The sequence below is a fragment of the Ooceraea biroi genome, chromosome 5 (genome assembly GCF_003672135.1).
Source record: "Ooceraea biroi isolate clonal line C1 chromosome 5, Obir_v5.4, whole genome shotgun sequence".
Lineage (NCBI taxonomy): Eukaryota > Metazoa > Arthropoda > Insecta > Hymenoptera > Formicidae > Ooceraea > Ooceraea biroi.
The window spans coordinates 8091845-8236023 of NC_039510.1; the positions used below are offsets into that span (position 1 = coordinate 8091845).

A 144179-nucleotide genomic window follows, 5' to 3' on the forward strand; every position below is an offset into this window, starting at 1 on the left:
TTTTATCTCTCCTCTTAAATAAATAAAAATATATCGATGTGTTTTCGCATAACCACTCTTCATGTTAGAAAACCTGTCACATCTGTCGTTAATTCTATCACAATGTATACTTCTCGGATGCATATCACGACATTTGGCTATATTTTGTCGGTATGACAAGTTTCTTAACCTGAAACGTGGTTAATTTTAACGATTGAATATATTTTTATCTAAATTTAAAAGGAGAAAGTAAAAAAAACAAAGTAAACATTTACCAATTAATTTAATTTTAATTTAGTAAAACATATATTTTAGTATATATTTATAGTATATAATATAAAGTAGTATATATTTTTCACCGTACTTACGTGTATATTTTTGTTCGCACTGATATAAATTAATTTTAATACATTATAGGGTATAGACCACGAGGGACTGCAGCTGGGATCCGGAGACAGCACCAGCGCTTCATGAGGTTTTTATACAGCTGTCGTCTGCCCATTATTATTGGGGTGGAAGACGAGGAAGAGGAAGAGGATATTATAATAATAATATCCGTAATAATTGAATTTACGGATATTGTTCAAGACCGCGTGCGAATTAATCCCATCCACCAGAGCAGCGGTTTGTCGCGCTTGGTACAGGGCAGCCGTGCCAAGGCCGGCAGCGACGGAGCGTTCGCGGGCAGGAAAACAAGCTTTGTCTTGCGAAAACACAACAGTTTGCGTGCCCAGAGGTCGCCGTCGGGGGCGACCTAACGAGCGAGCAGATCGACACTATATTCGAAGCGGGTCTGGATCCTTCTAGAACACCGCGCATATATAAAGCGCCGGCCCTGGCCGCGAACACACAGTCGTTAATGCAGAGCTCAACGTAAAGAAAGTCGCGTAGGGGTAATCAGGCTTCGAATCGTTGCTCGCGAGCGTGGCCCCATCCGCGGTTCGGTATCGCTATCAGCGCGTGATCGCTCGCGCTCCGGTCAAATGCGGCGGAAGCGCGGTTCAGTGCCGACTCCAAGTAATTGCAAAATTGTGAACATTGTTATTTGCGTGACGTTTATTAAAGTTTCGTCTGGCTAAAGAGTGTGACGTTGCTGCAACCTGAGTCCGATCCCCATCCTCTCGCGGTCGCAACGCTATCGCACAGATATTATTATTATAATATCCTCAATAATTGAATTTTATTTAATTAATATATTTTTGGTTTTAATTTGGTTCAATATAATTCTCCTCTTATGTTACGTAATGTTATGTAATCCTCCTCTTATTGTTGCAAAATAAACTGACTTAAACATACAATCGAATATTATATATACATGCGAGAGAGCAAGAGAGCGAGAGAGTGAGAGAGGGTGAGAGAAAGCGAGAGAGTGAAAAGGCGAGAGAGAGCGAGAGAGAGGAAGAACGAGAGAGCGAAAGAGCGAGAGAGGGTGAGAGAGAGAGAGAGAGAGGGAGAGAGAAGGTGAGAGGGTGAGAGAAAGCGAGAGCGTGAGATATTATATTATATATATGTAAAAGAGCGAGAGAGTGAAAGAGCGAGAAATTTTATTCTTTTTATACATGCATTATATATGCTCTCTCGCTCTCTCTTACATATATATAATATAATAATATAATATTGTATAAAATTTCTCGATCTTTCACTCTCTCCCTCTTACATATATATAATATAATATAAATCATTTTTACGAGTTTTATAATTTTATGCAATGAATGTGGTAGCGCTCGACGTTATGCAATGAAATTCGTGGTATTGGTGAAGTCAATCCCTTTTTCACTAACTAATATGACGTTGCACCACGTCGACGACAACGACGACGTTGCACCACGTCGATGACGGCGACAACAACGACGACGACGTTGCACCACATCAACGTCATCGTCGTCGTCGTGGTCGTCGTCGTCGTTGTCGACGTGGTGCAACGTCATCGTCGTCGTCGTCGTCGTCATCGACGTGGTGCAACGTCATCGTCGTCGTCGTCGTCATCGACGTGGTGCAACGTCATCGTTGTCGTCGTCGTCATCGACGTGGTGCAACGTCATCGTCGTCGTCGTCGATGATGTTGCTTGCAATTACTTGCAATTTATGTCTTTATCGTGAAATAAAACATTTCCTATGTATCACATTTTTTAATCATTTTTAATAAGTTTTAAAATAATTTTTTAATAATTTTTTTATAGTATTTGCGATTTATATCTTTATCGTAAAATAAAACATTTCCCATGTATTATTAAAATCATTTTTAATTCAGAATAAATTAAATCATGCATGTGTGAACAGCAGCTTGAGGGACAAAATCGCTTTGCATATGTATGTGCGAACATACGTACGTGAGTCTGAACCAGAATATGGAAATGGAGAAAAACAAAACGACACAATTCTAACATACGATTATAATATTTCAGGATTGACTGCACCAATCTTATTCGAACTGGTCGCGATCAAAAGCTCGCATTCACATTTTATTATACAAGTACTGTTAAATTTTTGATTACGGCTTTAATTCCTGAGATATTTTAATCATAAGTTGATATGACCTGTCAAATGGCATAAATTCCAAATAAGCTACTTGGTAGCGCGCGACGTTTATGCAATGAAATTGGTAACACTCGGTATTATACAGTGACTCTTATTGTTCGGAACCTTATTTTTGATTATGTACTTGGCGTCGCGATGCTACCGCGTCGCTTGATTATTAATAATTAATTAATCCTATAATTAAATATATTTTTTTTTTCTGTACTGCATGTTTTTATATAATTTTTAGCTGGAGAAAGATTTTGAAACATTATATCCAGGTCGTACTCTAAAATTATATCTTGCTTGGCAAAAAATATCAAAGTTTGTAACTAATAAGGTGACATCTAACCATTTGAAGGATCGTTTTGATAATGTCTTTACATCAGGTAAAATATTTTATTCTCTTTGCATAATTATGCTTTACTTCTTCTAATCATTAGTTATTCATATTTCGATAGATGGTAGGAAAATTGTAACTTCATCCTTGATGCCTTATTTGTTTCCTGCGAACACGATAAGAAATGGCAAACGAAATTAGAGGCCTTCCAGAAAAGAATCTGAGGAAGGATTTCTTTTACATGTAAATGTAAGATTTGAAGTAAAAATTAAAATAATTAAAAAATAAAAAGCATAATGATAGGCACGAGTAATGTTATAGCACAGGTCTGTTGCAGCTGAAGATAAACAATTACATATATTTGTATGATAGGCAATGATCATTTATTAATAACTCCATCTTTTCTTTCCAACAATTACTTTGTATCATATCGCGCAGTTCAGCTCTTTTTAGGATTTCTGACGAGTGCCCATAGTGTGTTAAAACAAAAAGTTCTTTCGCAGTTGGATGCCCTTGGTTGTGATAATCAACCAATAGAAGATATCACATCAATGTTTGATACAATAGAAAATCATTTTCATCATCTTAGAAACGAATACCAATATTTGGAATATTTTAAATCTTCTGGCAATTACATAGTTCCTGTTGAATATTGTATAGGTAAAAGAAGTGTTGGAGATTTTGTGTTCTAGACGTCATGCATAGAGATGGCGCTAATAGTTGTCGTGATTTTTAAGTTGGCATTACCTTTCGTTAGCGCGCGCGGTTTTTATATATCCGGTTGAGTTATTGAGTTACCGTGTATTACATTCTCGTTTGTTAATTCTCAGACTTACGTGTTTTATGTGTGTACGAATTATCGTTTAATTATATTAGTACGTGTTCGCTATCCAGCGCTCTTTGCATTCAATTTCCAACAGATTATGAGACTTACGTGTTAGTAGTGGACGCGTACGTACTTTTGAGGTTACGATACGAACGACGCGCAGTGAACGGTACACAGTAAAACTTTGGAAAAGTGCTGCTATATTACTGTTAAGTGAAGACGGTTCGCTAGCAACAATGGCAGAGGAGGCTTCCACCAGAGATATTCGAGTAACGAAACTCTCGAAAGCGACGTACAGCCGTTGGAAGATCGAGATTCGGGATACCCTCGAAAGCTATCGGATCTGGGAAGTCGCTAACAGCGTAACAGTTAAGTCTGAGGAAATAAGAAATACTGAAGATATTATCGTAAATAGAAGAGAGATAGAAGACTGGAAGGTAAGAGACAGTAAAGCTCGTTCAATTATTCGGTCAACGTTGGATGACACAACATTCGACCAAGTATGCGATTGTGAATCATCGGCCGATATTATGAAGAGAATTAAAGCTTCCTACGAACCAAAGACGTTAAATGTCGTGCTAGAATTATTGCGCGAATTTTTCCAATATGCATGGAAGTCAGACAGTACGGTTGGTACATTTGTAGCGGGACTCAAAGTTATTACTCGTCGAATTGAAGCGTTAGAGTCAGAAGATTTTGGTACTAAATTTAATGAGAAACTACTCATGGCAAAAATTCTCGGATCTTTACCATCTAACTTTGATAATTTTGTTGCACGCTGGGCTCTTTTACCAGAAGAAGCGTCACTGGAGGATTTCTTAGAGAAGCTCGCGAATGCAGAGAGAAATATTACCGGACGTTTGGATGACAAAACAGAGGAAGTTTTTAAGACTCAATCAAAGTCAAAAGCAACGAATAGTCAATCGAAGAAGACAGGTAATAAGTTCCAGGGCAAGTGTCATAAATGTGGCAAGAAAGGACACATGCAGCGGGATTGCTGGTCAAAGTCAGAAATCGGCATCGTCCGAGGAGAAGAAATCATTGAAGGATCACGAAGATGGAGTAGGTTTGTTAGCATCGTCATTGCTGAAGTCAAGTAGTAATTTTGGCATTATTGCGGATTCAGGAGCAAGTGTGCATCTGACAAGGAACATAGAGTGGTTTTCGTCGTTACGTAAACTCGCTTCGCCGTTAATTTTAAACATAGCTGATGGTAAATCGTTAAAGGCTACTCATATCGGTAACATTAAAATTGAAAAATCCATCGATGGCAAGAAATGGGAAGATCGAGTTTGGGAAAGTGTATACTACGCGGAGAATATGAGCAATGAATCGCTGTTTTCAACAACGTTCATGGAAAAAACAAAAGGATATGGTTTCTATCACGGTAAAGGGATCATGCGTCTAATGAAGGGACGACAGACGATACTGGGTGGAAAAAGAGAAGGAAATCAATATATTCCTTTTATCCGAATCAAGCCACCGTCAACCTCTGCGAAAGTTGCTCGATCAGCTGGATTGTGGCATCAACGTCTTGGCCATGTGAGTGATAAGATGATACGAGCAATGTCAAGAAACGATCTTGTGGATGGACTTGAAGTAATTTTCACCGAGAAGAGTGACTGCGATTCGTGCTATTTTGGAAAACAAACAGTTAATTCACATCCAAGCCGAGGAAAACGCGATTGTCTACCTGGTCAGCGTTTTCACTCTGATGTTTGTCATATTGGTATAACATCGTGGAACAAATGCAAGTACTTTCTCACGCTAAAAGACGAAGCATCTGGATATCGCAGAATTTTCTTCATAAAGACGAAAGATGAGGTGTCAAGGATTTTGAAGCAGTTTTTTGTTGATGCGGAGAGAGAAACAGGAAGAAAGGCAGTTTCTTTAAGGACGGATAACGGAACTGAATATGTAAACGAAAAAGTAAGAGAGGTTCTTAAGTCCTTGGGCATTGCTCACGAGTTATCACCGCCTAATGTCAAGCAGTGTAATGGTATGGCAGAACGTGAAAATCGCACATTATGTGATACTGCCCGATCATTGCTTTTCAACACGGATTTGTCAAGATATCCTCATTTGCTCTGGACGGAGGCAGTTGGAACAGCTGCGTATCTACGTAATAGAGTGCCAAATCGAGGGATCACTAACACAACGCCATATTATGATTGGTTCGGAAAGAAGCCTGATGTTTCGCATCTTAGAGTTTTCGGAGCAAAGGCCTTCATACACATTCCGAAATCAATGAGACAGAAGATGGATCCTAAAGCCAGGAAGACAAAGTTCGTTGGATATGACCGATTTACAGATAAGATTTATCGAGTTTTTGATCCTGTAAAGAAGATCGTGGAGAGAGTCTCTGACGTAGTAATAGAAGATATAGTGGATGATCAGGTATTGTTTCCTATGCCATCCGATGAGCAAGAGGAGGTTCGTGAAGAGCTATTTGATGAAGCATCGACGCCGAAAGACATCCAAGTTGACACAGACTCGAATGATGAATTCTTAGAGGCAATAGACGAAGTAAATGAAGAATCATCGTTGACGAAGTCAAGTAGGAAAAAGGGACGACCAGTCGGATCGAAGAATTTCGAGAAGCCGGTTCCTGTATCGGACAGAGAATTAAGAAGCAGAGCAAGTAAATCAGCATGTATTATTGAACCCAGTTTCGTACACTGATGCCATTTCCAGAGAAGATGTTAATTGCTGGAAGAAGGCAATGGACGAAGAAATGTTGTCACTGATGAAGAGTCAAACGTGGAAATTGGAGAAGCTACCGAAGGATCGATCTGCAGTCTCGTGCCGATGGGTTTATAAATCGAAGTTAAAACCTGATGGAACGATTAAGCGCTATAAAGCGAGATTAGTCGCTCGAGGATTCAGCCAAGTTAAAGGAGTGGACTATTTTGAGACATTTTCACCAGTAGTGCGGTACGAATCTGTACGGACAGTTTTAGCAGTGGCTGCTAAACACGACATGGAGATGATACAATTCGATGTAAGAACTGCTTTTCTCAATGGACCACTTAAAGAAGACATCTATATGGAACAACCAGAAGGTTATGAAGACGGAACTGATCGTGTTTGTCAGTTGCAAAAGGGGCTCTATGGACTCAAGCAAGCATCTAGAAACTGGAATGCTTATTTCAAGGATTTTGTAAAGGAACACGGACTGACGCAATCGGATTCAGATCCATGCGTATTTATAAAGGATGCGAACGCTGATAACTGGATGATCTTGTGTTTGTATGTCGACGATGGACTCATGGTATGCAAAAATAAGGAGTCTTTAAAAGTCTTCATTTCCTCGCTTAAAAGACGTTTTGATATCGTGTGTCATGAGCCATCATGTTATGTTGGCATGGAGATCCATCGAGATCGAAGAGCGAAGACAATTTCCATTAATCAGCAAGGATATATATCTCGTGTATTGCGACGTTTTGGAATGGAAAGTTGTAAAACAACGACATCACCGCTGGATTATTCTGTCAAATTGTCGGAGCAGAAGGATGAAGACGAGGCTACTGAAAGGAGATTTCCGTATCGAGAAGCAGTGGGTAGTCTGAACTATTGGGTTGACCAAAAAGTAATTGCGTTTTTTTTATATAAATAAAAGGCGAATTTTTCATGGGAAACAAAAACTTTATTAAACAATATATTGTCCATTTTGTTTGATTATCTTTTGCCATTTTTCAGGCAACTTCATGATTCCGCGCTCAAAAAAGTTCTTATCTTTTTCAGCAAAAAACAATTCCAAGAACGATTTGATATCCTCATCAGCAGTAAAGGTTTTACCATTCAAGGCGTTTTGCAAAGAACCAAACAAATGGTAATCTGATGGTGCCAAGTCTGACGAATATGGTGGATGTGGTAACACATCCCATCCAAGCTGCAACAATTTTTGACGAGTGACCAAACTTGTACGTGGTCTAGCGTTATCATGGTGAAACACAACACCTTTGCGATTCACCAATTCTGGACGTTTCTGTTTGATGGCATCATTTAATTTATCTAGTTGACGACAGTATACGTCTGAATTAATGGTTTGATTCCTTGCAAGCAGCTCAAAATACACAATACCTTTAAAGTCCCACCAGACTGACAGCATAATCTTTCTTTGGTGAATATCTGCTTTTGAAGTGCTTTGAGCAGGTTCATCACGCTTGCTCCACGATCTTTTTCGTTTGACGTTGTTGTAGACGATCCATTTTTCGTCGCCTGTTATCATACGTCTCAAAAATGGATCATTTTCCTCACGTTTCAAAAGAGAATCGCAGATGTCAATACGCTTAGTGAGATGAATTTCTTTGAGCTCATATGGTACCCAAATATCGAGCTTACTAATGTATCCAAGTCGTTTTAAATGGTTTTCAACACTCGATTTCGATATGTTAAGATTCTCGGCAATCTCTCGTGTCGTTAAACGCCGATTGGAATCGATCAGTGCCTTTATTTTGTCATCATCAATTTCGATTAGCCTTCCTGAGCGTGGTGCATCTTTCACATTAAAATCTCCAGATCGAAATTTAGTAAACCAATTTTGACACTGCCGCAGTTTTAAAGCATCTTCGCCATATACATCAGATAACTTTTTATGAGCTTGCACAGCGTTTTTCCCTTTTCGGAAGTAATAAAACAAAATATGACGAAAATGTTCTTTTTGATTTTCCATTTTGAAATCGACGGCAAACAAACAATTGTTAACGAAATCGTGTACTTTCTTTTTCTAAAACAAGCTTGAACTGTGAGTTGTTAACCTACATAATGAATTTGCGGTTTAGAATGAAGTTAGTTACATTTCAAGACATGTATGTCCATCTATTGGAAAAAAACGCAATTACTTTTTGGCCAACCCAATACATTGCATTGGTTTCGAGACCGGACATATCGTATGCGGTGAACACGCTTGCTCGGTTTTCAAATAATCCATCTGATCTACACTGGAAAGCTATCAAACATGTTATGAGGTACCTCAAAAACACAAGTGGTATCTCATTGCACTATAATGGAGAAGCAAAAGATGGATTGATTGGTTATTGTGATTCCGACTACGCCGGTGATCTGACAGAAAGAAAATCAACTTCTGGGTATGTATTCATACTACATGGTGGACCGATAGCATGGTCGTTGAGCCTACAGCGTATAACGGCTCTCTCATCATCGGAGGCGGAATATATATCAATCGCTGAAGCACTAAAGGAACTTTTGTGGCTGCGTCCACTTCTGGAATCTTTTGGTTTAAGACAGATTAAGACTGGAGCAACAAAACTGAATGTGGACAACCAAGCAGCAATTGCAATGTCAAAGAATCCAGAGTTCCACAAGAAAACGAAGCACATTGGAGTTCGTTTTTATCGGATTAGACAAGAGCAAGAAGCAGGAAACGTGGATGTTCGCTACGTTCCACCGAATGAACAAGCAGCGGACCTGTTAACGAAGACCCTGAACTGGACACGGATTTCAAGATGCCTGGAAGTTTTGGGAATGACGTCAAGATCAAGAGGAGGTGTTGGAGATTTTGTGTTCTAGACGTCATGCATAGAGATGGCGCTAATAGTTGTCGTGATTTTTAAGTTGGCATTACCTTTCGTTAGCGCGCGCGGTTTTTATATATCCGGTTGAGTTATTGAGTTACCGTGTATTACATTCTCGTTTGTTAATTCTCAGACTTACGTGTTTTATGTGTGTACGAATTATCGTTTAATTATATTAGTACGTGTTCGCTATCCAGCGCTCTTTGCATTCAATTTCCAACAAGAAGAATACGTAAAAATACCGGAACATTTATTAAGGAACATGTAACAGATGTGTGCGGTTATTTCATACCTTTAAGGCAAATGTTACAAAAATTTTTTGAATTGCCCGATGCTTTTACTGCCACAATGAATTATATTAATTCACTTAAAGATTCGGATACCGTTACGAACTTTATTCAGTCCAAACTTTGGCGTGAGAAAAAAAAGCTTTGAGAATAATGCTATTGTTTTCCCATTATTTATATATTATGATGATTGGGAAATAAACAATCCATTAGGCTCCCATTGTACTTCTCTTGGAGGAGTATATTATTACGTTCCATGTTTGCCGCCTGAATGTGTATCCCGATTGGAAAATATTTTTTTAGCTCTCTTGTTTAACACAGAAGACCGTAATGAATTTGGAAATAAACAAACATTTGCACCTTTAATTGAGGAATTGAATTTTTTAGAACAAGTCGGAATAACAATTATTGTTAATGGGAATCTTTATAAAATTTATTTTGTTCTAAGTTTATTATTGGGTGATAATTTAGACCTTCATGTTATGTGTGGATTTGTTGAAAGTTTCCGAGCTAATCATACATGTACACTGAGAAAAAAATTTTTGCTATTAAATAAATACATTACATTGCAATTAAATATTTTGATTTAAATAAATATTTATTTTATTTAGACAAACGTTCAATTTTGTTAAATGAATTATTATTTGGATGAAGAAAAATATCATTATTTTTAAAATTAAATATGAAGCATTTTAAAATAAGAAAATAGTTAAGTAAATGTAAAAAATGATTTATTATAATAAAAAGAATCTGTTTTTTTTAAATAAGCAATCGAAAATAAAGAAATTATTTATTACTTTAAATAAGTCTATATATTTAAAATACTAAATACTTTCTTTGTGTCCCACATTTTTTGTTTTAAAAAAACAGATTCTTTTCATTATAATAAATAATTTGTGTGTGTTTCCCGCCTCTGACTCACCAAGCGACTGATAGATGGCCAGTTCAGGCGTGACGTTCTCACAAGAAACATTTGGTTAGCACCTTACAAATAACCATCTGGAAAACCGATCCGGTACTCTATATTTCTTTTCTTTTGGACTCTTACTTAGAACATATACTAGTAGTACATGTTTTAAGGACTCTTACACTCACCGCTCCTGCTCTGGACGCCGATGTTGAAATAATCGACGCCATGTACAGTGGTTTAGAGAGTAATTCATAAAATATAAAAATAGTTATTTACTAAAATGTGACTTAAATATCTATTTTTGAGGCATTGATATATAGAATTAATAAATATTTTTCTGATGGTTTCTGAAACGTTTTTTCAAGATGTCCAGTACTAGTTATCTTTTAGTCATCATATGTATAATACTTAAAAGTGACACATTTTGAGTTAAACAATGAGTTTTTTAAATTAATAATATTTTGATTAAAGTAAATATAAAAATGTAATAAAGTAAAAAATATTCTTTTCATCTAAAAAAATATTTCCTTATGAGAACAATTACTTATTTTATTAAAGAAAATATTTTTTTGTATTAACATATATAAGTCTCGAAATCAATATTTCTTGAAATAAATATATATTAAACTTTAAAAAATGTTCTTTTTATTTTAAAAAATTATTCTTTTTTTTTAAATTACTTTTTTCATATAAAGAAAAATTTTTTAATTTAAAATTTACAAAATTTAGAACAAACAACGATACTTTTTCTACAAATAATTATATTTTTAATTTGCTTTGAAATGTTTTATTCTTAAAAAAACCTATGCTTTGTTTTTACATTATTTTTTTTATTTTAAATACTATCCATTGCAATATTCAAATAAATAGTGTCTTGGCAAGTATTTAAAAAAATTATTTTTTTAAATTTACTTAAATTTTTTTGGATTTAAGATATTTTTTTCTCAGTGTAGATTTTGTACAATTCATCGTACTATTTCTCAAAGTACTTGCCTTGAAGATGAATTGGGGATACTACGATTTCCGGAGCGTCAAGTTTTGACTGTGGATTCTTCATCTACAGATCATTACAAACAAAACTTAAAGAGTGGTGAAAGTGGCTATCTGGTTTAGTTTAGGAGATATGGAGGTTTTTAGTTGGAATTTGAGAAATCGACAAAAACGCTTTTTTGCCAGTTGCAGACTATTTTCGCGTTATTCAGAACAATATAGGATAAATATTGACAATAACGGAGCTCGTCCCGATGACCTTGACCTTGACATATATTATAGAGGTCCTTCTGAGTGATCTTCAAAAAGTTTTAACCGTCGCTCGTTGTTTATTAAAAAGTCATTTAAAAAAAAGAAATTTAATGATTTTGCACGACTTTTCAACTGTCCACGCGAAGCAAGAACTTGAGTTTGACATATATTACAAGGTCATCTTCCTGAATAACCCGCACTAGGTTTCACCTGTCGCTCGTTGTTTGTTACAAAAGTATTAACAAAAAAGTTTAATGACTAGAGCATAATTGTACGATACCATATACGTTTACGAAAGAGTATATTTGATGGAATTTTAGCATTAAATCAAAAATAAGTTTGAGTTAGGTTATATTTTCCGAAACTGGAACCCCGGACACATACGATCGTTTTTAGTCCGCTTCGCGGGAGGGCAGGAGGAAGGGACTTTACTTCTCTCCCCCACCGGAGCCGGTGGAACAGATTTCACCGTACAGATTTTGATCACCTGGTTCATGACACGGATCCCGGCGGGGGGGGGGAGGGCATCGCCCCTCCCCCCGCCCTCCCGCGAAGCGGGCTGAAAACGAGCGTATAAGTCCGGGGCTCCACTTTCGGAAAATATAACCTAACCAGATTAGGTTAAGTAAGGTTAGGTTAGGTTAAATGACTTTCCTTCCTTCGTTCATATTCGTCGTTTATGTCTTTCAATATTCAAAATAACTACTATATTTGCGAAAGTTCTTTTGTTAATAACTTTTTAATAAACAATGAGCGACGGCTAAAACCTTTTATAGTCTGGAACTAGCAAAAAAGCGTTTTTGTCGATTTCTCAAATTCCGACTAAAAACCTCCGTATCTCCTAAACTAAACCAGATAGCCACTTTTATCATTCTTTAAGTTTTGTTTATAATGATCTGTAGATGAAGAATCCACGGTCAAAACTTGGCGCTCCGGAAATCGTAGTCTTGACAATGAATCTATTCTCAGAACACGTGCATCGTATAATGTGGATTTAGCTGTAGCAAACAGTTCTCTTAGTGAAATCAAAGAGGAAAACGTCTTCAATGCAATCACTTCATTTCATGTTATAGATAATGTTTATGTTGATATAATGCACGATGTTCTAGAAGGTATTGCCCATTACGATATGATACCAATAATACATCATTTTATTGAGATTGGTGATTTTACTTTATCAGGTCTCAATTATAGTTTGCAAATGTTCGATTATGATCCCAGTGTACAAAACAAACCACCTTGTATTGCAGATGATTTTGCAACAAAAAGCAAGTTCAAAATGACGGCTTCAGAAATGTTCATTTTTTATAAACTTTTTGGAGTAATTATTGGACATAATGTAAAATCATATAGTGATCCTTTTTGGAAATTGTACTTATTATTAAAAGAAATAATTGAATTTATCTTCAGTAAATCAATATCACAAGAATCTGTTTCTGCATTCAAAATATTAGTTGAAGAATATCATAATCAGTATATGAAATGCACAAAGCAGCATTTGAAACCGAAACATCACAATCTCGTTCACTATGCAAGAGTTATGATGCAATGTGGACCACTTGTTTACTTATCTGTGATTAGACTTGAAAGGTTTCATAAAGTTCTCAAAAAAATCTCGAAAGTTGTCATGTCAAGGAAAAATATCGCTTTTTCAATTGTTACTAGATATCAGTTCTCTTCTTGTCATAGATTTATGGCTAACGAAAGTATTCTCTCAAATATTCAAATAGGATCAGGGAATGTCCTTAATATTTCTGAAAATGATCATTTCAATGATTTTGTGTTTTCATTATCAAACGATATAAGTTATGATGCGTGTTTTGTTGCTAATTGGATCGATTATAAAGGTACTCGGTACCAACCTAGAATGGTATTGCTTCATGGAATGGATGAAAGTTCTTGCCCTATTTTTGCGGAAATTCAGTTTATTATTATTCACAATAATAGTCCACTTTTTATTTGTTCCGCTCTTATAAATATAGGTCTGAATTGCAATATTGGTGGTTTTGAAGTGGAACAAAGTAAAAAGTGGGTTTTACTTAAATATGAAGATTTAGTTGATCTGTTTCCTTTGTTTATACAGGGTGTTCGGTAACTCACGACTCAACGCTCGTGAGTGGATAAGGCGGACTGAACTGAGTGGAAAAGCCCTATACCATTTTGCAATTTTCACAATAGTTAACAAGTTATTAATTATTAAAAATCGTGCTATTAGTCCGGCCTACCGCCGAATACAAGCGCGCGGCGAGATGCGACCTGATGCGACCGCCTAGCGATCGAGTGCCTAGCGATCGCAGTGGCAATGGCTAGGCATGCCATTTGTAATAAACAACTTCTCGCGCCTAGCAACTTTGATCGCTAGGCGGTCGCATCTCGCCGCGCACTTGCATTCAGCGGTAGGCCGGACTGATATAGCGATTTTTAATAATTAATAACTCGTTAACTATTGTGAAAATTTCAAAATGGTATAGGACTTTTCCACTCAGTTCAGTCCTCTTTATCCACTCACGAGCGTTGAGTCGTGAGTTACCGGACACCCTGTATATACTACGGGAAATAGTGAAAAATATATTATTTTACATCACTTAGTTTAATTTTATGCTCTTCATGACACCTTGATTCTAAATAGTCTCAATGTTAATTAATAAGATTGTTTATGTATTTTTTATGTGTGTGTGTATACACACACACACACAAATATATATATATATATATATATATATATATATATATATATATATATATATACGGGTGTCCCAGAGCAAATGCGACAGCCGTTAATGAGAGATTCTTAAGAGTATTTGGAGACGAATTTTCTAATACCAAAATGTTGAGACTACAATAGTTTTTAAAAGAGAAGCGTTTAAAGTTGACTAATCGTATCGTCTAAAATTCGCGCGCTCAGGCACGGTACATTGCACAGTAGTGACAGGATCTAAGTACCCTGAGTTTGGATCATATGCGATATTACAATATCAATTTTTGATACTTTTTTTCATTCATTTATACGCCGATAATGAATGTATTGAACATTTTATTCATTCCAACATTCAAACATTTTATAATAAGATCTTAAAAATTTAATCTGTCATTAAAAAGCAACGTGCATCAAACTGTCAAAGCTATCACATGTCACCCGAGTGACATTGCTTATAGATTACAGATTTCTGTTTCACGCACATCATAAAATATTATTTTTGTCTTTTCTAAAATAAATAAGTTGATCTAATAATTGTACAAAATGGAGAAACAGAACTTTTTATTATAAATATACATTTTTAAGATTATTACATGATATGCGTGATGCAGAATCTGTAATCTATAAGCAACGTCACTCGGCTAACATGTGATAGCTTCATGTGATAGCTTTGACAGTTCGATGCACGTTGCTTTTTATTGACAGATTAAAGTTTTAAGATCTTATTATGAAATGTTTGAATGTTGGAATGAATAGAATATTCAATACATTCATTATCGGCGTATAAATGAATGAAAAAAAGTATCAAAAATTGATATTGTAATATCGCATATGATCCAAACTCAGGGTACTTAGAGCCTGTCACTACTGTGCAATGTACCGTGCCTGAGCGCGCGAATTTTAGGGTAATTATGTACTTTAACGGACCCAGCCCCGATGACCTTGACATATGTTGTCAAGGTCACCCTCCTGAGTGACCTTGAAGAGGTTTTAGCCGTCGCTCGTTGTTTATTAAAAAGTTATTAACAAAAGAAGTTTAATAATTTTGCACGAATTTTCAGCTGTCCACGCGAAGCAAGTACTTGAGTTTGACATATATTACAAAAGTCACCTTTCCGAATAACCCGCACTAGGTTTCACCCTTCGCTCGTTGTTTGTTAAAAAGTTATTAACAAAAATGTTTAATGAATAAAGCATAATTTTACGATACCATATACGTTTACGAAAGAGTATATTTGATGGAATTTTAGCTTTAAATCAGAAATAGGTTTGGGTTAGGTTAGATTAGGTTAAGTTAAAGCAGAGAATACTTTGTATTTAACTGTTTGTGCTTTTGGTTAAAGTGAAGAATACTTTGCACTTATATTAAAAAAAACTATTCTATATATTAACAATTCACTGCTTTAAATGACTTTCCTTTCTTCGTTCATATACATATTCGTCGTTTATATCTTTCAATATTCAATATTCTTTCAAAATAACTACTATATTTTCGAAATTTCTTTTGTTAATAACTTTTTCATAAACAACGATCGACGACTAAAACCTAGTGCGGGTTATTCGGGAAGGTAACCTTTGTAATATATGTCAGTATCATGTTCTTGCTTCACGTGGACAGCTAAAAATTCGTGCGAAATCATTAAACTTTCTTTATTTATAACTTTTTAACAAACGACGAGCGACGGCTAAAACTTCTTCAAGGTCACTCAGGAGGGTGACATTGACAACATATGTCAAGGTCAAGGTCATCGGGGCTGGGTCCGTTAAAGTACATAATTACCCACACATCATGATATATATTTATAATAAAATTATAATTAAATAAAAATAAATTATATAAATTAATTAAATTAATTAAAATTAAATAAATTTATTAATATTCAAAATTAGGATGTCATGAAAAACATAAAATTAAACGGAATAATGTAACATATTTTTCACTATTTCCAATAATGACATTTCTCATATACAGGGTGTCCCGGGTTTTAACCGACAAACTGCGGGAGCATATTCTACTAGTGGAAATAAGAAAAAATTCTTATATCGAGTTTGCTTAGAAATGCTTTATTACAAAGTTATAAACCAATATTGAAAAGAAATATGAGATAAGTAACAACGGATTTTTTCACAAAAATAAAAATTATGTACGCAATGATTTAGTGACGCATTTCAAAATGTTGTCCTTGCACATCGATACAAGTTAGACATTGACGTAGTACAGAATTTGTTACAGTACGACATTCCTGAAAATTTTGTTGCATCTCAGTAACTGAATTAGTAATTCGTTGCTTTAAATCTTCAAGCGAGATTACTTCTGTACTGTAAACTTTATTTTTTAAAGTTCCCCATAAATAAAAATCAAGAGGCGTTAAATCGGGCGATCTTGGAGGCCAGAAAACCGGTCCTCCTCGACCAATACACCTATGAGCATAATGTTCATCTAATCAGTTTCTAACTTGTCTAGCATAGTGCGATGGACAACCGTCTAACTGTATCCAGCTGTTTTGGCGAAACTGCAGTGCACATTTTCCATCAAAATTGGTAAATCGTTTGATAGGAATCTTCGAAAAGATTCTCCGTTCAAACGGTCAGGTAAAAAGAACGGACCAATAAGCCGGTCATGAAGCATACCCATCCAAACATTACATCGAAATTCGTGTTGAAAGTTTCTTTGTCTGGTAGTATGTGGATTATTATGAGCCCATACATGGCTATTATGAGAATTGAATATGCCTCGTCTTGTAAAGGTCGCTTCATCTGTCCATAATATCATTGATGAGAATCGTACTGAATCGTTTCAACATAGTGAACATGAATACATGTGAATACACATAACATAAACGTCCTCGACCTTTCAAATTCTACACTATGTTCCGTTGTTACTTATCTCATATTTCTTTTCAATATTGGTTTATAACTTTGTAATAAAGCATTTCTAAGCAAACTCGATATAAGAATTTTTTCTTATTTCCACTAGTAGAATATGCTCCCGCAGTTTGTCGGTTAAAACACGGGACACCCTGTATATGTATCTACGTGTATGTGTAACCACGTTTCTTTTTATTTTATATGTAATACGTTTATAAAAATATATATAAACACATTATATATATATATATATATATATTTTTATTTCTTCTCGTATATTTATATAACTTCCCTGAACCCTGAACCAACTAAGAGCAAAATTCACTTGATAGCTATTGCTAATTAATGTAGCTATCTTGTATACACTTTTAGCTGCAGAACATATTTCGGGTATAGCATCAGTTTGATCGCCACAGCAAAAGTATTAGCAACGACAGCAAAAATTGTGTCTTCCATATACAAGTAGTGTGCACGCTACAACTAATCGCTGCAACATATGTTGTGATAACTGCTAACTAAAATATGTACTGCAGCTAAGTCTTGCATATAAGGCAGCTAAACATTTTCAACTAATTAAAATAGGTGTCACAGCTAAGATGTTAGTTGTCCATATATTACGACTGAAATTTAGCTACTACACGCAGTTTTTAGCTACGGCAGCTACTTTTTTCTTTCCGTGTGTGTATTGAGTACAATGTACTTACGAAGCCATGCGGATTGCGCGAATTGTAATATACGATGAATTTTTGTTATCCGCAGACCGTGACACGTACACTGCTGCAGGTTGCGGTAGTGTTATAACATAACGTTCCTTATCATATAACGTTGCGAGCAACTTGTCCTGCCGCTTACTCAGCGGCTTATCGCGTGTCGGACAGAATGGTAGGTCAGTGTGCGCATCGTGCAGATGAAACATCGAATTGCACAGTTTTTCATAGCAGCCAGACGTCGGCGTTCGCGTTTTTGGACTATTCTCTTCCCCGGCATTTATAATTTTTTCACCGCGAAACATGTCGCGATGTATACAATGAAGAGGGTATCAGTTACATCGCGCACGTGGTCCCCTCCCCTCCCCACTGGTTAGGTTCGCGAATAGTCTGCGATTCCGCTCTCCCCTGCTGACTCAGCCCCCTCGGTGCCCCTGGGTTAGAATCCGCCTACCTAACCTACTCACCCGCTTCTATATCTCGCAAAGAAATGCCCATGGAAGTTTCTGTAAATTTATGAGTGACAATTAGATAAACATGTCAATTATCAATTTCAGATATATTCTACGTTATTATACCATTAATAGTTTAGTGCTAGACAGCAGTCTACGCAGGATAATATACATGCTTCATTGAAAAGTTCATTTACAAGAATTGTTTTCTTAGAAATAAGTAAGATCAAGACAAACTCTTTCCTTTCTTTTCCTGGAATATAGATGTTATAATATTTTACCGTATATCATATTCAAGGTATGGTGACTACTGACTAGTATAAAACGCTAAATCCTCGACAGTCGAGTCTTTCATGTGTTTCAACGATATTTTCATACGATTGCTTTCCTCGATCAAAATATCAAAAAATTTTCAAAATATATTGAAGTGGAACGCAGGCGTTAGAATCTTCCGCCTTTCTTGCCATTTTGTTCCTGGAACAAAAATCAGAGAAATTGTAAATCACGATATTTATATTGTGATGTACAAAAGCAAATTTATACAATTATTTGTGGCGATTATATGGCCACATACGTCATCGCCTAGACGGTCGGCAGTATCGCGCGGCTAGACTCAGGCGAGGCAAATAGACCGAAAAACACGTCGTCAAAATAAACAGATTAGCGGATAATAGACTAGACCGTTAGACAGGGAATCCCCAATGAGCCGTTGCAGATTTGCAAGTGTTCCGCGAAATGTCGGGGGATTCCGTACCGACGACCGTGACGAGGCATACGCGCGGCGGCTGAAAGTGTGGTGATCGCGTCATGGAGGCGCGGGTCACCGAAAGAAGCAGGGCGCGATAAATAGGCAGAACGATTCCTCCCGTAGGAAATTCAAAAGGACCTTCGAGAGGTCCTACGAAACAAACAGGCTCGTGAGAGTAGGCTTTCGACGACCAAGAGGTCGACAAATAAGGGATTCGACTGGTAATCGTCTACGCGAGCGGACGTGCCTTTGTATATTCGGACTCAGAATACAATTCGGGCTGTGCTCATTATACACCGAGCAAATATTATAATCTTTTAATTACACCCGATCCGCTCCTTTTTTTTACTCAGCACACGAAGAGCCAAATATTTAAATTCAGTATTAATAAAATGTGCATGTGTATATATAAAATATTTCCTTGTTCATGAATCTGTTTTTAAACTTAGTATGTAGAAACGCAAATACATGAGCGACATGAGTAACATTAAGTACCAAAATATAAATATTTTTGTATTACTTATATCGAAAAATAGGTTGTGTGATTCCATGTGTATGTTTATACATGGAATCTGGAAAATAGTTTTGTTTAATGTGATACCTTTACTAACGAGGAGCCATCTCTTAACCATGAATGAATAAGTCTGTACGCCAAGCCTTTCGTATTATATCTCGTGTTGTTCAGTATCGTCTAAAATTCGAAGAAACCAGATTAAATAAGCGGTATTTTTTAAATAGTACCGTTAGAATATCCCAGAGACCTTCTGGAATATCAAAAATACAAAAGTTAAACATCGGAAATGATAAAACCAAGGATATGGTTTTAGTGATTTTAATGACCAAGAATGTAGTGATAGTGCTCAAGTGTATAGAAATTCAAAAATTTATTAAGAGTTGAGTTCAGCTAGTAACAAGGGAAGGGTCCGAAGCGTTGTCGCAAAAAACGCAATGTGTGATACATCGTTTGAAAGTACTCAATGAATACTGACCAATGCTAAAATTTTAGCTGCTATGGGCTATAAATAAAAATATATTTATAATGTAAAGGAATGTAATGAAAATCTGTCAATTTATTTATACAGGGTGTCCCAGACCTACCGTATCACCGGTTAATGGTAGATTCCTGAGGTGATTCTGAGACGAATGTTCCTCTTGCAAAATGTCGAGGGTGGCGTAGTTTCGGCGCTACGAAGGGTTGTAGTTATCCTATCCTTGTGTAGAATTTTCCCGCGTTCAGTGACGGTGTGTCGAAGGGGTCCCGCGCATCGCGCACACCTCAATTTGAACAGCCGCGAAAAATTAAGATCTCTTTTCCTTTAAGGTTTGGCCACAAAACTTCTTCCAAAAAAACTTTCAAATCTTGTTTGGACATGTTTGCTGACTTGCCTGGATATGCTTTGATATTTGGAAGATCAATGGTCATGTTTACAGGAAATTTTCCAGTTCCTTCAGATACTAAAATATACATGTGAGGCAGAAGAGTTCCACTCATAGTGATGACCGGCATAATCATATAGGAATGGGTTGTTGCAGAAATGGAACCCATTGACCTCAAGACTTGCTTGATTCCTTTAGTGGCAAGGGTTCTTCCAGATCGAAGTTCTTTTTCGAAGCGCGACTGATCTGCGTTAAGCACATCTTCATCGTTTATCTTGTACTTTTCAATTAATGTTCGCACATTATTAACAAATGTTTTCGCTTTTGCCTCACAATCGCTTAATTCCTGGAAACATGATTTGCTAACTTTATGGGTTATTTTCCGAGAAACGATCTTATTTCGCTTTTTAAATTTTCTGATCCATGATTCGGATGCCTTGAAATTTAATTTATTTTCCAGATCAATGCGCTCTTTTATTTGCATTGCCCAAAGCCTAATTGTCCTGTCGTGAATAATTGCATTTTTAGTACGCATTTGAAGAAAATAATCGAACACTTCACTATTTAACTGTTGCAGAAGAAATTTTCTATGACTAGGAATTTTCAATCCTTGTTAAAATTTTTGAAGCACAGTTTTGTTTTTTATTCTTCTCTTTTGTGCCAAACAGTGTTGAAGTTGGCTCTAGGAGAAGAGTCAAACCTGAAGGACATAGATGAGGAGGATCGAAGTTGCCATCTTTCTCCCTTGGTTGTTTAGTCCAGATTTTGTACGCATCCGCCAAGTATCCTACCGGAAATGTGGATTGCGATTTCTTTGGTGATGGTGCGTATGATGAATCACTACTGCTTTCCTCGCTTTGCGATATTAGCTAATCGTATGGAGTATCTGTTTCATCTCCAAAGTCGCTTACTGTTTCCTCTTCATCAGATGATACGTCATTAAGAATAAGTGTATTTACTTCTTCAACAATGATTTCCTCCAGAAGCAAATCCTTTTTTATTTGTTCAAATATGATAAGATCCTTTTGACTTGGTGTGTCCTCCGATAAGCCGAAAGCATCAGCCAACAACTTCACTACTATTGCTGGAGTCATGATTTACGTTAGCAGTAATATTAGTTCGAACTGCGTTAACGACGTGCGCTATGTCGACTTAAATTTTCAGGACTCGTACGACATACGTCAGGTATCCAAATAATGGTCAGACTCGCATACATAGTTTGGTTCTGAAACCCGCGACAACCATAGGAACGTTCCCTTGTAAGAAGCTTAGTTCAACAAGTATCGTTATCAGCAAATACGTCATGTAACTACGTTCTGTGTATTTATCTCTCTACTGTGTATTACGGTGATAAACAATTTTTATAGACAAATTGTGCACTAGTTGTCAAAGTGAAAATTTATGCAACGTTTTACTTGCCTCGTGAACCATGCGATAATAAAGTAAAAAGGTTATCGATAACTGGAACCATTGGTGGGCCCGGAATGAGATTGATAAGTCGTCTAAAGATCCGTGTAAGATGGATAACATAATAATATAATAATATAACATAATAATAAAAGATAATAATACAAAAATGCCATAATAGCACATGACAGTAATACACCGAGAATCATTACAATCACAATATTGGACAATGTAAAATGCTGTCCGTCTTTCCTTCATTTCTTTCGTCACTCTTGATTTTGAGATATTAATTATGTACTATCTATAATACACTGTAATATAAGTAATAAATTGTTGTTTTGATTATAAAAAAAACTTTAACTTAGGGCTGTAGAAGGCATTAAGTAGTAGTGAAAAACGGGACACTATCAATATGTGTGAGTGTTGGAAATAGCTTCAAATAATTGAAGAAGCACGTATTACTTGACAAACTGAGGTTTTAATTAAACAATAATACAGCAGTGACATTGACTGACATGACTTGAGACAGGACTGAGCAGCGTCAGTGCAGTAAATTTTTGATGTCAGAAAGGCAACAGATTTCATACAGAAGTTGTTCTTTCAGATGATGTTATCAAACTGTTATCAGAAGTGCAACAAAGTCTGCTGACGGGCAATGTGAGCAGATTGGCAACAGAAACCGAGCAAAATCTGCAAACATGGCTTGAAGTCAGATTGTTGACAGAAACCGAGCAAGATTTGCAGCTATCTATACGGCAAATTGGCAGCAGAAACCGAACAAGATCTGCAGCTTTTCTTCTTACTCGACGTTAAGATTTAGCCTGACAGTTATATAAGTTAATATATGCGCCTTGGCATGATAATATTAATTTTTCTGAGAATTTTTGCACTTGCGGCACAGAGGCTCCCATGGACAACGTCCATGTAGTTCACGCATGTCGCAAGCAATCTGAAGTTCGAAAGCAAAATTCGGACTTCAGAATAAATTAACTATTGTACTACTATATTAAATTAATTATTCAGAATTAATAAATTAATTTAGAATAAATTAACAATAAGAGAGAGATTATGCAACAAACTGTCAGATCAAGCCAAATGTACTTTAGTTTAACCATATTTCTTGCATTTTGTTTATTGGATATATATTTCATTTTTATTATTGTGTATTTCTTTTCAATTTTGTATTTCTTTCTCGTTGAAAATAAAGAAAAATAGCAATTTAAATAGCAGTATAGATTAGGGGCTATTTTAACAGCTGATCATGTACAGAGTCTGCTCAATTTCTGCTGTCAAACTGCTCTCAGGTTATGTGCGCAGGCTCTGCTCTCAATCTGCTGACAATCTACTACCAGGTTATATGTACAGACTCTGCGCGATTTCTGCTGCCAATCTGCTCACATTACCTGTTAGCAAGCTCTGTCGGCAGATCCTGAGCTTAATGTGGACACACATGACTATGGTTTTGATCTGAGATTTTGATCGGATCTGCTACCAATCTGCGCGCATGTTGTTATCATTTTGCTTACTGGGTATATAATTATATCTATATTTTATCCAATTAATTTAATATTTGTTTCAAGAGAAATTTTATTTATTCACACAAATCTTTATTACTCTAATGCTGTCTTTTTTTCTTGATATAGTTTGCACAATAAACATCTTTTTAAGATAAGTACATGTTTTAAGATCAGTGCATGTGTTCAAATCTTATAGCAGGTGACAATTGAAAAATCGTAATTTTATTTTTGTAATTCTACAACAAACAAGAATTCCATCATAAATATATGTAATAATAAAGATTGTCGTCCGACAGATTATATAAAAAACATCTTTCTTCAACTTTTTCTAACTAAAATCTATAAAACATGTTGAAGCCTGATATGGATATACTGTGTTATGTTTGATGGAGAGGTAGAGACAAAACTCACAGAGTAATATCACAAAACTCGTAACTATTTTATTTTGCCGCTTATACATGTACGACTCGGTTCGCGTACTACTCTCGACTTCACGAACGAACGAACGAAACAACTGAACTGCTAAAAAAACTACTCGCGCATTTGCGCCTCTACGAGCGCCAACAAACATTTGAATATATAAGATGCTCACTCTAACACCGTATGCTCACGTTGCTATGATGGTAACATCGCTGTATAATTAGTGACGCGATAAACCACCTGCCTCAATAAAACAATTTAAGACATCTCAAAACAAACAAGTCAGCTTAATTAAAATGATAAGTATCGTATATATTAATTAATAAATCCTTCTTATTATTGACCAAAACTGACTATACAATTGATCGATGATCATACATACAACGTTTCGACCATTGTTTTTGGTCCTTTCCAAGGTGAATAATTCTTATATAGCGTGACAAGTCATTTTCTAGAAATACATATATAAATTAAATTCTTGTGAATGAGTTCAATTAATAATATAAATTCTAATGAATGAGTGATAACATTAGATGGAATTTAAAGCGTCTCTGTGAAAATCATTACAAAAAAAGAGAAATGGCAGAAATGTTTTATATTAAAAGACATAATAATTCGATCAATTTACAAAAAAATTGCCATGTATATATAACACTATTTTGAAATACACATAGCTTGTCCTATGTAGCGATAGCATTTAGAAAAACACAGTTTTATTTATTGTCTTGGTTATCAGTAACTTGTCATCGTTAGGTGTTTATTGACGTGTTCCTTGAAAATCTTTATCTTACTTTTTACAACAGGTCGTTTTCAGTCGGTAAGTTAGTTAGTTATTATTTCTTTAATTACTTCCTTTTTACTTGAACTCATTCATATAAATATATATATTGTTATGTCCGTGCCAACTCCGGCTCGATACTCGCTCGCACCACACGCTCACTTTCACTCGCATACTCGCGGAATAACACTCGCGTTAGAGAATTAGAGTAAACACGCTTTATTCCAATAACGGTACAACTGCGTAGCAATTCAAGCGCTTATTCGCAACACGTCTAGCTGTCTCAGCCGCCGGGCTTCAACTCTCCGTTCGCTCTTGTTTATTATTTCTCTTCCCTGGAGACCGCGTCGCGTAGAGACTCGCGTCTTCTGCTCCGCTGACCATCAGCTGACTATCAGCTGCGACGATCGGCGGTACTGCACCGGGTGACCGACCCGGACACAACAATATTTATGTCTAGAAAATGACTTGTCACGCTATAAGAGTTATTCACCCTTGAAAAGGATCAAAAACAATAGTCAAAACGTTGTATGTTGATCATCAATTATATAGCCAGGTTTGGTTAATAATAAAAAGGATTTACTGATTAATGAATATACTGGGGACAGAAAGGAGTCTTTTCAATATCCTATATATTCTCGTATAGTTATATACATAATACGTCTGGTTTTATGTCGATTACATAATGCGATAGTGCTGGAATGAGTTGTTCGTTATTTCAGCGATCCGTAAGATTTCTACACCGATAAAATACAAATTCGCTTTCCATGATTACGTATCTTGGATTGGGACAAATCTTACACGAAGCGGATATGCAGGTCGTAGGACCAAGTCAGTTTTTATCTTCAGATCCTTCAAATAATCGATCGGTTCCAGGTAGAAGCTGTGCAATAGCGGAGCTATCATGGCCTTCATCTCCAGCAAAGCGAATCTTTGACCTGTCATTAATTAGTAACGTGTATCAGAAATATTTCGCAGCGGATCGTTTTTCTTTCTTCTTATTTATGAATGTTCATTCGTAAGTGAATGAGAAGGTCCGCGACTTGCCTATGCAATTTCGTGGTCCCGCGCTGAATGGCAGATAGGAATAAGGATGACGATTTTGGCTTCTCTCGGGCAAGAATCTATCTGGATCAAACACTTCTGGATTTGGCCAGAAATTCGGATCTCTGTGGACACCGTAGATATTGAGATGCACTACCGTACCAGCCGGCACCACATATTTCTTTTCTGAAAAACGCAGTTTAGAAAATGAGATGCGATCTCGTCCAAACTTGCGAAATATAAACACGTAGTAATCTATAATTTGCATCTAAGCAAAAGATACAATTTGATGATTATTTATATTTAGCACACATATGTAAATACTTTACGTAAATAATTTATGTAAATAATTTACCTTGAGCAAAATTAACTTTTTTTTTAATTAAACTGTACGACATTTCGTCCATAATGTAAAATGCTGAAATGCTCATATTGTAATTCTTTTGTGTTGCTAGTACAGTGAATGATACATTCGCATGACAGCAATAATACAGCAAGAGTGACCGATTACATACGAAATGTTACATCTTCCGAGATAAGTCGCGATATGAAATGCACGCTGGGATATAATCGCAATGATTCCTTCAAGCATCTGTCCAGATACGGTAGCTTTTGTAACACTGCCAGAGTGAATCTCTCTCCATTCTCTTGCATCACGCTATCGACTTCAGCCCTTACGCGATCCTGCATCAGTAATATTAATCAAAACGTTTCCTATCATTCTTATTTCTTCACGTATTACAGAAATGCATCTTGGAAAGTCTCGCATTTATGTCTTGACTTTCATAGAAATCATAACGAACAGTCTATTGAATCCACGCGATTAATTAGTCGTTCCTATCACCTCGCTTGTTGAAATCAAAAAGTACCTGAATGTCTTTGTGCTCAGCCAACAATAACAACAGATAGCATATTCCCACCGCCGTAGTCTCATGTCCCTATAATCACATTACACGCATCGTGTATCAAAAGATCCAACATGAATATACGAAATACCCACCTCGAACATGAAGGTATCGACTTCCTCTCTGATGTCGAAATCGGTTATATGATTTTCTCGCGATGCCGCTATCAGGAGGTCCAGCATAGCGAGTCGCTTTTTCCGAGCTATATTAAACAGAAGAACGTGTGCATGATGATTTCAATTTCGCAGCGCACCTTTCGTGTTTCACAGTTTGATTGAAACAACATTCAACTCGTACTCTATTGCAAATAATACGAGCACTACAAATAAATTGATTTAATTTCGCAGAGGATATGCATCGCGTGGCTGCGATTATGCGTTCTGTCAAATTTAAATGTCACTAACAAGGGGACATCGCGAACCCGAAAATTCTGATTTTGATGAAACTTTACACGTATGTAAAGGGGGTTAATACATGAATTTAGAAATTTTCGGTTGATGCCAAAAAACAATTCTAAGAAATGAAACCACCCTTTATACGTAGGTCGACTTTTGGCTTTTTTCGATGTATCTCGAAAAATATTTGAAATATCGAAAAATGTTTCATACAAAAGTTTCATGATAAAAACGCCCCTATTTAATGACACTATTGAAATTTTTTAAACTAATTTAAAAAAATAATTTTTTCAAAAATTTGTGACAAAATGATTTTAAAAACTTGTATTACTGTCATTAAATGGAGGCGTTTTCATTATGAAACTTTTGTATAAAACAGTTTTCGATATTTCGACTAATTTTCGAGATATATCGAGAAAAGTAAAAAGGCGATCTACATTTGAACGGGTGGTTTCACCCGTTAGAATCCGTTTCACCGTTTTTGCAGTAACTGAAAGGTCTAAATTTATGTATTAACCCCCTCTATATGCGTGTAAAGTTTCATCAAAATCAGAATTTTCGGATTCACGATGTTCCCTTGTAAGTGTATTACGATACAGTTTGATACAGATTGAATCGTCATCTAGTCCATTTGTTTATATATATGTATATAGGGTGTCTCAAAACCTCCGTCCAATATTTTAATAGCGTATTCTAGAGGTAAAATAGAGTGAAAAATTCTAATACGAAAATTTCGAGGCTACAATAGTTTTTGAGTTAGAAGCGATCAAAGTTTCCCAATAATATTGCGTAAAACTCGCGCGCTCAGGCCCGTGACTACACGCGTACCGATCTATCATCTGTTATTGATTTTCAAGTCAGGTGATATGGATTTTTACTGCACAGCTGATTTTGTCATTTATTATGAATAGCGAAAACATTTAAATTTTTAGTTAAAAAAATTAAATGTTTTCGCTATACATAAACCCACTAAAAAAACCTCACAAGGTGAAGAAATGCGCCAAGTACATAAAAACTCCCAACTTGTCAAAACTCAAAACTAAATATGAAATCAATAATTAACTAGCCAAATATCTAGAAGCAGTTTGAGTATTTTAGCCAAATGTTTTCCATGCATACTCTTTTATCGCATAACGACATTGAAGTACTTGGCGTGCCCGAATCATATTAAAACGTACTGTCCTACTATAAGAGACACAAAATCATTTGCGAGTCATTGAAAATTATGAAGATACAAGATACAATAAAAATCAAGATACTGTACAAACTTTCAGGAATACATGACCACTACGATCACTACGGGCACTCCAAGTACTTCAATGTCGTCATGCAATAAGAAAGTATGCATAGAAAACGTTTGGCTAAAATACTCAAACTGCTTCTAGATACTTGTCTAGTTAATTATTGATTTCATATTTTGTTAACGCGAACGTCGAAATAAACGCGTCGATCTTGCGTCTTTCTCTCGCGAGGCTATTATTGTCCGCCGTAATCAGCTGTTTGTAGCTGATCGCGAAGCAAATAGAAGCGAATATGTTTGCGTTCCCCTTCTCGCAACGCAATGCCTACCTGCTTTCGGTCAAATCGCCGAACCCGATTCCTTGTGATGAGCACTCTGAAAAGTAGAGCGAACGCGTTCGCACGTATTCTCTATTCTCGAATCAGTACATTCAAGTTGTGTATCAAGACATTCTTTTGTTACTTTCGTTCTATTAAACGTTTCGTTATCTCTTTACTTCAACGAGTTTCACAGCACTACCTTTGAATCGATTCCTCTCTATTACATCGAAATCACGTCTCCAGCTACCTATCTCCTATCAAAGTCTTCTATCTCAACTAAACATATTTAGTTTTAAGTTTTGACAAGTTGGGAGTTTTTATGTACTTGGCGTATTTCTTCACCTTGTGAGGTTTTTTTAGTGGGTCTCATTGCTTTTTGTAAAATTTTTTGTATTTTTTTCTGCAAAAAATATATATGCATTTCGAGGCCAACTACACTTTTGCACTTTCGAATCATTTATTAATTGCCATTCGGTATCTTTAGCACGTATTATATTTGTATAATGTCCGTCAATTGTACTTTCACCTTGATGAAAATTTCCACTAATAATTTTATATATATGCAAACCAATAGAGATCTTTTCAGTAAGTACAGTTTTAATTTTGAATTTTAATAATTTCAAGTTAACCTTGCAAAATAAATCTTTATTTAACAGATTTGTAGCATTATTATATCGGATATGTTCGAATTTTGCCTTGTTTTATGTATTTTTTTTATTTACTTGGCATCGTGACGCTACCGCGTCGTTGAATTTAAAATAATTAAATTTAAACTTTTTATAATTTTTGCAATTTATATTTTTATTTATTTATATTCATATAAAAATTTTCTCATGTATCAAAATCATTTTTAATTCCTAATAAATTAAATAAGTCGTGCATATGTGAACGCACCTTGACGGACAAAATTGCTTTGATTGTGTGCATGCAATCATACGTATGTGAGGCTGAACCCGAATAATCTGAATCTGAAAAACGAAACGTCACATTTCTAGCATACGATTACAATATCTCAGGATTGACTGCACCAATCTTATTCGACTTGGTCGCAATCGGTAGCTTGCGTCCACTTTATATAATAAAAATGCTGTTAGATTTTTAAATAAGGCTGTAGTTCCTGAGATATTTTAATCGAAAGTTTGTGTGACGTGAAATTCCGGATAAAGCTATGCGGTAGCGCTCGACGTTTATGCAATGAATTTGGTAACGCTCGTATATGCAGTGATGCTCATTGCTCGGAACCTTATTTTTTATGTCCTTGGCATCGCGACGCTATCGCGTCGCTTGATAAATGACAAGGTAAACCTTCGGAAAAGCGACCTCCTCGTAAAAATAAATAAGAATAGCTGTTTCCTTTGTATTTGTGCCTCCTGAATACGAATATGAAACTTAAAAATGGCGGTAGAAACTGGAAATATCACAAAATCGCAAAAAACACTGCAAAACGTAGGTTTTTGCAGTATATCTCTGAAAATATTGATTTTAGAGGAAAGAGTTTCAAACAAAAAATGAAGGTCTTGAAAAACTCTACAAAAAAGGTTATATGCATTTTTGGCATAAACTCATGTTTTTGGCTGTTATGTAAAAAAATAATTTTTAACACATTTAATACAATTCAATACACTGTATACGGTATGCATGTATGTTGTGTGTATGTGTGTGTGTGTGTGTGGTGTGTGTGTGTGTGTGTGTGTGTGTGCGTGCGTGCGTGCGTGCGTGCGTGCGTGCGTGCGTGGAAAAATCAATTTGATTACTTCTTCACTTTATTATTATGTAATAAATCTACAATATAAAAATATGTAATATATCCCTAAAAACCTTTTTAAAAAAAGAAAAAATATATACGCCAAGTACATAAAAACTCTCAACTTGTCAAAACTTAAAACTAAATATGAAATCAATAATTAACTAGCCAAGTATCTAGAAGCAATTTGAGTATTTTACCCAAACATTTTCCACGCATACTCTCTTATCGCATGACGATATTGAAGTACTTGGCGTGCCGGGATTGCAGTGGTCATGTATTCTTGTAAATTTGTATAATATCTTGATTTGTATTGTATCTTGTATCTTCATGATTTTCAATAATGACTTGCAAATGATTTTGTGTCTCTTATAGATAGGACAGGACGTTTTAATGTGATTCGGGCACGCCAAGTACTTCAATGTCGTTATGCGATAAAAGAGTATGCATGGAAAACGTTTGAGTAAAATACTCAAACTGCTTCTAGATACTTGGCTAGTTAATTATTGATTTCATATTTAGTTTTGAGTTTTGACAAGTTGGGAGTTTTTATGTACTTGGCGTATATATTTTTCATTTTTTTAAAAAGGTTTTTTAGGGATCTCACTCTTTTTTGTAAATTTTTAAAATTTGACTATATTTTAGTTTTACATTCTTTTGAACATATAATTAGTATTACATAATTTCTTTTTATATGTTTTATTATCAATTATTTTGTATGCTAACACATCGCTCCGATGCAATTTGTAATAAGTTTTATTAAGAATAATCTTTTGATTTTTATATAATGTAAATTATTATTATATATTTTATACTTTTTTCTGTTTTGCTAACAAAATTTCTCTATGTGATTTATAATATTTTTTATTATAACTTTAACAATATAACTTTACTTTCAAATAAATCAGTTTTACGAGTTTTATAATTTTATGCAATGAATGTGGTAGCGCTCGACGTTATGCAGTGAAGTTCGTGGTATTGGTGCAGTCAATCCCTTTCTCACTAACTAATATTTAAATTAAATAATTTATAACACTACAGCAAAGTATTATATTTATAGTACGCCTAGTATAGTCCTACCTATAATCTCTGTCTCTTTCTCTCACTGTCTCTCACTCTCTTTCTTTCGCTTTCTTTCTCTCGCTCGCTCGCTCGTTAAGAAATTAAAACGTGTATGTGTGAACGTACCTTGAGGGACAAAATCGCTTTGCATGTGTTTGTGCGAGCATACGTACGTGAGTGGTCTGAATTCCATGAAAACCGAAACGTCACAGTTTTAACATAACGATTGCAATATCTCAGGATTGCCTGCACCAATTTAATTCGAATTGATCGCGTTCTAAAGCGTGCATCCATATTATCTTATAAAAGTGCCGTTAGATTTTTTATTACGGCTTTAGTTCCTGAGATATTTTAATCACAAGTTTATGTGACCTGTCAAATGATGTAAATTCCGAATAAGCTACTTGGCAGCGCCTCGACGATGTCGCGCCAGTGCTGTATCAAGCGGCTATTTCTCATGCGGCTATTTATTGTTTTATGTACTTGGCGTCGCGACGCTACCGCGTCGCTTGAAAACTTGTATATAGTAACTTCCATGCAGTACTTTGGATCACCTCAAAGTTTTGTTTTTTTTTATGTGAAAGGGCAGAAGAGGACGGGGCTTCGCCCTTTTGCGCTTCCACCTAAGCGTATCCACCAAAAATTTAATAAATTTGAAAAGTATATCCTGGGAAAGTATACGCTTAGGTGAAAGCGTAAAAGGGGACGGGGCTTCACTATCATGAAATATATACATATATGAATGTAGTAGTATCGTAGTGTGTGTGTTACTGACACCCACACACACACCACACAGTTTGGTTTGGGTTAAGTTAGGTTAGGTTAGGTTAGGTTAATTTATTAAGTATTTTGGTAAATTTCTATATTAGGGGACTCACCTCTGATTTTGTTCAAACTTTGCACAAAGCTTCCTTTTGGCCTACAATTAGGAGTTATGATATTTTCAAAGCGGGCAAACAACATGCCATCCTTGGGGAAAGTCAACAGGCTGCTTCAAGCGCTATTCGCGTGTAGGGTCAAAATGAAGGAAAACTATTTTTGCGGTATCCAGAATGCTTTTTTTATTTAAGGCCATCCTTCGTCTTGCAAAGTACATGCGTGGATACCGTGTGTTCCGCCCCCCCCCCCTATGGGGGGCTCCACTACTGTTAAAAATAACCTAACCCAACCCAACCCCGATTTTTTGTTTAAGGTCGTCCTTCGTCTTGTTCATCTTTTATTGTAAATAATTACCCTCCTTTCATATAATCTAACTCAATTCATAACTTCGCGAAAGTTTTCGATGGACAGATTGATAATCCGCAAGATGCCTGAAAACATGCACTCTTATCACACACACATACACACTCACGCACGCACACATACACGCACCCACACGCGCGCACACCTTGGAAACATTCGACACTTCTAGAGAGGGTTTGGAGTCTTAAAATACTGTAATAGTAACGAACTACGGGTCCTGATCTTTACAAGAATACACACATACACACACACACGAACACAAGCACACACAACATACATGTATACCTTATACAGTGTATTGAATTGTATGAAATGTGTTAAACATTATTTTTTTACATATCAGCCAAAAAAATGAGTTTACGCAAAAAATGCGTATAACCTTTTTTGTAGAGTTTTTCAAGATCTTCATTTTTTATTTGAAACTTTTTCCTCTAAAATCAATATTTTCGGAGACTGCGAAAACCTGCGTTTTTCAGAGTTTTTTGCGATTTTGCGGTATTTCGGGTTTTGACCGCCATTTTTAAGTTTCATGTTCGTATTCAGGAGGCAAAATTACATAAGAATTGGGTATTTTTATTCATTTTTACGAGGAGGTCGCTTTTCCGAAGGTTTACCAATGACAAAATCAGCTGTTCAGTAAAAATCCATATCACCTGACTTGAAAATCAATAACAGATGACAAATCGGTACGCGTGTAGTCACGGCCTGAGCGCGCGAGTTTTACGCAATATTATTGGGAAACTTTGATCGCTTCTAATTCAAAAACTATTGTAGCCTCGAAATTTTCGTATCAAGAGACACGGTAGTGTCTCGCGCCAAGTATACGCGCAGCGAGACCGCACCGTGACTCTTTTACGCGAAGCGACGCTTTCGTAGACACTCAGATTATTAGATCTCAATAACCGCTGAACGGATCAACTTCTAAGTAGGCTCAATGGATAGCTTGGGGTCAAATTATATAATAAAAGTGTTTTTATTTTTCTTGTACGTGCCCTACGAGCGGAGATATGGCGATGCAAAGTCTGAAATTGGAAAATTTCATTTAAGAAACGTCGTCGTCGTCATCGTCGTTTGTACAGTTCGTTCTTTTTCGTCGAGATGGCAGCAGCTCCGTTTATACCGACCGGCGGAGATGCTGTTGGTATATCCGTGTGACTCACACATACAATCATATGTAGAGGCTCTATATTAGAAAACTCTAACTTATCGACCCGACCGTCATGTGTAAGTCACACGGATATACGGACAGCATCTCCGCCGGTCGGTGTACGACAAGTGTACGACGCGATGTAGTGCAAGAAGTTGGAGTGAGAAAAGATATATTTGCGAGAGAACGAGTGAGTTAGTGAGTGAGAGAGCGATAGGGCGAGTGAGTGAGAGGGCGAGAGAGAGAGAGAGAGAGAGAGTGAATGAGAGAGCGAGTGAATGAGGGAGCGAGTGAATGAGAGAGCGAAAGAGCTAGTGAATGAGAGAGCGAGAGGGCGAGAGAGCGAGTGAATGAGAGAGCGAGAGAGCGAGAGAGCGAGAGGGCGAGAGAGCGAGTGATATATTATACGTCTATGCGTGCAGCGCATAGCGATCCGAGAGCGAGACATCAGTGGGTCTCATGTTCAATAACTCATATGGAAAACTTTGGTATAGTATTTTAACGCCATCTAATAGTTTACCCTCAAGAAATCGGAACTAAGTAGTCAAATTCAATATGGCGCATCAATCTGCAAGAAGGGAGAACACGTGAGATTTTCGAGTGCGTAGTTCGACGCAAAAATAGTACGTAATATCATATTATCGCGCATAAGTTGATTCACATTCAGAATGTCGTCTTCGATTCTTTGTATCTCAGTACAGTACATTACAGTTCTTTATTTTTTATTGTTCTAATTTCAGCTTCTTACTGCATCGAACAGTGTAACGCTGTTGAAACATTGGCTTCCATCTACCTGTGTCGCTGTTGGAACATTGGCTTCCATCTATCTGTGTCACTGTTGAAACATTGGCTTCCATCTACTTGTGTCGCTGTTGGAACATTGGATTTGAGTGTGTTTGCCAATTTGAAGAATATCGCCACAATTGCGACAGCTCGTACAAATCAATCCATTAGAGAGAAATGCATGTATATGCATCACTAGATCATTGTATTACGTTGCCATTACGTTAACGCAGGTATTCATTCAAAGTTAGTAAAAATTGCTGTTTTAGCTCTGGCGTCTTAAATATTCCATTTATTTATCAACTTTTTTGTCATTTTATTGATAAACGTGTATCTAATGAAATGTTTCACTTTCTATCGAGATATCTAATTTAGAAATGTAAGAGATGATGTCGCGATTTCCGTCATTAATTACTTTGCACAGCATGTTGTATGTATTAAGTTACATCATGTATTTACATACAGGGCATTTTATAACTAATGTAACTTATATAATTGTCTATGAATAGCTATATGTTGGATATGCATACTTTTCTAATGTTTTAAATGTAGAAGAGCAGTATTAATATAAAGATAGATGTTACGTTAAAGAATTTACCTGCAGCTTGCATATTTTTAAAAAGTTTAATATAATAGCATCTTTTCTCATTTATATGTAATTATAAGTTTTTTATGATATCGTATGTGTCAATATATCTGTATAATATACATATGCATATACAAAATATATTTGTATACGTCCAACTAAAATATATTTTTGAAAATTCATTTCACTATTGTTGTTTTAATTTTATCCTAAGTAAATTTTAATAATAAATTGAATATAAGAATAACGAGACGACTGCACATTTTTATCGATCGATAATGCTATTTTACCGATCGGCAAGGTATTTTCAAATTGGGGAGGGTCAACTTTTAGATGGCGCTAAAAACACTGGACAGAAAACTTAAGAGGGCAGTTTGCGTACCCTGGTGGATCTCGAACCCTCGTTTCGTGAGAATTACGTACTGTAATCCGGTAAGTATATTCAGTTTAGCGGCCTCATTAAGCTCTTTCGAGACGATTTACACGAAACGAAAGAATCTGGTAGAAAAAAGCGTCGCTTTACCCCACAAAGCGGGATATTAATCGTTAAAGTTGATCACTTTTCATGTTAGGAAATCTGTCAAATACATTACTAAATATAATGACAGGTTTCCTACCCATACAGCACGAAAACATTTCAGAAATATTTCAAAAGTATTTCATCTGACAGATGAAAGCATCTCATAAATATTGCAAAATGTTTCTGCAACAGTTATGAGACAACTCCGGAACAGCAAAATGTCCGCGACACTAGCATTCAAAACCTTATAGAAAGGTTGCTGAAAGGTATAGATCAATCTGCAACCTTACTGAAATATTGCCGAAAGATTATTAAAATAGCTGAAATCTTTTTGATATATTATTAAAGGTTAATTGAAATAATTTTGAAACTTTCCTATGATGTTGCACACAAATTACAAAGCTCTTATTAAAATAAATTGAAAATACTTCAGAAATTATATTTAAATTTATTATACGAGTATTCAGAAGATTGCAAATACTAAAAAGTTATAATAAAAATTATATATAAAATGTATTTATTATTTTTATTGTACGTTTTTATTTAATATTTGCAATCTAATTAATATAATAAATATGATTTCTGGAATATGCTTAATGAAAAAAATACATAATATATATAAGATGTATATAGATATGCATATATATCTATATATATAAGATATATAGATATACACATACATAGCTAAACCAAGTATTCACCAAGTTTCCCTTTAAAAAGCGTGAATTGTTGGCACATTGACAAAGAGCCATTCTTATATTATATATTTTCCTTTTTCTTCCTCCAAATAGTTGATTAAAAGGAAAGAATTATATAGATATATAATTCTCTGTTCAACCAACACTTATATTTGAAAGAAAAAAAGGATACGTGAAGATAATGCATTTTTTTGTCAACTGGTTAGCTTCACTAAAGATCGAATACTTGGTCTAGGTATATATATATATATATATAATTTTACTTTTTACAATATTCACATTTTTTCAAATTTATTGCATGTCGTAGGTTTTAGAAACATTTCTGTTGCAACATTTCATATGACATATTGCGGAATCCTTTCAGAAATGTTGCATATGAAATGTGAAATCTTGAAATGATTTTAAAACCTTCCTGAAAGCTTTCTGTATTAATCGGTGCTGTATGGGTAACTTAAAAAGTGGTCTACTTTAATGAGTGATATCTTGCTTCGCGGGGCAAATCGACGCTTTTTTCTGCCTAATTCTTTCGTTTCGCGCAAAACGTCTCGAAAGAGCTTATTGAGGCCGCTAAACTGAATACTTACCGGATTACAATATGTAACTCAACTTTCTTTTCAGATCGGGAATATCTCTTATGTCCATATAATAATTGTATACACTAATTTGTGAAAAAACGCGATTAAACAGTTTTATACGTCTTTGAAGCTAGCACGACGTTCTACGAATATCGAAAAAATATTAAAAGTTCTAATAGCACTTTTCATAGTTCTACAGTTCCTGATAAAAATTAAAAAGAGTTCTGCATTCCTTCTATTGTGAAATCGAAATTGAAAAAATGTGCTAACTTCGCGAATCTAGCACGACACTCTCCCCTCTAAAGTACTAAAATCCGTGAAAAATTATTAGTTTTGACTATAGTTCCCGATAGTTCTAATCGAGATTCATATATACAGGGTGTCCCGGGTTTTAACCGACAAACTGCGGGAGCATATTCTACTAGTGGAAATAAGAAAAAATTCTTATATCGAGTTTGCTTAGAAATGCTTTATTACAAAATTATAAACCAATATTGAAAAGAAATATGAGATAAGTAACAACGGATTTTTTCACAAAAATAAAAATTATGTACGCAATGATTTAGTGACGCATTTCAAAATGTTGTCCTTGCACATCGATACAAGCTAGACATCGACGTAGTACAGAATTTGTTACAGTACGACATTCCTAAAAATTTTGTTGCATCTCAGTAACTGAATTAGTAATTCGTTGCTTTAAATCTATCTGGTACTCTCCTGTTAGGAAATCTACGTTGATACTCTCGTACGGCAGCTCGTGCATTTCCGTCACAGAATCCGTACACGAAATGAATATCAGTGTATTCCTCATTTGAAAACACTTTTGGCATTCTGATAGTAATTGCTAGTTCACACGACGATTGAAATCTAACAGCTACTGTTGTGAAAGTAACAATCATACTGAATCGTTTCAACATAGTGAACATGAATACATGTGAATACACATAACATAAACATCTTCGACCTTCCAAATTCTACGCTATGTTCCGTTGTTACTTATCTCATATTTCTTTTCAATATTGGTTTATAACTTTGTAATAAAGCATTTCTAAGCAAACTCAATATAAGAATTTTTTCTTATTTCCACTAGTAGAATATGCTCCCGCAGTTTATCGGTTAAAACCCGGGATACCCTGTATATATGTACAACTTCAGATCCATATTCCACCAATTAACAATTTTTGAATATTTGTTATATCTGCATTCAGCACGACACTTAGTGCAAATGCGTCGTGCTGATGATTTTCAACAGTTCTAACGATAGTTCTCGACAGTTCTGCAAGAGTTCTATGCAATAGAATTAGTTTCAAGAAAAGTTAACTATTGTTAGAACTGCTGAAAATCATCAGCACGACGCATTTTCACTAACAGGAAAGGTACGGAAGTGTCCCCCTCCGATTTTGATGAGCTTTGAATATGTTGTTTTCCAGCTCAAAATAAGGGACACGTATTTTTTTATACGTGCCCTAACTCACTTTTAGGGGGTTAAACACACCTTTGAAAAAGTCGGTGTTTATCTTTCGAGGCGAATATCTTGGAAACTATTAAAGATAGAAAAATTGTTTTCGAATAACAAATTAATGGCTTTGAGAGTACTTTAAAAGAGAATAAGGAAAAAATTATTTAGTTTTTTATTTTTCAAAATACCCTCACCACTCATCCCTTTTTTTCAGAATTTTGAAATTGTTTTATCACCAATGGAAAGCTTATTTTTTTACGAATTCAACCATGTATAATAAAGTTGCGTTCCGAGAAATCATTTTCGAGAATTAATTACAAACGCCTCCGTATATACGCTATTTGTGCCCGTCCATGTGACCGATTTCTTTACGTAACACATTTTGTCCGCATCTTCTCTTAATAACAGATGACTACATCATAACTGGTAAAACATATTTTGTAACGAACAAAAGAGAACTTTAATATGTCAAAAGTCAAGTTGAATGCGTCGTGTAACAGATTACTATGCGGCGAGACAGACTAATTTTAGATGCTTCCTTCATTAATAACAATAGACGGATAGATGTATACATTACATGTTGCACTTATTTATTACTTATTGTTTTAGGTAGAAATGATATTAATATCTTAAGACATCATAGATCGCAGCTATTTCTATAACTTTAATTTAAAATCTACGGAAAAGATGAAATAGGTGGAAAAATTGAATTGTAATAGAACAATACAAGAACGTTGTAAGTGATATGAAATAGATAATGAAGACATATATATATATATATATATATATATATATGTTCTATATGAAATAGATAATGAAGACATATATATATATGTTCTATATAACCGCTTTTATACCATGCATATTTAAATACATTTCTAAATCTTGGTGATGAAAATTGAAAATGTGTTAATGATTGTAATTTTAAAATGGCATCTCGCGAATGAAGGTTGATTTCTAAATCTAGAAGTATGACAATATCCGAAAAATGTTTTATAAAATTTTTCCACAAGCGAAAACCATACACATCTAATGGTTGTATTCGACTCGTTGTCCTTGCTGGTATAGTTAGAAAAAATGCATCTTCTGCAGATTCTGGTTTATTTCTTGCAATTACATTTGGACAATGTCCACTCCAAGAATCCAGTAACAAAACCGATTTAGAACCAACATTTGGAAAATAAACTTCTCTTAACCAAATCTCAAAATAATGTGATGTTAATTTTCCAGATTGAGAAGCCATAACATAAATATTGTTTTCTCTAAACATTACTTCTTGTACTCTCGGACCGAATGATCCAGTGCGTTCTTTTAAAACAATAAAAAGAGGCGATAAATTGAAAAAAATTATTATATTTTGATACATATTACTTTTTTATTTTATTATTTAAATTATATAAGTATTTAAAGTTTAGTTACCTTTCTTGAAAAAAATCTTAATTTTCATTTACGTATTATTCATCCTGACTCATCGATGACTTTCATCTCTACTATCTCTATTACGTATAAATTCTACACGATTTCTTAACTGTCCAATATCTCTGCTATGCTCTCCAGCATTATGAACAGATCTGATCTTTGTTCTATTTTCTAATAAACATTTTAATAAATATTCTCTGCCATAATGCTGCTCTTGCCCATTAATAGCAAAAGGTCGTACAAAACATACTGCGATAATAGTACATGATAAGACAATGTAACGTACTAGAGTGACGCTGGCAAAGTGACGGCATTTTATACTACTGCTCAAATGATATATATATATATATATATATATATATATGTCTTCATTATCTATTTCATATCACTTACAACGTTCTTGTATTGTTCTATTACAATTCAATTTTTCCACCTATTTCATCTTTTCCGTAGATTTTAAATTAAAGTTATAGAAATAGCTGCGATCTATGATGTCTTAAGATATTAATATCATTTCTACCTAAAACAATAAGTAATAAATAAGTGCAACATGTAATGTATACATCTATCCGTCTATTGTTATTAATGAAGGAAGCATCTAAAATTAGTCTGTCTCGCCGCATAGTAATCTGTTACACGACGCATTCAACTTGACTTTTGACATATTAAAGTTCTCTTTTGTTCGTTACAAAATATGTTTTACCAGTTATGATGTAGTCATCTGTTATTAAGAGAAGATGCGGACAAAATGTGTTACGTAAAGAAATCGGTCACATGGACGGGCACAAATAGCGTATATACGGAGGCGTTTGTAATTAATTCTCGAAAATGATTTCTCGGAACGCAACTTTATTATACATGGTTGAATTCGTAAAAAAATAAGCTTTCCATTGGTGATAAAACAATTTCAAAATTCTGAAAAAAAGGGATGAGTGGTGAGGGTATTTTGAAAAATAAAAAACTAAATAATTTTTTCCTTATTCTCTTTTAAAGTACTCTCAAAGCCATTAATTTGTTATTCGAAAACAATTTTTCTATCTTTAATAGTTTCCAAGATATTCGCCTCGAAAGATAAACACCGACTTTTTCAAAGGTGTGTTTAACCCCCTAAAAGTGAGTTAGGGCACGTATAAAAAAATACGTGTCCCTTATTTTGAGCTGGAAAACAACATATTCAAAGCTCATCAAAATCGGAGGGGGACACTTCCGTACTTTTTCTTGTAAGTGTCATGCTGAACGCAGATATAACAAATTATTCAAAAATTTTTAATTGATGGAATATCGATCTGAAATTGTATATATGTGTGAATCTCGATTAAAACTATCGGGAACTATAGTCAAAAATAATTTTCCACACGTTTTAGTACTTTAGAGGGGAGAGTGTCGTGCTAGATTCGCGAAGTTAGAACGACATTTTTTCAATTTCGATTTTTCAATAGAAGGATTACGGAACTCTTTTTAATTTGTATCAAGAACTGTAGAACTATGAAAAGTGCTATTAGAACTTTTAATATTTTTTCGATATTCGTAGAACGTCGTGCCAGCTTCACAGACGACATTTTTATTGTGTCATTGTATTATATATAACTACAAAAATGCATGATATGTCGATAAAATTACCTTTTTCAAAAAAAAAGTAAAAAAAGGCGCCAAATATGTGCGTGGTATGTGCTCGAAAAAAACAATGTGGTAGTTTCTTTAATTAAAAAAATATTAAACCAAGTAATATGTACCTTTATATTCTCATTCATTGATGCTATTCCCACCCAAGCGATAGTAGTTCTAATTGTCTTTAAATATTATTATGTTATAGTATTTTATAAAACAATTTATGAAATCCTCAAATTGCGCCAATTGCAAAGAGGATGTATTACCTCGAAAATTAATTATTGTACAACAATTTAAAAAAAACCAAGTGGTAGTATCTTACCAATTACAAAGAAAATATATGTATATATTGTCTTGAAAATTTGTTATACAACTACTTTTAAAAAATATAAAACTTTGATTGATTAAATAATATTTAATGCACAATACTTGGCGCTGCTAGACCTCGCCAGCGCAGCGCCTAGCATCTCGTCTGCGCTCCTTACACGCCTACTAAAGCTCAAGCCGTTTGTTTACATATCAAATTCATATAAAAAGAAATTTAACAAATTGTACGCGTTTAATACTAAAGGCTAAACTTAATACTAAATACTAAATTGTTTAATACTAAATACTAAACGCTGAAAGAGAGAAAGAGAGATTCTTGTAATACTCGGTCTAGCAGCGCCAAGTATTTTGCAGTAAATATTATTTAATCAATCAAAGTTTTATATTTTTTGAAAGTAGTTGTATAACAAATTTTCAAGACAATATATACATATACTCTCTTTGTAATTGGTAAGATACTACCACTTAGTTTTTTTTAAATTGTTGTACAATAATTAATTTTCGAGGTAATACATCCTCTTTGCAATTGGCGCAATTTGAGGATTTCATAAATTGTTTTGAAAAATACTATAAAATAATAATATTTAAAGACAATTAGAACTATTATCGCTTGGATGGGAATAGGATCATTGAATGAGAATATAAAGGTACATATTACTTGGTTTAATATTTTTTTAATTAAAGATTAGAATTTTCACTCTATTTTACCTCTAGAATACGCTACCCTCTAAAAAAACCTTACAAAGGTAAAAAAATACGCCAAGTACATAAAAAAGCAAAACTAAATATGATGAAATCCATAGTTAACTAGCCAAGTACCTAGAAGCAATTCAGTTTGAGGATTTGTAATTTGAACTAATACTTGGCGTGCCCGGGTCGCATTGGACATGCATTCTTCTAAATTTGTACTTCCTTGAGTATTTTCACTAATGACTCGTAAATCTTTGTATTTGGTAATATTAAAACAAATACGTTTACAGTTTTGCACATTAGCGGAGTGATTGTAAATATCCCTTTTCATTACTTACTCAATACAAATAATTTACACATAGAGTTTACACAAATTATAGGTAGGACGTACGTTTTAATGTGACCCGGGCATGCCAAGTATTATTTCAAATTACAAATCCTCAAACTGAATTGCTTCTAGGTACTTGGCTAGTTAACTATGGATTTCATCATATTTAGTTTTGCTTTTTTATGTACTTGGCGTATTTTTTTACCTTTGTAAGGTTTTGTTAGAGGGATGTCCTTACTTTTTGTAAAAAGTTTTTACATTTCGTTACTTTTAAATGTTTTTATGTATTTTTGTATTGCCACAATAATATGTCATTTTATTTCTGTTGTGAGATCTCATCAAATATAAAAATGTTGGATAATAAAGATTTATCTAATCGTGCAAATGTTCTTAATACTTCTAATTGTCAAATATAAATTGTGACAATTTAAAATTTTCTCTCTTTCCCTCTCTCTTTTTTTCTCGGTTTCATTCTATGAGTATAAAATGTTCCAACTTATATCTTAAATTGTCATAATTTATATTTCAAAATTAGAAGAATTATTTCCTTATTATTGCGACGCTATCACGATGATTTCATTTAAAACAAGTAATTTTTAATTTTTTATATAATAGTTTTTACGGTTTATATCGTAATCGTAAAATAAAATATTTTTCATGTATTAAAATCAGTTTTAATTCATAATAAATTAAATCGTGCATCTGTGAACGCACCTTGAGTGACAAAATCAGTGCGGTTATATTGACAATTTTATTTATTATTTCTTAGGAAAACGGCAGCTGTCAATTCTGTCAAATTTGTATATTGATGAAACACGATGAAATAAATATAACACCTTTAACGCCTTTTTTAGAATAGGATTTGTGGTATTTATTATATAATAAATAATAGATGAATATTATTATTTGAAAACATTATAATATTGAAAAATAAAATAGCGCGCGCATAGCACTCGCTCTCTCGCCCTCTCGCTCTCTCATTCACTCGCTCTCTTGCCCTCCCGCTCTCTCGCTCTCTCACTCTCTATCGTCATCGACGTGGTGCAACGTCGTCGTCGTCGTCGTCGTCGTCGTCGTCGTGTAACATCGTCGTTGTCCTCGCCGTCTTCGTTGTCGACGTGGTGCAACGTCGTCGTCGACGTCGTGCAACATCGTTGTCGTCAACATGGTGTAACGTCGTTGTCGTCGTCGTCGTCGACGTAGTGTAACGTCGTCGTCGTCGTGGTGTAACGTCGTCGTCGTTGTCGTCGACGTGGTGCAACGACGTTATCGTCGTCGTCGACGTGGTGTTGCAGCTTCAAGTGTTTCAGAACATTTTCTATCCCTTTTCTTTGAAGCATCTGAAGCATCAACTGGACCGCAGCCCGCGTCGTACATACATCCGTATATGCTATCTCGCATCTCTGGCGCATGCGAGAAAACCGATATTAGCTGCTGCCATTTCGTTGAAAAGAACGAACTGTACAAACGACGATGACGACGATAATAATAACGATGATGACGTTTCTTAAGTGAAATTTGCCAATTTCAGACTTTGCATCGCCATATCTCCGCTCGTAGAGCACGTAGAAAAAAAATAAAAACACTTTTATTACATAATTCGACTCCAAGCTATCCATTGAGCCTACTCTGAACTTTATCCGTTCAGCGGTTATTGAGATCTAATAATTTGAGTGTCTGCGAAAGCGTCGCTTCGCGTAACAGTACACGGTCGGTCTCGCTGCGCATATACTTGGCGCAAGACACTACCGTGTCTCTTGATAAGGCTTTAGTTACTGAGATATTTTAATCAAAAGTTTGTTTGACATGAATTTGGCATGAAATTCCGGATAAGCTAACGGTAGCGCTCGACGTTTATGCAATTCTTTCCAAGTAGTTCTGAGTTGTTGATAACATTAATTTTTATATTGCCTAGAATTCTCTGCTATTGAGACTATCGTAAACTCAGAAATGAAAAAGTTCTAGCCGTTAGAAATTTTTTCTTTTTCCGAGCAGTTCTGAGTTGTTGATATCATTATTTTTTATATTGCCTAGAGTTCTCTGCTATTGAAACTACCGTAAACTCAGAAATGAAAAAGTTCTTTAACTGGGAAAGATTTTTTAACTGGGTCTATGAATAAACATTTGCAAAGGACTGTTCTAACTAACATGGATTTTGGATTGTGATATGGACTATCAATACATTTTTACAAATGACCGTTGTAACTATTAATATGGATTTTTTATTTCGCTTATGGTTTACTGATATACATTGAAGATGGTCTAACGAATAGACCGAAACGTTTGTTGATTGATTTGTACTCAAATTAAATTGTCATAATATATCGTTCAAAATTAGAAGAATTATTTACTTATCATTGCGACGCTATCACGATGATTTTATTTAAACAAGTAAATTTAAATTTTTTATAGTTTTGTGATTTATATACTTATCTTAAACTAAAACATTACCCAAATGTATTAAAATCAGTTTTAATTTATAATAAATTACATCATGCATGTGTGAACGGCAGCTTGACGGACAAAATCGCTTTGCATGTGTATGTGCGAACATATGTACGTGAGTCTGAACCTGAATTGCATAGAAAAGGAAAATGAAATGTCACAATTATAATATACAATTACAATATCTCAAGACTGACTGCATCAATCTTGATCAAATTGGTCGCAATCAAAAGCTTGCACCCATATTATATAATAAAAGTGCCGGTAGATTTTTGATTACGGCTTTAGTTCCTGAAATATTTTAATCACTAGTCTATGTGACCTGTCAAATGATATAAATTCCAGATAAGCTATACAGTAGCGCTCGACGTCTATCCATTGAACTTGGTAACGCTCGATGTATATGCAGTGATTCTCATTGTTCGGAGTTCTATTTTTTATTTTTATGTACTTGGCGTCGCGACGCTACCGCGTCGCTTGATTAAACTATTGGACGGAGGTTTTGAGACACCCTGTATTTATATATACCTATATGTATATATATATATGTATCTATATATGTATGTTTATATACAGGGTGAGCCATTTTAAGTAACGGATTGATTTTTCTCGAAAACCAAATCTTTATCGAAAAATGTTTCAGACAAAAGTCGTTTGGTTCGAAGAGGGCAAGATGATAGCATTATCAATTTAATTGTAGATGGCACCACTTTAGAGATTTCATCATGGCGGCCATTTTTTAAATGGAAGTTGATTTTTCTCTCTAAATGAAAGTTGTAGCTGATAATGAGACGAATACAACGGTTTTTCCATTTTTGCAATTGAACCATTTTTCAGTGAGTTACAGCGTTCCAAAGTATACTGTTTTATAATTTAAGTATTGGGTCATTAAGTATGAAACTTTACAAATAGAACATAAATTTTTGCATTTTTTGGCACATGGACATGATTTATTTTCAATCGAAGTATGCGCCCATGTTATCTACACACTTCTGCCATTTTAGTGGTAGTTGGTCTATGCCTCTACTATAGAAGCCAGGAGTACGGGAATCGATGAAGTCGCGGAAGGCTGTTTCGACTGCCTGTTGAGAATTGAAGAATTTTCCCACCAACAAGTTGTCCAAATTCCGGAAGAAGTGATAGTCGGTAGGTGATAGATCTGGTGAATATGGTGGATGACGGAGAGTTTCCAATTCCAACTCCTGTAGCTTTGCCACGGTCAGTAGTGCAGTGTGCGGTCGAGCATTATCATGCAACAGGATTGGCATTGACCGATTGACCAATTTCGGTTGTTTAATAGCAAGTTGTTGCATCATTTCGTCCAGTTGCTTGCAATATACTTCAGCCGTTATCGATGTACCAGGTTTCATAAAGTTGTAGTAGATAACACCTGACCTGGACCACCAAACAGTCACCATATGCTTCTTCTGTGTAATGTTGGGTTTCGCGTGATGTCTCGGTGGTTCATCAGCGTTCAACCACTGATGTGAGCGTTTACGATTGTCGTAGAGTATCCACTTTTCATCGCAGGTCACAATTCGATTAAAAAAAGATTCATTTTTGTGACGGGAAAGCAAAGAAAGGGAAGCCTCTAGACGTTGCGCCTGCTGCGCATCGGTCAATTCGTGCGGGACCCATTTGTCCAACTTCTTTATCTTACCAATTGCAGCTAAATGAACCAATATGGTGGGTATGGAAACATTGAATATCGATGCCAATTCACGTGTACTTTGAGATGGATCGGACTCTACTACGGCTCTCAAGTGATCATTGTCCACCTTCGTCTTTGGTCTTCCACGTGGCTCATTAGCGAGGCTGAAATCTCCATCTCTGAAGTTTTTGAACCAATTGCCCACCGTTGCTTTAGTAGTTGAACCTTCACCAAATACAGCGTTGATATTACGAGCTGTCTCCGACACTGTGGTTCCACGGCGGAACTCATATTCATAAATCACACGAATTTTGAACTTTTCCATAGTTCTATAAAAAAGAATCCACCAATAAAACTAATGAAGATATTTGAACAAACAAATATGACATTTGAAGAGCGAACATACATCTATCACACTAACCTAACCTGATACTGACGTCTGGCGCCAAATTTGAGATAACAAATGTTAAAGATGGCGCTTTTACATTTGTAAAGTTTCATACTTAATGACCTAATATATACATAAACCAAATCTTGTATCGAAAAATGTTTCTTACAAAAGTTTTATGACTTCAAGGGGGACATAAGATGCTGCCACTGATTTGACCTTGGGTGCACCTGTCAAGGTTATGTGAAGGTTAACTTTTTTTTATGGATCTCTTTATTTCTCATTATACAGTCTTGTAGCTTACCTCGAGAGCTTTTCAAAACGCTATAATAAAGTATTTTGTCGTTAAATATTATTCGAGTTATGAGAACTAAAAGCGTTTCTCGAAAGTAAAATTCCACAAAGATTGTATATAAGTTGCTAAACCAAACTGCGAATTAATTCTGTCATATTGCGGCATACTGAGAGGAAGCTCTGCTACTCTATGGCGTGATAAGTTAGATATACGTTAAAGTTTCTTCTCTGTTCATATTTTCATTTCTTAAGGGGTAACGCCACTCTGGCGCCCGGAAAAACAGCCTAATTTTGACAATTTTTTATGGGAATATAATGAATGGAATACAAAATCCGTTTAAAGGCCTTTATTGTACATACTTTGAAGTGTATTTACAAATTTTTATTGAATGTTTTTTACAAAATGGCAGCGCCAGAGCTCAGCCTCTTCTCACAGATAGTGTTCCGCGGCCGGAAAGATTTCTCCTCCAATTGTTGACCTGGAACAAAAAACTAAACATTTTTGAGTCTTATATAAGGTTAGCTCGAGAAGTACGTACGGAAATTAAAAAATACCGTTTTTTGTAAAACTGACGCACGTTTGAACAAAAAGTTTTGTTACCTAAAAATGACACTTTTTGTTCAAACGTGCGTCAGTTTTACAAAAAACGGTATTTTTTAATTTCCGTACGTACTTCTCGAGCTAACCTTATATAAGACTCAAAAATGTTTAGGTTTTTGTTCCAGGTCAACAATTGGAGGAGAAATCTTTCCGGCCGCGGAACACTATCTGTGAGAAGAGGCTGAGCTCTGGCGCTGCCATTTTGTAAAAAACATTCAATAAAAATTTGTAAATACACTTCAAAGTATGTACAATAAAGGCCTTTAAACGGATTTTGTATTCCATTCATTATATTCCCATAAAAAATTGTCAAAATTAGGCTGTTTTTCCGGGCGCCAGAGTGGCGTTACCCCTTAAGAAATGAAAATATGAACAGAGAAGAAACTTTAACGTATATCTAACTTATCACGCCATAGAGTAGCAGAGCTTCCTCTCAGTATGCCGCAATATGACAGAATTAATTCGCAGTTTGGTTTAGCAACTTATATACAATCTTTGTGGAATTTTACTTTCGAGAAACGCTTTTAGTTCTCATAACTCGAATAATATTTAACGACAAAATACTTTATTATAGCGTTTTGAAAAGCTCTCGAGGTAAGCTACAAGACTGTATAATGAGAAATAAAGAGATCCATAAAAAAAAGTTAACCTTCACATAACCTTGACAGGTGCACCCAAGGTCAAATCAGTGGCAGCATCTTATGTCCCCCTTGAAGTCATAAAACTTTTGTAAGAAACATTTTTCGATACAAGATTTGGTTTATGTATATACTTAAATTATAAAACAGTATACTTTGGAACGCTGTAACTCACTGAAAAATGGTCCAATTGCAAAAATGGAAAAACCGTTGTATTCGTCTCATTATCAGCTACAACTTTCATTTAGAGAGAAAAATCAACTTCCATTTAAAAAATGGCCGCCATGATGAAATCTCTAAAGTGGCGCCATCTACAATTAAATTGATAATGCTATCATCTTGCCCTCTTCGAACCAAACGACTTTTGTCTGAAACATTTTTCGATAAAGATTTGGTTTTCGAGAAAAATCAATCCGTTACTTAAAAAGGCTCACCCTGTATATGTATATACAGGGTGTTCCATTTTAAAGTTTCCCCTAAAATATTTCAGAAACAGTGCGTTAAATCGAAAAATGTTTCAAACAAAAGTTTTGTGACTTCGAGGGGGACATAAGGCGATACTATTGGTTTGACCTTGTGGGCGTTGTCAAGGTCATATGGAGTGCAACTTTGTTTTTTAAACGGAACCCCATATTTTTTATTGCAGATTCTGATTCTTCGTCGAAAAGTAAGTAACTTTAGTCCGAAACATTGTTTTTAAAAACGCCCTCCTTATCCCGAAAACTCAGGTTCAACCTTTAGCGAACCAATGATAATACTCGCTTTATAATAGACATTGAAGTTTTTTTTAGTATTTTACTGTTTACCATCAGCATGTGCGTGCGTGCGTATGCGTGTGTTCTTCATCCAGCCAACTAAGGCAAGATCGATCACTGATCCGGCCAGTTAAGGCAAGATCGATCACAGATCCAGCCAGTTAAGGCAAGATCGATTGCAGATCCGTCCAGTTAAGGCAAGATCGATCACTGATCCAGCCAGTTAAGGCAAGATCGTGCTCTGATCCAGCCAGTTAAGGCAAGATCGATCACTGATCCAGCCAGTTAAGGCAAGATCGTGCTCTGATCCAGCCAGTTAAGGCAAGATCGTGCTCTGATCCAGCCAGTTAAGACGGTACTATTGGTTTGACCTTGGGTGGCGTTGTCAAGATCAGGGCAAGGTCATTTCGAATTTTTTAAATGGAACTCCCAAATTTTCATTGCATATTCTCATAGCTTACCTCGAGAGCTTTTCAAACCACTATAATGAAGTATTTTTTCATTAAGTACTTATCGAGTTATAAGGCTTGAAAGTTACAATACCCATTACTCAAGTTGTACCACGCGGATCAATTTCCTTGGGATCAATTTCTAAGGTCATGTGAATATTCTCAATGGTGAAATTAATTTTGACTGTAGAATAGGAAAGATCGACAAATTTTCAGACTCCATGTTGTTGGTTACATAATTTCAAGGTCAAACAGTAGGTAGTTCCGAATTATTATTTCAAAGCCAAGAGTAGAACATTCACAAATGGTCTTTGCTTTAATTGGCTCGAGAGTTTGAGGATTATTGCACTATTACTTTCCCATCTCAATATTAAACACTATTGGTTATTCTTATTTACTGCAGGATTCGATACATTTCATTGAAAGTTGACTTATCGATTGACAGCTGGTGTCTTTCTCAACTTGTATGAGTCCTTGAGCAATTAACATAAAGTTTTCTGTTCTCGACACTTCCTCTTTAACTCTTCACGTCATTCGTGAATGATTTTCAAATCTTTTTGTTTCTAACATTCCATTGTTGTCCAAGCAAAAACAATGCCCGATTACACGTCGAACGAGTTGACCGACATTCTTCTCATCCTAGGAGAATGTCAACGTAATTACAAAAGAGCAACAGCATTGCACCGAAGAAGATTTCCTCTACGACAACATCCGAGTCATACTGCAATACATAAAATTGAAATAAGGATTCGGAGAGGGAATCTCTGTCGACGAAGAAGATGTTACAACTTAGATGATTACGCGCTGAATGCTCGTTTCCTCGTAACTCTGGCGATGGTTCATTTGAACCCTCATGTATCATTACGTGAATTGAGCGTACAGTGGGGATTCCAAGATCGACTGCTTCTAGATACTTGAAGGCTGCAAAGTACCACCCTTATCATATTACACTAAATCAAGCCTTGACTGAGAATGATCATCGAGAACGGCTATTATTGTGTCGCTGGGCAACACAGCAACTTCTTCACGATGGCGATTTTTTAAAGTACGTTTTGTTCAGTAATGAAGCTACTTTTCATAGTCATGGAACGTTGAATCGTCATAATTGTCACTATTGGGCTCCAGTTAATCCTCGTTGGATGCAACAAATAGACAATCAGCATCGATGGAGTCTTACTGTCTGGTGCGGAATCGTCAATGGCTATGTAATTGGCCCCTACTTTTTTGATGGTATGGTTAATGCTCAGAACTATTTACAATTTCTAAGAGATATTCTTCCAATACCTCTTGAAGATATTGACCTTAATACACGGAGAAGAATGTGGTTCCAACATGATGGTGCAGATCCTCACTATGCCAATATCGTCAGAGATTATCTGGACGAGACCATCCGTGATGTATGGATTGGAAAAGGTAGTCGAGTAAGGTGGCCAGCAAGATCACCAGATTTAACTTCTCCAGAGTTTTATTTATGGGGTTACCTGAAAGATGTAGTCTATCGGGAGAGACCAACGACAAGAGAAAACATGATGAAGAGGATCCGAGCAGCGTGTAACATTATTCCACGTGATGTTCTCTTACGTACTGTTACAAACTTCGAGAGACGGATTCAATATTGTCAACAAGTCAACGGAGCTACGTTTGAACATCTCATCAGATGAGCAGAAAAACGACCTACAAAACTAATTTACGACTACCTTACTTGACCTTAATTGACTACATAACGGCATGATTTTGCCTTAACTGGCTGGATCAGAGCACGATCTTGCCTTAACTAGCTGGATCAGAGCACGATCTTGCCTTAACTGGCTGGATCAGTGATCGATCTTGCCTTAACTGGCCGGATCTGTAATCGATCTTGCCTTAACTGGCTGGATCTGTGATCGACCTTGCCTTAACTGGCCGGATCAGTGATCGATCTTGTCTTAGTTGGCTGGATGTAGAACACACGCATACGCACGCACGCACATGCTGATGGTAAACAGTAAAATACTAAAAAAAACTTCAATGTCTATTATAAAGCGAGTATTATCATTGGTTCGCTAAAGGTTGAACCTGAGTTTTCGGGATAAGGAGGGCGTTTTTAAAAACAATGTTTCGGACTAAAGTTACTTACTTTTCGACGAAGAATCAGAATCTGCAATAAAAAGTAAGGGGTTCCGTTTAAAAAACAAAGTTGCACTCCATATGACCTTGACAACGCCCACAAGGTCAAACCAATAGTATCGCCTTATGTCCCCCTCGAAGTCACAAAACTTTTGTTTGAAACATTTTTCGATTTAACGCACTGTTTCTGAAATATTTTAGGGGAAACTTTAAAATGGAACACCCTGTATGTATTTATATATGTATTTGGTAATATATATGTAAATTAAGATACAGTCTCTGATTACGTACTTCTGATGTATGTATTATCCTCCTCCGTCATTTTGTCATTTTCAAAGATTTTCAAATATCGGTCGCCAGTACGTTCATGATAGAGTTTCCTCTCAGCTATTATCTGTACATGTAAGATCAGAATATCAATCTGCCTGATATTATTATGCTGCGGTAAATGATATCATTTATGAATTATTATACAGGGTGTCCCGGGTTTTAACCGACAAACTGCGGGAGCATATTCTACTAGTGGAAATAAGAAAAAATTCTTATATTGAGTTTGCTTAGAAATGCTTTATTACAAAGTTATAAACCAATATTGAAAAGAAATATGAGATAAGTAACAACGGAACATAGTGTAGAATTTGGAAGGTCGAAGATGTTTATGTTATGTGTATTCACATGTATTCATGTTCACTATGTTGAAACGATTCAGTATGATTGTTACTTTCACAACAGTAGCTGTTAGATTTCAATCGTCGTGTGAACTAGCAATTACTATCAGAATGCCAAAAGTGTTTTCAAATGAGGAATACACTGATATTCATTTCGTGTACGGATTCTGTCACGGAAATGCACTCTTGTCGCGTCTTGTAAAGGTCGCTTCATTTGTCCATAATATCATTGATGAGAAAAGATTGTCCCTTTCTACTGCATTCACATACCAGTTACAAAATTCGATTCGTTTCTGATAATCGATTGGAAGTAATTCTTGTACAGGTGTGTAATGATATGCGAATCTGTCATCAGCACGCAATGTTCTCCAAATAGTGTTTCGTGATATCTGCAGTTGAGCTGAAGCACGTCGAACACTTTGTGTAGGAGTATTATCAAAAAGATTTAAGATTCTTTCCGAGCGTCGTCGGTGTCTTAGAGCTGAACGAACATCATCATGCTCATTCATAGGTCGAAATGAACCCAAATTACGTAATTGCAAATGGGTATTACTAAACACAGAACTATCTGGTACTCTCCTGTTAGGAAATCTACGTTGATACTCTCGTACGGCAGCTCGTGCATTTCCGTCACAGAATCCGTACACGAAATGAATATCAGTGTATTCCTCATTTGAAAACACTTTTGGCATTCTGATAGTAATTGCTAGTTCACACGACGATTGAAATCTAACAGCTACTGTTGTGAAAGTAACAATCATACTGAATCGTTTCAACATAGTGAACATGAATACATGTGAATACACATAACATAAACATCTTTGACCTTCCAAATTCTACACTATGTTCCGTTGTTACTTATCTCATATTTCTTTTCAATATTGGTTTATAACTTTGTAATAAAGCATTTCTAAGCAAACTCAATATAAGAATTTTTTCTTATTTCCACTAGTAGAATATGCTCCCGCAGTTTGTCGGTTAAAACCCGGGACACCCTGTATAATATGCAAGAAAATTACGGAACCTATTGTGTAAGTGTTTGTAATAGTAGCAAGTTCAGGAAATATTAAATGATATGAATTTTACGCACTTTATCGGTGAACCCTTGCAATATTCGCAAAAGTTTTCGTTGACGAAAGCCAGGTGGTAATATATCAAAGAGCACACCTCCAAAGCATATGGGATGCAGCCATGGTCTCACTAATCTAAAGCATGATTAGACATACACACATATATAATAAATTGATGAAAATAATAATAACCACTTTGTAAAATATCTAATGCAACTTTATAGTGGTCTTTGTATATTTAAATATAGACAAAGGCAAAATAAGCCACACGCAATATAATTATTTGTATATTAATGAAGTATTCTTTCGATCAAACTGGCTAAACGTATGCTAGATGGTCAGCAATCCTCTATTATTTTATTATTCAAACGCGATATCAGATCAGGATTGCTGACCATCTAGCATACGTTTAGCCAGTTTGATCGAAAGAATACTTCATTAATATATTGAATTGTCTGGCAATTAATAATATTTAATTTATAATTATTTGTGTTTACGCATCTATGTTGATAAGTATGAATTATGATAATTGCTAAATTTTTAAAAGTATTCATTATATATATGACTCACCTATAAACTAGAAGCAAACCCATTTCGTATACTGCTTGTCGATATTTTTTCTGGAATGCGCCGAGGTCTTTTAAAGAGGTGCCCATGGCAGTCTCTACAAGTGCATCCGTTAGATTTATATGATCAAACATTAATTAAAATAAATAAATAAATAAATGGATTGTTCAACATGAAAAACAGTAAGCAAAGATCGTCACAATATTATTGGTCTTCGATTCATTATGGCATCATTATGTCGCGTAGATGGTACTTCATATCATCTATCGGTGATTTGAAATGTAACAAACGAAATCGGAGTAAGAACAAAATGAAATACGCAAGTATATGGACAGCCAAAGTGCAACAGTTTACCGCATATCGCGTTGAGCGTATGCTTGCTAAGAAACGGCATTAAGTCCTTCTCAACCGCGCCTTTACCATCCTTCAAGGATTTGGTCATTTGTTCGCCCTCCTCGATCAAAATGTCGACGAACTGCCGCAATATATTAAAGTGGAAGGCGGGCGTTAATATCTTTCGTCGCGCATGCCACTTATCACCTGAAACGAAAATAAGGCGGAATCACGCAATAAGACATTTATTTGCAAGAGACTTTTCTTGCAGCACGTGAATCGTGGTGCAATAACGTACTACATGCAAGATTAACAATGTCGTTTATGTCGGACTTGTCTCACTTTCCGCCGAAATTTTTATTAATTTGGATAACTGAAGTGGCATTAATTATGTCAAATTTATTTCTCTTTTATCGCACATCCCAGCGAATAATTCCCATCGAGTTTTTCGATAAAACGCGAAGAAGGTTTTCTTTGTAACACGCTAAACGTTTCCTTCCCTTGACCTTTGAGCGTGGGGCGGAGTTGTAAGTCTTTGCATAAATCTAATTATTTATTATCGCGTAATTAAAGCTTTCAGGCAAAGAATAAACGAAAATATATGAAGTGAAAGAAAACAAAGTCTACTATACAAGGGTGTTCGATCATTGACTGATTGACCTGTATTGACTGATGTGATATGTACACTTTAATCAACTTGTTCGAAATACTGCGTTCTTATTTTAAGCTTATCAGTTCGACTCGTCAGCTCGGTAACTATTAAATACGTTAACCTAATTAGCTGATAAAACGAGTTTATGTCAGCCTATTAATATATTATCATATTTAAGTTTTACACAAATTCCATTTTTTCACGTTGCAACTTCGAATTTTTATTTTATATTACCTGCGCTAGTGAGAAGGCCAGTATTAAACCAGGAAAGTAGAATGTCATATATGGCACTCTTCTCGAGATGCTTCATCGGAGAAAGTATTATCTGAAATCATGCAATTTGTGTAAACTATTTTAGATATCTGTCTTCAAGGTATTTTATTAATAATTATAGCAGGGCTGTTGCAGCGAATCATAAATGAACGAAATATTCCAAATATTTCCCAAATCATCGGGTTATTGATAATTATTGCAGAATTGTATTTTCTCTGAACAAAACTTCGTTACCTCCAGATCATCTGGATGACGGATAGACACAACAGGTACGAAAAAGCACCATATTTTAACAATGGGATAGTAAAAGTCAGTTTCATAACGTAGGAGTTTCCAGAGGGCCTCTGTAAAATGTATAAGAAGGTATAGTTACAGTTACAGTTATAATTATAGTTACAGACGTAAGAATTGCCAAGGTAGTAGAAAATTTCATCATTATCTTCGTTGTTACTTTAGACTTATACAGGGTGTCTGACAAGTAAGGGACCACCTTAAATGTGGAAGTAGATAGGGCCCAACTGAAGAGAAAAGTCCTATATCATTTTGCAAAATTCGCAATAGTTATTGAGTAATTAATTAAAATGTCTAAACGAATGAGCACATGAATAGCGACAGGCCAGATTCAGCCGGTACGTAAAATGGCTTGATTTCTTAGCAACGATGAGAGCAGGAGGTGGAGCGTCGCACCGAAAAAGAATCGTCACGCAGCGAGCGGCGAACGACGCATGACATATGATACCGCGCCGGACACTAATTGTCCGGCCTGTCGCTATTCACGCGCTCATTCGTTTAGATATTTTCCTTAATTACTCAATAACTATTGCGAATTTTGCAAAATGATATAGGACTTTTCTCTTTAGTTTAGGTTAGACTTCCGAATAGCCCCCCCTCCGATTGTCATGAAAGTTTTAAGATATATACCCAATTGGCATGGGTATATCGAGGAATATTCCATGAGAATGCCACTGGTGCGACAGTGGAGATGTACAAAACAGACATTTATGGAGTATTTCATAGATATTCCTCTTGGAATGTATTTTATTAAACTGTTCCCAGAGTGTTCTTTAGATATTCTGGAGAGAATGTTCCATGAACATGCTAACAGAAATGTTCACTAAATATTATCTGTGGAAGGCTGTAGGAACATACATATAGGAATGTATCTAAACTAGTGTAACAGATTTCACCGTACAGATTTTGATCACCTGGTATACGGTACGGACCCCGGCGGGGGGAGGGGCCTCGCCCTTCTCCCCTGCCCTCCCACGAAGCAGGCTAAAAAGGAGCGTATGTGTCCGGGGCTCCAGTTTCGGAAAATATAACCTAACTCAAACCTATTTCTGATTCAAAGGTAAAATTTCATCAAATATACTCTTTTGTAATCGTATAATATATGATATCGTAAAATTATGCTCTATTCATTAATCTATTTTGTTAATAACTTTTTAACAAACAACGAGCGATGGGTGAAACCTAGTGCGGGTTATTCGGGAAGGTGACTTTTGTAATATATGTCAAACTCAAGTCCTTGCTTTGCGTTGACAGCTGAAAATTCGTGCAAAATCATTAAACTTCTTTTGTTAATAACTTTTTAATAAACAATGAGCGACGGCTAAAACCTTTTGAAGGTCACTCAGGAGGGTGACCTCTATAATATATGTCAAGGTCAAGGTCATAGGAGATGTTTCCCCTTTTCTTAAGGTTTACCGAAATCTTGACAATATTTGTAAACACAAATGCGAGCAGAGGTAACATACTAAGGTCCGTTAAGATTACATATACGTGCAAAATCCTTAAACTTTTTTTGTTAATAACTTTTTAATCAATAACGAAGGAGAACTAAAACCTTCTGCAGGTTACTGAGGGAAGTGACCTCTATAATATATATCAAAGTCAAGTTCTTGATTCGCGTAGACAGCTGGAAATTCGTGCAAAATCATTAAACCTTTTTTTGTTAATTTCTTCGCTAGGAGGCGTTTCCGCAAAAAATCCTTCCATTCACACTTTCCTCGTCTCTACCTCTACATATCCTAAAAATTTCATGAAAATCGGAGGGGGGGCTATTCGGAAGTTGAGCCTTAGTTTGACCCTATCAAACCTATTTACTTCCACTTTTAAGGTGGTCTCTTACTTGTCAGACACCCTGTATATATTTCATGCGTCATTCAAGTATACATAATACATCGAGATGTACGAAAACCAACTGGAGCTATACAAAATAGATTGCATTAAGGCAGTGAATCTGCGATGAGCAATCGAGCGCTAAGTAATTAATGCAAACGTATTAGAGATGTGCACTTGCCATGTGATTGTTGATACTCTAATACGTTGCCGCCTATCGGAAATACAGGCGCTGGCCCCGGTATACGATTGATGAGCCGGCCTTTTCTAGATCCGTAATGCACATAATAATTCCATACGAATAAAACAACGATAACCGATAACAACAGAATAAGGATCATCTTCGTTGATGTTAAACGAAGGTAAGTTGAGTTCAATTCTCGTTCTAGTATCAATCCTTAGATCATATGTGTTACAAAATATCCCAGTCAATGACAAAGTTGGTAACCACCACGATATCCTAAATTCATCAAATAAACGAGTTCAGTGAACATTATAATAAGTCTATGTGCTTTAAGGGGAAGTTGAAGTCGTCTGTATTACATCACAATTTGCGAACACTAATCTTTTTATTGATTGCATAGAATGCAAAATCCCTTTCCACGATTAAAGTATAGGCAATAATGAATACGGGACTAATGGAGTTTATGTGAAAAACGAGAAAAAGTTTTTAAATTACATCTTTCTTCTGGGTTTATTGTCTGACCACACCAATTTTACATTTCGTATGTACAAAATAGGGTGGCTCCCAACTCGGAACAGAGTGAAGGAACATGAGGATGTTTTTAAAAGTGAATTTAGAAGCTTAGTAAAAAAGATTAGTGTTTATAAAAGTTTTGTGAATGTTAAATCGTGACCAAGAGTAAAACAGAGCACAAAATTAGGTCTTTGATATTGTGCAAAAGGATTTCTTTCATCGTGCAAAAGGATTTTTCATTCTGCGCAACCAATAAAAAGATTTATAAAAAAGTTATTTACTTCGTCGATAATACAGACGACTCCAACTTCCCCTTAAAGAGATATTAAACTTTTAATAGTAGAAACATAAGAGAATATTTGTAATTTTTATTTATTGCAATCGAAAATGTATAATTTGCGCAATAAATATGTTGCAATGTTGTAAGTGAAATATTTCCGAAATGTTTGTTAAGCCTTGTGTCCACGTTGCTCGAAATTGGTCCGAGATCTCGATTCGAGAAATATGTGGCCAATAACCTTTGCAGCTTTCCCATAAAAATTATAAGGCGATTGGCTACATCAAGGGGTTATTCACTCGTTTTTTGGGTGTACCACAGATTACAAATGATTACTGATTTCAACTTATTTCATCCAATTTCATGTGATTTCAATTAATTTCATCCGATTTCATGTGATTTCATATGACCAACTGAATTCAAATAATTTCATAAGTGATTTCAACTGATTTCAAGTAATTTCATAATGATTTTAAATGATTTCATTATGATTGTAAGCGATTTCATTATGATATCTAATAATATAATTATTTCAGGTGATTTAAATTACTTTGACGTATAACTAATTATTCTCTCTACATTTTTTCTTATTTTTTCTTATTCCTAATTTCATTTCTATAATTAACATCGAGATAGACAGGGTATCCCAGACCTAACGTAACACCGGTTAATGGTAGATACCTGAGGTGATTCTGAAACGAATTTTCCTCTTGCAAAATGTCGAGGGTGGCGTAGTTTCGGCGCTATAATGGATTGAAGATGTCCTATCCATGTAGAGAATTTTCCCGCGTTCAGTGACGGTGGGTTGAAGGGGTCCCGCGCATCGCGCACACTTCAATTTGAACAGCCGCGAAAAATTAAGATCAAATTGAAGTTTTATTATTATAGCGTCGAAACTACGCCACCCTCGACATTTTGCAAGAGGAAAATTCGTCTCAGAATCACCTCAGGTATCTACCATTAACTGGTGTTACGTTAGGTCTGGGACACCCTGTATTTGAAATGGGCTGGGCTATTTAGTAATTAAATTTACTCAATTATATATTCGTTACATTTGCTAGTTATATCAAACATTTATATCACTTCTTTGAATAAATAATAGAATTCTTTACAATAAGAAAGGGAAAAATATAATAAATGATCTTGAGATTATGAAAATAAATTAATATGGATTTTATAAATATTTTTATTACTTTATCAAACCGATAGCTTTATAAATTACATTTCAAAGGAACGTTTTCGTAGTAACTTGGATCAACTCTCTATAGAACGCTATAGGGTAATTATTTAGTTTAACGGAGCAATGACCTTAACTTTGACATATATTATAGAGGTCACCCTCCTGAGTGACCTTCAAAAGGTTTTAGCCGTCGCTCATTGTTTATTAAAAAGTTATTAACAAAAGAAGTTTAATGATTTTGCACGAATTTTCAGCTGTCAACGCAAAGCAAGGACTTGAGTTTGACATATATTACAAAAGTCACCTTTCCGAATAACCCGCACTAGGTTTCACCCATCGCTCGTTGTTTGTTAAAAAGTTATTAACAAAATAGATTAATGAATAGAGCATAATTTTACGATATCATATATTATACGATTACAAAAGAGTATATTTGATGAAATTTTACCTTTGAATCAGAAATAGGTTTGAGTTAGGTTATATTTTCCGAAACTGGAGCCCCGTATGGATGCTCGTTTTCAGCCCGCTTCGCGGGAGGGCGGGGCTTTGCCCCTCCCCCGCTGGAGCTGGTGTTACAGATTTCACCGTACAGATTTTGATCACCTGGTACACGACACGAATCATGGCGGGGGCCTTCCCGCGAAGCGGGCTGAAAAACGAGCGTATATGTGTCCGGGACTCCAGTTTCGGAAAATATAACCTAACCTAATCTAACCAGGTTAGGTTAGGTTAGGTTAAATTACTTTCCTTCCTTCGTTCATATTCGTCGTTTATGTCTTTCAATATTCAAAATAACGACTATATTTTCGAAACTTCTTTTGTTAATAACTTTTTAATAAACAATGAGCAACGGCTAAAACCTGTTGAAGGTCACTCAGGAGGGTGACCTTGACAACATATGTCAAGGTCAAGGTCATTCGAGGTTGCTCCGTTAATCTAAATAATTACCTTCATATTATCCTTGTAATGCAAAAAACAATTATTTTAAAAATTATATTTTTTATAAAAACATTAATTGTAATATAATAAAAACTATTTTGTTTTGAATACAACGTATGAATATTTATAAATAAAAATTTGTGATATTTATTTATTACAAACTATAAGAAAATTTGATGGTCATATGTAAATTACAAGGTAAATTAGGTAGATTTTCATATTGAAACTTGGATTGAAATAAAAAATAATAAATTATCCCGACAATAATTTTGTACTTATAAATATAACTATTTAATTAAATTGAAACGTATCGTAATATATATTTATAAACTTGAGTATTTATAAGTTGTGAATGCTGTGCTTTGGACATTATTTAATTTTGCGTTACTCGCAGAGTGAGCGAAGCATTCACATGCTATAATAAGTATACCTACGACTCTTCATAAGTTTTAAAATAACACAGTAAAAAATCTTCTTTTGTAATAAAAGGGCATTCACGTTTCGCCAATAGACATTGGAAATGTTCATACAAAAATCTGTTTTGAATGCCAGCTGAATGATTGCTGAATTTTTCAGATCATATCACTTATTGTTAGACATCTCATTTACGTGTGGTTAAAAAAGTAGAGATGACTACTTAAATATCTGCATATTTAGAAATAAATTTTACTGATATTTATTTTTTGTTTGCTTCAAACAAGAGTCAGAGGTTATGTGAGCCACGTAGAGACAATGTTTGCTTATTAATGAGGTTATGGTTACCTCATATTGAAATAAAGAAAATACAATTACTTACTTTCAACGAATTCTGTCTTTACACTCAGTTTTTTTCTGGTTTTTCACTAGTAACATATGCTTGAATATAGAAAATTTACACACTGTAAAGTTTTATAGAGGTACATATATTCCTATACAGCACAGAAATATTGCAGCAACATTGCAGTAATGTTTTCCTGCAAGATTGCAACATTGCAGAAACATTGCGAAATATTGCTGCAAGTTTGCTATGACATTGAGCACCAATAAAATATCCGCTTGCAGAAATATTGCAATGTAACATTGCAGCAACATTGTAATACAATATATATGCAATTATTGCATATGTATTATATTGCAATGTTACATTGCAACATTTCTGCAATTATATATTGTATATGCAATAAATAAAATGTTTGTGTATATATTGTATATATGTAGGTAGGTAGGTAGGTAGGTAGGTAGGTAGGGTAGGTAGGGTAGGTAGGGTAGGTAGGGTAGGTAGGGTAGGTAGGGTAGGTAGGGTAGGTAGGGTAGGTAGGGTAGGTAGGTATGTATGTATGTATGTATGTATAGACAGGGTGAGTCATTTTAATGTACCACCCCTAAAAACTTATTTGTTTTTAATTTGAGAACAAAATGTTTCAGACAAAAGTTGTATGGCTTCGAGCGGGCAAGATGATGAATATTATCAATTTAATTGTAGATGGCGCCACTTTAGAGATTTCATCATGGCGGCCATTTTTTAAATGGAAGGCGATTTTTCTCTCGAAGTAAAAGTTGTAGCTGACAATGAGACGAATACAACGGTGTTTTGTTTTTTGCAATTGGACCATTTTTCAGTGACAGTGTTTCAAAGTTTATAGCGTCTCTTCATGGTCCGTGCCTTGCGTACTTTAGTGGCCCGTATTCGGCTTCTCATCACTTCTTGGTGAGACAGGTTTTGAGATGGCTGATTACACTCCCAATGAAATTGTCGGTTATTCATTCTATTATTAGTTATGGGGGATTATAGCCCAGCGGAAATAGTCGATATGATAAAAATAGTCGGGTTGTGCAATGACAACTTGAAAGCAGCGCAAAGGGTGTATGCCGCTAGATTTCCCGACAGACGACACCCGACGCGCAAGACTATGAAATTATTGTTTCGCCGTGCTCAACAGGGTAATTTAAAACGTAACAGGGAGAAAGACTGGCCCAAAAGAAAATAACATTCTGGTGACGCTGGCAGAAGTTGAACTAAACCCCAACATCTCGACAAGGAATATTGAAAACGAGCATGGTAGTCCACAAAAGACAAAGTCGAGTATTGAGATTTGTAAAATTCCACCCCTACGACATTGTTTTGACACAGCAGCTCCAAGCTGGAGACTTTAACCGTAGGCTTCAATTTTACAACTGGGCTAGAAATCAATATCGGAGAGACCCATATTTCTTCATGCACGTCCTGTTTACAGATGAAGCAACATTTACCAACCGAGGAGGACTGAACCGACATAATTGGTCTAATAACAATCCACAATAGCAGCGGAGCGTGGAATACCAGCACCAATGGTCGATTAATGTTTGGGGTGGCATTATCGGGACCCATGTAATTGGACTTCACTTTTTCGAAGGCCATTTAAATAGGGAAACCTACTTGCGATTTATGCAAAATGAGTTGCCAAACTTCCTCGAAGATATAGATCTCTGCACTTGTCATAGGATGTGGTGGCAGCAAGATGGTGCTCCTGCCCATAGGAGTTGCTTGATCACCACATACCTCAATGAAAAATTCCATAGAAAGTGGATTGGAATGGGTAGTCGAACCCATGAGTGGCCAGCAAGATCTCCTGATCTCACGCCTATGAACTTTTTCCTGTGGGGTTATGTCAAGGAAAAGGTGTTTGCGACACAACCAACAACTATGGCAGACATGAAACTGCGAATTAAACGCGCTCTCCAAGGTATCACTGACGGTACACTGCAAAGAGTCGAAAACAATTTTCGATTACGCGTGATACAATGTATCGATGAAAATGGAGGTGTATTTGAACACTTGCAATAAGACTTTGTGTGGGCGTGAGAGGCAAAGGGACTCACGTTAATCAAGCACCCCGAATCGCGAGAGGCTAGGGGACTCGCGTTAATCAAGCACCCCGAAGGGAACAGAAACCTACTACGTCCACGCCGTTGTTGCTGGGTAGCGCTAAAAGTAGGATAGTAGATAGAACTGATGCACCTGTCAAGGTTATGTAAAGGTTAGCTTTTTTTTGTAAAATGGATCTCCCTATTTCTCATTATCACGGACCATGGAGAGACGCTATAAACTTTGAAACGCTGTAACTCACTGAAAAATGGTCCAATTGCAAAAAACAAAACACCGTTGTATTCGTCTCATTGTCAGCTACAACTTTTACTTCGAGAGAAAAATCGCCTTCCATTTAAAAAATGGCCGCCATGATGAAATCTCTAAAGTGGCGCCATCTACAATTGAATTGATAATATCATCATCTTGCCCCCTCGAAGCCATACAACTTTTGTCTGAAACATTTTGTTCTCAAACTAAAAACAAATAAGTTTTTAGAGGTGGTACATTAAAATGACTCGCACTGTATATAAACATTACTACAATGTGTGTACGTGTGCGTGCGCGCGTGTGTGTGTGCACTCACACTTAATTAATATTAATTTTTAATATAGTATTTACACCATTGTTTAGTATAACTTTAAATCATAAAATTATACCGTTGTAAAACTTTGGACCCATGCGTTTTAAAATGGTTTCATATAAGATATGTGACATTTTTAAATATTAAACTTTTCACTTTTCTTCCGCCTTAGAGAAAAAGTGTTACGTGATTGCTGCTCTGTTGCGAATTGCATAAAAAAATATAAATAACTGTTTAAGTTCAATGTACGTAATATATGAACAAAATTTTCAGTATTAATAGCAAAAGTCGGAACGTAGCTCTGTAATATACGCATTGATCGCAATATATGTATAATGCTATTTTAACATTGTTTTGAAATATTGCTGCAACATTACTGAATTAACACTTGCACATTGCACCAAATTGTTGTTTCTCCAATATTGCATTGCAATATGCAAAGTTGTAACGTTGCAACAATATTGCTGCAGCTTCTGTGTTGTATAGGTTTAGAGTCGGCGTAAGGTTGATGTTATTTCTCTGTCATCGTTAATTGTTCCACATAGCATGGAATATCACATGGAAATGCGTATTTTACTGCGCAGGTCAAGACGCCAATTCAATTTCTGTTTATCTAATCAATAACTACTACACTTAAAATTTTTTATACTATACTTTACAAGATACTTTAACTTGTACTTTAAACTTCTTGAGTATTTTACAGGGGGCCGTTTATACGTTGTTTGGTTTATTAGAAAATTTTCGAATATTTTAATGTAAGCCAGAAGTCCAAATCTCAAAAACATGTATAAGTGATTTCACAGTAATTTTACAAGTGCCTTCAACTGATTTCAAGTGATTTCTCAAGTGACTTCAACTGATTTCAATTGATTTTTCAAGTGACTTCAACTGATTTCAAGTAATTTCAAGTGATTTTTCAACTAATTTCAACTGATTTCATATGATTTCATATGATCAACTGAATTCAAATGATTTCACAAGTGATTTCAACTGATTCCAAGCGATTTCCGAGTCAATTTCAATGATTTCAAACACAGGTGTACCAGTGATTCGCTAAGTGAATAACCTCTTGGGCTACACACTTCTCGGATCGAGATCTCATCCGATTTCTAGCATTGTGGACACAAAGCTTTAGGCAATTAAATAATCATGCAATGTTTGTTTAAACTGTTTTTGCAGATTGCAGATGCAGTAAATGTTTAATGTCTACAAACGTTTGTATCTCTCACGCGTTACGCACAAATACAGAGCAGTTTTGTAGTCATAAGAAAGATCGCATAAATCGAAGACTATTGAAAACGTGCTGTTTTAAATAGTCTCGCTCGCTTGACGTTAAGATTTCGGCAACTTTGTAGTAAACGCACGAGATTGTTTATTTTCAAACTTTTATCTAATCTACATTTAATGTTTTGCGCGATGGCATCGACTGTGACACCAACAGTAACGCAATGTAATAAGATAATTGATTAGATTTAATAAAACTCACTATATAAATATTGATATGCATGTAACGTATGAATTACTTATTGCATAGGAATACAGTAGAATCTCGCTAACTCGAACCTCTATAACTGTATTACACACTAAAGTCTACGGCACACAATATGATTTTTCGTACGAGATCGCATGCGAAACATTATACTAGCAATCATACTGGCAATGCAACTTGAAATATTGCGTGCTGCTGTGTTCCCTTCCGTTGCGAGACAAAAACCTCCATAATTCGAAAAAAAAAAACTTAACTCGAAGTTTTCGCAAGGGTTCAGTTGCCTGATTTGATCTCTATAACTCGACGTTTAAGAAACCCGACCTCTACAAGTCAAAGGTTATCTCTGTAACTAATTCGAAATTGTAACACGTTATTCTCTGTAACTCGAAGCGATACGTGAATATCACAATCGCCTTCCCCTCGCACTATTGTTTTTGTTTGTTAGTCGAGTGGATTACATGGTCCGCGCCATATATCATGCATATATAGTGATACACTAACCACTTGCACTTGCATGTATCATTAACCTTTCGAGTATAATCATTAGAGATACGATAATGTATAATGTTCCAAACAAAAGCTGAAATCTCTCAATGTCAGTGAAAAGCTGAAAGTTATTGAAGCAGTAGAGTCAGTCAAAATGGTGATCACATAGAGGAAGACGAAAATGACAAAAATGAAGAACCTTCTGTAGTAGAATCTCCAAACCTTATAACTCGAATAGTGCTTTACGAAAAAATACTTTATTATAGTAATTTGAAACGCTCTCAAGCTAAGCTACAAGAATATGCAAATAGGGGGTTCCATTAAAAAAAAAAACAAAGTTGACCTTTACATGACCTTGGCACTTACACCCAAAGGCAAACCATCTTATATTTTCCTCGGAACGAAACAACTTTTAGGGGGGGTCCCGTTTGCCTACATTCCTAATTGCCTACAGCTTCGTTTGCCTACAACATTTTGCTGACAGCTCCGATTGCCGACATTCCCAATTGCCTACAGAGCGATTGCCTACAAGCGCTATTGCACACATGTAATAATTAAAAATACGACTGTACGTTTGCGCACATACATATTGCACACATGACTTTATTGTACACATACATATTGCACACATGACTTTATTGCACACAAGAAATAAGAAAGTTGCATTATCATTTTGTACACATAACTTCATTGCGCCCATGCATATTGCGCACATGGCATATTGCGTACATACACATTGCACACATGGCTTTATTGCGCACATACACATTGCACACATGACTTTATTACGCACATATACATTGCACACATGGCTTTATTGCGCACATATACATTGCACACATAACTTTATTGCATACATGAAATAAGGGATAAAGGTCCGAAAAACGATTTACCTCCGATTGCGATGAAACTTGGTACAAACCTTCCTTTTTGGTTAAAATGAAAGCCCTTAAAAGGATTTTGTGCGACTAATATGGAAAGATCATTTTTCACCATCAAATACCAGAAACTGGAATTTGACTGTTATATACTCTTATTATTATGTTATATGAAAGAAGTTATGAATTGAGTTAGATTATATGAAAGGAGGGTAATTATTTACAATAAAAGATGAACAAGACGAAGGACGATTTTAAATAAAAAATCGGGGTTTGGTTGGGTTAGGTTATTTTTAACAATAGTGGAGCCCCCCCGTAGGGGGGGGGCGGAACACACGGTATCCACGCATGTACTTTGCAAGATAAAGGACGACCTTAAATAAAAAATCGGGGTTGGGTTGGGTTAGGTTATTTTTAACTTAATCTTCTCATAATCTAAATAAAAGCATCCTACTTTGCATAGAAATATTCAATTTTTTATAGAAACCTGTCATACCTCGTTTAGGGCGCCTCGTATTACTCTTTCTGGTATTTGATGGTGAAAAATTATCTTTCCATATTAGTCGCACAAAATCCTTTTAAGGGTTTTCATTTTGACCAAAAAGGAAGGTTTGTACCAAGTTTCATCGAAATTGGAAGTAAGTCGTTTTCGAAACTTTATTTCTTATTTCACGTATGCAATAAAGTCATGTGTGCAATGTGTATGTGCGCAATAAAGGTATGTGTGTAATGTGTATGTGCGCAATAAAGCTATGTGTGCAATGTGTATGTGCGCAATAAAGTCATGTGTGCAATGTGTATTTGGGCAATAAAGCCATGTGTGCAATGTGTATGTGCGCAATATGCCATGTGCGCAATATGCATGTGCGCAATGAAGTCATGTGTACAAAATGATAATGCAACTTTCTTATTTCTTGTGTGCAATAAAGTCGTGTGTGCAATATTTATGTGTACAATAAAGTCATGTGTGCAATATGTATGTAGGCAATAATGTCATGTGCGCAAACGTACAGTCGTATTTTTAATTATTACATGTGTGCAATAGCGCTTGTAGGCAATCGCTCTGTAGGCAATCGGGAATGTCGGCAATCGGAGCTGTCGGCAAAATGTTGTAGGCAAACGAAGCTGTAGGCAATTGGGAATGCAGGCAAACGGAGCCCTCTCCAACTTTTATTTAAAACATTTTTGTCTATAACACGTACTTTCTGAGATAACAGCTTGTAACACTTTAGATGGGACACCCTGTATATGTATATATAATGTGACTAACAGTTAAAATACGTACGTAAAAATTATGTAAGTTAAGTCTGAAGAAAAAAGTCTGCATGCTTTTCTATGTATAAGTCAAATTTTTATTTTTCGAGCCTCTACAACTCGAAAAACTTTAATTAATTTACTCATTTTGTACAAAGCCTCGTTAACTCAAAATATATTTTATTTAATCACTTTTTTCGAAAATTTCGATAAGTCGAAGGACTCCACAACTCGAAGAATTTTGCTTTTCCCTTGAGATCCGAGTGAGTGAGGTTCTACTGTAATTGAATTTAATTGATGTACAACAGTTATTGTTATAACCGCTCTTGCATTGTCGTGTGTTACTTATAACAATTTATTATTCTACAAAACCTCTCAATTATGTGAGAAATATTAATAAAATTTTTATGTATTTTTATGTATTTATTTTGAATCAGAACTGTCTTTATCTTTTTTATCTTTTTATCTTTATTGATTTATCTTTATATTTATTCTCTTTATCTTATTTATATATCGTGCACATATCAGATAATTATTAATTTCTGAAGAGATATCTTATTATAAATTCAGCTCTATTTCTATTTCAAAAATGGTTATTTCGCTAGTTTGATCGCGTTTGAATTTGCTAATACGAAATTAGTCTTTGATCGTCTGTTGTTATTAATTTCACATAAAATATGAAATCTAAGTGTACAAACAAAAATAATAAAATGTAGGCTTAAAAATTCTTCCACTTAAAATACTTATTAAAAAATAATATGAAATACATACACTATTGACATGATTGTTAAAGACTCACGTATGACAATTTATTTAATAATTATAGGAAATATTATCGATTAAATGTAATATAAATTCAGCAAAATATTTAAATTTTTGTATTATACCAATCAAACTCGTTATTATTACATATAATCTATGTTTGCTTGCAACTGAATGATTGCTAACATGCTTTTTTGTATGTAGTTTTATCATTTATCATTGAGTAATTCATTCATTTGATTATAAATAGATATGTTCATAACTATCGTTCTTGATCTTTATCAGCTTTGGTCGTTAACCATTATGTCGTTATTATCTGTTAAAAATTTTCTATACGATGTAAATGCATTAATTATATACCTGTCTACATATTGGTATAGAAAACCGACTTTTTCCGGACGATACATAAATTACTTTTCGAACCATCCTGAAAATCATAAAATTAGTGTTATGACGAGTCTTGTAGAGAGAGCTATTTTATTATCTGACACTCGTTTCCATTTTTCTAACATTGAAACCGTTCGAAATATTTTACTTAATAATTGTTATCCTCTGAACTTTATTGACAAACATATTGACATGAGAATGAAAAAGATCAAATATAGTAACGCGTTGAGTAAAAATATAATACACACAAATGAATAAAAATGTTATTAACATTCTTTACGTTAAAAATTTGAGTGAGAACATTAGATGGAATTTAAAGCGTCTTGATTTCAATGTTATATACACGTTACCCAAGAAACTTGATTGTATTATCGAACGAGGAAAAGACACTTTGATGAACGCACGAAAAACAGGAGTTGTTTACAAAATTGACTGTCCAAATTGCGATAAATAATCACGAGTTTGATTGTATAATACAAGCATTTTGCATGAGGAAAATCATTGTAAAAAAAGAGATATTGCAGAAATGTTTTATATCAAAAGACATGATAACTCTATTAACGGAGGCTTATCATCCCGACGCCTTAAAAAGTGAACAATTTTTACGAATTGTTTTCTCTGAAACTATACGGACGGCAAATCTCAAACTCTGTACAGTTAATAATACATATTTTATTAGAAGGTAGTAATTTTTGTAGGCAAAAAGAAATAAGTTAGTTATTATTCCTTTAATTATCTTCTTTTTAATTGAAACTTTTCATAAGAAATTTATATATTTACATCTAGAAAGTGACTTGTTACGCAATGTAAAAGATGTTCACACTTGGATTAGGACAAAACATAATGGTCGAAACGTTGTGTATATGATTATTAATTGTAGCCAGTGCTGATCAGCAATAAAAAGGATTTATTATTTAAAAATAATAAATTAAAAATATAATTAAATAGAGATTTATAATAAAAAATAGTTTGATCAAAAAAAGCATTTGCAATAATTATGACGTTATTAAAATTATCTCATTCAGATCTTATAATACAATTGCGTTTTACCGTGGTCGATGAATACCCTGATGCGATCGATTGCAGTACTGCTCAAATGTTGGCAATGAAATTGCAAGTAGTCTAAACAATGCAGTAATTCGTGCGCTAGAACAGATCAGTGCAAACTGTCAACTCAAGACTGATGAAGTAAGTCCAATGTATGAAAGTTCAGCAGAACTGATAACAATATCTAAATCTGTTGTTATTGCTTTCTTGAAGAATTTTCATAATCTTTCTCCCTCCCACCTGCTTTTCTGTAAAAACATTTCGCACGTTTTTACATAAATCACACATTTTAGCCAAAACAATTGTCGACATTTTACGCGCAAATCTATAATATATGGCTATGAAGCTTGCAGCTAAGGATATATTTTTTTAATTTTCTCATTGGTGTTTTTTTTTATAGTTTTGTAAACAATTTTTTTTAATTTTATACCTTTTTATTATGATATATCATATCTACTGTTTGCCATATTGGATCCACCAGTTTTTATATCAAACAATGGCAGGCGGTATTCAAAACTTTATGTTTTTACCCAAATTTCCAGCGTCAAAAAATCTATCAGATTCTCCTACTCTGCTTTTGTGTAACTGACAAAACCTACGCAGGCTAACGTTAAAGTTATTAACGTTGAACTATTCAGCTAATTTCGAGCGTGAGTCTGTGTGAATTTTGTTTCTTGCATCAGTAGGTACATATATATTATACAAACGATATGTTATTTCCATTTGATAGAAACTAGGAACACAATTCATAAACTAATGGAACCCTTGCGAAAACTCACTAAACACAAAAGCTATATATATTGATGAGGCAATATAAATGATAATATACATTAAATGTTTTACTACGTTATTAAATTACCTTGTATTTTCCTTTACTTTTATATTTAATACTGTGGCCGTCCAATCGCTTCTGCTATTCGTGAAGTAGAAGAATCACAAGAGATGACTGTCTTGAGGATATAACCAAAGGTACGTTTATTTCACAACAGCGTTAATATATAACGATACGTCAAGATTTACTGGCGATCAGACACGTTTGCATCAATCTTAAATATCCGCCGTACTTTTTACAACAACAGGAATCAATAACAACTCTCAAATCTGAAGACTGAAGATCTCGTCGGATCGAGAATTCGTTTCGTTTTGTTTGCCATCGGTCCGTTGTTATTCGCGATTTTCCTCCTTTTTTATAATTATTTCGACTATAGTACATTCGTTTGTCATTGTGTTATTCTTATTAAAGAGATAGCATTTTAACGCTCACTCATTCACTTCGCTCATTATTCGATAATCGTAATCAATGTCGATAAAATAAGAGATATCCATCATAAAAAAAGGCAGTGATAAATTACATCGCGATGACTGAAGATTATTATTTCTCGTTGCCAGCCGCCGTACGCTCACTTTTGCAGTGAACTATGCCCGTACTCGATAAACAATGAAACTTAACAAATAATATAAGTAAAATCAATATAATACAAAATCACCGTTCGAGTGGCTACATACTTTTATTGCATCGGACGTGACGTTTATTAAATATTGCCGTATCCCTGAACGCTGATGCGATCATGCAAATCCGTAATAATAATACCGAAATAAGATTCTCGGCAGTTTTCCCGATTCAGATGTGATTAGGGAATACAATGGGGGCCACTTTTTCAATCCCGAGATTTCGAGATTTTTAGAATTGAATCTCGGAGATTAATCCTGGGATTTGGCAAAAATGATTTGAAGAAGTTCAAATATACTTTCAAAATCAAAACGAATTATTGAAAGTATATATTTTTATTCAAGCAATTATCGTGTTAAAATTAAACAAAACCTTTTTATGCATGTATCTTAAAAATTAAAACCATAAAAAGAAACATTAAATCAATCTCAAATATTAGAAACAAACAATATATATGTTTTATTTAATAGTTCACATAATAGACATAAAACATTTAGCATTTGTATTTTTTCAAAATTACAGTATTTTATAAGATATACCACTTTAAAACTAAATATTCTCTTTTAATCAGTCTTAAAAATTAGGAACATATGAATGAACTTTGAATCAGTCTCAAATATCCTTAGAGCTATAAAAATTCTTCTCACATAGTTACAAAACAGTCAAAAAGAATTAATATTAAATAGACTTCTTCTGAAGTAACTTCTGAAAATGTTAAACGAAGAAATAACAATAATTATGTTAATGAATATTATTTTTAATTAAAAATATTTACCATTATAATATTATAAAGTTTATAAATAATATTGAATATTAGTTTTTCTATCGATCTTACTGGCTAAACGTATGCTAGATGGTCAGCAATCCTCTATTATTTTATTATTCAAACGCGATCGATAGAAAAACTAATATTCAATATCGATAAAAAAACTAATATTCAATATGAAATTAACTGGCGAGTAATAATAACATTTCAATTTATAAATAATATTTACCATTTGGTTTTAAGAATATGGAATAATAACTTAGCTCTAGTATTATTTGTACCTGGTTTAATTTGAATGTTAATTGTTTCAATTAATAACTAAATATGCCAAACAACGTGACAAAATAATTAAAGATGAAACTTAATTATGATACTATCAAATAAATTAATTTATTAGATAGTATTATTTTATTAATTTATATAATTTTATTTTACTATTATTTTAATAGTATTTTTAGGGTACAATAATTATGCTATGTAAGAGGGTGTTATAATGAAAACAAAAACAGTTATTGTTGGGTTATCTGGTGGAGTTGATTCATCAGTTGCATTATTTTTATTACAACAAGCAGGATATGATGTTGAAGCTTTATTCATGCGAAACTGAGATAGTAACTTAAATAATGATATTTCCGGGAAAACTTACTCTAAAGAAACCTTACAAAGGTAAAAAAATACGCCAAGTACATAAAAAAGCAAAACTAAATATGATGAAATCCATAGTTAACTAGCCAAGTAGCCAAGTAGTTAGAAGCAAATCAATTTGAGGATTTGTAATTTGAAATAATACTTGGCGTGCCCGGGTCGCATTAAAACGTACGTCCTACCTATAATTTGTGTAAACTGTATGTGTAAATTATTTGTATTAAGTGAGTAATGAAAAGGGATATTTATAATCACTTTGCTAATGTGCAAACCTGTAAACGTATTTGTTTTAATATTACTAAATACAAAGATTTACGAGTCATTGGTGAAAATACTCAAGGCAGTACAAATTTAGAAAAATGCATGTCCAATGCAAAACTCGGGCACGCCAAGTATTATTTCAAATTACAAATCCTCAAACTGATTTGCTTCTAAGTACTTGGCTAGTTAACTATGGATTTCATCATATTTAGTTTTACTTTTTTATGTACTTGGCGTATTTTTTTACCTTTGTAAGGTTTTTTAGAGGGATTTATATGTATTACAATATTTAGTTGTATAAAAATATAATAGATGTAATAAATAGAATAAATGTAATAGATTTTTTGGTTTGCATAAATACTCATTTTTATAATTGGCGCAATTTGTTGATATCATTATAGTTTTGTAGAGGTCATCTTTGAACGCGTTCTTCGGGTGTGATGCTTGGCGCTTTTTTGTACCTTTTTTTAAAAAGGTAATTTTGTTGTGATACTTCATTACAGAATATCAAAAAGGTTGAACACTTAATCCTGATATTTTATGTAATAAAAATATAAAATTTAATTATATTCTAAAATATGCGACTGATAATATTAAGGCTGATAAAATTGCCATGGGTCATTATGCACAAGTTAGATTTAATCCTGAATTGAATGCATATCACCTATTAAGAAGAATTGATTCTAATAAAGATAAAATATATTTGTTATGCCAACTTAATCAATCACAATTATCAAAAACACTTTTTTCAATTGGTCATTTAACAAAGACAGAAGTTCGAAAAATAGCTCGTGAACAAAACTTAATTACAGCTGATAAAAAAGATTCAACTGGTATTTGTTTTATTGGCGAAAGCAATTTTGAACATTTTTAGAAAATTATATTCCAAACCAAATTGGTGATATTGTTGATATTGAAACAAATAAAATAATAGCACGACATACTGGTGTAATGTATTATACAAATGGGCAAAGAAAAGGCTCAAATTTGAGTGGTATGAGTGAACCTTATTTGTTAGTAAAAATGTTAAAGATAATATTTTATCCCTCTAAAAAACATTACACAGGTAAAAAAATACGCCAAGTACATAAAAAAGCAAAACTAAATATGATGCAATCCATAGTTAACTAGCCAAGTACCTAGAAGCAATTCAGTTTGAGGATTTGTAATTTGAACTAATACTTGGCGTGCCCAGGTCGCATTGGACATGTATTCTTCTAAATTTATACTGCCTTGAGTATTTTCACCAATGACTTGTAAATCTTTGTATTTGGTAATTTTAAAACAAATACGTTTACAGGTTTGCACATTAGCAAAGTGATTATAAATATCCCTTTTCATTACTCACTTAATACAAATAATTTACACATACAGTTTACACAAATTATAGGTAGGACGTACGTTTTAATGCGACCCGGGCACGCCAAGTATTATTTCAAATTACAAATCCTCAAACTGAATTGTTTCTAGGTACTTGGCTAGTTAACTATGAATTACATCATATTTAGTTTTGCTTTTTTATGTACTTGGCGTATTTTTTACCTTTGTAAGGTTTTTTTAGAGGGATCTCTTTACTTTTTGTAAAAATTTTTTATATTTTTTCTGCAAAAAATATACAGGGTGTCCCAGACCTACTGTACCACCGGTTAATGGTAGATTTCTGAGGTAATTCTGAGACGAATGTTCCTCTTGCAAAATATCGAGGGTGGCGTAGTTTCGGCGCTACGAAGGGTTGTAGTTATCCTATCCTTGTGTAGAATTTTCCCGCGTTCAGTGACGGTGGGTCGAAGGGGTCCCGCGCATCGCGCACACTTCAATTTGAACAGCCGCGAAAAATTAAGATCAAATTGAAGTGTGCGCGATGCGCGGGACCCCTTCGACCCACCGTCACTGAACGCGGGAAAATTCTACACAAGGATAGGATAACTACAACCCTTCGTAGCGCCGAAACTACGCCACCCTCGACATTTTGCAAGAGGAATATTCGTCTCAGAATCACCTCAGAAATCTACCATTAACCGGTGGTACGGTAGATCTGGGACACCCTGTATATGCATTTTTAGCATTTCGAGGCCAACTGCATTTTAGCACTTTTGAATCATTTATTGTCATTCGGTACCTTTAGCACGTACTATGTATAATGTCCGTCAATTGTACTTTCACCTTGATGAAAAATTCCACTAATACTTTTATACATATTCGCACCAATAGAGATCTTTTCCTTAGGTACAGCTTTAAGTTTTAAATCCGTTATTTTATAATTTTTGTATCCGTAATTGTAAATAACAATAACTGTAAGATGATTAATACTTCCTGTTCTTATTATATCAATCTTTTCAAGTATAGAAATAGCACCACATATTTTTTCAACATTATTCCAGCGTGAAAAATTATATTGTATTAATTATTGATGAAAAATTTCACTAAGAAGTATATATATATTCGCACCAATATATATCTTTTCCAGGTACAGCTTTAAGTTTTAAATCTGTCATTTTAATTATTTTAGTATCATTAATTTTAAACATTTTTATGTATTTTCGTATTGCCGCAATAATATGCCATTTTATTTCTGCTGTGAGATCTCATCCAACATAAAGATGTTGCATAATAAAGATTTATCTAATCGTGCAAATCTTCTTAATTTTTCAAATTAATTCATTGTCAAATATAAATTGTGATAATTTAAAATTTTCTCTCTCTCTCCCTCTCTCTTTCTTTCTCGGTTTCGTTCTATAAGTATAAAATGTTCCAAATTATATCCTAAATTGTCATAATTTATATATCAAAATTATTTATGTTTCAGAATTAGAAGAATTATTTAATTATCATTGCGACACTGTTACAATGATTTCATTTAAAACAAGTAAATTTACATTTTTTATAGTTTTTGCGATTTATATCTTTATCGTAAGATAAAACATTTTCCATGTAATTTTAATTCAGAATAAATTAAATTGTGCATGTATGAACGCATGCTTGAGGGACAAAATCGCTTTGCATGTGTATGTGCAAACATATGTACGTGAGTCTGAACCTGAAAATGGAAAACGGAACGTCACAATTATAATATACGATTACAATAGACTCAGGATTGACTGCATCAATCTTGATTAAATTGGTCGCAAGCTTGCACCCATATTATATCATAAAAGTGCCGTTAGATTTTTGATAACGGCTTTATTTCCTGAAATATTTTAATCACAAGTTTATGTGATCTGTCAAATGATATGAATTCCAGATAAGCTATAGCGGTAGCGCTCGACGTCTATGTATTGAACTTGGTAACGCTCGATGTTTATGCAGTGACTCTCATTGTTCGGAACCTTATTTTTGATTTTTATGTACTTGGCGTCGCGACGCTATCGTGGCTGCGTTCCGATATATTGACTGCCAGTACTGAAAAGCTATAGTTTATGTCACGTATACTATAGATTTTCAGTACTGGCAGTAATATCGGAACGCAGCCCGTGTCGCTTGATACGTTGCATCTCCATCAGAGAAGAAATGACTATATTCAGACAGTTGTACTATTACAGATTGATCGACTTTGCACCTCATTCTAAACTTCGCTCCTCAAAAGCCTCCACGTAATTAACTCGACAGCTCGTAAACGCGCGATAAACATATATTACATTATATAAACACATGTATACATAACCTGCACAATATCAGGCGAATTAGAGCTGGCGACAAAACATCGTTACATGTTAGCGCGACCAGATAAACGTCACGGAAATTGTTACTTCTCGGGGTAGCCGAGTACAGCCAGTCATCCTTCGCGATTCGCACGACTGTCGAGGTGAACGGACGAAGAAAAATCTCCCGCTCTCGGCGCGCATCTGATACCGATGACACTGTTCAACAAAAAATGACTTTTCGAATACCAGAACGAGACTAGTTGTTTTTTATAATTTTTTGGACACTGAACACGAATCCGGTTTCCAAAAACTTGCTCCATCACGTCACAATTTTGAAAAATTTGCAATTAAAGTTGCAAAAAAGGCTATTTTGAAGAACTTCATCATATTATAGACTACAAAATGTGCTGGAAAAGTTTAAATGCAATCAAAGTAAAGTATATTGTTAGGACTTTCAACCCTCAAAAGGAATTTTTGGTGTCGGTCATGGTTCATAAGATCTCGATAAAATTACCTTTTTCAAAAAAAAGTAAAAAAAGGCGCCAAATATGGCGCGGAGTGTGTTATCTCAAAAAGTGGTAGTATCTTTAATGCTTGCGGTATAGAGACAGCTGTTGGTTTCGGGTGTTATTTTACTCCTTAACAAAAGTGCGGATTCTCTTGAGAAGTAAAACGAGATGATTGTAAGTAACAGTATGTTCGAGATCACGAAGACGATTGCACTCCAAGAACAAATACTTATTATTTTATTGTATTATTTTATTATATCACAAAATTACTTTATTCAACCAAAAGCATTTGTATCGAAAAACAATTGTACAACTATCTTTAAAAAATGAAAACCAAATGATACATATCCTTGTATTTCTTACAAACTGACGCTAATTTATGATTCCGTAAAAAAGAACCTTACACAGATAAAAAAGACTTACCAGGTACATAAAACAAATATACAATAAGAATAGACATACGTAAAAAAAGTTAAAAGTTAAGTAAAATACTTGACTAATTACTGATTAATTTATAATTTATTTCACATCCATTCTAGAACAGTTTATTTTTTAGTAACACAATTTTCAACTTTTCTTTAATATACATATAAATTTAAATACATATTACTTGGGTTGAGTAACTTTAAAATAACTTGAAACCAACAGCGGTCTTGATACGGCCAACATTAAAGATACTACCACTTTTGAGATAACACACTCCGCGTATGCTTAGCGCCTTTTTTTACTTTTTTTGAAAAAGTTAAATATACGTAGTATATTATAAAATAAAGAAATAACGCTCTTAATAATTTCAAAATTTAAAAAACCAAATCGGCAATAAGAGCGAAAACGCAGTTAATGATGCGTGTTAGTTAGCCATTTATAACTAACCAATTATTACATGCAATTAATGAACAAGGCATTAACTCATATATAAAATTTAATAAACAAACAAAGGTCACTCGAACGTTTCGGTCTCGCTTCTAGCCATCTTCAGCGATACATAAAGATAAAATTACTGACAATTCTCCTCCGAACACCTCATATCTCTTCAAGTTCAAATGATGTGGTAAAAACGATAAAAAAGATGATGAAAAAACTTCGGAAATTCCAGTATGATAAAGTAAACGTGAATGTGAAGGTGCCAACCTCCTGTAAGTCAATAAATTAAAGTAATAATATTCATTAATAATATAGCATACTGAAACCATGATGTAAATATAAAGGTGTACCAGTCCCGTGAATGCGCAGTCGTCTAAATAAATGGCTAATCAGAAATGACCAGAAATGTAAAAATCCAATATGGCTGCACAGTGCACATATGGGTGCACAAACTTAAATTCTATGTAAATTTCCTTTGATTATATATTATATGTTTCTTTTTTAAGCACTATGCCGTACTGTTATGTTAAAAATTGTACGAATCGTACAGTAAGTGAAAAAATAAAATTTTTTCAGTTCCCAAAAGAACCTTCTCTTCTGCAGCAATGGCTGAAGGCTTGCAGAAAAAATAAAGAAGAAATAAAAACTGATTCTGGTGAGTTGTTATAATTTATATCAATATGTATTATATAAATAATCGCACTTTTATATTATATTTTGACACAGACTAGTAAATAGATTGTAAAACATAATTTTAGCAACGGTGTGTAGTCTTCATTTCAATGATGACTGCTATGAAATGATATGGACAAAGCCACGGCAAAAGAATGTATCTGCTAGGCAGATTTGGCGATTAAAGAAAGGTTCCATCCCTACAAAAGTATTAAATCTGAAAAAGAAACGGAAAAATACATGTCACGAAGGTGATAATAAAAGAATAAAAACAACATAAGTATTTTTTGCATAGGAAGAAATGTAAAAAGAAATATACAACATAAATAAATTAAGTAATCAAAAGTAAAAATATATATTTGTATATGTTTATAACATGTGTATATATGTGTATATACACAATATTAATATTCTTATTAATAAAATAACATTAAAAAATATATTGTATGTACATAAAAGAAAAACCTTATCTTTCTTACGTTATCTCTTTCTTTCTCTCTCAACATATTAAATGTTACATAATAATATTACTATTATTTTTGACTAGTACTACTTTATTGCTAATTTTAGGTTTAAATATATATTAGTAATAATGTCCGATTGAATATACGATTGCATGTCGCGGCTGCATTCCTGGTCATTTCTTATTGGCTTACGTCAGAACACGTGACACCATCATGCGCAATGGTACACCTTTATATTTACATCATGACTGAAACCACAACTCACCACAATCATGAAGAAACATGAGAAACCAAACACAAATGTCACTATAATAGTTCCGAAACGGTTTAAAAATATACATTAATTGAACCATTAGGAGCGGACATGTCGTATGAAACCAGCTACCAGCAGAACAATGAGACTTCGCTATAAAACTCGGAAACGTTCAAAACATATCGCAGTCAAAAACAAATTAACCTTGAAATTAAGATAATACGCAGCTCATCGAAACCAAGTAACAGCGCAAATACATAGCATTGTCAATGAGGCGAATTCGGTAAAGAGTAGATATAAACATTGTGTAACAGCGCAAATACAAAATTTCGGTAAAGAGTAGATATAAACATTGTGTAACAGTGCAAATACATAACATTGTCAATGAGGCAATTTCGGTAAAAAGGAGATATAAACATTGTGTAACGATTCAGTGTCATTCTGTAAATTAAGTCCATTTTCTTGTAATTTTATGTAGATCATTTCTGAAATTAACCTTTTTGCCAAAAACCTCTCGTCTAATATCCTGACATTCTCCCAGTCAAATTCATGGTTTAAAGTAAGTCTATGTTCTGTGATAACCGAATGAGTATCAGTATTCCTCCGAATATGATTTTTGTGTTCAGATATTCTAATTTTTAACTGTCTAGACGTTTGTCCCACATAAGTAGCATTACAGTTCATGCAGGACAACTCATAGACAACACCAGTGCGTACATTAACACGTTGAACACCAAATCGGCAATAAGAGCGAAAACGCAGTTAATGATGCGTGTTAGTTAGCCATTTATAACTAACCAATTATTGCATGCAATTTTAGTGTGAAAGTATATACTTTCACACTAAAATGGCGCCATTAGGTTCTGCTTAAAAAAGTATAATTATTTACACACATGAAAATTGGGATTTTTCATAAAGTATGATTCTTGTAAAAAATACATTTGCTGTGGAGTTGGATCAAAGTCTGGATTTTCATCGACGTTTTGCTCATCTTCGAACACTTCCTCTACTTCTTCCATATCTGATTCATAGTCAGATATTTCATCATAACATTGTTCTGTACGTTCGCGGAGCAAATATCGCATCTTACTTTCATTTCTTAACGCCATAATGTTCTATTAATTTTAGAAAGATATTTTGTAATGAATACATTCAAAAAAACGTAAAAAAAATGATAAAAATCGTAATTTACTTATTCCGGAAAATACTAACACCGTCATCCCACTGGTCCTTTTAGTGTACGCACTAAACGTTGACCTGGTGGCACGTCAACACAAATTAACGAAAATGGCTGCTAATTTTTTCCAAATGATGATTTCATCTAAAACTTTTTTTAGGGTAAGGAGCTAGCCTCCCCGCTCCTCCCACATCAGTGAAATTTACTATAGTACTTTCAGCATGTCACTCAAGTGTACAGTTGGACGATGGAGGGTTAAGAAGGTGTTCGAAATGATGTCCTCCGACTTCAATACATTTTCTACGGCTCCATGGACGTTCTACTTATCGAAGCCACCTTAGATTTTCGACGGTCCAATAGTGCATATTTCTTCTATTTACTTGTCCATGGTTTGTGAAAATTGATTCATCGGTAAACACTCTCATGTTCTGGAATTCAATGGAATTTAAGATTGAAATAATTCCATACATGTATTGTGTGCGTGTGTGTATGTGTATGTAAATATTTATGATCGTGAAATGCTTTCGCAGTTCAGTTCATTTCCTGAGCTTCTCGATATCAGAGTTTAAATATGTCTAATTATACGAAAGAGGAAAGAATAGAAATGCTTCTTATTTACGGTGAAAGCGGAAGAAGCTCTACAGAGGCGCAGAGAATGTACGGCCAAAGATACCCTGAAAAGCGTTTACCGTCTCGCGCTGCTTTTGACCGTCTTATTAAAAAATTTCGTGAAACTGGAAGTGTTTGTTCACGTAAGAAAATTCGACCTCGTTTGCAAACTAATGAACCAGCAGAAATTGCTGTTTTGGCTGCAGTGGCAAATAATCCACATATCAGTTCTCGACAAATACAAAGAAATTCTGGTATTTCCAAGACAAGTGTTTTACGCATTTTTAAACGCCATTCATTTCATCCATATCATATTGCATTGCATCAAGAACTTCATGGAAATGATTTTATTAATCGAATAGAATTTTGTCAATGGGCGCTACGACAGTTGGAGGTCGATGAATTCTTCTTCAACAGAATATTGTTTACCGATGAATCAACTTCCACTAACCATGGACAAGTAAATAGAAGAAATATGCACTATTGGTCCGTTGAAAATCCAAGGTGGCTTCGACAAGTAGAACGTCAACGTCCATGGAGTTTTAATGTATGATGTGGTGTTTTACACAATCGAATCATTGGCCCTTTCTTTATTGATGGTACATTAAATGGTCAAAAATATGCTGATTTTTTGTCCCAACAATTACCAAACTTATTGGAAGAGGTGCCGTTAAAAACTCGTTTACAAATGTGGTATCAGCATGATGGTTTTCCGGCTCATAATGCACGTGTTGCGTGTACAGTTTTACACGAAATGTTTCCGGAACGCTGGATAGGAAGAGGAGGACATATCCGTTGGCCTGCACGTTCTCCTGATTTGAATCCTTTAGACTTTTTTGTGGGGAATGTTAAAGAACACTGTTTACAATAATGTACCAACTACACAAGAGAACATGAGAGAGCGCATTTTGAATGCATGTGCTAGTATAAATTCAGAAATGATAGAAAGGGCAAGAGTATCACTTGTGTATCGTATTAGAAAATGTATTGAAGTCGAGGGACATCATTTCGAACACCTCCTTAAATAAATTTTTGTGTTGAAGAGCATAAAGTTTGATTTTTCTGTTTTCTTCAAACATACGTAATTTCCCGCATTCAAAATCATTTAAAGGTCATGTTGTCATAGGTCGCTGAACTCCTCTCGATGTTGGCTATAAAATCGCGCAAACAAAAATATGTAGTTTCATTTAAAAAAATTATCTTGACCTTTGATATCTGAAAAAAATAACCTTAAAAAAATTTTTGTTCTGTCATCATGATAGCCCCTTCGAACGGTGCAACTTTTTCCTTAGACATTTTTTCGTATCATCAAAAACAAGTGAAATATCTAAGATGATCGATTTAAGTGGACCACCCTGTATAAATAAGCCAAATACCACTCACTCACTCACTGACTCATTAACGTGCAGCCCGAACCACTGCACCTATCGACTTGAAATTTTAAGGGTATATTCCTACTATCACGTAGGTGCTCACTAAGGGAGGGTTTTCCGAAATTCCACCCCTAACGGGTGAGAAGGGGTAAAATGTTTTTATTTAATTCTACACATAAATATCGCGGGCGAAGCCGTGATGGGGGATGCTAGTAATAGATAAGGCTACAAGTAAATTTAAAATCTAAAATTTTGTTATTAGACAACATTGCAATTGTGAAAATTTATTTGATGTTACATACCTCAATAGAAGAATGACAACTGGACTACACGTTTATACAAAGATGACAGCTTGCAATCCAGGTAATTTTTCAATTTGTGAGAGAGAGAACTTTTACACTGAGAAAAATGTCTAGTGTTTCCGATTGTTAAGTTTGTTTTCCGATTAAATTTTAATTTAAATTAAATTTCATTTCTTTTGTAGAATACAGAAAGATCGCACATTATTGCACACTTTAACTTCAATTTGTTCAGCAACATTGAACGAACGGACACAAAAATAACTGCACGTAGGTATATATTTGAATTTCCTTCACCGCTGTCTCGAGCCGTGAACAAGTAGGAAGTATTGTACGAATCCGTTGTTCGGCATGAACGCACATCGTGTGAGCACATGCATCGTGGATCGATATGTCGATTTCTCTGGCATTTCGTCACGAAGAGTCACCGCCGATCGAATCGTCATCATCAAGCAGTACGAGCATTTCGTACAACAAACAGCATTTCGACTAGTGGTGGGCGATGTTCAAAAAAATTAGTAACTTGGAAATAACCGATGCAAAACAACACCGATGTTGGGAAATAGATCATATCGATATATTTTGCCAAATATATCGATATGAATCGATTCGTTTTTACGAGAATAAAGCGCGCCTGATTTGAATAGTTATAACTAAAAGGGAAAAGAAACCGTCAAGAATCTAATAAAAAGCGATTAAATCTTGACAAAGAAAAACTAAAATAAAACTAATTTCAAACTAGTATGCATATCTTAAGTAGTATTCTTTTTATTCATGTACAAAATTGAGCAAGAGATGTTGATGTTCCTGGTGATGATTTGAATGTCGTATGATGATTTACAATTCCAATTTCATTTTTGTAATTCCAAAGTTATGTCTGCTTGCAAATATATACCTACACAAAGAAAGTGTTTATCGCGCCCGATGTGATCAGGCCTCGAATATAATTTATTGTGTGTTGATCGTCATCCGTAGAATTATATCCATACAAGGTATATAAGGTCTGTTTTTTATTCCTGCACTGCTGAACTGGTGCAATATGTTAAAGTGAGACAAGTATATTTTTTCTCACTCTAACTTATTGCATCAGTTCAGCAGTGTAGGAATAAAAAACAGATCTATACATCTAAAAAGTACTATTCAAAACAGCGATCAATAATCAATAATAATGGTAGTTTATTTACGTATTAACGACAGATAGTCGGATAAAGAGAGATTGCGAGCACAAAACGATTCCTAGTCATATTTATTCGAAAATAAACGACATATGGATAATTAAGGGTAACTGTCAGGTGCTCTCATAATGAAGAATTTATTTATAACAGATAATGCATAACACACTGTAAACACTGCCGAAACGAAGAGCAGCAAGTACTATTTTGGCTGCATTCAGCGGACTCAACAGTTGAACAACGTTACTAGAGCTGTGTTCCGAAATATACTGCCAGTACTGAAAATGTATAGTATACGCAACGTGAACTATAGATTTTCAGTACTGGCAGTGTATTTCGGAACGCAGCTTAATTGCGTACGCTAATAAAATTAACAAGTTTAGTGAATACAATAACACAATACGTCATAAAGTGAAGTTAGTTCAAATATCGATTTTATTCTTAAAAACCTCGATTTTCCTCGATTCCTCGATTATTAAAAAAATCGATCAAAAACAACCGATGTAGCGATGAAACATATCGATTTTCCGAACATCGAATGAACATCGCCCATCACTAATTTCGACATCATCACAGAGGTAGGACTTAAAGGACGGATTAGAGTCTAATATAGGTGCGGGGTATGAAGGGTGGGGCGGGGGATTAAATCGTCGGCAATGTTTATATGGGCCACTAATAGTGTCACCTATCGACAAACAAATTGTGTTTCTCTTACTTAAATTGTCCTTTAATTTTCGCTATCTGCGCTATATCTGCACTGATTTTTATATCGTTGCATCAAATGTCTCAGTCTGAAATTTGTCTCACTTTCACATTGTGATTTTGTTTATTATGACTGTTATTATGACACTTTTTAAAAAAACCTTTACATGTAACACTCAACGTTCAACAAACACATTCAACAAATGATATACGCATTGTTTCCCATACAGCACAGATACTTCCACCTAAGTTGCTACAACATTGCAATCTTGCAACTCACAATATTGCAAGTACATTACAGGAAGATAGAATTGCAATGTTTCATTTGAATATTATAATAAGATTCCAGAAATATTACATACAATATTGTGCTATAATTTATGTAAACATCTTTCTATGTATACTAGTGAGATCTTATAAAACGTGCTGATGATATGTAAAATATGTGATTATTGATAATAACGGAGTGACGCCCAGTTGCGCACAGAATAAATCGGACACAGACCCAATCGGACACAATAAGAAACGGACACACTGCGGTTGGAATCGGACACAGTGGCAATTGCACACAGTAGGAAACGGACACACGGTGGTTGCAATCGGACACAGTAGGAAACGGATGAAGTAATGTAATGAAGTAAATGCTACTAGATTATTTAATAATAGAATAGGCTAAAACGCAAATATCCACGCAATCCATCGATTAATTAATAATTAATACTTGCTTGTTGATCAATGACGGAAATTTTCTGCATAGATTATTAAATTACAATCTAAGATTTATAAATACTTTTGATGAGATGCATTCCATCATTATCGATTTACATCAGTTTTGCATCAAAGAAACATAAAAAACTAGATGTAAGAGCAGTGTATTATTTGTTAAGAATTTAAGTACCTTCAGTGATATTAAGATCAGCATAAAGTATTAAAAAACCGCTTATGGTATAAGTTGTTAAGTCGCATCTTTGCGTGTCAGTGATGAGATAGCAGTCTCAGCGGCAACTAGTGCAAAAGTGTTAAAACAATTTGTCACTAATAGAAGTAATAACTGATCGACTGTCGAAATTGCAGTTATCTAGTGCAGTTCCAAAAATTAATATGTTATTAGTGTGCAAGGACCGTTATATTTTTTGAAAGGAAGAAGATATTTAAGAGGAAGCTGAAGTGGCTAGTGAACTCCGCATCGTCTGTATTACCGACGGAATGAATGAGTTTTTTTAATAAATCTTTTCATTGCAATTGGTTGCGCAGAATGAAAGAAATCCTTTTGCACGATATCAAGGACCTAATTTTGTGCTCTGTTTTATTCTTGGTCACTATTTCACATTCACAAAGTTTTATAAACACTAATCTTTTTTACTACGCTTCTAAATTCACTTCTAAAAGCATCTTCGTGTTCCTCCATTCTGTTCCGAGTTCGGAGCCACCCTATTTTGTACATACGAAATGTAAAATTGTTGTGCTCAGACAATAAGCCAAGAAGAAATCTGTAATTTTAAAACTTTTTCTCGATTTTTATATAAACTCCATTAGTTCCGTATCCATTATTGCCTATCCAGCGATGCGGTAGCGTCACGTACATAAAAATCAAAAATAAGGTTCCGAACAATGAGAGTCACTGCATAAACATCGAGCGTTACCAAGTTCAATACATAGACGTCGAGCGCTACCGCTATAGCTTATCTGGAATTCATATCATTTGACAGATCACATAAACTTGTGATTAAAATATTTCAGGAAATAAAGCCGTTATCAAAAATCTAACGGCACTTTTATGATATAATATGGGTGCAAGCTTGCGACCAATTTAATCAAGATTGATGCAGTCAATCCTGAGTCTATTGTAATCGTATATTATAATTGTGACGTTCCGTTTTCCATTTTCAGGTTCAGACTCACGTACATATGTTTGCACATACACATGCAAAGCGATTTTGTCCCTCAAGCATGCGTTCATACATGCACAATTTAATTTATTCTGAATTAAAATTACATGGAAAATGTTTTATCTTACGATAAAGATATAAATCGCAAAAACTATAAAAAATGTAAATTTACTTGTTTTAAATGAAATCATTGTAACAGTGTCGCAATGATAATTAAATAATTCTTCTAATTCTGAAACATAAATAATTTTGATATATAAATTATGACAATTTAGGATATAATTTGGAACATTTTATACTTATAGAACGAAACCGAGAAAGAAAGAGAGAGGGAGAGAGAGAGAAAATTTTAAATTATCACAATTTATATTTGACAATGAATTAATTTGAAAAATTAAGAAGATTTGCACGATTAGATAAATCTTTATTATGCAACATCTTTATGTTGGATGAGATCTCACAGCAGAAATAAAATGGCATATTATTGCGGCAATACGAAAATACATAAAAATGTTTAAAATTAATGATACTAAAATAATTAAAATGACAGATTTAAAACTTAAAGCTGTACCTGGAAAAGATATATATTGGTGCGAATATATATATATATATATATATATATATATATATAATTACTAGCATTCCCCATCACGCGGGCTTCGCCCGCGATATTATGTGTAGAATTAAATAAAAACACATTTTACCCCTTCTCACCCGTTAGGGGTGGAATTTCGGAAAACCCACCCTTAGTGAGCACCTACATAATAGTAGGAATATACCCTTACAATTTCAAGTCGATAGGTGCAGTGGTTCGGGCTGCACGTTGATGAGTCAGTGAGTGGTATTTGGCTTATATATACACTCACTCCCAAAAAAAGCGGTACACTAAAATTTAGGGAAAATTTTACCAACCTTCAAATGATCATAACTTAGTAAATAATAAAGATAAAAATATGTTCAAAAATGCAAAATGAATCTTCGAGTATCCACTTTAAGAATATTTTAATGGCAATTATGGTCGGCCATTTGATTCAAAATGGCGGATGACAAAATGAGAGGATGCAAAAGTGATAACCGAAAGTCCGAGTTTGTGACGGTGCATGGCGTGAATTAGATATCGCAGCCTAATGGGACCAAATGCAAATGAAAATATAGAGTGTTATCTTTAAATTGCTTTTTACCGAGCTCGATGCGATCATTTTTCGCTGAGTTGTGCAACTTTAAAAAAGAAAACACTCTGTTAAGTAAATTTGGAGTATCTCAACAAAAAATGATCGCATCGAGCTTTGTAAGAAAGCGTTTTAAAGATAAAACTCTATACTTTTATATGCATTTAGTCCCATTGGGCTGCAATACCTACTTTACACCATGTGCCATCGCAAACTCGAATCTTCATTTATCAATTTCGCATGCTCTCCCTTTCCGCCATTTTAAAAAACTCGTCGTGCACAATTTCGATTTAAATTGCGAAAAGTAGGGTTTCAAAGCTTTAAAACCGTTTTTGAAATTTTGTGCTAGGATAGTTAGGTACCGAGATATTCAATTTCGAATTTGCAATATCGTCGATTGAGCAAGGCCTAAGGAATTAGAAAACCCTGCGGTTCGTTTAGTTCTTTTATAATTCCAATTGCTGCGTTCATTATTCTTTATACTCCAAATCCTTCTTATGTGGTGTGTGCGTGTGTGGGTGTAGGTGTGTGTGTGTGTGTGTGTGTGTGTGTGTGTGTGTGTGTGTGTGTGTGTGTATGTGTATCACAAGGATGAGGCCCCCGTGGTTCGTCAGTTCCACAGTAATTTAAGACTCCAAACCCTCCTTGTGGGGTGTGTGTGTGTGTGTGTGTGTGTATCACAAGGATGAGGACCCCGTGGTTCGTCAGTTCCACAGTAATTTAAGACTCCAAACCCTCCTTGTGGTGTGTGTGTGTGTGTGCGCGCACACACACACACACACCTACACCCACACACGCACACACCACATAAGAAGGATTTGGAGTATAAAGAATAATGAACGCAGCAATTGGAATTATAAAAGAACTAAACGAACCGCAGGGTTTTCTAATTCCTTAGGCCTTGCTCAATCGACGATATTGCAAATTCGAAATTGAATATCTCGGTACCTAACTATCCTAGCACAAAATTTCAAAAACGGTTTTAAAGCTTTGAAACCCTACTTTTCGCAATTTAAATCGAAATTGTGCACGACGAGTTTTTTAAAATGGCGGAAAGGGAGAGCATGCGAAATTGATAAATGAAGATTCGAGTTTGCGATGGCACATGGTGTAAAGTAGGTATTGCAGCCCAATGGGACTAAATGCATATAAAAGTATAGAGTTTTATCTTTAAAACGCTTTCTTACAAAGCTCGATGCGATCATTTTTTGTTGAGATACTCCAAATTTACTTAACAGAGTGTTTTCTTTTTTAAAGTTGCACAACTCAGCGAAAAATGATCGCATCGAGCTCGGTAAAAAGCAATTTAAAGATAACACTCTATATTTTCATTTGCATTTGGTCCCATTAGGCTGCGATATCTAATTCACGCCATGCACCGTCACAAACTCGGACTTTCGGTTATCACTTTTGCATCCTCTCATTTTGTCATCCGCCATTTTGAATCAAATGGCCGACCATAATTGCCATTAAAATATTCTTAAAGTGGATACTCGAAGATTCATTTTGCATTTTTGAACATATTTTTATCTTTATTATTTACTAAGTTATGATCATTTGAAGGTTGGTAAAATTTTCCCTAAATTTTAGTGCACCGCTTTTTTTGGGAGTGAATGTATATAGATAGATTAGTGAAAGTTTTCATGAAGGTGAAAGTAAAAATTTGACGGACATTATACAAACATAGTACGTGATGGCAATCATCCGTACCGAATGGCAATCAATCAATGATTCAAAAGTGCTAAAGTGCAGTTGGCTTCGAAATGCTAAAAATGCATATCCATTTTTTGCAGAAAAAATATAAAAAATGTTTACAAAAAGTAATGAGATCCCTCTAAAAAAAACCATATAAAGGTAAAAAAATACGCCAAGTACATAAAAAAGCAAAACTAAATATGATGCAATCCATAGTTAACTAGCCAAGTACCTAGAAGCAATTCAGTTTGAGGATTTGTAATTTGAAATAATACTTGGCGTGCCCGGGTCCCATTAAAACGTATGTCCTATAATTTGTGTAAACTCTATGTGTAAATTATTTGTATTGAATGAGTAATGTAAAGGGATATTTATAATCACTTTGCTAATATGCAAAACTGTAAACGTATTTGTTTTAAAATTACCAAATACAAAGATTTACAAGTCATTAGTGAAAATACTCAAGGCAGTACAAATTTAGAAGAATACATGTCCAATGCGACCCGGGCACGCCAAGTATTATTTCAAATTACAAATCCTCAAACTGAATTGCTTCTAGGTACTTGGCTAGTTAACTATGGATTTCATCATATTTAGTTTTTTATGTACTTGGCGTATTTTTTTACCTTTGTAAGGTTTTTTTAGAGGGATACTTTAATCGTGGAAAGGGATTTTGCATTCTATGCAATCAATAAAAAGATTAGTGTTCGCAAATTGTGATGTAATACAGACGACTTCAACTTCCCCTTAAAGCACATAGACTTATTATAATGTTCACTGAACTCGTTTATTTGATGAATTTAGGATATCGTGGTGGTTACCAACTTTGTCATTGACTGGGATATTTTGTAACACATATGATCTAAGGATTGATACTAGAACGAGAATTGAACTCAACTTACCTTCGTTTAACATCAACGAAGATGATCCTTATTCTGTTGTTATCGGTTATCGTTGTTTTATTCGTATGGAATTATTATGTGCATTACGGATCTAGAAAAGGCCGGCTCATCAATCGTATACCGGGGCCAGCGCCTGTATTTCCGATAGGCGGCAACGTATTAGAGTATCAACAATCACATGGCAAGTGCACATCTCTAATACGTTTGCATTAATTACTTAGCGCTCGATTGCTCATCACAGATTTACTACCTTGATGCAATTTATTTTGTATAGCCAGTTGGTTTTTGTACATCTCGATGTATTTGTATATTTGCATGACGCATAAAGTAACAACGAAGATAACGACGAAATTTTCTACTGCCTTGGCAATTCTTGCGTCTGTAACTGTAACATTCTTATACATTTTTCAGAGGCCCTCTGGAAACTCCTACGTTATGAGACTGACTTTTACTATCCCATTATTAAAATATGGTGCTTTTTCGTACCTGTTGTGTCTATCCGTCATCCAGATGATCTGAAGGTAACGAAGTTTTGTTCAGAGGAAATACAATTCTGCAATAATTATCAATAATCCGATTTGGGAAATATTTGGAATATTTCGTTCATTTATGATTCGCTGCAACAGCCCTGCTATTATTATTAATAAAATACCTTGAAGACAGATATCTAAAATAGTTTTCACAAATTGCATGATTTCAGATAGTACTTTCTCCGATGAAGCATCTCGAGAAGAGTGCCATATATGACATTCTACTCTCCTGGTTTAATACTGGCCTTCTCACTAGCGCAGGTAATGTAAAATATAAATTACAATGCACAATACACACGCATAAAAATTCGAAGTTGCAACGTGAAAAAATTGAATTTTGTGTAGAACTTAAATATGATATTATAATAATAAGCTGGCATAAACTCGTTTTATCAGCTAAAATCAGTTTAACGTATTTAATAGTTACCGAGCTGACGAGTCGAACTGATAAGCTTAAAATACAAACGCAGCTATTTCCAACAAGTTGATTAAAGTGCACATATTGCATCAGTCAATACAGGAATGATCGAACTCCCTCGTGTAGTAGACTTTGTTTTCTTTCACTTCATATATTTTCACAAGATAGGCACACAAGATAGGTTGTCCATTAAGAGTCATTGTCTCAATCATTGGTTGAGCCCAACGTACAGTCTTGGTGTTTTCCTTCACAAGATTTTGAGTACTTCTATCCCTAAACCTTCATCTTACATCCGGGACAGTTGGACATTTGTGGAGAAAATCAACAGTTTGAAAGTTGAACGGAATAAAGTCTTGGCATCAGTAGATGTCACGTCACTACTTACAAACATTCCCACAGAACTTATGTTATGAAGGCAATCGAAAAAAGATGGCATATGATTGAGATAAATTGTAAATTTAGTGTGACCCAGTTTAAGCATACGATTGATCTAGTTTTGAGCTCTACTAGTTTTATGTTTGACGGTTGTTTTTACGAATAGAGTCGGCTGTCCGATGGGTTCTCCTTTGTCGCCTATATTGACCGACATGGTTCTTGAGGATCTTGAGCTTCACTGTGTTGAGACCCTTCAGTTTAAGTTACCTGTTTTTTATCGATACGTGGATGACATCTTTACAGTTTTATCCTTTGGCAAAATCCAGGAAGTTCTCAATGTGTTCAATAATTATCATCCTCGATTAAAATTTACCTGCGAAATTGAGGTGAACAACAGCTTAAATGTTTTAGACACCACAGTCATTAGGGACATGAACACGTTGAGAACTAACTGGTATAGAAAGCTTACATTTTCGGGACGCTATATAATTTATTTATCTAATCATTCTGAAGCGCACAAGATCGCAGTTATTAATGGTTTAGTTGACAGGGTCGCAGTTATTAATGGTTTAGTTAACATGGCGATATTGTTGTCAGACTCGCGATTTCATGCGTCTAATATCACAATGGTTAAAAAGATATTGATCAATAATTGTTATCCAATAGGGTTTATCGATACCATATTAGAAAAAGATTACATGACATAAAATATTGTGAATATAGATTAGCGCACACAGGACCAAAATAATGGTCGAAACGTAGCACATAATTGTAATTATTGCCAGTTGTCAAGAAGTGGTCAAGAAATAAAATTTAAATATTAAAGTTACTGGCGAATCAAATTGGGTTTTAATCATATATTTTTCGTTTATTATTCGCCTGATTGGCAAAGCTTTAATTGCGCGATAATAATTGGATTTATGCAAAGACTTACAACTCCGCCCCGTGCGCGCAAAGGCCAAGAGGAGGAAACGTTTAGCGCGTTACAAAACAACCTTCTTTGCATTTTATCGAAAAATATGATGGCAATTATTCGCTAAGATGCGCGATAAAAGAGAAATAAATTTGATCAAGAGACACGGTAGTGTCTCGCGCCAAGTATACGCGCAGCGAGACCACACCGTGACACTATTACGCGAAACGACGCTTTCGCAGACACTCAGATTATTAGATCTCAATAACCGCTGAACGGATCAAGTTCAAAGTAGGCTCAATGGATAACTTGGGGTCGAATTATGTAATAAAAGTGTTTTCATTTCTCTTCTACGTGCCCTACGAGCGGAGATATTGCGATGCAAAGTCTGAAATTGCCAAATTTTCGATTAAGAAACGTCATCATCATCAACGTCGTTTGTACAATTCGTTCCTCTCATTGAGATGGCAGCAGCTCCGTTTTCTCGCGTGCGCCAGATAACATGTACATCTACCGACCGGCGAAGAGGCTGTTGGTATATCCGTGTGACTCACACATAACGATCATATGTAGAGGCTCTACATTAGAAAACTCTAACTTATCGACCCGACCGTTATGTGTAAGTCACACGGATATACGGACACATCTCCACCAGTCGGTGTACGACAAGTGTACGACGCGATGTAGTGCAAGAAGTTGGAGTGAAAAAAAATATATTTGCGAGAGAACGAGTGAGTGAGAGAGCGAGAGAGCGAGTGAATGAGAAAGCGAGAGGGCGAGTGAGTGAGAGAGCGAGAGGGCGAGCGAGTGAATGAGAGAGCGAGAGAGCCAGTGAATGAGAGACCGAGAGAGCGTGAGTGAGAGGACCACGTCGACGACGACGACGATGAGGAACTCAAAGCAATACCAGCTTCAGCGTTTGAAAAGTGTTTTGAGGACTTAAGCGTTGGCACATGTGCATTGCATCCGATGGGGCCTATTTTAAAGGTGACAAAATCAATATTGATTAATAAACAAGTAATTTGTGTTTTATTAACTAATTCCGGATACTTTTTTTACAGAATGTATATTTATATTTATTTATTAAACGAAATAAAAAACGACGGGGGTAAACTCTTTTTTCTTGCATATATTGACTTCTGTGCATAAATATACTTAATATAATTTTATATTTTATAAACATGTAAGTTAATACTTTTAAAAACCTTGACTGACAGGACTATGGCTTTCATCTCCTCATATATCAGATGATTGCATAAGTTCGTGCCCGATTTAAAGATAAACTTTAATAGGTTAAATTTGAAAGAATACAGTTTTATTAATCAATTATATAGTCTCCATCCTTCTCTACAATTGTTTTCCAACGATCTACAAGCTTGTTGATTCCATTTTTGAAGAAAGAGCTTGGTTTTCCTTGAAAAAAGTTCGTGAGGTGGTTTTCGACAGCTTCCTCGGACTTAAGATTTTCGCCATTCAAACTATTCTGCAAAGACCTGAACAGATGAAAATCTGACGGCGCAATATCTGGAGAATATGGTGGGTGCTGGAGAATTTCCCATTGCAACTCCTGCAGTTTTCGCAGCGTCTGTTGGGCGACGTGCGGTCTAGCATTGTCGTAATGGAAGATGATGCCTTTCCGATTGACCAAAACCGGACGTTTTTCTCGAATAGCCGCATCGAGTCTAGTGAGTTGCTCACAGTACTTGTCCGCCGTGATTGTTTCGCCGCGTCGGAGTAGCTCGAAGTGAATAATTCCCCTGCAATCCCACCAAACACACAGCAACACCTTCATTGGATGCAGGCCAGCTTTTGCGACGGGTTCTGCACCTTCACCTGCTTTTTTCCAGGTCCTCTTTCTCTGTACGTTGTTGTACAGAATCCACTTCTCATCGCCTGTTATCATTCGATCTAAAAAAGGCTCTTTTTTGTTACGTGCGAGGAGAGAAATGGCCACATTCATGCGGTTCAGCTTATTCCTTTCAGTCAAGAGATGCGGCACCCATGTATCGAGCTTGGAAACGTATCCAAGCTTTTTTAAATGGTGAAACGCGGTCGAAGTATCAATTTTCAGCCTCTCAGCAATCTCTTCAGTTGTAATCCTTGGGTTTTCTTCCACTAAGGCACACACAATGTCGTCATCAATGCCAGAAGGCCGTCCAGAGCGGAGTTGATCTTCCAAGTTGAAATCACCATTTCGGAATCTGCCAAACCACTTTTTAACTGTCCGGAGAGCAGGAGCACGATCCAAATAAACGCTCTGAATGTTTTTTTGTGCAGTCCCAACACTCACGCCTTTCCGAAATTCGTATAGCATTACATGCCGCAAATGCATCTTTTCGTTCTCCATTTTTAAAAATGTCTCTTACGCACAAATTGACTTATCTGAACGATGCCTGACGCTAAAGTGACAGAAGACACTGTCACCTATTCAGTGCATGCAATATAACCAAACAAAAACACCGGAGCTCCGCCACGCAGTAAGTTAACCCCATCTATCTGAAAATCGGGCACGAACTTATGCAATCATCTGATATTATAAAAAAGAATAACATACTTCACACTACAAAATGTGTGAAATCACAACAAAATTACCTTCAAAAAAAGGTACAAAAAAGCGCCAAGTATACGCGCCTGAAGTTCTTTCCAAAAAGAACTCTACAAAACTAATGATATGAACAAATTGCGCCAACTACAATGGGTATTTATGCAAACCAGAAAATCTATTACTTTATTATTACTCTTTGGCCGATATTCATTGTTGATTCTGATTTAAGACCATCTTAAGTACAATCATAAGATATGTGAAACCAATCACACAGTCGTATTAGCATCTTAAGACATTACTTCAGATCGTCTGAAAATAAGAACGCACTATAAATACTAGCCTTTGATATTAAAAAATAAAGGACATAATAATATTAAGCAGATATTTTTATACGATAAATATTTTAATACATAGAAATATATTTATTAATACAAATAAGTGGGGGATGGAAAATGGCGGTTGGTGAGGTGGGAGGTGTGGAATAAGGCTCCGAAAAAAAGGGGAGATAAGTGAGATGAAGTGCCAAAGGATGAAGAAAATGAGAAAAAGGAAGGAGAAAGAGCGGAGGAGATAGGGCACATGGAGGAGAAGAAAAGAGAAGAGGAGGAGAGGAGAAAGAGTGGAATGAAGTGAGAGGTAGAGAGTGGTGTGCCGAAAGAAAGGAGAGTTCGGGAAGTTAATGAAGAGTGCGGAAAGATAGGAGAGGAACGGTAAGAAGGAGGAGAGGAGATAAGAGGCATGAAGAGAGAGAAGAGAAAGAGGGAAGGAAAGGAGAGAAAGTGGAGGAGAGTTGTGAGAAAAGAGGAGATAGAGGTTAGAAGGAGGGAAATGATTACGTAAGACAAGAGGAGCACAAAGGAAGGTCAGTAGGTAAAACAGGAAGAGGGAGGTAGAAGAGCGGAACATGGTAGAGGGCGGCAGAAAGATAGGATCGAAGTCAGAAATCGAAGGCATGGTCGATGGTGGACACGTGATTCGAGGACAATCAACGGAGAGGATAGTGATAGAAGAGAAAAGAGGAAAGTGAAAAGAAGATGGAAGGAGCGAAAAAGGTCAGAGTAGAAATGAAGAAGATGAAGGAGATGATGAATAAGATGATGGAGATGATGGGAAAGATGATGGTGATGATGGAAGAGTGAAAGGAGGGAGAAGATGAAAGGGTGAAGGAGGAGAAAGGAAGGGAAGAGAGGTTAGAAGGAGCAAGTCGGTGGTGAGGTGAGGTAAGAGGAAGAAAGGAGAAGCGGAGAAAAGAAGAAGAAGAAACAGAGAGGAGAAAGAGATGAAAAGCAAGAGAGAGCGATGAGAAAGAAGAGTGAAGAGATGAAAAGGGCAGAAGAAGAAAGAGGACTGGAAGGAAAGGAAGAAGAGAGTATAAGAGTGAGCGGTGAGGAAAGAGAGGAGAAGAAGAAGAGGGTAGAAGAAGAAGGTGCGGTGGAAGACGAAGATGAAGAGTGGTGGAAAGAGGTGGAGAAGAGCGAAGAGGAAAGAGAGAGGAGAAGAAGAGAGGAGAAGGAGCGGGAGGAGAGAGAGAGAGGAGAAAAATGGAGGAAATAGAGAGTAGGAGGGGGAGGGTAAATAAGATATTATGTAAGGGAATAGAGGGAGAGAGTAAAAGAGAGAGGAAGATAACAGTGGAGGAAATGATGGAGGAATTGTTAGGGAGAAAGACGGAGATAGGCGAGGTGGAGGAAAGGAGGGGGAAGGAGGAAAGTGGGTATTGATAGTAGAGATGAAGAGGAGGGGGGATAAAAAAGATTTGATGGAGAAAAGAGGGGAAGCATGGAGGAGATGGGGAATAGGGATAGATGAGGATCTAACGATGGAGGAAAGAAGAATAAGATGGAGGTTGCTGGAGAGAACGAAAGAGGAGAGAGCAAAGGGGAAGGAAGTAAAAGTAGAGAATAGGAAGATGGAGATAGAAGGGGTAGAGTGGGTATGGGATGAGAAAGAACAGGATTTGGTGAAGAAGAAGTAGGGTGGGAAAAGGGGAGAGAGAGGAGGAAGGAAAGAAAATTGGTGAAGAGGAAGAGGGGGGTGATTGGGAGGGAGAGAGGAGAAGGGAGAAGGGAGAGATATGATGAGAAAGAATATTGTACTAGGTTTATGGTTGCAGAGGAAGGTGGACATGGAAAGAGAGAAAGAAGAGGAAGGAGATGACAGGAGGAGGACGAAAGAGAGTGGAGACTAGGAGAAATGAAGGAGGAGAGAGGATGTGGAAGGACAGGAAGGAAAAGAAGAAGAAGAAGGATAAGGGGAGGCAAATAGGTTAGAGGCATTGTAAGGTTGCTAATGGCCAGGACAGTGAAAGAACGATTGTAAGGGGAAAGGGGAAGGGAAAAGTAAAGATTGATTGTAAGAAGTTCGGGTACGCTCCCTGGAAAAGCGCCTTTCAAACCCCAAGGGGACGAAATAAAGACATACATACAAATAAGTGTTTTTTTCAAAATACTTGACGCTGCTAAACCGAATCAAAAATTGTCTTAGTATTTAAATAATCTAAAGATTACAATAATTTCCTTAAACTCTAAATTACATAACAACTCGCTGAAATACATATATGTACAAATGTAGTTAAACTTATTCTATGCTTAATTCTAATGTCACACACATACACACACATGCACGCATTCACATGAGAGAAAGAAAGAGAATGAGGCAATTAACATAATGATTCGATTTAGCAGCGCCAAGTATTTTGAAAAAAACACTTATTTGTATTAATAAATATATTTCTATGTATTAAAATATTTATCGTATAAAACTATCTGCTTAATATTATTATGTCCTTTATTTTTTAATATCAAAGGCTAGTATTTATAGTGCGTTCTTATTTTCAGACGATCTGAAGTAATGTCTTAAGATGCTAATACGACTGTGTGATTGGTTTCACATATCTTATGATTGTACTTAAGATGGTCTTAAATCAGAATCAACAATGAATATCGGCCAAAGAGTAATAATAAAGTAATAGATTTTCTGGTTTGCATAAATACCCATTGTAGTTGGCGCAATTTGTTCATATCATTAGTTTTGTAGAGTTCTTTTTGGAAAGAACTTCAGGCGCGTATACTTGGCGCTTTTTTTGTACCTTTTTTTAAAAAGGTAATTTTGTTGTGTATAATTAACGTCACTCCAGTTATCGATTAATTAAAAATTAGGACGAAAGTGCACTGATAAAAAAATATATTTAATATTACCATAATTTTATTATAATTTATAGTAATTTTTGGTGCCAAACATATAGAAATAGTACTTTTTACTTTAAAAAACATAGTTAATGTAACTATAAATATAATAGGTAAAATCATAATATTTATTTAGTGTAACCACCCACTATGCAAAAAAACATCAAAAACTTCTAATAAACATTCTTTTGCAACATGAAATGTTTCGGAGATACATTAGGAAACATCTTAGAAACATGACATAGATAGCTATAACTATAGTTAATGTCCATATTCAGATACCAAAATACACGACGTTACAGAAATATCTCATGATAACATGTCGAAAACATTTGTTAGGAATAATACTTATATGTTACTGTGAATTGCTTCTGTAAGGTTTATTAGAGTGATATTTTATAGATATTTCTAAATAAATGTGTATAGTACTATTAATATCATCCATATATTTCATTGCACTTTATTGTTTTTTATTACACTTGTCTTAAAATATATATTTTTTGTAACATATATTAAGAATACATAAGAAAATTATTTATCAAGGACTAAAGAAAAATAAAATAGTAGGAACGCCCTTCTTCAGAAAGAATAAATCGATTTACCAAAACAGTAATAATCCAAGTGGATAATAGATGACGTGTATGTGATCGAGTAAAACATTTTCCAAACTTTGTATCGGTAAATTATGTTCGACCCAAAAACCAATTGCGTCTTGCAATATTTCGCACTTGAGAATGTTCGTTTCGTTATTGATATAATTCAAATAAAACTTTAGCACTCTTATGGTTTCGTTGATCACATAATTTCTTTGAGAACATAAAGCTGCGGCGTTAGAAAATGAAATTTTCCTGTGTGTGTCACATTTGTCTGTCTGATTGTTATTGTTGTCAATGTTGAACATTGTTTTCGCGCCGACGATTCTACGGAAATGTCTGTCTGTAACCTTTGATAAATCTTTCCTTTTCCTTTCTGACATCTATAAAATAAAGAATGAATAATGTTAGGTAAAAATGATGAACAAATATTAATACTATAATATATAGTTTGTAGTAATCCGTAAATCACGACAGACTTATTTGCATTGATTATATGAATAATTCTTTTGTCTGAAAAGCGATTATAACATGACGTGTGTGTATATATACATATATATATATATATATATATATATATATATATATATATATGTATGTATCGTCTGCGTTCGATAAAAAATGTACGGTTATATTAAATATAGTAGTGAAAAGACGCATAAGCTTTTAGTCATCGAGAAGACCTCCATTAGTAAAGTGAACGACTTCCTGACATCACGTGGATGTATCCTAACCTCGTCAAATCTTGACCAGCCTTGCAATAGTAATTGCTGTAAAACGTCTTTACATACACGAAACATACAGTTCATTATGATGAAGTAATATTAGCGATGCAAATTCGAACCAACTATCTACTAAGGTATGTGTTTATATCTTATACATATATATATATATATATATGTATGCGTCTTTTCACTACTATATTTAATATAACCGTATATTTTTTATCGAACGCAGACGATTCACACTTGTATGCACGAACACGGTTTTAATTGATCAACGCTAAAGGGAATAAATATGCTTCCACTTCAGCAAATGAAACATATCCTAAACATTCCGAAGTAATGTTTCACATATAGTTATAAAATAATAGAAAAAGAAACGTATAACAGTAAATGTCTAGGTATATCTACGAAACATAACAGTAAAATGTTTAGGATATGTTTCATTTGAGCTGTTACATTTGGTACATTTATAATATGTATTATAAATATATTAAATGTGATATCTCAAATCATTTTTTTCATTCATGTATCACAAACATTTCGAGTTGATGTTTCATATACATATCTAAGTGTTTACTGTGATACGTTACTTCCATTGTTACCTTGGAAATGTATATGAAACATCTTTTCAACGTGTTTATAACGTTTTATTTGAAATGTCACATTTGGTACATTTCTAATACAAGCTTTTATGGAATCTCTCCATCCATAACAATTATGACACCTTGTATAAACATAGAAGTAAAATGTATCATTTGAAATCTGTATGAAACAATTGAAAATATTGCATACATGTTTCATGTTTAGTGGGCATATGATTATGGTTGCTAAATATTGTTAAACTAAACATACGATTGCAAAGTACAAATAACTATACACTAATAGTAATCTGTATTCATGGTAATAGTAATGTCTGTAGTGATAGTTCACTACTATCAGTACTATTATTTATGGTTAAGTGAACAATGTTTGTATGGTTCGAACAACATAATTTTAAAAGGTTAATTCAACAATACTGAAACGTTTATTTAACATTGTTTTATTGACAATATTAAAACGTTTATTTAACATTGTTTGAGAAGAATTGCTATTTACATACCGCCTGGCTCCAGTCTGGATGTTTATGACTCCTTCTGTCACTCGATCCCTAAGTCTTTGGTATGAAAATCCTACTGCTGATTTTGTTATTGTTGGAGATTTTAACCTTCCTAATTCTGTCTGGCTGAATTACAACTGCATGCAGGTCCATTATCCTGATAATTACTCTCTCATTGACCAAGCTAAGTTATTATGTGATAATTTCAATGTTTTAAATTTTTTCCAGTTTAACTCGGTACCAAATGCATCTGGTTATATGTTGGATTTAATTTTCTCTTCCTTTAGAGGTATACTGATGTCGAGATGTCCTGAATCTTTTGTTGACTGCGACTCTCATCATCCGCCATTAGCCTTCTCTTTACCTCTTTCTACTAATTGTTGCTCCCCGTCGAAATCTTTTAAAAAGTTCTGCTTTGATCGAGCCGATTTTAATTCCATTAATGATTGTCTGGGTCAGATAGACTGGAATTTGGTTTTAAATGACATGACTGCTGATGAGGCAGCAAATTTCTTTTACTCTCAGTTAAGCAACCTAATTACTATGTTTGTTCCTGTAAAGCATGTTATCCGGTCTTCTTATCCAATTTGGTTCTCAAAGGATTTGATCGCTCTTGTAAAGTCTAAAAAACTTGCGCATTGTGAATATAAGAAATCAATGTAAATAAGTAAAACACTATATCGACCAACACTGGCTAATTATATTTTAAAGTACAACGTTTCGGCGTAGCATCAAGCCCTCTTCAAATGCAAATAAATACAAGTCATTCCCTGTAATCGAGATTCAGCCTGTAATCGGATTCAGCAGTCTCTCTGTTGTTAATAGGCACAGGCTATCTAGTGGCCATGATTTTGATTGGAACAAAAAGAACATTTTACATTATGAGACTGACAATCGTAAGAGAGAGATTGCTGAAATGTTCTTCATAAAGAAAAATTCGAGTGTGATTAATCTAAAACGTGACACAGAGAATTTGTCAGATGTTTATGACGGTATTTTGGTAAACACATAGATTTTTGTTTTGCTGGGTTAGTCTTGACTTGTGACTCGTTCGGTACGGATGTATTGTTATCCCGCTATCTTTGTTCGCGTTCATATTGTGTCATTTTCAGGCAGTAAGATTTATATAATGTTAATTATTATTTATATTATCTCTGTATTTTTGTATTCATTTTGTTTATATTTATATTATCTTTGTATTTTTGCATTCAATTTGTTTCCAATTACAGGGAATGACTTGTATTTATTTGCACTTGAAGAGGGCTTGATGCTAAGCCAAAACGTTGTGCTCTAAAATATAATTAGCCAGTGTTGGTCGATATAGAGTGTTTCACTTATTTACATTATAATAGAATTAAGTTACTTTGAAAATGTGCATTTGAAGTGTAATTTTTTATTTAAGTGTAGTTTTTTATTTAAAAGCTATTGCTTGATAAAGCAAAAAACAGATATTTATAAAGGTATTAATGAGAATGTCTACGAAAATATTAACAAATATTTATAATCGGTAAATATACTTTTGTACATGTTAGTACTTTTTATTCCGCAAGACGGATACTTAGTTTATGCAAAAAGGGTAAAGTTTAAACGATATATTCTAATAATTCTAATACATCCGTATTTCAATGTTATGTATTTTCGTAGCCTTTCACGTATAGTACTATTGAGTTACGTTGAAAATGTTCATTTGAAATATAACATTGTTCCTTAGTTGTAACATTTATAGCGTGATAAAATAAATATAGCACTATAAACCAAGATTTTTAAAAGCATTAAAAAATATTTATAGTTTATTAGTATTATTAGTATATTAGTATATTATTAGTTTATTAGTATATTAGTTAGTAATTCTTATAGTAATTTGTAGACTGCGACTTTTGATGCTGTTATGTGTTTTCCATAGGTGACAAATGTTAAAAAGGAGGAGAAGTTTAAACATTTTTCTTGGTAATTATTTAGATTAACGGAGCAACCTCGAATGACCTTGACCTTGACATATGTTGTCAAGATCATCCTCCTGAGTGACCTTCAAAAGGTTTTAGCCGTCGCTCATTGTCTATTAAAAAGTTATTAACAAAAGAAGTTTCGAAAATATAGTAGTTATTTTGAATATTGAAAGACATAAACGACGAATATGAACGAAGGAAAGTGATTTAACCTAACCTAACCTAACCTAGTTAGATTAGGTTAGGTTATATTTTTCGAAACTGGAGCCCCGGACACATATACGCTCGTTTTTCAGTCCGCTTCGCGGGAAGGCCCCCGCCATGATTCGTGTCGTGTACCAGGTGATCAAAATCTGTACGATGAAATCTGTAACACCGGCTCCGGCGGGGGGAGGGGCAAAGCCCTTCCCCCCACCCTCCCGCGAAGCGATGCTAAACCGAAACGTTGTGCTTTAAAATATAATTAGCCAGTGTTGGTCGATATAGAGTGTTTCACTTATTTCCATTGAATTTTACCTGGCAGCTGGAGTTATTAATTGATTTGATAAGAAATCAAATTCATACACCGATTATTTGATTTTCTCAGAACTGAGAGAAGATTGTAAGACTCTGTCACGGAGCTGCTGGAAAAACTATGTCACTGAAACTGAGGCTGCTTTGCCTTCGGATTCTAAACTATTTTGGAAATTTGTAAACAATATTCGTGCGCCCAAGTCTAAATTCGCACACATTAGACATAATGATGAACTGCTTGAGGAATAGCAGATTGTTTTGCTACTCATTTTGAATCTGTTTATGTGAATAGTGATGATTTTAGCTCTCGTGACACACCGTCTAATAATCTATACATTTCGTCGTTGAATATTTCCGTAGTGGATATTTATAAGGCTATAAATTCACTGTCTCCAAGCTGCGGCGCTGGTCCCGATGGGATTCCTCCTGTGCTCTTGAAATCATGTAACTGCATCGTCTCTCATATTTTGTATTTAATATTTAACAAGTCCTTGAGTAGTGGTGTATTTCCAACTCAGTGGAAGCAATGCGTAGTTACACCTATATTTAAAAATGGAGACGCAGCGTTGGTTACAAACTACAGACCGATTTGTAAGCAAAACATTATTCCAGATTCTCGATAAGATTATTGCCCATAAACTGAACTCTTTATGTAGAAATGTTATCATTGATGAGCTTTATGGCGGGACTGCAACAAATCTTGTAATATTTAATGATTTTCTGATATCAAGCATTGAGTCTGGGCACCAGGTTGACGTCATATACACGGACTTTAGCAAGGCTTTTGACACGGTGGACCATTCGGTTTTGCTGTGTAAGTTGGAGTCACTTGGTGTGGGAGGCGCTCTCCAATGGCTTCGTAGTTTTTTAACAGGTAGAACTCAGACCGTGAAATATGGCGAAATTCTGTCAAGGCCCATAAGAGTGACATCAGGTGTTCCACAGAGATCCCACCTTGGTCCTCTGCTATTTATTTTATTTACAAATGACATTATAACAACATTTATTAACAGCAGATTTTTACTGTATGCGGATGATCTGAAGATTTTTCGTCGGATTATGGGTCTGGGTGATGCAGTTTTATTGCAGCAGGATTTGTCGAGGTTGGATGCTTGGTGTTGTAGAAGCCGGTTACAGCTAAATATAAAAAATGCTGTGTTGTTCATTTTACCCGGAAAATGAACTCATTTCGTCATACATACTACCTTGGTGAAAGACCATTGGGAGAGGCATTGAATGTTCGTGACTTGGGGGTTATATTTAACCAAGATTTATCTTTTAAATTGCATATCCAATCTATAGTATCACAATCACTTAAGACACTTGGATTTATTTACCGGTGGGGGAAACATTTTAATAATGTATAGACACTGAAATTACTGTTTTGTGCCTTGGTGCGTCCTAAGCTGGAGTACTGCTCAGTTATATGGTCCCCGTATCAAAGACATTATATTGATGTGATAGAACGTGTGTAGCACAAATTTTTATGCATGGTTAGTTATCGGTTGGGTACGCCTATGTCATTCTTTTGTCACGACTATCGACCGCTTCTCTTAAGACTACACATGTTATCATTCCGGCAGAGCAGAGTACAGCAGGATCTTCTATTTGTTTATAACTTATTAAATTGCAATATAGATCGTTCAGTGATTTTAGAATTGTTAAGACTCAATGTACCGACAAGACCTCTGCGACACTTCCAATTTTTTTATGTAGACCAACATCGGACGTTATATGGTGCTATTATAAGATTAAGTTCATATGCGAATCAGTTCTTTTCTTATGTTGACTTCTTCAATAAAAATGAAACTGCTTTTAAACTTTCTCTTACTCGTGTGATCTCAGATGAATTGAGACTTGAGTGATTACCTAATTTAAATTCACGTCTTCTACTTGTATCGATTGTAATTTAGTATAGTGGATCAACTTCCGAATAGCCCCCCCCCTCCGATTTTCATGAAAGTTTTAGGATATGTAGAGGTAGAGATGAGGAAGGTGTGGATGGAAGGATTTTTTGCGGAAACGCCTCCTAGCGAAGAAATTAACAAAAAAGGTTTAATGATTTTGCACGAATTCCAGTTGCCTACGCGACTCAAGAACTTGACTTTGATATATATTATAGAGGTCACCTCCCTCAGTAACCTGCAGAAGGTTTTAGTTCTTCTTCGTTATTAATTAAAAAGTTATTAACAAAAAAAGTTTAAGGATTTTGCACGCATATGTAATCTTAACGGACCTTAGTATGTTACCTCTGCTCGCGTTTGTGTTAACAAATATTGGTAATACTGCTGTTTAGGGGATCCACCTCTGATGACCTTGACCTTGACCTTGACATATGTTGTCAAGGTCACCCTCCTGAGTGACCTTCAGAAGGTTTTAGCCGTTGCTCGTTGTTTGTTAAAAAGTTATTAACAAAAGAAGTTTGAAAACTATACTACTTACAATTAGTGGTCAAAACATAATATATTGATGTGTGTAGAGACTAACCAGGTTAGTTAGATTAAGTTAGGTTAGGTTAGGTTAGGTCAGGTCTTGACCTTTGTTAAAAAGTTATTAACCAACGAAGTATCACGCTCGGTTTTCAATCCGCTTCGCGGGGGGGCGGAGAGGAGGGACTTTGCCGGAGCCGATGTAACAGATTTCACCATACAGATTGTGATCACCTGGTACACGGCAGGTATCCCGGCGGGGAGAGGGGCAAAGCCCCTCCCCCCGCCGCCCCGCGAAGCGGGCTGAAAACCGAGCGTGTACGTTAGGGCTCCAGTTTCGGAAAATATAATCTAAAACAATGCGATACCACCCTACCGCCCTCTGTCTCATTTGTCCGATGACCTTGACCTTGACATATTTCCAAGGTCAGTGTCCTAAGTGACCTTCAGAAGGTTTTAGCCGTCGCTCGTTGTTTGTTAAAAAATTATTAACAAACAAGTTTGAAAATTATGTTACTTAAAATTAGTGGTCACAGCATAATATACTGATGTATGTAGAGACTAACCAGGTTAGTTAGGTTAGGGTTAGGTTAGGTTAGGTTAGGTTAGGTTGATTAAAGCATAGAATATTATATTTAACGAATTTATTGTTAGTAACTTTTCAACAAACAACGAGCGACGGGTGAAACTTAGTACGGGTTATTCGGGAAGGTGACCTTTGTAATATATGTCAAACTCAAGTCCTTACTTCGCGTAGACAGCTGAAAATTCGTGCGAAATCATCAAACTTCTTGTTATTAACTTTGTAATAAACAACGAGCGACGGCTTAAACCTTCTGAAGGTCACTCAGGACATTGACTTTGACAACATATGTCAGGGTCAAGGTCTTGATTTGCGTAGACAGCTGGAAATTTGTGCAAAATCATTAAACCTTTTTTTATTAATTTCTTCGCTAGGAGGCGTTTCCGCACAAAATCCTTCCACCCACACCTTTCTCACCTCTACCTCTATATATCCTAACACTTTCATGAAAATCGGAGGAGGGGACTATTCGGAAGTCTTACCATGCTATCTTTTGTTATCTTATTTTTTTCTCTTGTCATGTAACTAAAGGGTGATACCCGTATAATAAAGTAATACTAAATATTATACATTACTTATTTTAAATTGAAGTGTATATAATAAATGTACTTATACTATTATATTGTTCAGAGTATTACCAAAATAAGTGGTCGAAGTTTGGTACCGTATTCTAGTCTTTTCAAGGATGAAAAAAGGTATAAAGATAGGTCTGAAATGTTTTTAGCCTTGAGAAGAGTAGAATACCTATTTCGGTAACAACCTGAAAATTAAGGATTACATACTATATTTTATTCTTATTTTGTACTATAAATAAATAAAAATGTACATTGTGACATAGTTAATTTCCCAATATAAATTATATATGTATATATATCCGGAAAATAAAAAAAATGTATTCTTAATAACTAATAGATAGATAGATATATATATTTATCCTGCCCTTGCGGGGTACAGGAAGGATTCTCGCTCCTTTTACATCATATAAAAACACACACAAAACAAAACAAACAACAATCGCTACTCGTAATTTTCGCTTTTCCCCCCTGCGGAACACAGAGGGTATCCGCTCCTCATTCTCTCTCTCTCTCCTCTCGCCGCCGCCACCGCCGCCGCCGCTCTCCGCCTCTCTATCCTTTCGCATATCTCGCTTTCCTCTCTCTCCTCTACATCACACCTTTCTCCGCTCTACTCTCTCTCCCTCTCACTCCTCCTCTCCCTCTCTCTCACACTCGTCACCGTCTGTCCGTCCGTCCGTCCTCCCTCTCCCCCCACACAATACTTTTTATTCTCCTTCTTTGCAACTCTTTCATCCATCCCTCTCCACTCCCATCATCCTTCAATATCCCCAATATCTCTCCCGTACCCCCTCCCCCTCGCTCCCCCTTGTACATCCCCACCACATATTCCCACGTTTCCTCTTCCCATCCACATAGTCTACATCTCCTATCCTCTTCCCTTTCCCAATACTACCCCTCCCTCATTTCATTCCCCAATCTAAATCTGGCGATTCTAATCATCCTTCCTTCCTTTCCTGCTTTCTTTAGGTATCTAGGTATGTCTAATGTTCTCAATTCCCTGTAGCACCTATTCCACCTGGACCTCTCTATTCTTCCATACCTCTCCTGCTGCTGTATTTCCAGATCCCTGTCCTCTACTTCCTGTCTTATCTCCCTCCCCTCCTCCCTCTGCCTCCTTACCCACTCCACCGACAGCCCCCCTCTCCCTATAAAAGCTTTTCCTCTGCTCCTCCCATTTCGAACCCTTCCTTCCCTCTCTCTTCTTTACCTCCTCCTAGCATCTCCTCGCCCATAAACTGCCACCTCCTCCCTCCAGCCTTTCCTCATATCTCATCGCCCTCCTTCCCAATCTTGTTCTCATCTTTCTCTTTCTTCCCTTCTTCTCTTATCATATATCTCGGTGTCCTTCCCTCCACTCCCAATACCCACCGTATATACCTTTCATGTACCCTCTCTACTCTCTCCCATTCCTTCCACCTCCATACCTCCGCTCCAAAACCTATAACACTTGCCACCAGCCAGTCAAACTATTTCATTCTTCTTCCCCACTCTCCCCCAAATCTTCTCTTTCCTATTCCCCAAACCTGTCCCGAAACCCCCATCGCCCTCTTCACCCTCTCTTATTTGTGCCTCTTGCCCTCCATTCCACTTGAATCTGTATCCCAAATACGTCATTTCCTTTACCTCCTCTATTCTTTCTCCTTTCCACCACCACTTCTCCTTCCTTCTACCTCCCCATGCCTTCCTAAACCTCATTATTTTCCTTTTTTGCCACATTCACCAACAATCCTTTCCTGTCCAAATATCTTTCTAGTCTCCTTAGTAACCACCTCATACCTTCCTCATCTTCTGCCAATAATACCAAATCGTCCGCATAGCTAAGTACCCTTAACTTCTCTGCCCCCACTCTTACCCCACCCATTCCATCCTTCCCTATTTCCCTCTCTATATCCGCCATTAAAATATTAAATAACAGTGGACTCAGTGGACATCTCTGTCTGACTCCTCTCGCCGTTCAGAACCTTTTCCCGCATCTTTCTCCCACCCTCACCACACTCTTTGTCTCTCTGTATATCTCCATAATCCTTTCTCTTAATCTCCTACTCACTCCCATCTCCTTCAAACACTTCCCCAAAATTCCCCTGTCCACTGAGTCAAATTCCGCCTTCAGATCAATAAACGCCGCCACCATCTTCTTTCCCTTCTCCAATTGTCTCTCCACAATGAAATTCACTACGTATATATTGTCCATAACCCCTCTTCCCTCCCTAAATCCCGCCTGACTTTCCGGTACTATCCCCTTCTCCTCTACCTCTCTCTTCAGCTTATTGGCCAACACCATGGCATAGACCTTGTAAGCTGTCGGCATCAAGGTGATACCCCTATGATCCTTTAACTTCTTCGCCCCTTTCTTTTTTGCAATTGGCACAATTATCCCCTCCCTCCATCTCTCTGGAAAATCCTCCCCTCTCCATACCCTCCTGCTAATCTCCCACAACGCTTGCCTTATTCCCCTCCCCCCCATATCCATGCCTCATTCTGAATCCCGTCTTCCCCTGCCGCCTTGCCTCTTTTCAACTTCCCAATCACCTCTCTTATCTCTTCCCACTCTATGTCCTCGTCCTCCTCCCTGCCTCCTCTCCTTCCCTCCCCCTCCTCCTCTTCCCATTCCATCCATCGCCTCCTCCCTCCTCCCAATCTGATTCTACCCTCCACCCCTCCCAACATCCCCATAAAATATTCGTCCCACTCCTCCATCTTTATCTCCTTATTCAATTCCTCCTTCTTCCTTCCCTCTTTGTTTATCACCTCCCATACCTGCTTCTGCGTTCTAGCCTTCCTTGCTTCCTTTAAGAGTTCTTCCTTTTCTTCTTCCTTTTTTCTACAACACAGCTCTTTATACTCCTTCTTTCCTTTAATATATTCCTGTTTACTTTTCTTGCCTCGTTTCCACTCCCTTAGTAATTCTTCCACCTCCTTCTTCCTTCTACACTCCCCATTCCACCATCCCTTCTTCCTACCTCCTCCCACCCTCCTTTTCTTCCTTCTTATCTCCCTATTCACCCTTTCTATTACTTCCTCCAGCATTTCATCTACCCTTCCATCTCCAACTTTAAATTCCTCCGTTCTCTTTCTAAATTCCTCTCCAGCATCTCTCGTCCAATCCACCCCCTCTACCCATTTCACTTCCTCCTTCCTCTCCCTTCCCTCCCCCTCTTCCTCATCCCTATCTATCCATACCGATACCGATTGGTGATCCGAATCAACTTCTCCTCCCACTTCCATTCTCACCACTCTCTCCCACGCTTTCCTATCCCCTATTATGTAATCAATCACCATCTCCCCCCTTCCCCCCATAAACGTCATCTCACCCTCTTCATCCCCTTCTTTTGCCCCATTCATTATCCCCCATCCTTCTTCCTCTATCCACTTTATCATCTCCTCTCCTTGTTTGTTCATTATCTTGTCTTTCGATCTCCTCTCCACTCCATCCCACCACTCTTCCATCACTCCTCTCTCTCCCGTCCTTGCATTATAGTCGCCTCCTACTATCCATCCCTCCTCTCTCTCCCTTCCTTCTCTTATCCTTCCTATTTTCTTCAACATCTCCTCTACTTTTTCCCTTATATATACTGTCCCAATTTTCCATTTCTCCCCTTCCCATTTCACCTCCCTCAATATTAATCCCTCCTCCCCTACCTCCTCTTCCTCACCTTCTATGCCTTTTCTCACCCCCATCATTATTCCCCCCTTTACTCTTCCCCTTTTCCTTCTTTCTTTGCCATCTGTACCCTCCAGTCAAATTTCATTGGTACTTTGTTCCTTATCTTCCCCCATTCCTCCTCTACCAACCATGTTTCCATCAAACCTATCACATCCCATTCCTTTATCCTTTCCCAAAAACCCTCATCTTTTCCCTTCACCCCCACCACATTCCAGAACCCCACCTTTAAGCCTCTCTTCTTTTCCCCCCTTCCCTCACACCCCCACTCTTATCCTTCTCACTCCCCCCTCCCTCTCTCCCTCCCTCCACTCTTTCTTCCACCTCTATTTTCCCACCTCTTCAATCCCATTCCCTTCCCTCCTCTCTTCCTTCTACTTCCCCCTCTCCCTTCCCTCCCTATCCGCCAACACCTCCCTCTTCTCATCCCAACTCCACCACTTCCCTTCTATCCATATCCTCGCATACTTTACCCATACTTCTCTCTTGTTCCTCCTCTCCTCCTCCGCCATCCTTTCCAGCCTCCATTGCATTCTCCTCTCCTTCATCGTCAGATCATCCTCTATCCTTTCCATCCTTCCTCTCAGCGCCCTTTTTTTGCTCATCTTCTCCCTCTTTCCTTCCCTACCCTTCAGCTTTACCAGTATCATCTTCCTTCCTCTCTCACTTTTCTTTCCTATTTCCCTCGTCTCCTCTATATCTGCCTCCGCTCCTATTTCTTTCCAGATTCTTCTCACTGCTCCCTCTATCCCTTCTCCTTGTACTTCCACCCCCTTCACTATTACATGTCTCTTTCTTCTCTCCCTTTCCTCTATCTCCCTCCATCTTTCTAACTCTCTAACTTTCCTCTCTACTACTTTTCTACCTTCTTCCATCCCCTCCCCCTCACTTTCCTTCTCCCCTTTCCTCTCCAACTTCTCCACTCTTCTCTTCAAACCCTCTATTCCCTCCCTTAAACCCTCCCTTTCTTTTTTCTCTCTCTCCTCCCTCTCCTCCCATTCAACTCTCATCTTTCTTATCTCCTCTCTAATTACTTTCCTCTCCTTTCTACTCTCCTCCCTCTGTTCTCTCTGCTCTCTCCTTAACTCCCTTATCTTCTCCACCATTTTATTTAATGCCACCATTACGTTTTTCCCCTCCGGCGATCTTTCCGTCAACCTACTCCTTTTAAAAATTTCATCTGTCAACCTCTTTTTCTCTCCCTCCCCCTTATCGCCCCTCTTTCTCTTTAAAAATTCCTCTATACTTCCCGTGCTGCCTATACTCATACTTCTCTCTCTTACTTTCGCCTCCGTTTTCCCTACCCTTCCCACTCCTTCTTTCTTTATCTCCTCCATCCTTTCCTCTACTCTATTTTCTTCTTACAAATAATCTTCTATCAGTTCCTTTCCTCTACTCCCTGTCGCCACCTATCGTCACCTCTCACCTTCGCCCCTCTCCCCAGAGATGTCACCACCTACCAATTCCCACTAACTACTTCTTATCCTGTTACCTCTCCTTTCCTCTCACTCTATGACTTTTGTCTCCTATCTCTCTAACCTCTCCTTCCTTCACTTTCTTACACCCTTGATTTCTCCTTCACTCCACCCTCCCCCTTCTCACCTTCACTTGCCACTCCTTCTCCCTACCTCCTCTCCCTCAACCCCTATCTCTCTTCTCTCTCCTCTATCCACTTTCCTCACAAATCTCTCTTTATTTCTCCTGTCTCACTTTTCACTCTGTACTCCAACGACCCTACCACGGAAGTCCTTCTTAATAACTAATATAAAAATCGCAATCTCCTTTTTCAATTAATGTACATACTTTATAAAATTCTAAATAGTCCATATTTACGAAATTAAATTGATCGGAAATATGTATAGCATACGCTTGATACTGAGTATCAAAATGCTTTGTATACAAATATTTTACGTTAGCAGTAAAATTAGATGGTTCACATGTTCCGGTACATACATTTGTGGTTTTAAAAATGTTTATAATTTCCACGACTATAGGGCATTCATCATCGTCAATATCTAATAAAACAATCGAGCCTCTTTTAAGGGGATCCTGGAGTTGCTAGTGAACTATTTTTTCACTAGCTCTAGTTACAGCGACCGTCCGCTAGCGACATCACCGACAGACTTGAGAATTACCGACATGTCGGGAAGACGTGTGCGCTTCAAAACTCTAAAGCATTTGGATCGTCAAGTGGACTGTAAGCAATTTCCCAACATTATTTCGATAATATGCAGTAATGTTGTATGCGGTAATGCACACTTCATTAATATATAAATATATATATATATAAAACATTTGTTTTAAATATTTTGTCATTTGTACTTCCCGTTACAACTTTTTGTTATAACAAAAAGGAAATAACACTGTTTGCATTACCGTATACAACATTACCACATATTATCGAAATAATGTTGGGAGATTGCTTTTGTGTGTGTGTGTGTGTGTGTGTACCCAGTAAGCAAACTGTCAGCAGTATGTCGACAGATTGGCAGCAGATTCAATCAGAATAATGCAATAGATCCGGTACTATCTGTGTCCGCATTAAGATTGTGTTCTGCCAGCAGATCCTGCTAACATGATCTGACAGCAGATTGGCGACAGAAACCGAGCAGAGCCTGCCGACATAATCTGGCGGCAGATTGGCGGCAGAAATAGAGCAGGAAAAAAGTTAAAAACTTGCATTTGTCTTTTCTAACTTTTTCCATTTTGAATATAAAGTCCTGTAGAGCGGACTTTCTTTCTATCTATACTTCATTTGTGGAAAAGGATTTTTTATTCTGCACAAGCAATAAAGAGAATTTTCGAAACTGCAATTACCATCCCTATAGTGAAAAAGTAGTTCACTAGCAACTCCAGCATCCCCTTAACTTTAAAATATTTAGATAAAATAAGTACTTCTAGGTACATCTAGGTACTTCTAAGTTCTTCTAGGTACTTGGCTAGTTAACTATTGATTTCGTATTTAGTTTTGATTTTTCTAAATATTGGGTTGTTCGGAAAGTTATTTCGTTTTTTCAAGGAAAAATGAAAGGCGGTTTTTTCATATTTAGAATAAATTTTATTCAGTGACGTATTGGCCATTTTGTTCCACTACCTTTCGCCATCTTTCTGGCAACTTTAAGATTCCACGCTCATAGAAGTCCTTCTCCTTATTGACAAAAAATTGAAGCAAGTGATTTTTGACGCCTTCATTTGAATCGAAGTTTACATTGTTCAAAGAATTTTGTAGAGACCGGAACAAATGGTAATCGGATGGTGCCAGATCAGGAGAGTATGGTGGGTGTGGTAGCACATCCCATCCAAGCTGTAAAAGCTTCTGGCGAGTGACCAAACTTGTGTGTGGTCTGGCATTGTCGTGATGGAATACGACACCTTTCTTATTCGCCAATTCTGGTCGCTTCTGCTTGATGGCAGCATCCAATTCATCCAGCTGACGACAATACACTTTCGAATCAATAGTCTGGTTGCTTGGTAGTAGCTCGAAAAATACGATTCCCTTCCAATCCCACCATACAGAAAGCATGATCTTCTTTTGATGAATATCTGCCTTGGATGTCGATTGAGCAGGTTCATCTTGCCTGGACCATGATCGTTTTCGCTTAACATTGTTGTAAACAATCCATTTTTCATCTCCAGTTATGATTCGCTTAAAAACTGGTTCATTTTCTTCACGTTTCAACAATGAATCACAGATGGTAATGCGTCGAATCAAGTCAATTTCCTTTAACTTGTGTGGAACCCAACTATCGAGCTTTGAAACGAATCCAAGGCGTTTCAAATTGATCGTAAACAGTCAAATTCGATAAATTTAACTTTTCAGCAATTTCGCGTGTTGTTATGCGACGGTTTGCATCCACCAGAGCCTTTATTTTCTCGTCATCAGCTTTAATTGGCCGACCTGAACGTGGTGCATCTTTCAAATCGAAATTTCCAGTACGAAATTTCGAAAACCAATTCTGACACTGACGTTCACTCAATACATCTTCTCCGTACACGGCACACAATTTTTTCTCGCTTGCACTGCATTTTTACCCTTTCGGTAGTAAAAAAGCAAAATATTACGAAAATGCTCACTTTGATTTTCCATGTTTGATGTGATGCCAAAAAAAATTACTTGACAGATCGCAACACAATAAGATACTAAATGACGTCTAAAATGTCAGTTGTCAAAATATAAAACGAATTTGCCGCTTAGAGTAAGGTTAAGTATCGAGGAACGCGACTAACGACATCTCTTTGTGAAAAACGAAATTACTTTCCGAACAACCCAATAGTTTTTTAAATTTTTTGTTGCGTACAAAGTGGGATTTTTTATGTCCTTGGCGTACATTTTTACCTTTGTGAGGTTCTTTTAGTGGGATCTCATTGCTTTTTGTAAATTTTTTAAATTTTGAGATATCTCGAATCTGCTTGCGCAGTCTTCTTTAGAATCGTTTGCAGTTGTTTCGTTTCGTTTGTAGTTGAACCGAGATATCTAACAAATGGCAAAGTTAGCAATTTTTTATTTAAACAAATGTTAACTTTTAAAAGTTCAACTATAAACCAAACAACTAGAAACGATTTTGAAAAAGACAGCGCAAGCGGATTCGCGATATCGTAACAAATGGCAAAGTTAGCTATTTTTTATTTAAACAAATGTTAATACCTTTTGACAGTTCAACTACAAACGAAACAATTAGAATAGAACAATTAGAAATTCTGGAAAAGACAGCGCAAGCGGATTCGCGATATGTTAATTAGGTTATATTAATGTAATAGAAAACTAATTACTTAATTAAATTTGAACCGCGCGCGTTAATCTTTACCAACGAATAAATTAGGGCGATACGCCTACTATTACCAAGCGAGTCACTGCACCTTAGTTACATGAAAACGCGCCTTGGCGGACAAACTCGCTTTGAATGTGTCGTATGTATGTGAGACTGAAAACTGAATACTGTTCCTTATAAGTGCCACTTTTACATGGACTCGACTCGAGATCTCAAGAGTGACTGTACCAATTTTATTCGGGTTACTCGCAATCGAAAGGTCGTATCAACATTATATAATAAAAGTATCATTAGATTTTCTATTACGATCTTTGTTTCCGAGAATATTTCATCGGAAAATCTGACAAGGCAAAACTCGAGAAAAGGCTACTTGGTAGCGCCTCGACGATGCCGCGCCAGTACCGTGTCAAGCGGCAATTTCTCATGCGGCTATTTATTTTTTTTATGTACTTGGCGTCGCGTCGCTTGATACCCTATATGTTATAATTAAAATAAGAGCTCTATAAAACCGGAAATTACCAAGGTATCTAGATATACCGCTAGCGCCTCTCGCGGCAAAAGTATCAACTGGATACCATCGACTACGACGACAACGTTTCTTAATGTAAAATTTCGAGATGTCGACTTTGCGTCGCAATATCTCTGCTCGTAGGGCACGTAGGTAAAAACTAAAAACACTTTTATTATGTAAATCATACCCAAGCTATCGATTGAGGCTACTCAGAACTTGATCAATTCAGCCGTTATTGAGATCTAATAACCTCGGGTACTCGCAGCTCACCGACTCGCGTAAATGATTCACGGTGCGTCTCGCGCTGCGCGTATACTTGGCGCGAGACACTACCGTGTCTCTTGATAATCACATTTGGTATATCACAGGTCTTATTGTTAATGTTTTTATTGGCTGATGAGTTCCTTTTGGATGCTCATCACATAGCTTTTGTCGTATAGCCAGTGATATCAGGAGATTGCGGCACCTCATAAAAAAATATTAATCATGATAAATCATGATAATTAGACACACATACACTATACACATATGCCCTTTTTCTTTATTATATCACACACGTAAGGTTCATTTAAAGTTTTCCCAATGTTGTTAAATGTGCTATTAATCAGGTCCCATGTACTATTTACTTAGATACTTAGAGCTGTAATAATTTTCTTCACTTATTATTACTATAGTAATAACTAAACGACTGATACTAATATAGTAACACTTTCCATTATTAAGATTGCGATACCTACATACGAATAGTTAAGGGGTTTGTACACTGTGACGGCCCGAAAAAGCTGGTAATTTTCGGATGTGGATTGTAAAAAAAACTAAACATCCGATTAAGTTGCGGTTTTGCACTTAATTTTATCATGTTGTAAACTAATAAAAACAATAATAAAGATTAAAAAAGGATAATCATAAATGTCATTAGAGGCCGCTGAGCTAATGGTGTTTTTTTATAGAAGGTCAAACGGTGTACCTCATAACTCGATTTTGGATTATCTGAGACTAAAAAACAAAATTTTTTAATTAATTATACTTCAATGCCTAAGCATTAACGGAGCCAGTTTTTAATTATTTGAAAATTCACTGAATAATAAAGTTTTGAAAAAAAATGTCGATGTTCGCGAAAAATTCATTCACTAATTTGTTTATAAATCCCATAAAAAAAGTTTTTTTACAAAATCGTCCGTTAATGCTTAGAGAATATAATAACAAAAATATCTGCAAAATTTTATTGCAATCGCATCAATACAGATTGAGAAATTATGTACACCGTTTTGAAAAGTGTTGTTTGAAAAAAACGCGTGCAAAGTTTAGAAACGCATTTTTTCTGTGTTATCGAGTATTATTTCCTCATACCGTTAACCTGCCATGCCTGCTCATACATTGCATGCTTCTGCTTCAAATGCAGCCTTTTCGAAGTTTCGATAACTTTACAGTGATGTAACCCCTGCGACTCTGATTATTAAACGGCGTTACACATTCTATTTTACGCGCGGCCCGCCTTGCACGCGCTACGAACGTTGCAAACCCGTTGTTACCGATACTCTAAATTGTCGATATTTCCTTATGATTGGGCGCCAGGTGCGTCTCTACGCACCACTCGAAAGTCCTCATGAACGTGACTAGATCGCAATTCTGCTCCTCTACTCGGGCGTAGGAAAGTAAGTTGGGACCACTGGAAGAGCAACCGTGAGACAATAAGGCTTCAAACTCTTAAATAACAAATCAGTCGTATATTTGGCTCGCTAATACATCTGACGGACGAATTCGCGTCCGCCAGGATTCTCACTGCGGATCGACCGGATTGCGCACAACTCGGAACGGTCGGCGAGGTGAATATTTCTAAGGCGGCCGCACCGCTACCCGAAACTACCCGGGATCAACTCTCGATGTTCGCTCGGCAACGGGTCGGAAATACAGATGAACCCGGAGACCTCCGAAGAAACGCCACACCTCGGCGAAATCTTCCCGGATCCCGTGGTTCCGATACGATTCCGGCCCCGATACACTCTACGGCCGGTATTCATAGTCGAATCTTATATTTAAGACCGTCTTAAGTGTATCTTCAGATACTCCATAGCCAATGAAATGATCCATACAGCATGTTCAGATAAACTTAAGACGGTCTTAAATATAAGATTCGACTATGAATACCGGCCTACGGCAGGCCGACACGCGCATGCAGCTCTGAGACCCGCTAAATCGCCTCGCGATATGGCTCAGGCCCCGCGACGCGCTCAACCCGCGAACGCGAGCACGATACGATACGATACGATAACCACACGGAACGCGACGTGTCGATCTCCCCGGGCGTCGATCACGGCTACTCGGCAACGGCACCCGACGGGCACCACATCGAGCTACGGCTCTCGCTGGTCCCGGTAGAACGGGTCAACTCTCTACGACCTTCGCCGCCGCCCGATTAACGAATCTTTAACTACGCCTTACGACGTGAGACGCGACGCAGACAGACTCCGCCGGAAAACGATACTACACGCGACACGACGACAAACTATACTTTACGCGAGAACGATAGACTTTACGCACGAATAATGAGAGCGATACTGTACGCGAAAACGATGGAAGCGATACTTTACGCGAACACGATCCTCTACGGCATAACGCCACCTTCGACCGAAAGGTCCCCGCCCGTACCTCGGATCGAGACTCTCATTTCGACAACGCACAACTCGCAACCACAAAGCGCGACGCAAATAACAAATCACAACCAACGATACATTACGCGCCAACGATCCAGCACGGCATACGGAACGGCAGCCCGCAATCGCAAGTTCCCCGCACGTAACCCGGATCGCGACAATTACAATTCGACAAGATACAAATCGCAGTTACAAAGTGGACGAGAGCTGGCTGTGACTATTTAGGAGCGTCCCTCATTACGCGAATTTAACCGGGGCCGACGGACCTCGCCTCGGTACATCTCGACAACGGCAAAACGGCATAAAGTCGCCACACGTGGCTCGAAGATCGTGCATAAGTCTGCGCAATTACGAAACGTCGAGATGCCGCACAGTGGGCGAAATCCGAAAAAAGTGTCCAAAAATCGATAACTTAAGTGTGAAGGAAATCGTGTGGAACTTGTTAAGGTTTTGGGGTCGGTGATTACGAATCTGAACTTAAAATTGTAAAAAAATGAATAAAATGGCGAATTCAACATAGAAAACAAATATTTATTTATTGTTTTATATGTAAATGTAAAATAATGTTTGGTTTTAGAGTCGCTCTCTTTTTAAAGTTATTATATTTTTTTATTTTTGTTAATTTTTTTATTATTTGTTATTTTTAAAATGTATTTATTTAGCAAAATCTGTTTTTTTTAATGTTTCCAATTTTTAAATTAAAAGAAACATTAATTAAAATAAAAAATAAACAAAAGCATAAAGCAAAGAAGCACAAAAAGCAAAATTTTTTTTAAATTCATTTTTTAATACGTTATTTTACAATATTTTGCACTATCCGTTTTTTATATTTACATTGTTTATACTTATTTGAGTAATTAGTAATTATTCTTATTTATTAATATACAACAACATAGAGAACAAAAATAAAAATTAAAGCTAAAATTAAAAATAATAATTGAAGAAACAAAATCATTTATAAGTCACTTAAACTTTCATCACTATCTAATTCCATTGAACAATTGTTTTTATCTGTTATCCTGTTATCAATTTGAATGTTATTGTATTGGTCATCCATTAACAAACTTTTTGCTTCCGTTGTTAAATCTTTCACCGTTTTATTTTTATAAACTCTTAATTTATTTATTACTGGATCAGATGATATTAAAAGATAGTGCATAATATCTTCGTTGTTAGATGTACGCGAACATTTCCTACTGTAATGGGCTCTCGCAACTTTGAATACTTTATTTCCTACCTCTTGAGCCTCTTCAGAAAGATATCCGACAGGAAAAATCATTTTTTTCATAATTGCGCCACCATGAATCAATACTTTGTGTACGGAGGGAGGCATATTGTACCAAGAATACAAATGAACAAATAGTTCAGCAGTTTCGTAGGCATATCTTTCAAATTTATCGCAATCAATTGCTTTGCTATTTGCCATCACATGTAAAATATTGCCAAACCTTTCGATTAATTTTTGATCGATCCCAATTATTTTTGAAACAGCTTCAGGGTGAGCAAAAAATCGCCTAGCTGTATTACCATCATTTGTCGTTCCGTAACCTTGTTTAACAACATCAACAGTTATACTTAGTTGCGATTTCAAATCATCTTGAACTTGTTTTTTTTTCTTCTGTTTCAAAATTTTATTATTTCCTCTGGCAGAAGCTTCTTTAAAATCGATATTGTACGAAATATGTAAAATGCACTCCATGAAACGAATCCAGCAGTGCAGAGTAGACGAACCAAATTATAATTGTCTTCGTTACATCTCAGTTGTTTTACCCCTTTCAAATTGTTCATTTGTTTGGGAGTAGCTCCACAAATGTTGCATGACGTAGTAGATTTTTGATTTGTCAGAACATTACAAATTTTTCCATCAATCATGGTACACTGCAAATTGTGGGTGACTTTTATTGTTTTTTGATCCTCGATTACAATTGTTGGTTGGAGATTATCAATTTCAGTTATATAAAAATTGTACCCGCGCAAAGTATTGGATGGCGTCTCTTTAAAAAATTCAAATTTGACTGGCCTACAGTATCGAACAGATGATGGTCGATCGTTTTTCCATAAAATATTATTATCAGACGACAAAATAAGAGGTACGTAAGTATTACAAATACCGTGCTATCATTCAAATAATTCGCATCATTATCTTTGTTGTTTGTTTTATTTATGGACCACTGTTGCTTGAAATTTTGTTGACCTGATGCACCATCCATACCCCATTTACCATATAACACAAAATCTTGACAATCTATTTCTTGAAATTCTTTCATTGCTGCAATTGATGAGATAATACGAGACACCGTATGATTAAGTAATGCTTATAATTTTATTTCAGCCCCTTTTTCGGTTATTGTTATATCACGCGGGTAACAATCGATTTTAGCATTTTTTATTTTTCCATAGGAAGGGCATTGTTTGCTACCAAAGTACCGTGCATTGTACTTTCGAAGATGTTCATATTTTTCTCTCGTTATACCCATATTCATGTACAAAGCCAAAGTACCATTTATAAGATCTTTTGAGAATTTATTTTTTGATTTATTAAGATTTTGTCGTGTATTTCTCGGAGAGACAATAGCATTAAGCAATTCTTTTTGACTATACTTGTTTTGAAGCTCCTTGGAATGTCTCTTTTGTGTTTGACGAGAACTATTTTCGAAGCTTCTTCGGGGACGACCACGACCTCTTGGATTAGAATCTGATTGTTTACTATTGGGTCGTCCGGAAAGTTCGTGCCGATTTTGAAGGAAAATTCAAAGGCAACATTTTTTTATGTCGATAAATATTTATTGACTTATGTGTGCACCGTTTTGTTTCACAACCTTTGTCCATCTTTCACGCAACTGGAAGATTCCATTCTCCCAGAACTTCTTAGGTTTCTCGGCGAAAAACTCCTCAAGGTGGTTTTTTATGTCGATCAAAGAGTTAAAGTTCCTGCCGCTAAGAGAATTTGCAAAGACCTAAATAAGTGAAAGTCTGAAGGTGCAATGTCTGGTGAATACGGTGGGTGAGGTGGCACATCCCAGCCAAACTCCAACAATTTTTGTCGGGTAGTCAAAGAAACATGAGGTCTCGCATTGTCCTGATGGAACACGACGCCCTTCCTATCAGCTAATTCTGGACGTTTTTCCTGAATCGCTGTCTTTAATTCGTTCAGTTGCGAGCAGTACTTATCTGCATTTATCGTTTGGTTGTGTGGTAGGAGCTCATAATATAGGATTCCTTTCCAATCCCACCAGACACAGAGCATGACTTTTTTTGGATGAAGGCCGGCTTTCGGAGTGGTTAATGCTGGTTCATTTCGCTTACCCCAGGATCTTTTTCGTTCTACATTGTTGTAAATGATCCATTTTTCGTCACCCGTCACTAATTGCTTCAAAAATAGTACGTTTTCGTTGCGCTTGTACAGCGAGTCGCAGATGGAAATGCGATCCGTTAAATTTTTTTCGGCCAAATTATGCGGAACCCATACATCATAGCGACTTACGTAACCAAGCTTCACTACATGATCGTGGACAGTGGTTTTCGATATTTTCAGTATCTCTGCTAATTCACGTGTCGTGTAGCGCGGGTTATTCTCGATCAGTGTCTTGATTTGTCATCATCAGTAGTAGAGGGTCTGCCCGAGCGTTCTTGGTCTTTAAGGTTAAAATCACCAGCTCTAACCTTAGCGAACCACTTACGTACGGTTCTTTCAGCTAAAACGCCTTCTCCGTAAACAGAACATATCGAATTTGTTGCTTGTGAGGCATTTTTGCCTTTCCGGTAATAGAAAAGCATCAAGTGTCTAAAATGTTCTTTGTTTTCTTCCATCTTCAAAAGAGTACAAAACTGACACGAATCAATTTATCTGAAACAACTTTTTTCCTAAAGATGCGTTGAAATGTCACCTTTAAGCATATGTATATAAATCGTATGTTTTTAATAACAGTGATATATTCAGACATGTTCCAACGCCATCTATTAAAAATCGGCACGAACTTTTGTTCGGGTCATTTTTCCCTATGATGCATAGATCCTGAGATAGGGGGTGGGTCCGGTACTTTTCGAAAGCCCTGTATAAGTATCTTTATAATATAATAAAATACCATATCTCGAAAAATAAACTGAAACGGTCTCCATTCTTATAGCTTACAAGGCCCAATTTTACATGCGAGTTAAGTAGTGAATCAATAGCCACCTAACGGCTAAAATACGAATCTCGACTAGACATGAGCGCCGCGAGATAAATCATCTATCCTAGTTTCAGAAATCCATATTGCTTTCTCAAGGAAGTGCATACACGAGCGTATGCAGACGTATATAACATATAATTATATAATAGTTTATAACTTTTGGAGGGGCAAATAGAGGCAAGCAAAACTTTTTTTATAATATTCTGGACACTTTAAGGAAAAGTTTTAGTCTAATCCGATTCAGTCTCATGCAGTCTCATGTACCGAAAGTTTGACTTTTCATTCTTTTTCAAGCGTTTAAATTAGTATTACGTTTACTAGCAATAATTATAATAATAGTTTTCGAAAATTAAATAACAAAAATGTTTCCATATAAAGTATACTCAGAGCTATCAAAATGAATTTTTTGGATTTTTTTCGTGTATTCATTAGTTCTGTCAAGCTGCTTGAAAACATGACAAAATATCTGTAGAAGAAATAACAGAAAATTTTATACTCTTTAGAAATAAATTTTATTTATATACTTTCAGTGTTTTAACATATTTTACATTGTTTCGTATATTTCAGAATGTTATAAAAATGAGAGCATAATTAATTTGGTCAATTTTAATACATGCTGAAATTCGATTTTTGGACAATTTTTCCGGATTTCGCCCACTGTGTGCCGCGAGGTTCCGCTTACCCGGCTACGTGGACTATCGTCGCAGAGTGGAGATCTTACAAGCCGGCTCGTCCCTCGAAGTCCTTATCTTGGGCCCACGGCAGGATCGCTCTAGTCCTCAGACGTCGTCACAGCACGGTCGCTAAGCTCAAAGTCGTCGTTACCAGGGCTCATCTGGAGGTCCTTGCCCTTCGCGCATCAATCTGCGCAACCCCCCGCGCATCGATCCACGCATCGATCCGCCCCTCGCGATCGCCGCGTTATCACCGCCGTCGCCGCTATCGTCGGCTCGGCGGTTTGCCGTGCAGCAGGCGCCAAGTTCGAAACTCCTGGATCCCCTTGCCGTGTGTCCCGCTCCTGTTCCGCTGCCTCCGGACGCCGGCTGGCCATGCCCTTGTCCGGGACGCGGAAGGAGGCGACGATATGCTCAGGAGTCCTTGTCCTGGGCGCAGGTTTTATTTCCTCCTTGCTGACGGCTGGGTAATCCCTGTACAGCTGATGGTTACTTTCCCTTGGCCCTTCCTTGTGCGAGGGTTTTCGTGTCGGGACGGTTTCGGGACGGCGCGGATCCTCCCAGACGACCCCGGAACTCGTGCTCCGCCTCTCCAGACTCCGTAGCCTCCTGAGTTTCCCTCGATGTCCAGTGGATTACATAGTCCAGACGATGATCTCACTCTGCGAACACTAATAAACTCGCGCGCTCTCCGCGCGGCACAAATAACCACGGCAATCGTAATCGAGCAACAAGGTCGACGCTCCCTCGCCTGAGGGAACGATCCCACCAAAACTGTGCCACTTCGATCGGGCGAACCCTTGTGACGGACGCGCGGACGTCACGTCACACCCCTTAAATTATGTACTATATCTTTCCTTCATTTTTTACTATATAAGATACGCAATTATTATAATTTATAGTAAAAAGTTTCGTTGTTTCTCGGAAACGTGCGTATATGATTTATCTTACTAGTATTATAATAGAATTTACTATAAAAATGAGTATTCCAACTATAATTTTTTTACTATGCAATTACAGTCAATTTTATCATCGATTTTTTTATCAGATGAGACAAGTCCGACATAAACGACATTGATCTCACATGTAGTGCGTTATTGCACCACGATTCACGCGCTGCAAGAAAAGTCTCTTGCAAATAAATGTCTTATTGCGTGATGCCGCCTTATTTTCGTTTCAGGTGATAAGTGGCATGCGCGACGGAAGATATTAACGCCTGCCTTCCACTTTAATATATTGCGGCAGTTCGTCGACATTTTGATCGAGGAGGGTGAACAAATGACCAAATCCTTGAAGGATGGTAAAGGCGCGGTTGAGGAGGACTTAATACCGTTTCTTAGCGAATATACGCTCAACGCGATATGCGGTAAACTGTTGCGTTTTGTTTGTCCATATATTTGCGCATTTCGTTCTGTTCTTACTCCGATTTAGTTTGTTACATTTCAAATCACCGGTAGATATGAAGTAGATATGAAGTATCTTTTCCACGACGCCATAATGATGCCATAATGAATCGAAGACCAATAATATTGTGACTTTGCTAACCGTTTTTCACGTTGAACAATCCATTTATTTATTTATTTATTTATTTTATTTCATGTTTGGTCATATAAATCTAACGGACTTGTAGAGACTGCCATGGGTACCTCTTTAAAAGGCCTCGGCGCGTTCCAGAAAAAATATCGACAAGCAGTACACAAAATGGGTTTGCTTCTAGTTTATAGGTGAGTCATACAACTAGCATCCCCCGTCACGCGGGCTTCGCCCGCAATATTATGTGTAGAATTAAATAAAAACACATTTTACCTCTTCTCACCTGTTAGGGGTGGAATTTCAGAAAACCCACCCTTAGTAAGCACCTACGTAATAGTAGGAATATACCCTTAAACTTTCAAGTCGATAGATGCAGTGGTTTGGGCTGCATGTTGATGAGTCAGTGAGTGGTATTTGGCTTATATATATATAGAAGAAGATATAGATGAATACTTTGAAAAATTTAGCAATTATCATAATTCATACTTATCAATATAGATGCGTAAACACAAATAATTATATCGCGTGTAGCTTATTTTGCTTTTGTCTATATTTAAATATACAAAGACCACTATAAAGTTGCATTAGATATTTTACAAAGTGGTTATTATTATTTTCATCGATTTATTATATATGTGAATATATCTAATCATGCTTTAGATTAGTGCGGCCATGGCTGCATCCCATACTCTTTGGAGGCTTGCTCTTTGATATATCACCACCTGGCTTTCTTCAACGAAAACTTTTGCGAATATTGCAGGGGTTCACCGATAAAGTGTGTAAAATTCATATCATTTAATATTTCCTGAACTTGCTACTATTACAAACAATTACACAATAGGTTTCGTAATTTTCTTGCATGCTATATAATAAAATTCATAAATGATGATATCATTTACCGCAATAATAATATCAGGCAGATTGATATTCTTATCTTACGTGTACAGATAATAGCTGAGAGGAAACTCTATCATGAACGTACCGGCGACCGATATTTGAAAATCTTTGAAAATGACAAAATGACGGAGGAGGATAACACATACATCGGAAGTACGTAATCAGAGACTGTATCTTAATTTACATATACAGGGTGAGCCATTTGAATATATTAATTAGTAACTAAATTCTTATAATCTGAAGATTATAATAATTTCCTTACAATCTAATTTACATAACAAAATTCGGTGAAGCTCGTAATCTACATGTCAAATTTAGTTAACGTTATTCTATACTTAATTTTAATGTCACGCACACACATATACACACACGCGCGTACGAGAAAGAGAGAGACACGCAATACACGCGCGCGCCCGCGCACACACACACACATACACATACACACACATGCACGCATGCACCTAGAGAGGAAGAAAGAATAAGACAATTAACATATTGATTCGGTTTAGCAGCGCCAAGCATTTTGAAAATATACTTCTTTTTATTGAAATAATTCTTCCGCATTCGTAATCAATATCATGTATGTATATATGCATGTGTCTGTATGTAGTATAAATAATAATAAAATATTAGATTTTCTGATTTGCATAAATACCTACCCATTTTCATAATTGGCGCAATTCTTTGATATCATTACTTTTGTAGAGTTCTTTTTTAAACGAAAAACGTAGAGTTCTTTTTTTCTTCGCCCGCGTATACTTGGCGCTTTTTTGTACCTTTTTTTAAAAAGGTAATTTTGTTATGATTTCACACATTTTGTAGTGTAAAATATCTTATCCTTTTTCATAATATATGAGGAGATGAAAGTACTGTCAGTCAAGTTTTTTAAAATTAGTAATCTGCACGTCCATGAAATATAAAGTTATATTAATTACATTTATGCACACAAGTCAATACATATACAAGGTGTCCACAAAGTCAGTTACCACCCCTTATATTTTGGAAACGGTTCAAAATTACGAAAAACACGTTATCGTGAAACACGTGTTCGATCGTTTCGAGAGGCTACTCTTTTAAGAATGTTGCGGCGGTTGCCCCCCTCAAGGGAGGCCCCAGGGGAACCCCAACTTTAAAATTTAAAATGAAACCCACCATAAAGTATTACATCGTTTGAAAGAGCATAAAAAAGTAAATTTTGCCGCAAGGCAATGGTTGATAGGTTTATCCATTCGGAAGTTATTTGAGGTAAAACTTAAAAAAAATCGTTACTCCTATTTAGAAAATCCTAAAAGAACGTTCGAGATATGAAAATTTTCGTTTTTTTAAATCCTTTTGATAAAAAAATTAAGATTTGATCTTGCGGTTTTCTTTCAAGTCGGGGTTATACCGAAAATGATCTCCTGTGAGCACATTAAAAATGATTTGCAAAACTGAATACAAAACTGGAAAACTCGTCGCAATAGTGATATTTTAAAAGCTTAAAGTGTAAATGATATCACACGATACTGAAAACTGAACTGTTACTAATAATAGAATAATAATAATCCTATTCTAAAAGAGGCGTGTTAACTTCGTGAAGTTCTTTTTTATCGAATAGTTGAGGCCTCCTTTCCGCGATGCTGATTGGTTCTCTCGCTTGGCTCGAACGTCGTGTGACTTGAACTTCGTGTTGCAAATGTCAGAATGTCATAGTGGCTATCAGTGCGGTTATATTGACAATTTTATTTATTACTAGCATCCCCCGTCACGCGGGCTTCGCCCGCGATATTATGTGTAGAATTAAATAAAAACACATTTTACCCCTTCTCACCCGTTAGGGGTGGAATTTCGGAAAATCCACCCTTAGTGAGCACCTACGTGATAGTAGGAATATACCTTTAAAATTTCAAGTCGATAGGTGCAGTGGTTCGGGCTGCACGTTGATGAATCAGTGAGTGAGTGAGTGGTATTTGGCTTATATATACAATATAGATATGTCTGTTAAGTTAGCACCCCCACCACAAGAAATCGAAATACTAAATATACAGAAATTAAGTGCTCTTTATGTGCTAATTATGTGCTCTATTCACGATTTTTGTGCTCAAGCGGTTTAGCGAGAAATCGCAATTAAAACTGGGGGTGCTGACTTAACGTAAGTTAGCACCCCCACTCATTGAAAATGGATACCAAACCAAAAACTTGGTACGCCAGAATTATGTGCTTTTTATGTGCTTTTAAGAGCATTAAACAAAATTATCCTATTTGAAATAGTTTAGGAGATGCATGTCAAAACAGATCGATACATACATCACTGGTACAAGAGTAAAGTGCCCGTTAAAATACAGATAGCGAAATGTTACTGGTCTCAAAATGTTGCTCGATTTATGTGCTTTCGGAATATGCACCATGAGATTTTTGTGCTCATCCCTCTCGATCGACCAACCGCCCCGAACTTTAGCACCACCATGCTTACAAGAGTAAAGTGCCCGTTAAAATACAAATAGCGAAATGTTTCTGGTCTCAAACTGTTGCTCGATTTATGTGCTTTCGGAATATGCACCATGAGATTTTTGTGCTCATCCCTCTCGATCGACCAACCGCCCCGAACGTTGGCACCACCATGCTTACAAGAGTAAAGTGCCCGTTAAAATACAGATAGCGAAATGTTACTGGACTCAAAATGTTGCTCGATTTATGTGCTTTCGGAATATGCACCATGAGATTTTTGTGCTTATCCCTCTCGATCGACTAACCGCTCCGAACGTTAGCACCACCATGCTTACAAGAGTAAAGTGCCCGTTAAAATACAGATAGCGAAACGTTTCTGGTCTCAAAATGTTGCTCGATTTATGTGCTTTCGGAATATGCACCATGAGATTTTTGTGCTCATCCCTCTCGATCGACCAACCGTCCCGAATGTTAGCACCACCATGCTTACAAGAGTAAAGTGCCCGTTAAAATACAGATAGCGAAATGATTCTGGACTCAAAATGTTGCTCGATTTATGTGCTTTCGGAATATGCACCCTGAGATTTTTGTGCTCATGCTTTATATGCATATATACGTGTATGTATATATATGTATGTATATATGTATGTATGTATAGGTTTGTTCGTGTTACACAAACTTTTTACACTTTTGCACTTTTACATGTACATGTCTCAGGCATTAGAGAGAAAGAGAGAAAGAATAGAATGTAGTAGAAGATAAAACGAATCAAGTCGAAAAGTTCATGCAACACGAACAAATCTTATGTATGTATATTATGATAAAATCATTGAGAGAAACGAATACTTTACAAAATACAAAATCAAATATATTGTTTTATACATTAAACATAAGTAAATATATTTTTAAATATATAAGTTTTGAATATATAAGTTTTAAATATGTAATTATATTGCGTATAATATAAGTTGTGGACATGCTACGTAAGTTGAATTTAAAATTTGTTCTGCATCCTTACAGTCGTCATATTTAATCACAACAGTACATTAGAACCTCCACATTTATATAGCGCAGCAGTGTTACGCACTGCAAAACATGAAATAGTACGGAAGAAATATATTCATGAAGATCCTATAAAAGCTTTGCATATAATGCACTTCAATAACTTAGCTGGAACCATACACAACATCGGATTAGACCCTTTTTACATACATTATTGGGGAAATTATCAACTGGATGTTTATCGAGCATATGCAACTGCAGAACCCGCGTGTGTATACATCGATGCTACTGGAGCCTAGTAAAAAAATTCGAAAATCTGATAATTCACATTCGAAACATATATTTTTGTATAATTGCGTTATAAATTGTAATCAGGGCGGACTTTTTGCAGTAACGCAAATGTTGACAGAAAGTTATAACACAAATTCTATTCAATTTTGGTTGAATGAATGGATACGATCAGGTGCACCTCGTCCTCGAGAAGTAAGTTGTGATTTTTCGAAAGCTCTGTTAATAGCAACAGTTCGTAGTTTCTCAGGATATTTGACAATTGAAAAGTACGCTGATGCCTGCAAAGATATTCACGTACCAGACTGTTATATCCAAATTGGTGTGGCACATTTTATTAAGAAATACGCATTTTTTCTGAAAAACGGGCAAATTCGTATCAAACAATTTTATTAATTTTTATTGAGTCAATTAATTTTATGTTGTAATGAAGAGACGGCAAAAGCTATTTTAACATCAATTTTAATAATTGCACGCAGCGAAACAGAAGGAATGACACAAGATGGCATGTTATCAATCTGCGAAGAACATAAAATAAAAATTAAATCTCTCATGTTCTCAGCAATGGAAGAAAATTTATTCGAAAATGCGGAAGGTGAAGAAAATATGAATGATGAAGAAAATGATGACAATAACAACAACAAATGGATGGAATGGGCTGAAGCAATCGAGAAACATGTTATGGAGATAATTAATACTGTTGAAGGAGATCTCATAAATGCACATTATCTGCCACAATTTGCAGATCGAATAATGAAAGACATTAAATATTCATCAATGTGGTCATGTGTGTCTCGCGATAAATTTGGATGCGGACGAATTCCGGCAAGTAGTGCATCTATAGAGTCACATTTCAACATAATAAAAAATTAGTATAAACAGCTCAACAAAACAATAGTAAAATAATCACGGCAATAATCGAGCGAAGCTGGATGTCAGTTGCTTGTCCTTTTATTGATCCAAGATAGTTACAAGATCCAATATAAGTACAAACGTTTCAGTCCAACCGTTGGACCATCTTCAGTGTTACAAGGCTTTACATATTACCATTTACAACGGTTGGACTGAAACGTTTGTAATTATCTTGGATCTTGTAACTATCTTGGATCAATAAAAGGACAAGCAACTGACATCCAGCTTCGCTCGATTATTGCCGTGATTATTTTACTATTGTTTTGTTGAGCTGTTTATACTAATTTTTTATTATGTTGAAATGTGACTCTATAGATGCACTACTTGCCGGAATTCGTCCGCATCCAAATTTATCGCGAGACACACATGACCACATTGATGAATATTTAATGTCTTTCATTATTCGATCTGCAAATTGTGGCAGATAATGTGCATTTATGAGATCTCCTTCAACAATATTAATTATCTCCATAACATGTTTCTCGATTGCTTCAGCCCATTCCATCCATTTGTTGTTGTTATTGTCATCATTTTCTTCATCATTCATATTTTCTTCACCTTCCGCATTTTCGAATAAATTTTCTTCCATTGCTGAGAACATGAGAGATTTAATTTTTATTTTATGTTCTTCGCAGATTGATAACATGCCATCTTGTGTCATTCCTTCTGTTTCGCTGCGTGCAATTATTAAAATTGATGTTAAAATAGCTTTTGCCGTCTCTTCATTACAACATAAAATTAATTGACTCAATAAAAATTAATAAAATTGTTTGATACGAATTTGCCCGTTTTTCAGAAAAAATGCGTATTTCTTAATAAAATGTGCCACACCAATTTGGATATAACAGTCTGGTACGTGAATATCTTTGCAGGCATCAGCGTACTTTTCAATTGTCAAATATCCTGAGAAACTACGAACTGTTGCTATTAACAGAGCTTTCGAAAAATCACAACTTACTTCTCGAGGACGAGGTGCACCTGATCGTATCCATTCATTCAACCAAAATTGAATAGAATTTGTGTTATAACTTTCTGTCAACATTTGCGTTACTGCAAAAAGTCCGCCCTGATTACAATTTATAACGCAATTATACAAAAATATATGTTTCGAATGTGAATTATCAGATTTTCGAATTTTTTTACTAGGCTCCAGTAGCATCGATGTATACACACGCGGGTTCTGCAGTTGCATATGCTCGATAAACATCCAGTTGATAATTTCCCCAATAATGCATGTAAAAAGGGTCTAATCCGATGTTGTGTATGGTTCCAGCTAAGTTATTGAAGTGCATTATATGCAAAGCTTTTATAGGATCTTCATGAATATATTTCTTCCGTACTATTTCATGTTTTGCAGTGCGTAACACTGCTGCGCTATATAAATGTGGAGGTTCTAATGTACTGTTGTGATTAAATATGACGACTGTAAGGATGCAGAACAAATTTTAAATACAACTTACGTAGCATGTCCACAACTTATATTATACGCAATATAATTACATATTTAAAACTTATATATTCAAAACTTATATATTTAAAAATATATTTACTTATGTTTAATGTTTAAAACAATATATTTGATTTTGTATTTTGTAAAGTATTCGTTTCTCTCAATGATTTTATCATAATATACATACATAAGATTTGTTCGTGTTGCATGAACTTTTCGACTTGATTCGTTTTATCTTCTACTACATTCTATTCTTTCTCTCTTTCTCTCTAATGCCTGAGACATGTACATGTAAAAGTGCAAAAGTGTAAAAAGTTTGTGTAACACGAACAAACCTATACATACATACATATATACATACATATATATACATACACGTATATATGCATATAAAGCATGAGCACAAAAATCTCAGGGTGCATATTCCGAAAGCACATAAATCGAGCAACATTTTGAGTCCAGAATCATTTCGCTATCTGTATTTTAACGGGCACTTTACTCTTGTAAGCATGGTGGTGCTAACATTCGGGACGGTTGGTCGATCGAGAGGGATGAGCACAAAAATCTCATGGTGCATATTCCGAAAGCACATAAATCGAGCAACATTTTGAGACCAGAAACGTTTCGCTATCTGTATTTTAACGGGCACTTTACTCTTGTAAGCATGGTGGTGCTAACGTTCGGAGCGGTTAGTCGATCGAGAGGGATAAGCACAAAAATCTCATGGTGCATATTCCGAAAGCACATAAATCGAGCAACATTTTGAGTCCAGTAACATTTCGCTATCTGTATTTTAACGGGCACTTTACTCTTGTAAGCATGGTGGTGCCAACGTTCGGGGCGGTTGGTCGATCGAGAGGGATGAGCACAAAAATCTCATGGTGCATATTCCGAAAGCACATAAATCGAGCAACATTTTGAGACCAGTAACATTTCGCTATTTGTATTTTAACGGGCACTTTACTCTTGTAAGCATGGTGGTGCTAACGTTCGGAGCGGTTAGTCGATCGAGAGGGATAAGCACAAAAATCTCATGGTGCATATTCCGAAAGCACATAAATCGAGCAACATTTTGAGTCCAGTAACATTTCGCTATCTGTATTTTAACGGGCACTTTACTCTTGTAAGCATGGTGGTGCCAACGTTCGGGGCGGTTGGTCGATCGAGAGGGATGAGCACAAAAATCTCATGGTGCATATTCCGAAAGCACATAAATCGAGCAACATTTTGAGACCAGTAACATTTCGCTATCTGTATTTTAACGGGCACTTTACTCTTGTACCAGTGATGTATGTATCGATCTTTTTTGACATGCATCTCCTAAACTATTTCAAATAGGATAATTTTGTTTAATGCTCTTAAAAGCACATAAAAAGCACATAATTCTGGCGTAACAAGTTTTTGGTTTGGTATCCATTTTCAATGAGTGGGGGTGCTAACTTACGTTAAGTCAGCACCCCCAGTTTTAATTGCGATTTCTCGCTAAACCGCTTGAGCACAAAAATCGTGAATAAAGCACATAATTAGCACATAAAGAGCACTTAATTCCTGTATATTTAGTATTTCGATTTTTTGTGGTGGGGTGCTAACTTAACAGACGTAATATAGATTTCTTTGGAACGTGAAAACGGCAGCTGTCAATTCTGTCAAATTTGTATTGATGAAACACGATGAAATAAATAACACCTTTAACGCCTTTTTTAGAATAGGATTTGTGTTATTTATTATATAATAAATAATAGATGAATATTATTATTCGAAAACATTCGTAATATTGAAAAATAAAATAGCGCGCGCCTGTGTTGCTAGTAGACTGTATAAAATCAATTATTTAAATTGTGTGTATCTAAACTGATGAAGTGAAAAATTGTATGTAACTAAATGCTAATAGTTCAGTTTACAGTATCATGTAATATTAATAATATCATGTCAAATTTTTCTAGAATCACAAATAAAATAAGTTTTTAAAATAACGTGATCAAGATAGGTATGCATCTGCTCGTATGCGCGATGCTACCTAGAAATACTTTAATCAAGACTTTTTTATAATATGCGAGTGATGATGCGCTATATTACCTATAAAGTCCGGAAATATTATGTGTTGTAACTTTATTTATGCAGACTCAATTGACAAAAAAAGTTGAACTCAACTCAATATATTTTCCTTGTATGATTTACAGAAACGGAATAATTTTGCTCTTACAATAAACCATACGATACGCACGCTAATATTCCTTTTCTCTTAGGCGGAAAAAACAAACGAATAATAATACCAACTTAAACATATTGTTACGTCCAGAGCTCCGTGAGCCTGAGGAAGGGCGCAACAGTACGCCACTCGAGTTTTATGGCACTCAGGTCCCAAAACTCGAGTCGAGCCAACCTCTTCTATTTTTTGGGTCAACGACCTGAGGTCGCTTTAACTCCAAAAGAATGAACGGTTCACTCGTTGGTCCTTTTTTTGGTAGGGAAATAAATCCCTGTTTCCAGGGATAGGACCTGTACGATCTGCTGAGGAGAGTGAGTGAAACGAGGGTACTTAAATGAATGAAATTCTCTTTTTTTTCTTAAGAAATTAACATGTTATATTTGATCTAGATACATTGATGACTTAAATGAAATAGATAATTTGGAAAAATACAATTAAAAAATGAAAATTTGGAATTGGGTTACAAACGGCATTATAATTCGCAAGCTTTAGATACATTGATGACTTAAATGAAATAGATAATTTGCAAAAATACAATTAAAAGATGAAAATTTGGAATTGGGTTACAAACGGCATTATAATTCGCAAGCTTTAGATACATTGATGACTTAAATGAAATAGATAATTTGCAAAAATACAATTAAAAGATGAAAATTTGAAATTGGATTACAAACGGCATTATAATTCGCAAGCTTTAGATACATTGATGACTTAAATGAAATAGATAATTGCAAAAATACAATTAAAAGATAAAAATTTGGAATTGGATTACAAACGGCATTATAATTCGAATGAGTAACGCAAATTTTAAATTAATAGTAAACTATAATTTTGGTTAATTTGAGGAAAAGGTATCGATTACATATTTATATATCTGTATAATTTTATCCAATTAAATTAAAACTTTTTGTACCGCCAGGAAATTATCACAAATAATTCAAATCTTTTCCTCTTTCGACCAATCTCTGGCAACTTTAATTAAAAAATATACATAACGTTTCGACCACGATTCCGGTCCTTATCAAATGTCAAATTTACAACGGTCTTATCCTAGGTCAATATATTGGGTCGTCCGGAAAGTTCGTGCCGATTTTGAAGGAAAATTCAAAGGCAACATTTTTTTATGTCGATAAATATTTATTGACTTATGTGTGCACCGTTTTGTTTCACAACCTTTGTCCATCTTTCACGCAACTGGAAGATTCCATTCTCCCAGAACTTCTTAGGTTTCTCGGCGAAAAACTCCTCAAGGTGGTTTTTTATGTCGATCAAAGAGTTAAAGTTCCTGCCGCTAAGAGAATTTGCAAAGACCTAAATAAGTGAAAGTCTGAAGGTGCAATGTCTGGTGAATACGGTGGGTGAGGTGGCACATCCCAGCCAAACTCCAACAATTTTTGTCGGGTAGTCAAAGAAACATGAGGTCTCGCATTGTCCTGATGGAACACGACGCCCTTCCTATCAGCTAATTCTGGACGTTTTTCCTGAATCGCTGTCTTTAATTCGTTCAGTTGCGAGCAGTACTTATCTGCATTTATCGTTTGGTTGTGTGGTAGGAGCTCATAATATAGGATTCCTTTCCAATCCCACCAGACACAGAGCATGACTTTTTTTGGATGAAGGCCGGCTTTCGGAGTGGTTAATGCTGGTTCATTTCGCTTACCCCAGGATCTTTTTCGTTCTACATTGTTGTAAATGATCCATTTTTCGTCACCCGTCACTAATTGCTTCAAAAATAGTACGTTTTCGTTGCGCTTGTACAGCGAGTCGCAGATGGAAATGCGATCCGTTAAATTTTTTTCGGCCAAATTATGCGGAACCCATACATCATAGCGACTTACGTAACCAAGCTTCACTACATGATCGTGGACAGTGGTTTTCGATATTTTCAGTATCTCTGCTAATTCACATGTCGTGTAGCGCGGGTTATTCTCGATCAGTGTCTTGATTTGTCATCATCAGTAGTAGAGGGTCTGCCCGAGCGTTCTTGGTCTTTAAGGTTAAAATCACCAGCTCTAACCTTAGCGAACCACTTACGTACGGTTCTTTCAGCTAAAACGTCTTCTCCGTAAACAGAACATATCGAATTTGTTGCTTGTGAGGCATTTTTGCCTTTCCGGTAATAGAAAAGCATCAAGTGTCTAAAATGTTCTTTGTTTTCTTCCATCTTCAAAAGAGTACAAAACTGACACGAATCAATTTATCTGAAACAACTTTTTTCCTAAAGATGCGTTGAAATGTCACCTTTAAGCATATGTATATAAATCGTATGTTTTCAATAACATTGATATATTCAGACATGTTCCAACGCCATCTATTAAAAATCGGCACGAACTTTCCGGACGACCCAATAGTTAAAAAATAAGGATCGGAATCGCGGTCGAAACGTTATGTATATTTTTTAATTAAAGTTGCCAGAGATTGGTCGAAACAGGAAAAGATTTGAATTATTTGTATAATTTTATATTAAATTATCTAGGCAGGTTAAGTTTCGGGGTGTTTAATTAAAATCTAATAAGAATTCACGGACGTAGGATGCGGGGATAAGCACGGGATGGACGCGGTTGCTGGTGATAAAAGGAACGAATGTATCAGGACCAGCGTTCCTGAGTGCGTCCCTGAGGGCAGGTACGTTGATAGATTGGGGTCCGCAGATTACGGTGTGAGGCGGAAGGGGAAAGGAGTAGGTGGGGAAAAAATTGAGGAAATATTCAAATAATAATTGGAAGGCGCCCTGGGAAAATTCCCTTAACGCAGAAATGGTAGGGATAGGTAGCCCGGAAAACTTGGCGTTTTCAGAGACTGGAAGTGGAGGGGGAATGAGTGGTTCCGGACACACTTCGGGAATTGGGGAAGGGATGGCCGAGTTAAGATACTACTCGAGCTCCGGGGAGGGGATGGTGAGTACCATCGAGGAAACAGTTCGGGGAGGGAAAGAGGGGAGCAGCGGGGTGAAGAAGGTGGATTCGCGTGTGTTGAAGAAGAAGGAGAAGGTATGTTAATCAAAAGTGGTGATAGCTGCTCGGTAGAATCAACAAGGGGATCGTAGTGGGCTGTTGGGTTTCCCCAGTTGTTCGATTCCTGCCGGTTCGGGGAAGAGTGCCCTTCGGTCGGTCGACTATTTCTGGCGGGGAACTGCGTTCGCGATTTATATGGGCCACTTTAAAACGGAAAACGGAATAAACTTTGTTCGGTAATATGAAAATAAAAAGCCACGAAACGGTTGAAGGGGAGAAAAATAAAATGTGAATTTTGGCTTACTTTCTTCGGTGGTGCTCTTCGGATGGAGAACTTCGATGGCTTGAATCAGGGAGCCAACCGGGCCAGAGAGCCTTGGCGTGGAGACTATCACTGACTGTACTTTTTCAAATAGTGGCAGAAACTCTAACGCGACATCCCGATGACGGGAACGAAATTTTTGCGCATAATGTAGTGAATCAATGCTCAATGCTCAAAGACGCGCTCTGGTCAAATTGTTCCCTTTATATAGGGCTAAAAGAGCTTAGGAAGGGGTTATTCTGGTTCCGAGAAAAGAGGGAAATAAGAAAAATTTGTTTCTAATGAAGCAGCGTTTGTTGTTTCTGAAATTACCATGATATCTGATGGATTTATGGTTTTGTTTTCGAGAATTAAAGTGCGGCACTTGTGATGACCCCTCCTTCAACCCTACATATAACAATTCACGCTTACGTTTCCATTAGTCTAAATCTATTTATATCGCGTATCTGGTTCGCGGCTGCTCATGTATGGCAGAATTTCTCAGTATTTAGATTTGGTGGATTATTTTATTGCCGTCAGCGGGTGACGTCTCTCAACTGCTGCTCCGCTTTTCCAGATCTGGAGCGGTCTTCCCTAAGTGATTTTAGCTCTTAACCCCGGATATATTTAGCCTATCTAGTGCTTCGGCTGAGCACAGGCGTCAAAGAGGATTGAAAAGTTTATGAGCTTTGGTTCGTATATCATTTCGTGACATTTCGCTAAGACCACTTGGCCCCTCCACCCCTAACCTAACCCGTCCGGTCGTACTTTTCGCTGGTGGAGATTGGTTCTTAATTATTATTTTTTCTATTTCTAAATTTATTTCCTGTGGAAGCGAGGAACCGTGGAGTCTCCTGGACGTAACAATATAATACCAACTTAAAAGATATAAAAATGAAACATTACTATCTTAACATTATGCGTTGATGTTACTGCGTCAAAAACTGAAGAGAAACTGCTATACAACCACTCGACAAGTTTTCGAAAAAGTCACTTGTCGATATCGAAATGAGTGAAATGTCACTTGTGAGACAATGCCAACCAGAGAACCATACGATAGTATTACAATATACGATAGTATTAACCAGCTATTTTATTAAATTAGGATTTTATTTGGAACAATTATTATGCCGAACGATGATTAAAAATCAAAACAATCGAGGTATTCATGATCGGAGTTATATCGCGAATTGATGAACTCAAGTCTCTACAATACTTGATTAACATAACGCGATCGAGATAGGTATACATCTGCTCGTATGCGCGATGCTACCTAGAAATACTTTAAATAAAGACTTTCTTATAATATTCGAGTGATGATGCGCTATATTATCTGCAGTCCGAAACAATTATGCGTTGATGTTGCCGCGTCGAAAACTGACAAGAAACTGCCATACAACCGCTCGACAAGTTTTCGAAAAAGTCACTTGTCGATATCGGAATGAGTGAAATATCACTTGTGAGACAATACCAATCAGAGAACCATACGGTAGTATTACAATTAACCAGCTATTTTATTAAATTAGGATTTTATTTGGAACAATTACTACGCCAAACGATGATTAAAAACCAAAACGATCGAGTTATTCATGATCGAAGCTATATCGCAAATTGATGAACTCAAGTCTCTACAATGCCTGATAAAAATCGCGATCGGGATAGATATGCATCTGCTCGTATGCGCAATGTTATCTAGAAATACTTTAAATAAAAACCAAAACAATCGAATTATTCATGATTAGAGCAATATCACGAGTTTTACTGCGATTAGGCGTTCGCGAAACTTCATTTGTTTAGAACTTTATTATTAAAATAAATTATTACAAAAATAATAAATTGTAAGGTGAAAAAAAGATGTGTATGTGTGTGCGTGGATGTGCGTGAGCGTGTGTGGGCGTGCGTGGGTGTGAGTAGGCGTATGTGGGTATGTGTGGGTGTACGTGGGTGTATGTGGGTGCGTGCATGTACGTACAAAGGATCGGCCGCTGCTGCTGCCATCTAAGAATAAAAGAACGAACTGTACGAAACGACGATGATGATGATGACGACGTTTCTTAAATGTAAATTTCAAGATTTGGACTTTGCAGTGCAATATCTCTACTCCTACGCCACCTACACGAAAACTAAAAACACTTTTATTATATAATGCAAACCCAAGCTATCCATTGAGCCTACTTAGAAGTTGATCGGATCAGCGATTATTAAGATCCGATAATCTACGGGTCTCCGAAATCGCCGCTTCGCGTAAAGATACACAGTCGGTCTCGCTTCGCGTACACTTGGCGCGAGACACTACCGTATCTCTTGATAACAAAATTATTGGTCCTCATTTTATCGACGAACATCTAATTGGCAACAACTACGCCAATTTTCTAGAGCATAACTTAGGTCATTTATTAGAAGACCTACCTTTAATCACACGATGAACAATGTGGTACCAGCATGATGGATGCCCTGCTCATTTTTCATTGGTTGCGAGAAATAAATTTAATGAAAAATTTGCAAATCGCTGGATTGGACGTAGAGGTCCTGTAGGATGGCCAGCTCGGTCATCAGACTTGACACCACTGGATTTCTTTTTATGGGGAACCCTAAAGGACATGGTCTATAAAGAAGAACCAACTACACCTCAAATTATGCGACAACGGATCATTGAAGCCTGTGCGTCAATAACTCCCGACGTTATTAGAAGAGCAAACCAATCAGTGATCAGAAGAATCTAGTGTTGTATTGATAGTAATGGCCATCACTTCGAACACCTTTTATAAACATTAATAATAAAATAAGAGATAAAACGTCACATAATAAAATAACATAAAGTTTCATTTAAGGGGTTATAGGACCTTTGTCGGGTCAAAAAATGGTTTTTTTACATTTTCTTATAAAGTAATTTTTTAAGAATGTTTTGCCGTAAGTTGGAGTTCGAAATGTTATTTTTAACGTGAGAAACATATATTAAACAATGTATGTAGAGACAGAGACGAATTTCGTGACTTTTCTGTTATGTTATTCAAAAAAATAATCGCAGTCGTTTTCCTGGGCCCTATTGACTGCAGATTCTTTGTTACGGGAAGAAGACCCTTCCCAATGTGTTTTTAAACCGAATTTAGCCGATCCTAGCCGATACACAAGGCGCACTTTAACCGTTAGAAAACATGAATAAAGAGCAAAGGAAGGTTAGTTTAAATTGCCGTATATTTAAGTTCAGCATTATATAATGATAGATATATAAGATATTTGAACGTGTTAAATAAATTAGAAGTTAATTCGGGCGAAAGGGCCGTAGACATGTGTACGGAAATGAACAAGGCACGATGCGAGGCAGGCAACCGGAGGCAGAACATTCTCGAATTTAACAAAAAAACAACAAGGGATACCTCTTTCGAGAATTCTTTGGAGAATTCTTTTCCTGAGACTTCATATTACAATCCTAGCCATTTCTGAGGTTAGTAAGTTCATTTCTTCACAATGAAAAAGTATTGTCAATCTTTGAACGCGTTTTTCTCAAAACGACATTTTTGTTTAGTTTTGCCACGATATCTCAAAAACGAAAAGAGATATCAATACATTTTTTTTAATGTGCGTCTTGGAAAGCTCTACAAACTGAACTTCACGAAAACAAAAATTATTTGATAACTGAAAAATTAATAAAACCATCAAAATTTATAGCCAAATATGGTTTTTTTGTTGCTATTTTTACAAAACAAAATTTTTCGTTTCTTTCAGAAGTTCAATCGATAGAGGCAAGATTTTCGAAGAAAATGCCGTTGCGATCAGATTTCTATCTCGCTTGGTTCTCTCGGAATCGTGGCAAAATAAAAAAATGAACCCATTTTTTAATCATTTATAACTTTGAAATAAATTACTTTTTTGTAACTTTCTTGGTGTCATTTTTTCACGCAAACTTCACAGATTATATCCTTAAAAAGTTTATTTGTATATCTTTAAGCCCAACCGAAGAATAAGCGTTTTAATAAAGGCCCGTTTTTCCGCGCGCAAAGGTTCCCTATAACCCCTTAATATAAAAAACGTATTTTTTATCGTTTCCTTTTACATTTAATCTTGTTCAATAATTTTGTGTCATGAATTCTGAACTTGTTTCAAGCTCCTCTATCAAATTATGGAAAAAAACATACCAAACCTATTAAGAAAAATGAAGGTGACCTTGATATCTCCGAAGCGCCTCCACCAGGACAAAAATTATTATCGCCATATGTTAGCCCCCTTCGTACCGTATAATTTTGATTACATAAATTTTCCTCTGGACCTTATAAATTCGAAGATATTTAAGGTGGTAATAGTTATTGCCTCACCCTGTATATTAACAAATGGACTAGACGATTCAATCTGTATCAAACTGTTTTCAGTTGCTGCCCAAAAACGGTGAAACGGGTTCTAACGGGTGAAACCACCTTTCAAATATAGACCGCCCTTTTCTCGATATATCTCGAAAATTATTCGAAATATCGAAAATTGTTTTATACAAAAGTTTTATGATAAAAACGTCCTTATTTAATGACATTAATAAAATTTTTTAAAATAATTTTTTTCCAAAATTTAAAAAAAATTATTTTTACAAATTATTTTAAAAAATTTCATTAACGTTATTATTAATAGAGGCATTTTTACCATGAAACTTTTGTATGAAACATTTTTCGATATTTCAAATACTTTTCGAGATATATGGTATAAAGTGTGGTTTCATTTTTTAGAAATGTTTTTTGGCAGTAAATGAAAACTTCTAAATTCATGTATTAACCTCCTCTACATGCATGTAAAGTTTCATCAAACTCAGGATTTTCGGGTTCGAGATGTTCCCTCGTTAGTGACATTTAAATTTGACAGAACGCATAATCGCAGTCACGCGATGAGTATCCTCTGCAAAATTAAATCAATTTATTTGTAGTGCTCGTATTATTTGCAATAGAGTACGAGTTGAATGTTGTTTCAATCAAACTGCGAAACACGAAAGGTGCACTGCAAAATTGAAATCATCATGCACACGTTCTTCTGTTTAATCTAGCGCGGAAAAAGCGGCTCGCTATGCTGGACCTCCTGATAGCGGCATCGCGAGAAAATCATATAACCGATTTCGACATCAGAGAGGAAGTCGATACCTTCATGTTCGCGGTGAGTATCTTGTATATTCATGTTGGATCTTTTGATACACGATGTGTGTAATGTGATTATAGGGACATGAGCCTACGGCGGTGGGAATATGCTACCTTTTGTTATTGTTGGCTGAGCACAAAGACATTCAGGTACTTTTTGATTTCAACAAGTGAGGTGATAGGAACGACTAATTAATCGCTTGGATTCAATAGACTGTTCTTTATGATTTCTATTAAAGTCAAGGCATAAATGCGAGACTTTGCAAGATGCATTTCTGTAATACGTGAAGAAATAAGAATGATAAGAAACGTTTTGATTAATATTAATGATGCAGGATCGCATAAGGGCTGAAGTCGATAGCGTGATGCAAGAAGATGGAGAGAGATTCACTCTGGCAATGTTACAAAAGCTACCGTATCTGGACAGATGCTTGAAGGAATCAATGCGATTATATCCCAGCGTGCATTTCATATCGCGACTTATCTCGGAAGATGTAACATTTCGTATGTAATCGGTCACTCTTGCTGTATTATTGCTGTCATGCGAATGTATCATTCACTGTGCTAGCAACACAAAAGAATTGTAACAATATGAGCATTTCAGCAGTTCACATTATAAAATGTCGTACATTTTAATTAAAAAACAGTTACTTTTGCTCGGGATCCTGGAGTCGTCTGTATTACCAACACAGTAAATACTGTTTTTTAATAAATCTTTTTATTGGTTGCGCAGAATGAAAACTCCTTTTGCACGATATCAAGGACATCTTGTGTTCTGTTTTACCTTCGATCATGATTTTACATTCACAAAAGTTTTATAAATACTAATCTTTTTTCTACGCTTCTAAATTCACTTCTAAAAGCATCCTCATGTTCCTTTATTCTGTTCCGAGTTGGGAGTCACCCTAGTTTGTACGTACGAAATGTACAATTGTTGTGGTCAGAGAATAAGCCGAGAAGAAAGATGTAATTTTAAAACTTTTTCTCGTTTTTCACATAAACTCCATTAATCCCGTGTTCATTATTGCCTATACTTTAATCTGCGATGCTGGGCGCTAAAGGCAAAAGAAAAAAATTAATCTTCCTCATTGTAAAGCTGGAATAACGTGGATATTAAAGGAGTATGAAAAATTGGGAAAATTTTGTGATGCAAAACCAATCGTCATGAATCTTGACACAGACATAGTATGAGGTAAA

General features: G+C 35.9%; 2 protein-coding genes, 1 long non-coding RNA gene and 1 pseudogene across 7 annotated transcripts in view; 3 read left to right on the plus strand and 1 right to left on the minus strand.

Moving 5' to 3' along the window:
- Positions 1-23827: 23827 nt before the first annotated feature.
- LOC105282231 (cytochrome P450 4C1) lies at positions 23828-71710 on the minus strand. Of its 5 annotated transcripts, none has more exons than XM_026969565.1 (15): positions 71376-71710; positions 70520-70615; positions 57895-58173; positions 55827-55936; positions 55554-55644; positions 54689-54874; positions 54338-54431; positions 53788-53902; positions 52321-52423; positions 26655-26761; positions 26524-26592; positions 26170-26338; positions 26010-26072; positions 25658-25840; positions 23828-25548 (listed from the first exon to the last, which is right to left on the minus strand). In XM_026969565.1, the coding sequence occupies exons 3-15, from the start codon at positions 58052-58054 to the stop codon at positions 25382-25384; spliced, it is 1617 nt and encodes a 538-aa protein (XP_026825366.1). In that variant the 5' UTR covers positions 58055-58173; positions 70520-70615; positions 71376-71710; the 3' UTR covers positions 23828-25381. The 5 variants fall into 5 exon arrangements, with proteins under 5 accessions (XP_026825366.1, XP_026825365.1, XP_026825364.1 ...); XM_026969564.1 differs by having other exon boundaries at positions 70520-70764; XM_026969563.1 differs by lacking the exon at positions 70520-70615.
- On the plus strand, positions 34056-35060 carry LOC113561925. The gene is made up of 2 exons (XR_003406524.1): positions 34056-34332; positions 34450-35060. It is a non-coding gene; the product is annotated as an uncharacterized LOC113561925 (long non-coding RNA).
- LOC113561962 lies at positions 62511-63104 on the plus strand (annotated as a pseudogene).
- Positions 71711-90843: 19133 nt separating the features above from the next.
- The window catches only part of LOC105282739 (cytochrome P450 4C1), a 53960-nt gene continuing 624 nt past the window's right edge, over positions 90844-144179 (plus strand). Inside the window, exons 1-10 of the mRNA XM_026969568.1 lie at positions 90844-91209; positions 91440-91549; positions 91729-91819; positions 125079-125264; positions 125529-125622; positions 126092-126206; positions 126379-126481; positions 142895-143001; positions 143064-143132; positions 143318-143486. Of these exons, the coding sequence (XP_026825369.1) occupies positions 91050-91209; positions 91440-91549; positions 91729-91819; positions 125079-125264; positions 125529-125622; positions 126092-126206; positions 126379-126481; positions 142895-143001; positions 143064-143132; positions 143318-143486 (1204 nt within the window). The 5' untranslated portion in view covers positions 90844-91049. The remainder of the gene's footprint in view (positions 91210-91439; positions 91550-91728; positions 91820-125078; positions 125265-125528; positions 125623-126091; positions 126207-126378; positions 126482-142894; positions 143002-143063; positions 143133-143317; positions 143487-144179) is intronic.

Bases quoted from the DNA above. Each gene is read 5' to 3' on its own strand.
- LOC105282231 (XM_026969563.1), bottom strand. From the start codon at position 58,054: ATGATCCTTATTCTGTTGTTATCGGTTATCGTTGTTTTATTCGTATGG. The intron at 54,875-55,553 runs GTAATATAAAAT...TTTTCGTTTCAG, and splicing joins TGGCCTTCTCACTAGCGCAG to GTGATAAGTGGCATGCGCGA. The intron at 52,424-53,787 runs GTGCGTAAAATT...TTACATGTACAG, and splicing joins TGCAAGGGTTCACCGATAAA to ATAATAGCTGAGAGGAAACT.